Source organism: Acomys minous, assembly GCF_964271855.1.
Source record: "Acomys minous genome assembly, chromosome: 3".
Classification (NCBI taxonomy): Eukaryota; Metazoa; Chordata; class Mammalia; order Rodentia; family Muridae; genus Acomys; species Acomys minous.
This window is the reverse complement of record NC_140485.1, coordinates 94,818,252-94,931,953: the sequence shown is the minus strand read 5'-3', so window position 1 is coordinate 94,931,953 and position 113,702 is coordinate 94,818,252. Positions and strand designations below refer to the sequence as shown.

General features: G+C 49.1%; 1 protein-coding gene across 3 annotated transcripts; it reads right to left on the bottom strand.

Annotated features, from left to right (window-relative positions):
• Positions 1-12,662: 12,662 nt before the first annotated feature.
• On the bottom strand, positions 12,663-112,956 carry FOXO3 (forkhead box O3). 3 transcript variants are annotated; one of them, XM_084774903.1, is made up of 4 exons: positions 112,858-112,956; positions 110,386-111,115; positions 30,751-32,189; positions 12,663-17,191 (listed from the first exon to the last, which is right to left on the bottom strand). In XM_084774903.1, the coding sequence occupies exons 2-3, from the start codon at positions 111,001-111,003 to the stop codon at positions 30,786-30,788; spliced, it is 2,022 nt and encodes a 673-aa protein (XP_084631029.1). In that variant the 5' UTR covers positions 111,004-111,115; positions 112,858-112,956; the 3' UTR covers positions 12,663-17,191; positions 30,751-30,785. The 3 variants fall into 3 exon arrangements, with proteins under 3 accessions (XP_084631029.1, XP_084631028.1, XP_084631030.1); XM_084774902.1 differs by lacking the exon at positions 112,858-112,956 and adding an exon at positions 112,121-112,301; XM_084774904.1 differs by lacking the exons at positions 110,386-111,115; positions 112,858-112,956 and adding an exon at positions 63,681-63,792.
• Positions 112,957-113,702: the final 746 nt, after the last annotated feature.

The following is a 113,702-nucleotide window of genomic DNA, read 5'->3' as shown; positions in this document are numbered from 1 at the left end:
TCTGTCCTCCATCTCCATCCCCTCTGTCCTTCATCTCCATCCCCCCTGTCCTCCTTCTCCATCCCCTCTGTCCTCCATCTCCATCCCCTCTGCCCTCCATCTCCATCCCCTCTGTCCTCCATCTCCATCCCCCTGTCCTCCATCTCCATCCCTCTGTCCTCCATCTCCATCCCCTCTGTCCTCCATCTCCATCCCTCTGTCCTCCATCTCCATCCCCTCTGTCCTCCATCTCCATCCCCCCTGTCCTCCATCTCCATCCCCTCTGTCCTCCATCTCCATCCCCTCTGTCCTCCATCTCCATCCCCCCTTCCTCCATCTCCATCCTCTGTCCTCCATCTCCATCCCCTCTGTCCTCCATCTCCATCCCCTCTGTCCTCCATCTCCATCCCCTCTGTCCTCCATCTCCATCCCCTCTGTCCTCCATCTCAATCCCCTCTGCCCTCCATCTCCATCCCCTCTGTCCTCCATCTCCATCCCCTCTGTCCTCCATCTCTATCCCCTCTGTCCTCCATCTCCATCCCCTCTGTCCTCCATCTCCATCCCCTCTGTCCTCCATCTCCATCCCCTCTGTCCTCCATCTCCATCCTCTGTCCTCCATCTCCATCCCCTCTGTCCTCCATCTCCATCCCCTCTGTCCTCCATCTCCATCCCCTCTGTCCTCCATCTCCATCCGCTCTGTCCTCCATCTCCATCCTCTGTCCTCCATCTCCATCCTCTGCCCTCCATCTCCATCCCCTCTGTCCTCCATCTCCGTCCTCTGCCCTCCATCTCCATCCCCTCTGTCCTCCATCTCCATCCCCTCTGTCCTCCATCTCCATCCCCTCTGTCCTCCATCTCCTTCCCCTCTGTCCTCCATCTCCATCCCCTCTGTCCTCCATCTCCTTCCCCTCTGTCCTCCATCTCCATCCCCTCTGTCCTCCATCTCCATCCCCTCTGTCCTCCATCTCCATCCCCTTTGTCCTCCATCTCCATCCCCTCTGTCCTCCATCTCCATCACCTCTGCCCTCCATCTCCATCCCCTCTGTCCTCCATCTCCATTCCCCCTGTCCTCCATCTCCATCCCCTCTGTCCTCCATCTCCATCCCCTCTGTCCTCCATCTCCATCCCCTCTGTCCTCCATCTCCATCCCCTCTGTCCTCCATCTCCATCCCCTCTGTCCTCCATCTCCATCCTCTGTCCTCCATCTCCATCCCCTCTGTCCTCCATCTCCATCCTCTGTCCTCCATCTCCATCCCCTCTGTCCTCCATCTTTATCCCCCTGTCCTCCATCTCCATCCCCTCTGTCCTCCATCTCCATCCCCTCTGTCCTCCATCTCCATCCCCCTGTCCTCCATCTCCATCCCCTCTGTCCTCCATCTCCATCCCCTCTGTCCTCCATCTCCATCCTCTGTCCTCCATCTCCATCCTCTGTCCTCCATTTCCATCCCCTCTGTCCTCCATCTCCATCCCCTCTGTCCTCCATCTCCATCCTCTGTCCTCCATCTCCACCCTCTGTCCTCCATCTCCATCCCCTCTGTCCTCCATCTCCATCCCCCTGTCCTCCATCTCCATCCCATCTGTCCTCCATCTCCATCCCCTCTGTCCTCCATCTCCATCCTCTGTCCTCCATCTCCATCCCCTCTGTCCTCCATCTCCATCCTCTGTCCTCCATCTCCATCCCCTCTGTCCTCCATCTCCATCCCCCCTGTCCTCCATCTCCATCCCCTCTGTCCTCCATCTCCATCCTCTGCCCTCCATCTCCATCCCCTCTGTCCTCCATCTCCATCCCCTCTGTCCTCCATCTCCATCCCCCCTGTCCTCCATCTCCATCCCCCCTGTCCTCCATCTCCATCCCCCCTGTCCTCCATCTCCATCCCCCCTGTCCTCCATCTCCATCCCCTATGTCCTCCATTTCCATCCCCCCTGTCCTCCATCTCCATCCCCTCTGTCCTCCATCTCCATCCTCTGTCCTCCATCTCCATCCCCTCTGTCCTCCATCTCCATCCCCTCTGTCCTCCATCTCCATCCCCTCTGTCCTCCATCTTTATCCCCTCTGTCCTCCATCTCCATCCCCTCTGTCCTCCATCTTCATCCCCTCTGTCCTCCATCTCCATCCCCTCTGTCCTCCATCTCCATCCCCTCTGTCCTCCATCTCCATCCCCTCTGTCCTCCATCTCCATCCTCTGTCTTCATCTCCATCCCCTCTGTCCTCCATCTCCATCCCCTCTGTCCTCCATCTACATCCCCTCTGTCCTCCATCTCCATCCCCTCTGTCCTCCATCTCCATCCCCTCTGTCCTCCATCTCCATCCCCCTGTCCTCCATCTCCATCCCCTCTGTCCTCCATATCCATCCTCTGTCCTCCATCTCCTTCCCCTCTGTCCTCCATCTCCATCCCCTCTGTCCTCCATCTCCATCCCCTCTGTCCTCCATCTCCATCCCCTCTGTCCTCCATCTCCATCCCCTCTGTCCTCCATCTCCATCCTCTGTCCTCCATCTCCATCCCCTCTGTCCTCCATCTCCATCCCCTCTGTCCTCCATCTCCATCCCCTCTGTCCTCCATCTCCATCCCCTCTGTCCTCCATCTCCATCCCCTCTGTCCTCCATCTCCATCCCCTCTGTCCTCCATCTCCATCCCCCTGTCCTCCATCTCCATCCCCTCTGTCCTCCATCTCCATCCCCTCTGTCCTCCATCTCCATCCCCTCTGTCCTCCATCTCCATCCCCTCTGTCCTCCATCTCCATCCCCTCTGTCCTCCATCTCCATCCTCTGTCCTCCATCTCCATCCCCTCTGTCCTCCATCTCCATCCCCTCTGTCCTCCATCTCCATCCTCTGTCCTCCATCTCCATCCCCTCTGTCCTCCATCTCCATCCTTTGTCCTCCATCTCCATCGCCTCTGTCCTCCATCTCCATCCCCTCTGTCCTCCATCTCCATCCCCTCTGTCCTCCATCTCCATCCCCTCTGTCCTCCATCTCCATCCCTCTGTCCTCCATCTCCATCCTCTGTCCTCCATCTTCATCCCCTCTGTCCTCCATCTCCATCCCCTCTGTCCTCCATCTCCATCCTCTGTCCTCCATCTCCATCCCCTCTGTCCTCCATCTCCATCCCCTCTGTCCTCCGTCTCCATCCCCTCTGTCTTCCGTCTCCATCCCCTCTGTCCTCCATCTCCATCCCCTCTGTCCTCCATCTCCATCCCCTCTGTCCTCCATCTCCATCCCCTCTGTCCTCCATCTCCATCCCCTCTGCCCTCCATCTCCATCCCCTCTGTCCTCCATCTCCATCCCCCCTGTCCTCCATCTCCATCCCCTCTGTCCTCCATCTCCATCCCCTCTGTCCTCCATCTCCATCCCCTCTGTCCTCCATCTCCATCCCCTCTGTCTTCCATCTCCATCCTCTGTCCTCCATCTCCATCCCCTCTGTCTTCCGTCTCCATCCCCTCTGTCCTCCGTCTCCATCCCCTCTGTCCTCCATCTCCATCCCCTCTGTCTTCCGTCTCCATCCCCTCTGTCCTCCATCTCCATCCCCTCTGTCCTCCATCTCCATCCCCTCTGTCCTCCGTCTCCATCCCCCTCTGTCTTCCGTCTCCATCCCCTCTGTCCTCCATCTCCATCCCCTCTGTCCTCCATCTCCATCCCCTCTGTCCTCCATCTCCATCCCCTCTGTCCTCCATCTCCATCCCCTCTGCCCTCCATCTCCATCCCCTCTGTCCTCCATCTCCATCCCCCCTGTCCTCCATCTCCATCCCCTCTGTCCTCCATCTCCATCCCCTCTGTCCTCCATCTCCATCCCCTCTGTCCTCCATCTCCATCCCCTCTGTCTTCCATCTCCATCCTCTGTCCTCCATCTCCATCCCCTCTGTCCTCCATCTCCATCCCCTCTGTCCTCCATCTCCATCCCCTCTGTCCTCCATCTCCATCCCTCTGTCCTCCATCTCCATCCTTCCCCTCTGTCCTCCATCTCCATCCCCTCTGTCCTCCATCTCCATCCCCTCTGCCCTTCCATCTCCATCCCCTCTGTCCTCCATCTCCATCCCCTCTGTCCTCCATCTCCATCCACTCTGTCCTCCATCTCCATCCCCTCTGTCCTCCATCTCCATCCCCTCTGTCCTCCATCTCCATCCTCTGTCCTCCATCTCCATCCCCTCTGTCCTCCATCTCCATCCCCCCTGTCCTCCATCTTTATCCCCTCTGTCCTCCATCTCCATCCCCTCTGTCCTCCATCTCCATCCCCTCTGTCCTCCATCTCCATCCTCTGTCCTCCATCTCCATCTCCATCTCCATCCCCTCTGTCCTCCATCTCCATCCTCTGTCCTCCATCTCCATCCCCTCTGTCCCTCCATCTCCATCCCCCTCTGTCCTCCATCTCCATCCCCTCTGTCCTCCATCTCCATCCCCTCTGTCCTCCATCTCCATCCCCTCTTTCCCTCCATCTCCATCCCTCTGTCCTCCATCTCCCATCCCCTCTGTCCTCCATCTCCATCCCCTCTGCCTCCATCTCCATCCCCTCTGTCCCCTCTCTCCATCTCCATCCCCTCTGTCCTCCATCTCCATCCCCTCTGTCCTCCATCTCCATCCCCTCTGTCCTCCATCTCCATCCCTCTGTCCTCCCATCTCCATCCCCTCTGTCCTCCATCTCCATCCCCTCTGTCCTCCATCTCCATCCCCTCTGTCCTCCATCTCCATCCCCTCTGTCCTCCATCTCCATCCCTCTGCCCTCCATCTCCATCCCCTCTGTCCTCCATCTCCATCCCCTCTGTCCTCCATCTCCATCCCCTCTGTCCTCCATCTCCATCCCCTCTGTCCTCCATCTCCATCCCTCTGTCCTCCATCTCCATCCCCTCTGTCCTCCATCTCCATCCCCTCTGTCCTCCATCTCCATCCCCTCTGTCCTCCATCTCCATCCCCTCTGTCCTCCATCTCCATCCCCTCTGTCCTCCATCTCCATCCCCTCTGTCCTCCATCTCCATCCCTCTGTCCTCCATCTCCATCCCCTCTGTCTCCTCTCCATCCCCTCTGTCCTCCATCTCCATCCCCTCTGTCCTCCATCTCCATCCCCTCTGTCCTCCATCTCCATCCCCTCTGTCCTCCATCTCCCATCCCCTCTGTCCTCCATCTCCATCCCCTCTGTCTCCATCTCCATCCCTCTGTCCTCCATCTCCATCCCCTCTGTCTTCCATCTCCATCCCTCTGTCCTCCATCTCCATCCCCTCTGTCCTCCATCTCCATCCCCTCTGTCCTCCATCTCCATCCCCTCTGTCCTCCATCTCCATCCCCTCTGTCCTCCATCTCCATCCTCTGTCCTCCATCTCCATCCCCTCTGTCCTCCATCTCCATCCCCTCTGTCCTCCATCTCCATCCCCTCTGTCCTCCATCTCCATCCCCTCTGTCCTCCATCTCCATCCCCTCTGTCCTCCATCTCCATCCCCTCTGTCCTCCATCTCCATCCCCTGTCCTCCATCTCCATCCCCTCTGTCCTCCATCTCCATCCCCTCTGTCCTCCATCTCCATCCCCTCTGTCCTCCATCTCCATCCCCTCTGTCTTCCATCTCCATCCTCTGTCCTCCATCTCCATCCCCTCTGTCTTCCATCTCCATCCCCTCTGTCCTCCATCTCCATCCCCTCTGTCCTCCATCTCCATCCCCTCTGTCCTCCATCTCCATCCTCTGTCCTCCATCTCCATCCCCTCTGTCCTCCATCTCCATCCCCCCTGTCCTCCATCTCCATCCCCTCTGCCCTCCATCTCCATCCCCTCTGTCCTCCATCAGCTCCATCTCCATCCCCTCTGTCCTCCATCTCTCATCCCCTCTGTCCTCCATCTCCATCCACTCGTGTCCCTCATCCCATCCCCTCTGTCCTTCCTCCATCTCCATCCCCTCTGTCCTCCATCTCCATCCCCTCTGTCCTCCATCTCCATCCCACTCTGTCCTCCATCTCCATCCCCTCTGTCCTCCATCTCCATCCCCTCTGTCCTCCATCTCCATCCCTCTGTCCTCCATCTCCATCCCCTCTGTCCTCCATCTCCATCCCTCTGTCCTCCATCTCCATCCCTCTGTCCTCCATCTCCATCCCCTCTGTCCTCCATCTCCATCCCTCTGTCCTCCATCTCCATCCTCTGTCCTCCATCTCCATCCCTCTGTCCTCCATCTCCATCCCCTCTGTCCTCCATCTCCATCCCCTCTGTCCTCCATCTCCATCCCCTCTGTCCTCCATCTCCATCCCTCTGTCCTCCATCTCCATCCCCTCTGTCCTCCATCTCCATCCCTCTGTCCTCCATCTCCATCCCTCTGTCCTCCATTCTCATCCCCTCTGTCCTCCATCTCCATCCCCTCTGTCCTCCATCTCCATCCCCTCTGTCCTCCATCTCATCCCCTCTGTCCTCCATCTCCATCCCCTCTGCCTCCATCTCCATCCCCTCTGTCCTCCATCTCCATCCCCTCTGTCCTCCATCTCCATCCCCTCTGTCCTCCATCTCCTCCCTCTGTCCTCCATCTCCATCCCTCTGTCCTCCATCTCCATCCCTCTGTCCTCCATCTCCATCCCCTCTGTCCTCCATCTCCATCCCTCTGTCCTCCATCTCCATCCCTCTGTCCTCCATCTCCATCCTCTGTCCTCCATCTCCATCCCCTCTGTCCTCCATCTCCATCCCCTCTGTCCTCCATCTCCATCCCCTCTGTCCTCCATCTCCATCCCCTCTGTCCTCCATCTCCATCCCCTCTGTCCTCCATCTCCATCCCCTCTGTCCTCCATCTCCATCCCCTCTGTCCTCCATCTCCATCCCCTCTGTCCTCCATCTCCATCCCCTCTGTCCTCCATCTCCATCCCCTCTGTCCTCCATCTCCATCCCCTCTGTCCTCCATCTCCATCCCTCTGTCCTCCATCTCCATCCCTCTGTCCTCCATCTCCATCCCCTCTGTCCTCCATCTCCATCCCTCTGTCCTCCATCTCCATCCCCTCTGTCCTCCATCTCCATCCCCTCTGTCCCTCCATCTCCATCCCCTCTGTCCTCCATCTCCATCCCCTCTGTCCTCCATCTCCATCCCTCTGTCCTCCATCTCCATCCCTCTGTCCTCCATCTCCATCCCTCTGTCCTCCATCTCCATCCCTCTGTCCTCCATCTCCATCCCCTCTGTCCTCCATCTCCATCCCCTCTGTCCTCCATCTCCATCCCCTCTGTCCTCCATCTCCATCCCCTCTGTCCTCCATCTCCATCCCCTCTGTCCTCCATCTCCATCCCCTCTGTCCCCCATCTCCATCCCCTCTGTCCTCCATCTCCATCCCCTCTGTCCTCCATCTCCATCCCCTCTGTCCTCCATCTCCATCCCCTCTGTCCTCCATCTCCATCCCTCTGTCTCTCCATCTCTGTTCCATCTTCCATTTCCCCCCTGTCCTCCATCTCCATCCCTCTGTCCTCCCATCTCCATCCCCTCTGTCCTCCATCTCCATCCTCTGTCCTCCATCTCCATCCCCTCTGTCCTCCATCTCCATCCCCTCTGTCCTCCATCTCCATCCCCTCTGTCCTCCATCTCCATCCCCTCTGCCCTCCATCTCCATCCCCTCTGTCCTCCATCTCCATCCCCTCTGTCCTCCATCTCCATCCTCTGTCCTCCATCTCCATCCCCTCTGTCCTCCATCCAGCACACTCAGGGAACATGGTGTTGGGTGGCAGAGCTAGGGTGAGAACTATATCATTTGATGATCTTCGCCAGGACATCTGAATCTCTTAGAGCTTGTCCATGAGTCTATGGCACAGAACATGGAGGCAGCCAAGCACGAATGTGGCTCTCTCCCACAGACTGTAGAGAACATCCAAGAAAAAGAGAGCAGAAAGACTTTACAAGTGGCCGGCCACCTCCCGCTCTCCACTAGTGCATAATCAAATTACTCTAATGGATTCGTGAATGCTTGATTCATTTTGCGGCATGGATTTATATAGTAAAAATGATCAGTCACTCATGGAGAGTGTGGGTCTGCAGACGTGAGACATGGATGAAGAATCTGCTCATCACTTCCTGGGAGGGTATGCAGAGCCGTCTGGCCACCCTCATGCCAATCGCCATGGCCCTGCAGCCTGGCTTCCATTTCACTAAGGTCTTAATCATCATCATGCCTGTGCCTGGGGGCGGGGCCGGCTCAAGTGGATGCGGTGCTGCAAAGCCAAGCAGACCTCCTCCCTGCTGACTCTGGCTTTGCAGGCTACCGAGGTATGTGGCTTAGTCCTCCTCAGGCTTCTTATCTGTGGCAGCTGTGGGCCCCAGCCTGCCTTGCCAACCTGCAGGGTAGGCAGTGGGAGGGTGTTGGAATGGCTCCTTTGGAGGAGGAACACCCCCTCCTATTGGGAAGAGGAACCAAAGAGCGCCTGGGGGCTCCCAGCCTTGGGAATACCTTGCAGAACCTTTGGAACCAGGCTTGCTCCAAGGCTGGTAGGCGGTACCCCGCCCCACCCCCGCCCCAACCCCAGCAGCGCTCAGCCCTCAAGCACACCAGAGTAATCTTCCATCTGTTTGTGCAATCTCACCGTGAATAAGTCTGCGTGTGTGCGGCTTGGAGCCAAAGAGACCAGACTTTTTTTTTCTTTTGGGGTGATAGCATCCCTCTGGAATTCTGGGAGATGAGGATGCCTCGCTGTGAGGTTAGGCTGTTGACCCTGAGGCAATATAGTCCAAGCTGGTGGCGTGAGGGGAGGAGACTGTGGCCAGACCGGATGGACAGGTTGCCAGTCAGAGTCTTCCTCCTGGGGCACAGAAACCACCTGAGTGCAGCGTCATGTGACTTTGGAGCGTCCCTTGAGTCCTCCATCCTTACCCTCACTTGAATCTTGATACTCATTTGACCCTTGCCTTACCTTAGGTGCCGACTTAAAGACGGTTCCAGTGGGGAGGGAAATGCAGCTTTGCCACTGTATTTTTAAAATACTGAAATTATTGAATCTGTGAGAAAAGAGATACTCATTGTCAGGTGTGTTGTGAACTGGTTGGTCCATTGGAGGACAGTTGGGCCAACTTCTGTCAAAATTACCTATGCATGTTTCTTTTGGCTCAGCCATTCTACATTTGGGCACCGGTCCTCCAGAACTCCTCAGACATGTATGAAATAACATACGTAGAAAATTACTTGTTGCAGTGTTGCTGAGGAAAACAAATGGTTGTGTCAATCAACAGGGCAGTCTGGGTTAAGTCAATTATGATGTAGTAACACAGCAGAGTTCTGCCAGGTGTGCTGGCTCTCAGAGTGTCCAGAGCATGGGTTATTTCTATTTTTATATTTTACTTTGTATTATTTCTCCTCAGCTGGTTTTATAACAGTAAAAACTACTTGAGTTCTACATTTTCCATGTTTTTCTTTTTTTCTTTCTTTTTTGGTCTTTTGAGACAAGGTTTCTCTGTGTAACAGCCTTGGCTGTGCTGGACTCTTTGTAGACCAGGCTGGCCTTGAACTTACAAAGATCCGCCTGCCTCTGCCTCCTGAGTGCTGGGATAAAAGGTGTGTGGCACCATGCCTGGTTTATTTTTCTTATATAAATATGTAAGGTTATAAAAATGCATTTGTAAGAGTATTTAATATGAGCATTTTTCATGATTGTTGTTTTAATGGCTGTATAATATTCCTTTGTTCTGATCAGGCACTTATTATGATATGGAAGATGTTAGCAGGGAGAATTAAGGAGACCTGAAGCTACGAGGACATAGTGTTGCCACTGCACGAGTCATTTAGAGGTCACACAGCATTTAACCAATGTGATTGTGTCATTATTCCCACTTCTACTCCCCAGTACCCTTGTCCCATTGTATTTTCTGCTCCAGTCTTTAGAGTCAAAGCCAGTCCACCTCCATGTTTGCAAACTACCCCCCACCCCCCTTCTTTGCTTATTTTGGTTTTTCAAGCCAGGGTTTCTTTGTATAGCTTTGGCTGTCCTGGACTCAGACTCACTTTGTAGCCCAGACTGGCCTTGAACCCACAGAGCTGGGATTTTACACTCAGGTGCACCGTCACACTTGGCTTGAAGCTACCTTTATACGAGTAAAAACACACCCTTTCAGTAAGTTACCATAGCATATATGGTGAATTACTGACAGCAAAACCCTCTTGCCTCCCTCCCCCAGACTCCGCCATTGCAATGTGTCTCTTAATTTTTCTGTCACAACTGCTCAACTCGGCTAGAAAGAGGAATTTGAGATTACGGTGCAGTCATCTGAGACCTGAGGCGACTTGCTCCACTGCTTTGATGGGCCACAGAAATAGTAGCTCTTGTGGGTTCCATGCAGGGAAGAGTTCGACGATTATTACGCCTTCTTTCTTCATTGCCCTCTGCCAGAGCTCACCCTAGGCCCTGCGTGCCTAAAGGCCAACTCTGCTCAGGTCACTGCCCTCCCGGTCCCCACTCTATGCAGCCTACTGTTCTTGCTGGAGTTTGCTGGAGCACACCAAGTCCAAAATACGCCCACCACTGACCCTCTCCTGAGCCTGTCTTAACCATCACTTGTCACCCTGCGTTACGATGTCAGCTGTCTGTTCTTCCAGTTCAGGTGGTAACTTCCTCTGCAGTCCAGCTGACATTCCATCGCATCCCACAGGGTAATCATCCAGGCCTGGGCCTGAACATGTCAGCTCGGGCCCCTTTAGGCCATCTTACTATGGACATCAGGATGACTGCACCATAATAGGTGCTGTGGATGAAAGAACCACCATAGAGCCTGTGCCAATTCCAAGCCAGACTGAGATCTTCTCTTCAGAAGCAGAGGCACGTTTGCTGCCCCAGATCCTTAGAGAATGAGGTAAAAGCAGCTGAGCCATTGCCATGTGTCAGGCCCTGGGCAGAGCCTCACACCGCACACACTCTTCTCCTTCAGGTTTTCAAGCTCCACTCCTTTAAAACACTGTGATTTTTTGCCGGGCGGTGGTGGCGCACACCTGTGATCCCAGCACTCGGGATGCAGAGGCAGGAGGATAGCTGGGAGTTGGAGGCCAGCCTGGTCTACAAAGTGAGTCCAGAACAGCCAAGGCTACATAGAGAAACTGTCTCAAAAAAAAAAAAAAAAAACCAAAAAACCCACAACAACAACAGCAACAAAAAAACCCAAAAAAACCCAACAACCCAAATCTAAAAACTGATCTATTTTGTGTGTGTGTTTATGCGTGCCTTCCCTGTGTTTGCCTATGTACCTTGTGCATACTTGGTACCTGAGGAGGACAGGAGTTGGTCCCGCTGGGAGTTGTCATGTTGGTGCTGAAAATCAAAGGTGTTAAGGAAGAGTGGTATTCTTACTCCCCAACCATCTCTCCAGAACCAACCACTACACTCTGGATAAGGGAAATCTAAAGCAAGGAGTTCCTCCATCCCCAAAAGCGCAGGGGCCTCTAGACCAGGACCATTTTCCTCTTCACTGGAGTGGGTTGCGTGAGTGTCCCCTCTTCACTCCTATGCCTGATTATTTCCACTATGAACTCAGACCCCCAGGGCACCATGGGCTGCTCCCCTTGTGGCTCAGCTGTCTCCCCGCTTCTCCATGCCTCCCAGGAGTGGCTGTGTGCTCCACAGCTTGGTTCCTGGTTAGGAATTCCAGTTACTGTTGGCCCCCGAGCTGCACGCAGCTCTGGAGGATGAGCTGGATAGGCTGTGTGGCTGAGAGCCTTGCCCAGGCTGCCTGAGTATGAATTATTTTAGAGATTCATAGACTTATTGTTTTAAATCAGATGTGGAAGCAGAGCCAGTCACCCAGCCCTGGCTCTGCATTGGGACAGAGCAGGGACTTCATACATCTCATGGCCAGGGCTGGGGCCAGGTCATAACTCTCTTGGGGCTGTCACAAGGTCTGCTTACTGCCACACAGAGACTTAGTGAAGGGCTTTTAACTCACTGTTGGCTGCGTTCTCACATAGCAACTGGCAGTAGGAATCTCATCCGTTGGAAACAGAAGCCAGATGCACAGGTGAAAATGGTGCCAGGGGATGCTAAGAGCTTTCCCTTTTGTAAGGGTTAGACAGAGGGAGAGACACAGACTGAAGGCGGGACCGGTCCTGCCTTTTAAGACAGCTCATCCCAGGAGTCTGATTTGCAAGTCTTCTGCCTCCTTAAACCGAAATATGTCTTGGGACCTTTAAACGATGATGTTCCTGGGGTTGTTCTCTTAAGTACAGTGATTTTTTTTTATCATGTATATTAAAGACAGAAGTGGTCCAGATGATGGATAGTCTTACAATGTTCTTTTCCTTCCAACAGCACTGATGAGGACAGGAGTGAGCATAGATGCAAAGTTAGTGATGGCTCTGTTGCTGCAGGAAGCCCAGAGGTTGTGTTTGGTTTTCGGTGTGCAGGAGGACCCCGATGACGGCCAGCGGTTATTTACTGAACTCTTCAAGGCCACGCACGCACCCCATGAAAGCAGGGTTCGATTCCTGCCTTCCTACTTAGCAGCTCCCCAGGGGTCTTTGTGACAGCACACACCAAGCCCGGCCATGAGCCAGCATGGACAACTGTGTGTGTTTTATTAATCTGTCTGCGGAGGTCAAGAGTGGGCTGGAGAAAAAAAAACTTACTAGGTTCCTTTAGTTTAGATATAATAGCCTTGCAGGTCTTTGCTTCTCCCAGCCTGGGATGTGATCCCACAGGAAAGCTGCCACACAAACCCAACCATTCCTTTCCTGAGGGAACAGGATAGCGACGAGAGAGACTTGGGGGCGTGAGATAGAGTGTCATCAATGCTTTATTTACATGCGTCATCTCTTTTACAAACTAGATTATGGTTTTAAATGGAATACACAGGCAATATCTACAAACACCACGGGAAGTAAGCGTCTCCATTCCACTGGAAAGGGGCAGGTTCCCAAATCAAACTGGTTTTAATCCTTGAGAAGAAAGGCGGCAGGCTAATTCATGGCAACGTATGGTTAGACAAGGTCCTCAGCGCTCAGAATGCAGCATCAGTAATAGTGTTTGCTTTGAAAGGACGAGCTGTTTCAAACCGAATGACGAACTGCCTCTTAGGTGGTTGACTATGGCCACGAGCCACACTAAATTCTAGTTTGTGTGGGGGTAGAAGCAAGAAATCAAAACAGATAAGCCATTTGTACAGATAATTGTATACAGTTTTTTTTCACTCATGCAACTTTTTTTTTCTTAAAAAAAAGTTAAACATGTGAAGCCCAAATGCACAAGACATTTTTCAATATTCACTAATTCCTCTGGTCTCCTTCACATCTGCACACATTTCCAACGTACATAATGTGCTAGGACAAGTACACAAGAGAAGGCTGATTGCCAGACAATGAGATAATTTTAGAGAAATAAGTGACCAGACACACTTTTTTTTTCTTTTTTAAAGCAGCCGCACAAGTGTTCCTGGAATGTGGCAGAGGCCTTGTAATCATTCATTCAGGAAAGAAAAATACAAATGAATAAAATTCAAAGAGAGAAGATTAAAAAAAAAAATGTCACCCATCGAATCTGCATGTTATACAGATTTAGTTCAAATACCACATACTCAGTTACTGGGGCATCTGCTTTTGACAAACCCGGTCCCGAAAGGCGTGTCTCCCACCTCACGCCCTGCCCCCCTGCTGTTAGTGCTCCCCAGAACTGCCTTCTTTGTACCCCTGTACCAGTGATTGCTTTTCTACAAAAGGTTTGCTTTTAATTAAAAAAATGGAACATTATTGTGCCTAATCATATGATGTTCCTCAAATACATCAAGAAAAAGAAAAAGCAGTCTCTGTCACCTTTCCTTTGTTTTTTAAAGAAAAGGTTTTGTTCCCCTGAAGTCCTCGGGGACAGGTGGAAGGCTTGCTTGCTTTCTGCTTTACGCTTGAAGCTCTTGTCCAAGAGACTCAAATGCTGCTTGCTCGGTCACTGGATGGAGCTCCTTAGGACAAGGCAATGCTGTCTGTCCCTATGAACTTTAACCTGTACGTGGGTTTGGACGTTGGCTGAAGTCACACCTGAGGTGGGGTGTGCCTCTCCTGGGGAGTGTGAGCCACAGTGTCCTCTCCTCTGGCTGGGAAAGCAACGTGCATGCCAACCAACCCCAAAACAATGTCCGCTTTGTGCTACACGTGTGCGCATGACCCTCCATTAGCAGGAGAGGCAGGAAAACAATTCCTATGTGCTTCAGCAGTCATTATGTTGCAGAGGCGAACTCGAAGAACACGCCTCTGAGGCGTTCACAGTCAACAGGGTTTGCTGAACCCAGTCAGTCAGTCCTAGTGCTAGGACGAGGAAGGCTTGCCATACACTCTTCTCTATCTTTGGTACAAGTATCAGGTTCGAGAGCCTGAGGGAAACCACCGGAGCCCATGAGTGCTTCCGTCTTCAACATGAGGCACTCTGAATTCTATATTCCTGTCACAAGCGTACAGGGCTCCCTAAGAAGGCTCAATGCAGACTGCTTTCTCATCAGGATTCCATGGGCCGGCCCTTAGCCTGCTCAGATGTCTCAACAGAACGTTTCCTTGTTAGGGACGTATGGCATTGGGGATGCTACTTGGTGGCCGGTGACCGGTCTGCCCGGAAAGCACGGTTCCAGTAGAAGGCACAGAGGGCCCAGGCCACACCTCTGCCGAGTCTGCCTGCAATAGATTTGGGCTTATTAAGGGGGCCTGGGCCCTCTGTGTGAGGAATCCGAGGATGGGTGTGCAAAGGTCTGGGCAGGAGTCACTATTCAAATCTTGCCTGACCCTCTCCTGAGCCTGGCAGGCCTTAGCTCCCCACACATTCTTATGTGTGGATTCTGTCTGTATTATTTTTAAAAGTAAAGTAAATCAAAGCATTTTGCCTCAGCTTTTCCCCTGGCCCCACACTCTTCTGTCCCTGCTTCAGGTTATGATCTGTTTCTAGGACATTCTGTGAGACTTGGTGCCTGAAATCCAACAGACACTGGGAAAAAAAAATAAGTGACATGTTCTGTCTGGAAGGAATTCAACGTTTTAAAGCTAGGGAGCCCACTGGAGGGTCACTGTCCCCTCTGTCGAATCCTGTGAACTGCAGCTATCTTGTGAAGTGGGTCTGCTCGCTTCTTTAAACTCAGGAGAGAATTCTCAGGGCCCTCATGTTGGAAGCACTTGGGGGCGGGGGGGGGGGGCGGCAGGTGGGTCTCCCTTGTACCTGAGCTCTCTCTGCTCCTTCGGCTGCCACCTCAATGCATTCCACCAAGGAAGCAGCACTCTGGGAAGCCAGAAAGCCAGCCTTCTGACTGAAACGACACCGGCGGTGTGGACAGCCGGGTACTGAGCAATCAGGGAGTGGCTAGTATCATCATAGAGGAATGAAATCAGCAAAGTATGGCTCACCTAGAAGCAGACTGCGGACTACTATACACAGTTTCAAAATTAGACTTTAAAAATGAAGATTATAAACAGGTAGCGGTTTGGAAAAGGCAACGTGCTACAGGGTCTTCTAGAACCACAACAGCACGACAATGAACAGAGATTCCGTAAAAGGCAGAGTGAAATCAACAGACGTGTGACAATACCAAATGGAACTCTCATTGTGCTAGGAGGCTGTGATCGCCACCGCCCCCCCCCCTTGGAGTAGTTATAAAGCAAAGATTGCACAAGGGGGCCGGCGGTGGGTGCAGGGAATCGGGTGGCACGCCTGTGTTGGTGTCCATGGCCACCATGCAAGCAACAGCGAGAACTCAAGCAGGGAAACTGTGCTGGGACATCAGCCCACATCCCCAACGCCATGCATAAAAGTCCCATTTCCGTACTGTACATGATAAAATATATTTATACACTTATATGCCTAATGCTTTTTATGCAAAGGAAAGTCTTCATATATGACTTTGGAGAAGTGTGTATGTGCTGTGCTAGTCAGAGCATTGCCACACTACTTTTGTATGTACCAAAGGTGTCCCAACTACGCCGTCTATCAAAGGGAGTAACGAATACACTCACACTTTGCAGGTTAAACTGAAAGCACCCTATACAGCACCATAACTTTTTTGAAAACAACACCAACAACGAAAAGAGATCCATAGAAGCGGAAAAAGTTAAAAAAAAAAGTTTAAATCATCTGATCTTGTATTTCCATGTATCACTTGCACAATTACAACCTAAGCGTCTATCTACATCACCTTGTACGCTACTGCCACTCATACGCTTCTAGAAAGATCAGTGTACACACGGCAAGGCTGAAAACAATCAAAAGGTGTGTGTGCTTCAAAAGCAGCGACACCAGACCTGCCTTAGTGCAGACGTGGCCTCCTGCCTGCTTCACACACTCCTCAGGTGGCACGCTTAGTGGCTCTCCTGTAAATCCATGTCTTCTACGAAGCAAAACAGCACACATTTCTTTTTTTTTTTTTCCTTTCTTTTTCTCCTTAAAACTACACCCATTAGCGGCATTTGGCAACAAGCAGCAGCTGGGCTGATGCTGTCCTAGTTCCTAAGAGCAGACTGATAATGTCCACTGCATCAGCCAAGGAGGATGACAGGTGACTTACAGACCCTGCTGACCAGGCGGCTGCAGAGCGGGCACTGGGGACCCCGTCGGCAGACCACTCCCTGACTCGGATCTGAAAACTGCGGGGTCAGATGCTGGCTCCATTTACTTCGCCTACATGTACTTCAGTCCTGGACGGGTGCACAGGGCAAACAGTTGTGCCGTTGTTCAGTTTTTAGAAAAGGATACATTTCTACCAAACAAAAGAAGAAAGAAAATCCCCTCTTAGTCTATGTAATGCGTTAAGTTTGCGTGGCGGTCCACAGGCTCAGAAGCGTGTGATGCTCAAAGCCACACTGGCAACAGGTACAACAATACCTCCCTTCTGCTTTTAAGTGTGCTAGGGGAAGGACGGTCAATGTTCTCAACAGAAAAAATACTGCAAGTTACTGTGGGTAAAAAAAAAAAAAAAAAAAAACCTCAGAGGGTCAAAGGAAAACAGACACAAAACGACACTTAGAATGTCCCATAAACCATCATGATAGTAATCGCCAATGGGGCTCCCCCGGTGTGCTCTGGAGGAGAGTGGGTGGTGCTGACGGGTGCTGTCCTCGCTGGCAGGTCACTTGCAGATGAGTTAGATTTTGCATACGGTTACAGAGTTCTGTTCCACGGGTAAGGGCTTCACCCAGGGCCAGGGCTGCTAACAGTCTCTGCTGGGTTAGGAAAATGGCGTGGGATTCACAAAGTTGTCAAGCTGTAAACGGTGTCACTGTCCACTTGCTGAGAGCAGATTTGGCAAAGGGTTTTCTCCATAGGTCTTCCTGTCAGTTTGAGGGTCTGAAAGAGAAAAGAAATCCAGAGATGTTAAGGCCACTCGGAAAGCAACAAGGAAGGAAGCTGTGTGTGGTTGGGGGGTTCGGGGTGATGGCTGCTTCGTCAGCCCCCACCTGCTTGTCTGACCTCACAGCCCAGTCGGTGCAATAACGCTGTTTTGCTAAGTATTTCAGGTCTGAAATCTAAGGACAGCAGAGAGAATAAGTTTAGTTCTCAATACAGCATCCGAAAGTTAAAAAGTCCAAAGGAGACGGGATCTTGCACTTTGGGAAGATAATAAAGAAAGGTACAACTAGGGGTGCTTTCGGCGGGTCTTGCTAAGTTAGGGTCAGCCAGGCTATGGATAACGTGCTGAAGACAGGCAAGCAGGTCACCCCAAGTCGACAGCGGTACTTCTGAGTTCCCCCCATCAGCACAGGTCTGAACTGGTCTGGCTCAGCAGCAAAGGGCTAACTGAGATTCTCCACCGTGGGAGGAGCCATCTTAGGAATTAGATTTTTATACTAAAATTTTCTGGATTAATCACCACCACCACCTCCACCACACAACGCGTATAAAACCAAACCATTTCCTACAGAGCATCTTGTTAACAACATCCTTATTCTGTCTCCATGGTCATCCGTGCAGGTCTGCCCAGAGCACCTGAATCCAGGGAGCCCACCCCCACCCTCCTGCAAAGTTAAGAGGATTAACACCGAAAAGTATACCCAGAGGGTCTGGTATACAGCTCAGCAAGTAAGAGCGCTGGCTGTCCTTCCGGCGGACCCAGGCTTGCTTCCCAGCACCCACACGGCAGCTCACAACAGTCTGTAACTCCAATCCCAGGGGACCTGAAGCCCTCTTCTGGCCCCCAGAGGCAACACCCATGTGATCCACTTACACACACATATATGCAAACACTCCTAACACATAAAAATAAATGAATCCTTAAAAAAAAAAAAGTATACTCAGAGCATATGCAGATGAATCAACATGTCAGGCCTTAAGAGACATTAAAATCTGATGTCTGTGGAGATGCTGCTGGTTGTCCCAGAAAGGAGGGCAAGGCTTGGCATCAGAAGCAGCTCTGTAGGGTCAGCAGCAAAGGAGTCACGTGACCGAGTAACAGAAACCAGCCTCCCTTAGAAGCTGAGACTACTCCTGTGCCTGGACCGAGAACCCTGGTCATATTTATCTTGGTGACAGCTCTAGAGAGCAAAAGGAAGGTTGGGTTATTTTTTTTTTTAATTTTATTTTTTTTTATTGGAGGCAAAGACTATAATGAGGAAAAGGCGGCTCCTCTTTCTGTAGACCCTTAGTCTGGCTGAGGATTTTCCTGGGAGAATTCTGTTGTGTAAAGCCACTAGGCAATTTTATTTTGGCTGATAACTTTGAGGGAGAAGCCCCCACACCTCACTATCTGCGAGGACCGTGGCCTGGGGGAGAGGACACTCACTCACTATTCCAAGTCGTCTTCATGGGTCCCTGAACGCATAATCCAATACTGGCTCACAGATGCAGTCCTTCGAGAGGGACTTGGCTTCTCCCCTTCACAGTGAGAGCTGGCGAGTCTAACATCACTATGCCACTAACCACCAGGGGACTACGTTCCCCAAGTCCCAATCCTGACTTTGTGTGAGTGCCTAGGGAGAAGTGGCACGGTATTACCTAATCCTGACCCCTCCACCCTGATTCCCTTTGGTGTTAATTATTCTTCTGAACTAGTGCATGATGGGAAGATGACACACTTCACTCCCCAAGAACAGAGGCTGAATATGGCCCGCTTTGATGCTGGGGCTGGAGCAAACTGGGAGGGAAGCATCCAGAGTGCAGCTAGTTAGGACTGACCATGGGCCCTGAAATTGGGACAGGAGCCCCACGGCAGCAATCCAAAGCCACACACCACAGCAACCCCCAGGCCACCATTCCCCCACTCCCTCAGCAAAGGCCGAGCATCTTCTGGGAATGCCATCATAACCAAGAGGCACTAATCACCGCTCTTCCCTTTCTGCAGAACGGGGTGGGGCCACCTGTGACACTATGTGCTGGAGTTCCCTCCAGGGTCTCAGGTGATGCTTCCTGGGGAGGCCTATGCAGGAAGCTATGGGCTGAGCCAGTAGGGCCAGAGACAGCTCCTGCAGAGGGCACATTTCACCCCGCGGGAAGGCCACGGTTTTGGTTAGTTTTTCTTTTCTGTGGTAGAAGGAAGTGTGGACAGGAACCAAGACACAAGCGTCCTAAAAAGGTTGGTGTTGTTGAGGATGCAGGTGAACAAAGGCCTCCTAAGAAGTCCCTTTGATGTCTCAGGAGCTCTGCAGCTCACTGTTGGCACCTCTCCATCATATGTAGGGAGCAAAGTGACAGAACCAGCCACTGACTTGGGGTTTGGTGATGCTTGGATTGGTGTTTCAAGGGTTTTATGGGAGTTCACATTGATTTAGTTAGCTGTGAGGCTTGTGTATGTGTTGATGCCCCTGTAGCTTAAAAAACAAACAGAAAGAAAAGGAAGCAGACAGCTGACAAACTTTACAGCTGTTCCTTTGCAGGTACTAAGCAATATACCAATTAACAATACAAAGTGAGAAAGGTTGGAAGGAGGCAGAATCAACAGCCAAACTCTGCCAAGACAGGGTAAGCAAGTCCTTAATAGTTCCTGCTTTGCAAATATGTCGGCCAGATGCAGTGGGCCAGAAAGCTGAAGATGATGCTCCAACGGTATAGTTTTGGGTGACTGTCTAGGCAGCAAACTGTCTCTGTCATTTTCTCACTTTGGAAGCTGCTAACTTGTACTTCCTGTTTACTCAGGTAATTAATTTTATTCCTTCTCAAGTCTCTGATGCTTTATTTTACAGATGCAGATAGTTTATTTTACAACTAAGCTTAGTTGTTTAGGGGTTAAGATGTTTTTAGGTCTAGACAGATGGTTTTAGGTTAACAGAGGTGAGATATGATAGATATTGATTTACACTCAGAATTGTAAAGTCACCAAGATAGGAAAGATGTTTTCTCTAAGGCTGCCAAATACAAACAGGCAAAACACTATGAATGTAACATTTATATAGTTCCTGATTGTTTCATGGTCCTTCTTGCTATATGTGGTTTATTGTATATATGTATAATAATATAAATGAATATGTAAAAGTAAAAAAAAGAATAAAATTAAAAACAAAAACAAAAATGCAGTCCTGTAACATTGGTGATTTCCATGGGGAGGAAGAAAAAGGCCCCCTCTCGCTTCAATAAGTTTGAAATCAGGCTGCTGGATCAAGGAAGAAGAAGTGGGGAGACCAAATAAATCATGAGGTACATTTAAAAATGTCTGCGGATGCTGCCATCTGGTGGGAGGGCCTCCCTCTGTAATCCTGCCTAATTATCACCACCAAGTGACACGATGTTCTAAGGGGAGATGCCTCCAAAATGACATCAAATATAACAACCCAATCAATGTGAATCTGGACACGCTGCCACCTCACAGTCCCCACTGCTGTCCCCCCCACAGCTTAGCTCCGCTGTGGAAAGCACACATTTGTCAGCAGCGTTTTTATCTTCTTGGCAGAGAAGAAGTGAAGACCCCATAGCTAATGCGACGTGAGAGCTGGGTAAGACTCATGCCCACAGATCCAGGAAGGTCGGCGAACAACCATTTCTTGGCTAGAATTTTAACTGTCTGGAAGAATGCCTGCCTGGAATGCAAAGTTAAAGGGAAGCGCTACAATCTTCTTGCTTTGAAACAGAGATGATTTTAAACCAACCTGCAACTCCAAGGTCAAGGCGGAACCAAGTATGGAACACTCGGGAGAGACAAGGAAGGGGTCCTATTACTGACAGGGCAGCCTCTCACGGAGTTCAGAGAACAGTTGTGGGTTTCAGAGTTTCAAAGTTTTTGCTGCAGCACAAAGCAATGCAACGCCTACCTGTACCACTCTGAAAAGGATCCCTGGCTGTCACTCCCAACAAAGCCATCAGAGCTGTGGCCACCCAAGGGAAAACATCTTTGTGAGTCTTTAAAAAAACTTTCATTTTTACTTTATGTACATTGGTGTTTTGTCTGCTTGTATGTCTGTGTAAGGGCAGCAGAGTCCCTGGAACTGGAGTTGTGAGCTGCCATGTGGGTGCTGGGAATTGAACCCTGGTCCTCTGGAAAAGCAGTAGTCACTGCTCTTAACCACTGTGCCATCTCTCCAGCCTATGAGTCTTAAGTGAGGCAGCCATTTTTTTTTTTCCTTTTGAGACAGGTTCTCATGTAGCCCAGGCTGGCCTTGAACTTCTTATCCTCCAGTTCCCTCCCACCTTATAACTTGTCACCATACCCTACAGCTTCCTTTGAAACACTCCTGTGAAGTTCGTCTCCAGAGGTAAACACTGTGCACCATATGGGGGCGGGGGAGCAGGGGAGACCTGAGAGCAGGTGATACCGGGGGCCTGGCCTATGCACATCCACCCGGTACTGGGTCTCCGGATGGCCACTCCGGTGGCCAGTGCTGTCAAGGAGCCGTGGTAGGCTCTGAAGACTTTGAGGGACAGACAGGCTAGGAGGTTCTAATCGCATGGACGGGCAGATTTCTACTTGGTGGCGAAGCCTCCCAGAAGGAAAGCTGGGCCTTGTGTGACCAAGCTGTCTGGAGCAATGAGTGAGTTCTAAGAGAAGTCGATCTCTCTCTCTCTGGCTATCAGACGGTTGAGAGGATGGCCCCCGCGGAATTAGAATCTCTCGCGTGAGAGGAAATGCCAGGAGCCCTTGAGGTAGGCCGGGGAGGAACTTACCTCCGAGAGAAAAACATTTACAACTGGCTAGACCTTGCTGGGAGGCTTGCGATGAGACAGTAGTGGGCACGGTCTACTCCTGGCTGGGTATTGAGCAGAGCACCTCATATTTTGTCACTATTTGAACCCTGGCTCCATTGTCAGGATCCCCGAAGGCAGACCTGGGCGAGTCCCCGGGCCCTCTGTCCCTCGTCCCAATATGGCCACAACGAACAGCTCTCTTCTTTTGGCTTCTCACTATTAATTTGTCTCCGTTAGTTGGTTTATTGAGGACAGGTGGCTGAACCAGGCTGCGACCCCTCTGATCTGGTGACACCTGAGCTCTTCCTCCCAGCTGAGTAGGCATGATGTCTACAACACTTGTGGGGACGCCGAGGGGGTGGGGTGGTGGGGCGGGGGGTTGGGGGTTGGGGGTAGGCACTAACCTACACACACTACTTAGAGACAAAAAGTACAGCTCGCAGAAAACCAGGTGAGGCCGTGACACCCTGGACTGTGGTGCCCCATCTGCTCAGAACGCCGACGCTTTTCGGGTGTCAGGGAAAGGCTCCAAGGCCTGGCTGAGAAGGCTGGAGACAGCATCCTCAAGAACCCTTCGCTTCCAAGACACTTTGACGCCTGGACTTGTCTGCCTGCCGTGCTGGCCAGCCTTTGTGCTGCGCTGACAAAAATGCAAGGAAACCGAGAGAAGCAACAATATTTGAACGTCACAGCCGAGGGCCAAGAGCTGTGCCAAGAATTACTGATGGCCAAAGGACGCAGAGGACGGCCCGCCTCCACCTTGAACGACGTGAGGGCCTCTCACTGCAGGCAGGAGAGCAAGCTGCAGCCTGCATATGCGCTTGGTTCTTAGATGCTTCCGACTCATAGAATAATATGCAAGGTTTGGGATTGTATTCTTTTAATATACTTCTTGGCAGGTGTGGTGACAGGTAACATATGCCTTTAATTCCAGTACTAGGGAGAGAGTGGAAGGCAGATCAGGTGAATTCAAGGCCAGCCTGGTCTACATAGCAAGTTCCAGGCCAGCCAAGGGCTACATACATAGTGAGACCCTGTGTTTGGTTTCAAACACAAAACAACCGACCAACCAACCAACAAACAAACAAAAAAAACCCCAAACCAACCAACCAACCAAAATAACCACTTTTGGGGGTGGGGGGTGAGTTGGGTATAGCTCCTCTGCAGACTGGTAGTCAATTACCCTCAACTAAAATATCCCTAATTTTAACTGGCGAAGACCTGTGGGATGGAGTCCCAGCTTCCACACTTTCCACCCTAGTGTGCTGCACATGGACCACACACTCACCTGGGAGTCATCTCAGGCACACTCACCCAGCCTGCTGTCCTCCTATCCAGGTGACCTGCCAGGCGACCTTCACTCTGCCTTCCCCAGGTGTTCTGTCTGTGTCACTGCTACGCCCTGCATCTGGCACTTAAGCCTGTAGGGCACAGAATGCCCACTCGCACTTTGAGCTCCCAACACACTGAATTCCTTGAAAACAGGACAAAGTCTTTTACAACGGTTCAGGCACTAGGGAAGCACCCACTACCTTAATAGCACTTTCTTAGACACAGTATCTGCTCTCAAGCAGCATAAATTCCTCTGAGTGAAATAAAATGTTCCAAAGTGGCCTGGGGAGCTTAAGGTTAAAAAAAAAAATCCTGTTTTTTTCAAGATGAAATTGAATGCAAGGCACATCTGAGCATCGATGGAATCTCACCTCCCTGTTTCTGTACGCCCTACCATATAAAGCCCTCAGATTCCGCCACTGAAAGCCTTGCTCCCCGGTCTCAAGCTGCTGTCACGATGAAGAGTCCCACCATTTACAGAGGAGAACAGGAGCCTTGAAGAAATGTTTACCTTTGCTGGGGGTGACCCTGGGGTGAGGTGGGGTGAATTAGGACAGCATGCATGTTGAGGTGCTCTAGATCTCCAGAGGGTGGGCGGAGTGCAGACACCCGGGCACACACCCGAGGGTCCCGTTCTCAGGCGTGAAGATGGCTCTTTCTTCCCATTTCAGATATGCAAAGGGCCTTGAGAGACTAACTTTTCCAACAACACAAAAATAAGGTTTTCAGATTCTAGAGTTCAAACTACACATCTGCCTCTAAGGCAGGGCCAAGACTTGCAGGTGACACAGACGGTGGCCAAGAACCAAGAGAGGAGGGAAACCAAACCAAGAGGGAGCAGAAAGGAAGGAGCTGATGCCAGGTCTGAAGGAGACAATGGGTCTCCGTATAGGCTGGTAGCATCGCCAGGTGTGCTGGCTCCAGTGGGGAGGCAAGCTTTGTGCTGGTGTGTATACCTCCTGTCAGCCCAGCTCAGTGTCCACCTACACTGCATAGGGCAGCCTGAAGCGAACTCAACTGGTCCTGGCAAGGTCTGCTTTGGCTGAAGAACTCAGTGGCAGGCAGCATTTCAGTTGTATCCTCTAGCAGTCCATCAGCAAGCACATTTTTGGGTTTATGTGACTCTTTACGACTGTTGGGTCTTGTATGGCTTTCTGGTCATTTCTGAACATAAAAACGATCAACAGATGTTCTAGTGAGCCCCAGGGCCATGTGTGCAATGGGAAGGCCCAGTAGAAAGAGTGAGGGTTTGACTTTGAATCTGAGTCTAAGAATGCCTCTGGCTGGGGTCTCCTTGGCTTTGCACTTCTCCGAGGAACCAAATCAACCGCTCTGCAGACATGTGACTACTTAGCTGAAGAAAGAAAAGAAAATGTATGGCCTGGTCGGCTCTCCTGAGAGAGGAAGAGGGTGGAGGAATTGGCATAGGAGAAAAAGGCAGGAGGGAAAGAGGGGACATAGTGGCACGCAAACCTTCAATCAAATCACGACTGACAATTAGAGCCTGTCCTCCAGAAGCACTGGAATTACCGAGATGTCATGACCAAGGACTCTTGTCCTTCAGCGAATGATCACCGCGGGTTTGAAAGGCCAGTAAGCAAAGAAGATCTAGAACTGTAGAGTAATAGGGTACGGTCTCCATCACTTGCTGAGAAGGGAACAAAAGCAGACCAGATCCTTGCAGCCCAGTTCTCTCCGACCTCACTGAGTGGTGCTCCAGGCCTGGCCCGCTGCTTAGCACCACAGCAGCACCTGGGAGACAAGACAGCCTTGCCTCTCAGATGTTCAGCCGGCTGAGACTTGCCAGAGCCACAGCAAGTGACTACATTTCCTGGCCCTCTAAACAGTGTTGTGCCCAACAAGGTAACCACCAGTGTTTAGAGGCTGCACCCCTGTGACTATCTACTTGCTGCCTATTTCTTTCTGCTTCCACAAAAGCTCAGGAGGCTGGGAGTTGTTTCTTCATCTCCGAGCACTCAGAGACACCTGGCAGGGATGGTGACATGGAAGACCCAGGTTCCTTAGAAACAGTGGGATAGCTCAGGTAGAGGTTCTGGTATCAACAAAGAAAGGCAAGACTTCTCCCATAGAGACCTGACCCTGGCTCCAGTGAAGACCAAATAGGCCTAGGGAAAGGTAGGGCCTCTTGGGCCTAAAACCTCAGCTGTCCATCTGTGGCGGGAGTTCCCTCTGAAAGTGGACAACACCAGCCTCTGTCTAACGTGTAGCCCCAAAATGGCAAGTAGGACTTTGAGGGCAAAGGCCCAGGAGGCAAAAGGTTCACCAAACACGCAGGAAAAGAAACCCAAACTAGATTTACTTGTTAAGGAAGGCAGCTGCCTTCTGCAAACAGGCAGAAAGAGCAGACTGACTCGTTGCTTCCTATAGTTGATATGAATTTATGGCATCACTTGAAATCTCAATAAACACCAAATAACTTCTTTAAGTAAGTGACAAAACATAGCACCCCACATTTAATGGTTCCTATAAAAGCTAGGTCTGTTAGGGAAGTACAAATGGTTGCTCCACTGTGTAAGTGAGCCTGAGAGATAAACAACAGGATTGGACGCCACAGAGCCATCAAAATAGCAGCCGTGTACGAAGGTCAGGCTCTCCGCCATATTGGAGGCCAATGCAACTCTAAGTGAGCTGCACAGAGGGGTTTTAACTTATAGCTCCCCCATAGAAGAGCCTAGGGAGAAAGTGCTGAGGTGAAGTGCTCATCGCGTCCAATCTGGAACCAGCCCTAAAAGCCACGCATGAACTGAAGGGCAAGGTCCTGCTGGATCCTTAACAAGAAGCCAGTATGTGCATTCAGCCTGAACTGTGACCGATCTGCGTGGGGCTCCTGAAGTAGCGGGGGCCTTTATTTTTATGCTCATAGTGAAAATAGGTGGAAAATACTTAACAATGAAATTGTCAGCAGGGTTGATCACGAAACTCCAGCATGCTAAACTCCCCACAGAAGGCACTCTTTACTACAGGGTGAAAAGCTGCCACCACTGCCGCTTCCTTCCCACCCCGGCCCTGTGTCCCTCGAGGGACAGACCCAGTTTGATTCACACCCCCCTCCCCAGCTCCCACGCCAGTAGGTACTCAGACAAACTTTACTCAATGAGTCCTGGCTGTTCGTGACCCCACTTGGGATTGGCCACACACACTCAGGGCTGAGAAATGCTCTCTTGTGTGATGAGGTATATGAAACACCCAGCAAATATCAGGGTAGACCACTGCTGACTGCTGCTATGGGTTCCTCAAGGTGGGGGGGGGGGTGGGCAGGGGAAAGATTTGATGCAAGATATTGAAGAAACGTAGGAACACTGAATAGTTATTCACTTTCCTTTACTGTCATCAACACTAAAGAGACCCAGCTGAAGCTGGGGGTGGGTGGGGGAACCGGGACATGGCACAGCCTTTAATCCCAGCACTCAGGAGGCAGAGGCAGGACCCATCTGAGTTCGAGGCCACCCTGGTCTACAGAGTGAGTTCCAGGTCTACACACACAGAGAAGCCCTGACAACAACAACAGCAACAACAACAAAAAAATGAAATGAAGAGCCAGTTGGTCTCACCATGGATGACAGGCCAGACTAGGATGCCTGCAAGGCAGAGCTCTTTCTGCCGGTTCCTGCGACCACAGGCGTTCTCCACACAGCAGATCTGTGTTTACCCTATGCTACAGTCTCTAAAATGAACGGACTGATACCAAGAAAAAACGTAATGTAGCCAAATATTACCTGCATTCTGTGAGAATTATTATCTCCCAACATAAACGCTAAAGACATGACAGAATCACAGTAACCAAATGTTAGTCTGACTGGCACCGCAGATTTACCTCTTTGGCCAAGTAGCCTAATGCATCAACCTCAAATTCCAAGTCTGCGCAAGTACACCATGGGGTCTTCACAGTTCCGCCCTCACTGTTCATCTCGGAAGGACCATTTTATGGACTGGTTAGGTCTGAAGCCAAAACTATGCATATTACACACATTTAAAATGCTACAATTCTGCTTCCTGTTGACTGATAAAAACCTAATATTCTTAGAGATTTATTAGCAATGTCGCTATTGGCAGGAGAGGATGCCCTCCCTTTTCCACCTAGCCTCGCTAGTGCACGTCTTCCAAGTTCTTCTCTCACGGAGGCTCTCCAGTAAGATGTCCCCTGGCCCGAGCTGCTCACGCAGCCACAGCAGGGCCATGTGACCTTGTGTTGGCACACAAACCAGTCTGGAGAAAGAAGAAAGCAGAAGCAAGCCGGGAAGAACGGGGCTCGGGAGCTGTGGTGACTAATCGGGGAAGCTGAGAGTCGCCTTGAAGCGTGTTTCCAGATTCAAGAAAAACCTTAAGTGGAAACAAGTTAAGCTTAAAAGTCAAAAAACCCCAAAAAACCAAAAAAACCAGAACAAAAGTCAACCCCTAGTTCTTTACAAGGCGCACTGTACTCCTAAAGGGTGACTGTCAGAATTCACTCCAAAGCAAGATGAAAACTGTGTCAGGAAACCAGGTTCCCTCAAGTCCCTCCTCTTGTCCTATGGTCATCCCAAGATGCACTGTTGTCAGGAAAATTTAGTAAGCTTATCTATGGTGTGTTTTGATTTGTTTTTAGAAACGGTCCACTATGAACACCCCATACTGACTTTACACTCTTGATTTTCCTGCCTTAGTGTCTCCTCAAGTGCCAGGATTACCAGTGTGCTACAATTTTTATTTATTTTATTATGTTTTATTGTTATCATAATCATCATGTAACTTATTTATTTTACTATTAATTTGCACACTGTGTGCAAGTGTGGGCATGAGCACGCCACTGTGAGTGTGGAAGTCAGGACAGCTTTTGGAAACTCACTCTACCCTTTAATCGTAGGCTCTCGGGCTCCAGCTCAGATCCTCAGGCTTGTCCAGTGAGCATGTCCAGTGAGCATGTCCAGTGGGCACTTTTACCTGCTAAGCCATCGTCCAGCCCTGACTTTTTTTTTAACAGGACAAGAGAATGCCCTCAAATCTACCTCCCTGAAAGTTCCATTGAAGTATAATGAGGAAATGCACTGCCTCCAAAACAGAAATTTATGGCTGATAAAATTAAAATCCTTCATCTATTTAAGTCCCCCTTAATAGATTTTTGTACAATTTTTCACTGGAAACAGACAGCGCATTTTCTTGCGAAGTCTTTCTCTAGTGAACTAGGAAGTGGCTTTCCTATAATTACAAACAAATGAAACTTTCTTGTGTCTTCAAAAACCACAATCACACTCGACAAACCACGTATTCTTCCAAAAATCTGAGTATCTCCATTTCTAAAGTCAAACCTCCACAGGCCCAACAGGCCTGAAAGTAACTGGCCGGAAGCCACTCCACTTAGCTCCCGCACAGCCAGCCACCAGCTCGAGGCTGTCAAATGACCACAGCTGATGTCTGTGTTTCCCTCAGGAGCCTCCTCCTGCCTGGGAAACCGAGATGCTTTGGCCTGGGAATGCTCTGACAGCTACCTAGGGAGGGCTTCAGAGAGCCCACTACAGGAGAGCTTTGTAAGGGCTGCACCAGGGAGGCGGGGTAACAAGACTGGGGCTTAGGGCTTTCCCGTCCTTTTCTCTTCTGTACCACTTGAAGGGAGAGGTAAGTGGCTTGCTGAGATTGAAATTAAAACAGAAGAAAAGAGGGAGCTGAGGCGGATTCCCCTCCCCAACCGGGAGAAGAGCTCCAGAGAAAGTCTATTATTCACACCCTGGCTCAGTCCAGAGTGCTTTGTCTTTTTCCTTTTAACCATTTACAGAAAATAAGAACTATTATGAATCAATCCACTTAAGAAACGTAGCCTCTTTAAAAAAAAAAAAAAGAACAAAGAAAAGAAATGTAGTCTCAGCTGAGTGCAGTGGTGACACACGCCTGTAATCCCAGCACTTGGGAGGCAGAGGCAGGTGAATCTCTGTGAGTTTGAGACTAGCCTGGTCTACAAAGCGAGTCCAGGCCAGCCAAGGTTACACAGAGTAACCTCTCTGGGTGTGGAGGGAAGAAATGTAGTCTCTGGGACTAACCATATGACCTGGGCAAAGTACTTTCGTGGTTCCCTGCTTGCTCAGTTGTCAGCCGTCTGCTCACCCTCACACTTAGTCCATTTCAACGTGGTGTAGTTTCACAAGGCCTTTAACGCTCTTCAGGGCACTTGCCTCTTACAGTCACCCTATGAACAGTAGAGCCATTATCTGCACTGTATAAACTGGGGGGGGGGGCACAGGGGGGGGCGAGAGGTTCGGAGCTCAAGTGACAAGCCCATCACTACAGCTGGAATGGCAGAAGTGGGACTGGACCTTCAGGGCCTCATTACGGAGCCAGGGCCAGCTTCGAACGCATGCCTCTCCTCTCGTCTGCCTCCCAAGTGCTGGGAATACAGGTGCACCTCACCTGTCCGAGTGCACTCTCCACCACAGCACCTGCAGGTTCTGTTACAACATCATTAAAATACTGTCACGCCCACGCCCCCAACCCTTCTTCCCAGCTTGGGCCTGACAGAACGGCTTCTGCAAAGGGTGGCAAGAAAGGCCTCTGTTACCAATGAGGTGGTGACGGAAGGACACAGCATTAACGCTCCTATGCGCACCCATGCAGTGAGTGTGCTGCGTGAGGCGTGACCCTTGGGCACTCAAAGAGAGACTCAAAGAAACTTGTCATGAAGGAGCTGGGGCTCCAGATGCGAGCACTGACTGCAGCTCAACAAAGCTGTCTGGGCCGGAGGAATACAGAGTGTTCCACATCTTTTCTGTGTGGTAACCTACATTCCTGTTATGACCCCCAAAAAGTGTCATCATCAGTGCCAAGGGTTGAGTGTCAGATACAGTTAAAGGAAAACCTGCAAAAATTAAATAAGATCAAAAAGCTGTCACCGTTCACAAAGAGGTGCACATGAAGTCTCCTTCTGTTAAAAACATGGATTTTCAATCCAATTTGCTTTAACACTTTAATAATCTAACAGATAGATTAATAACTCATAGATCAATGTGTTAAAAAAAAAAAACACACCTTCTACAGTTAAGCCAGGAGTCAGTCAGAACATTACTTTTCTAGGGGTGAAGAACCATCACACAGAAGACAAAGGCAGCACTGGGCATGAGACTTTGTAAGAAATTCCTTGGGTTGGTATGCTCAACCTTGATCTTTGACCTATGACCTAAGCATCTGCCTTCTTCACCTTTCCTGCTCATCTATCCACACTCAAAGGTAGGAGAACTTGTGTCATAGTTCTGGTGAGGATGGACGGAGGATAAAAAAGAGTGAGCTCTTTGAATAACCGGGTGTTCTTTTTACTAATGACGGCTGTGAGCCCCGTCTGGCTCTCAGGTAAAACTCTGACGGGACGCCTGGGAGTCCTGGCTGCTTCATGGGCTCTTCATTCATGGGCTGTGAGGGCACCGGCAGACAGCCACCCCAGCACCCCCCACCCGTGCTGCTCACACAGGGCACTGGACACTGACCTGCTTTGCCCACTTCCCTGTTCCTCAGTGATCCTTCAGCCTGGCACCCAGCTCTGAGATGAGGCCTGCTTAGCACCAGAGAAGCTCCCCACGTTCAAACCAACAACGCTCTGTGTGGAGATGAGGGAATCAAAGTTAAAGTCCAACCCATCGGCGTCCATGAGTTCACTCCGAATGATGGACTCCATGTCGCACTCCAAGCTCCCATTGAACATGTCCAGGTCCAAGTCACTGGGGAACCTGTCGTGGCCCATGACAGGAAGGTTCGCACTGGCTGAGTACAGTGAGGAGGAGCCTGAGAGAGAGTCCGAGAGGGTTTGCATAGACTGGCTGACTGGAGACTGCTGCTGGTGTTTGGCTGACCCGAGGCTGCTGGAGTCACTCAAGCCCATGCTGCTGACAGAATTTGACAAGGCACGGCTGCCACCAAGAGCGCCCTGGGTTTGGTGCTGGTGGTGGAGCAAGTTCTGATTGACCAAAGTCCCCTGGGTAGGCTGCGCAGCAAAGGACATCATTGGGTCGCTGCGAAGCATCACGTTCCGCCGGGCATTCTGAGCAGACACAGCAGTGCTAGCTTGAGACATCAAGGGGTCTGACTGGGTCATCATGACATCGCTGTGGCTGAGGGAGTCCGAAGTGAGCAGGTCTTGGAGTGTCTGGTTGCCATAGTGTGACATGGAAGAAAAGGTGGCTGCCTTGTTCTCTTGGATGGTCTGCATGGGCGACTGGCGCAAGGAGTTCAGAGATGAAGGGCCGAACACGGTGCTGTTGAAGGAGCTCGTTGGAGAGCCCAGGCCAGAGCTCTTGGAGGGATACGAGAAGCTGGAGCTCCGCTGCATCAGCCCCCCAGGAGGCGATGGCTGGGATGGCGGCAGCGTGATGTTATCCAGCAGGTCGTCCATGAGGTTGTCGGCCAGCCCATCATTCAGGTTCATGGTGCCCGCCATGTCGGTCAGCCGTGGGAGCTCCACAGTGCACGGCTTGCTCACGGAAGGTGACAGGCTAGCAGAGCTGCTGTAGAGCATCGGGGAGAGTGGGGGCTCATCGTCCTGGGCTTCATCCAGCTCCGTGCTTGCCAGGATGGGGGACAGGCGGCCACTAACTGTGCTGGCATTGGAGTTGGTACGCGAGCGGAAGTCGGTCCACGCATCCAGCTCGTCGCTGCTGCGGGACGTGGGGCTGCCGGGCCACTTGGGGAGCTGGGAAGGACTGTCGTCTGCTGACTCCGGGGCAGCCTGCAGGGCCGCCTTCTTCTTGGCAGCACGGCCACGGCTCTTGGTGTACTTGTTGCTGTTGTCCATGGAAACAGCCCGTCGCCGGGGCGCCTTCCCACTCTTGCCGCCATCCGGGTTGATGATCCACCAGGAGCTCTTGCCAGTCCCCTCGTTCTGAACCCGCATGAACCGGCTGTGCAGCGACAGGTTGTGCCGGATAGAGTTCTGAAGAGAAAGAAGGGAAAATGAGACAGTGTGAACAGGAAGGTCTGATCCAAAACAGACATTCAGATTCTTCCGTTTTTAAAGACCTCTCCATTTATTTATTTTTTTAAAAAAAATCCTATACTTTGAAGGGAAAGGAAGGTGCCATATCTGCACACGGGCATCAGAAGACGACTTGTGGGAGCTGGCTCCTTCCTCCTACCATGTGGGCCCCAAGGACTGAACTCAGGTCATGTGGGTTAACAAGCTTTATTTATTTATTTTTTTTTAAAAAACGACAGACACCTTTGCGACTTGGACCAAAGCACTAAGTTAAATGAGAGGCTTCGTGTTGGGGTGGTGGAGACTTTCATATGCAGGTGCTAGTAACAGCTCGCTGACGCTGCTTCTCCAATTCCCCAAGTTTTATTGCGCTTTCTGTAATTATGTTTCTTATGCTGCAGTTCATACTGATAATTTATTGCCATGACACCCCCGTCCCCATACTTGGCAATAAACCTCCCGACTCCTAGAGAAGCTAGTCAGTCCTCCGGGTGGCTATTCTGTCCTCTTCCAGTGCCCAGCTCTGTAAGAACACAGGCAGCGGGTACCTCTTATGTGTGCTTCCATCAGCAAGTGTGACATCTGGCCTGTCCCCTTTAGGATTCATCCTGCCACAACTCAGCCCCCAATCTCTGCAGAAATGAGGAGGGCGGGGCAGGCTTTTCACAGCCGGCTGAGGAGTTGGAGAGTGACCAGCCTGTTTAGGAACCTTTGCATCATTTACACCTCCTGCCCCCTCAGGAAGGGCGGCTTAAGCAGGTGCCTTCCGAAGGGCACAGTGCTAAGAGGGGAGAAAAAGTGATTTGCAGTGGAGAAATGTGCGCCATGCTGTGTCAGCTGGGTGACGAGGCCAGTGTCAGCAGGGACCAGTGCACTGCTAGTGTGCACCCGAGATGATAAAAATGGTAACTTCTTCATCAGTCTTTCTCACCCAAAACCCAAATCCAAGACTAATCATAAGAAAAATATGAACCCCAATTAAGGGACATTTACAAAACCTGTCTAGTACTCCCCACAACCATCGCAGCCAAGGCGAGACTAAGAGGACATAACAACTGAATCTAATGCATCCTAGGTGGGGTTCCATTGTGGGGTAGCAAAATGAGAAAAATTTCGGAAGTCTGATTAGCAGGTATAGACTTCAGCTAACAATAATGATAAATTCCGGCTCGTCTGTGGTGACTCTTGTGCCGAGAATGCAGGGTGTTCAGAGGGGACACTTGAGGGTGAATACATGTGGATTCCATTATTTTCACAAGTTTTCTATATATCTAAAACCATCCTCCCTTTAAAGTAGGGCACCCCGCCCCCTTAAAGTCCTAATGATCTGTACTTGCTATAAGAATATTCCTCCTGGCTGAGACGCACCCCAGTTGTCAAGGATAACCACACTCAGCTTTATCTCTGCCACCGGCCAAGCACATGACCCCATACAAATAATTTCATCTGTCTGCAACAGCAGCAGGTTCCCATCTGCATTAAGGCCTGATAATGCCCAACCAACCCCTTCTCCCTCCAGGGATGATGTAACAATGATAGACGATAATGCAGCCCAGGGGCCAGTCACGCTATGCAGCCAGGGCTTTTGTCCTCTCACACGTGAAGAGTGCTCAGAGCCTGGGGAGGCTCATTCCAACCTGTAAAATGCCTTATGTGCAGCAGGAAAAGAGTTGACAGCGTCCCCCACATCTGGAATAGCACCTGCAGGCCAGATGAGTTTTTATTGGCAAGTTAAAAGATGAAAGGCATTGCCTAATGCTGCATATTAAATACGAACGATTCTGAAAGTCACATTTAAAAAGAATTGGCAATCACCAACTGTATTTATGTAGAAGACACAAATACATGTGTTCTACCAGATTGTTTTTAAAACACAGAAAATCAACAGAATTTTTGTCCTAAGTAAATAACTCAACAATATGCAGTACTTCTAACGTACATTCCTGTTCAAGAGGGGACTGCAGTCCAGGCTGGGCAAGCACACCAGCAATTATGGTCATGACAGGCATTTTCTACAACTGCCATCGAGATGGGCAAGAAGTCAGGACCCAGGGAAGGAGGTGTTGCCAAAAGACAAATACGCTGCTCCCCTTCCACGCTTAATGTTTTTTTTGTTTTGCTGTTTTGTTTGTTTGATTAGAATAATGGCGACTGTTCAGGAATTTTTTTTCTTTGGAACAGGGTACTTTCTCCATGAGGCGGGTCAGGAGCGCATTCCTAACATGCACTTGCAGAGAAGACCAGGACAGGCCCACTCTGAGTATGTGGGTAATTTAATGTACTCAGTAAAAACAAACAAACAAACAAAAACCTTAGCTGGTCCTAAGGCTTTAGGGGTGCGGCGGAGACACCTCCCCTACTTATTCCGACCTGCCAGCCTCCTTTGCTGTAAATCGTGGGAAGAGTTCCCACGAATGCCAAACATTTACCGAAATGAGTGATCTTAGCTATTCAGTGATCCTGTATGTTTTAAAGGATGACATTTTTTAAAATGTATTTTACTGTTACCAATTCCAAACCTACTTAGGAGACAAATGAAACATTTTTATGGATCTTCTGACAGCCACCCATTACTATGACTCTAACCCCTAACAAAGTATATGTATAATTTTATGCAATTACAGGTGGCTAAAATTAGAGTAGATACCAAGCCTCTGTTAGGGCCTGGAAGGCCAGCACCACAGGGAGTCAGGGCAGGCAGGGGTCACAAAGCCTGGCTTCCTGTCCAGGTCCCTAATTACAAAGTGAAGAGCTGACAGTCTGCCAGATCACAGAGTGCTGGCTACTGAACCCAGGGTTTATTCGCTGCCTCTGACCCTCACAACATGGCCGAGGCAGCAATCACTGCCCTGACTCTGCATTCGAAGGCCTGGCTCAGATAGACAAAGCAGTACTGCCCATCAGCTGGTGCACAGAACCCACAGCTGGAAGCAGGTTTCCCAACGCTCGTGCAGTGCCGTCTCTGTATCCCTCCACAGGCCTACCAGCAGGTTAATGAGGAATCACCACTCAGTGAGCTTGTGCAACAATTCAAGAAAAACACCCCCAAACAACTATGAGCTAAGAAAAGAGAAACACACGATGCAAAAACAACCTCACTGTGACTTTATCTATGAAATACTTTGAAACTTAGAGGCTTTTGTCGTTCTTGCTGGGCAGCCCCCCTCTGGCCGAGAAGGCAGGATGACCACACGAATGAAGGGGACCCCGCAGGCTCTTCCACAAAGCCCACCTCAGGAAGGAGAGCTTGGCTTTAGTGGCCAGGCTCGCAATGGTGGGATACATTCCCCGAGATGCGTTATCTACAGTACTCAGACAGGTTTTTCCAGCTACTTTACTAAGACATCAACAAAAACTGGGCCACCGCCGTCCTGACAGGCGCCAATCCCAGCAGCCTGTCCTCATGCAGACTGGCCACCATAAAATCTATAGTCTGAACGTGGGACACTGACAAAGGCCAGTAAGCATAGCTCACCTGTCCACCACCGTTCAAATGCTGGTGCCCTGCCAAGGGCAGAAGCCACAGCAAATGTATTTCCCTCCAAGAGCAGATGTCTAATGGATTGGGTTTTCCACCTCAGTTTTATTGAAACAGGAAAGACAGAAAAAGAAAGGGGGGCGGGGGCAAAGGGAGGGGCTGTGTAGAACATCAGCACCAAGGTATTTTTTTTTCTACACCGTCCCAGGTAATGAGTGAAAAATGAGGCTCTGTTAAGACTCCAAAGGGTTCCTCCCCAACTTCAATCTCAGGAAAACTACCATTAAAAATATCTGATTGTAGCTGGGCGGTGCTGGCGCAGGCCTATAATCCCAGCACTTGGGAGGCAGAGGCAGGCAGATCTCTGTGAGTTCAAGGCCAGCCTGATCTATAAAGTGAGTACAGGACAGCCAAGGCTAACACAGAGAAACCATGTCATGGAAAACAAAACAAGACCCTCCCAAGACTATAGCTTCCTACTAACTCATGTACCATCATGAGAAATAACCTGAATTTCCGAGGTTCTACTTTAGAACAAATGCTTCTGATAAAACTCTAGTTCCATCAAGTATGATTTTTCTAATCTACTACCTACTTATACAATTTGAAGCACCGTGAGGTTCACTTGGCCAGAAAACGAGGGATGTGTTTTCCTTGACCATTCTACCACCACATTTACTTACTAACGTTGCCCAGAAGCCACCCTGCACAACCCTCACGAACAGCTCCGGGTATTTAAATCAACATTCTAATGAGTTACAAGAAAGCAAGTATCTCTAGGAAGAAGAAACTACCGCTTCACGGGCAAACACGCCGGCTTCCCCTCAGTTTGATTTATAAAACCTTAGGGAGCACCTACAGTTTGTCCAGAGGAAGCAAAGCCAGGATAGTGCTCATTCTCTGTGAGATAGCTTCCACCGATCAGGCCCGCGCTGGGGCCAAGCCCCCAGTCCATGTGGTTAATTAGTAACCGAGCTGGCAAACTCGCTCCCTTGATTGTGGCTGCAATCAGCGGCACGTCCTTCCAGGAGCATGTGCAATGGGTGTGTGGAGGAGGCAGTTAGGATTGGCATTTCACAGTCATGCTGACTGCACTGTGTGGGCCACTGCCTCAAGATTCCTTTGCCTGGCCCACCTACGAGACATTAGCATAAAGATGACTGCACTGATTAGATTCTGGTAATTATTTTCTTCATGTAATGAACAGTTTTCTGTTGCAAAATACATTCGTTGCTGATGCGACGGCGTCTATGACCCTGAAATATATACCAAATCATTATGAAGACAGGTGGCCTCAAAACAGAACAGGAGTCACAAAGACGCTGCCTAGAGTTGCAGAGCGAGTGCTCCACCACTCACTTACAGAGTGGGTGGGTAACTCAGCAAACAGGGGAAGGCAGTGATGGAGGAAGACAGCGATGCTGAGACAGGTCCCAGAGCTCTGAGCTCAGCCTGTTTGTCTGGGGCGATGACATCTGCTTGTGACCTGGACCAGACCTCAGCTGCCCCCTTGGAGAAGGCAGGAGGATCAAATGCACTCTCTACTCTGGGATGGATCCCAGCATGCAACACAGCACTCAGCCGGGTGGCAGATCCCACACACAGCAGCAGACATCACCGACCTTAACTCTTCTGAGCATCGTGTGCTTTTAAGTCAAAAGGCGAGAGGGTGGTGCCTGCCAAGAAAGGATTACGGCCTCTGACACGGTTTTAAGGTGCCAGTGACTGGACATTCCTTAGCTGCTGCTCCTCGGCATCTGCCTCAGCTCCTACCCAGCCATGTTTACCTTGTGGAGACTCTACTCACCCAGACACCAGCTGCATGTGCTTTCCCTGGAACACAGAGAGGGCTTGTCTGGAAGCAACATGTGGTATCAATTTATCTTTCTCAGCAACAGCAAAGAGAAATCTACTCGCTTTAAAAATAAAAAGGTTGTGTAATTTAACTCTTAAAAGCCCTGCTTTTTTTTTTTTTCCAAAGAAGACAATTCGTGCTCCTCTCTTCTCCCCCAACCCCCACCCCGGCTGTCTAGGGAGCAGCAAAATGTCTTGTGGTTGTCAGCTTGGGAGCCTACCACTGCCCACTGGTCTTTCTGAGGGACTAGGGAGACCCTGCAAATGGCTGGCTTCCCACACGATGCTCGCCTGCCTCTCATGCAGAGCCCCTGAGGCTGGGTCAGTGTTTGGCTTGAGGGCACCGATGATCTAGAACACAGTTGTCCAATGCCTGGATTCCAACATTAGCTCCTGGTGAACCACAGGTGGCAAAGGTTTCACGGAGAGCCCAAGGGGCGCAGAGGTTGGTGTGCCACAAGCAGAGGCAGCTACAGAAGAGCTGCCGGGGAAGGCTGCCAGAGCCGCTCCAAGGCAGTTCGGGCCCAGGCTCTTGGTTTCTCCTCAGTGGCAGCTCTCTCTCCCCTGGCTGCCTACTTGAGTCTCCCTGGGAGGCTTTCCTCACCTGAATCCCAGCCCCAGAGTCAAGACTTGAGGTGAGGCCTGTGCACTTTACTTTTTATTTTCGTTTTTGCAAGACAGGGTTTCTTTGTGTAGCCCTGGCTACCCTGAAATTCACTCTGTATCGAACTCAGAGACACGCCTGCCTCTGCCTCCTGAGTGCTAAGATTAAAGGCATGTGCTGCCACCACCCAACTGAGATCTGGGTATCTTAAAGCCCCCCCCAAGTTATCTTTATTAGTAATCAGGACAAAACCCACTGAAACCCCCCTCCTCAGCACCCCACTGACTTGGTTCCCAATGGCCCAGGTGTGGCAGCAGCGCACAGAGATCCTTTGAGTTCAAGACTCAAGCAAGCTAAGGGCAAGACCCGGGGTCAGAGAGTCAAGAGGGGAGTTATGGTAACTATTTGAAAACTGGGTCCAAGCCAGCTCTTTATTAAAACGGCCTGGGTATGGAGAAGCAGCCTTGACCTGACTCTGTGTGGACAGCTTACCTAAGAGAGATGTGCCAGGACAGAGAAGCGCCCCCTTCATGCCCCACACACTGCGGAGCCCAGTCCTTAGCTGGCTGGCATCCTGGCTGCACTTCATCTCCACACTCTACCTCCTAGGGACTAACTTAACACGACAAGTTAAAACAAACACAAGTATCAGGGCATAAACCCGAAGCCGGGTAGCAGGCCTAGAAAACAGGAAAATGTTTTTTTCATACGTACTGTCTATAGTGCCCCCAAAAACAAGCCTTTCAGCTTGGTAAAACTGTAAATAGACCTTCATTAAGTGGGCTGCACAATCAACTCTGACGTGTAAGACAAGTTCGCCTGTTTCTACTCTTACTCTTGTCTAAAAAGTCTTAAAAGTTTAAACCATTAAAGGGCCTTAAAAAACAACGATGTTCTAAAATAAATACTGTTGGGAACTTGGCCGAAGGATTGTATTTCCAGCTAGAAACAAGACTTCCCGTTAAATTTGCTGACAGTAATTCTCTACCCACAGATGTCCTCTGGAAACACTGTCAAGCTGGCCTGCAGAGACCCGGTGGCCGCGGGGATGACACAGTCACCCGATGAGCAGGGCCACAGCCCACTCTCTCTCTAGACAGCCTCAGCCTTGCTTCGGTGAGGGCTGGCTGGAGCCTCGACTAGCTGGGAAGCACGGAGGGAGGAGGCACACAACCGTACAGTGTCGCTGAGCTTTCTAGTGTGGACTCCATTTTAATATATAATAATAATAATAATAATAATAATAATAATAATAATAATAATAATAATAATAATAATAAAATGAGGTTTTCACTGAGCAATTGTCTTTTCAAGCTATCCCACAGCTGTCTCTGCTCTTGGATGGCAAGAGGGAACATTCCATTCCTCCCGGCCAAACTTGCACTTCCGGCACACACAGAACCCTGGCAGCTTTGCAACTGCTGCCCACACCCACTCCTTGTAGCACAGTACCCTTCCTCCCCTCCTCCAGGCCTGACTTCCCACTCCACAGTGCAGGCCCCAGACTAAGAGAACAGCCACAGGTACACAGTGCACACATCTCCACAGAGAAGGTTACATGGCAGCTTTTGGCCAACTCTTCTCTTAATCCATTCTCCCAGGAGGTTTTCAAACAGATTCCCTCTCCCATGAGAGACTTGATAAACATACACTGCTGAAATTCTCTTTTTAGGTGGTGGCACACGCCTTTAATCCCAGCACTCAGGAGGCAGAGGCAGGTGGATCTCTGTGAGTTCGAGGCCAGCCTAGTCTACAAAGCGAGTCTAGGACAGCCAAGGCTACACAGAGAAACCCTGTCTTGAAAAACCAAAAACCAAACCAAACCAAACCAAAACAAAAACCATGTTTATCTAGCCATATAAAATCAATGGATCAGAGTTAAAGCCCAGCAATTATAAACAGTCTTGAAATTTATTTTGTAATGTATAACAAAATAATTGATCAACTCAACCTTTACCTGAGATTTTGTTTAAAAAAGGAAAAAAAAACCCCAAAAACAAAAAACCAAAACAAACAAACAAACAAAAAGAACCCAAATGAACCAGGTGGTGGTGGCGCACGCCTTTAATCCCAGAACTTGGGAGGCAGAGGCAGGCAGATCTTTGTGAGTTCAAGGCCAGCCAGCCTGGTTTGCAGAGTGAGTTCCAGGACAGTTGGAGTTACACAGAGAAGCCAGGACTAAAAAAACAAAACAAAACAAAAAGCTGCATCTTTTTCCAGTTTGGAAACATATTGTATATAGAAATAGAGGAAAAATGGGCATTAGAAATACATACCCAGAAAATTTAGAATCCGTTCATAAATAACACTAGCAAGCAGTCAGAGAAGGGAGCTTCATATAACATGGGGGAATGTGGTGCTAGGAAAGAGTAGCCCTAACTTTATAGTGAAAGAAAACAATGAAACCATAAGGTCATGCTTGCATTCAATCAGTTAGTGAGTAGTAACCGGGCTGAGGCAAGCTCAGATATCCTGGCCTTGAGGCACAAAGGTAACATCACCCAGAAACACAACATCAAATGCAGTAGTATAAATGCCCACTGCAAATAAAGGAATAAATTACAGCGTGTATGAAGATAGTGACACCCACTCACCCACCCACCCATCTATCCATCAATCCATACATCCACCCACCCATGCATCCATCTACCCACCCACCCATGCATCCATCTACCCACCCACCCATCCATCTACCCACTCACCCACCCACTCACCCACCCATCCATCCATCGACCCACGCACCCACCCACCCTGGTATGGGACTGGTTAAAATAGCAAGTACTCAAAATACTCTCATTTAATGACTGACTTGGTGGGAAGGAAGGAGCAGGAAGCACAAGGCGGCCCTGAGTTGCACTTGGAGATGTGGCGGCAAGTGCTGTGCAGTGAGCTTCCACCGGTTAAGTCTGAGGCCACACTCAGATTAGTGTCACCCAGGGCAGTAGGAGATGACGACACATGCTGTCACAGACTGAAGGTTCTATTAGAGGGATGGGAAGAGCAAAATGACTGTGTGTAGACTGGTCAATGGAGCCAGACCATGGCAGGAGGCCGCTAAGATCTATCTAGGCTGAGAGCTGACTCTTAGCTCACCTTGCAAGGCTACGGGGCCTTCATTACTCAGAGCAACACACTCAAAACCACAAATAACAAACCTTGGTTGCCAGTGAGCACACAAGAAAGCAAACACAACAGTGTGTAAGTCACCGGCAATCTGAAGGAGATTTGCTGCCTGCCAGGACCTACTGCTCTGTACCTGACAAATCTCATCGCATTGTCTTTTCCCCACAAGCTGAGGTGTAGGTTAAAAACCTGTCCAATGAGCGTTGGTGCTGCGAACCCAGCCTACTGGCTAACTCCAAAGCCTTTCTACCATGGGTTTTCCCCAGTTGGCAAACCCACTGAGGAGGGAGGCTGCACTATCAGGGACCAGAGCCACCCGTGTTTGGTGGCTTCTGTGCTAAGGGAACACTGTCCCTGACTGAGTAAAGGCGGTATTACCTGGCTGGTCTTGGGAGTCCTGAAATCAGGACCTCAAAGAGCTGGCACCATGCCTCGGATCCTCACGCCAGACACATCAGGCTAATGTCTGCAAGTACCCTGGACTGCTAGGGTGAGGCTTAATCTGAAACAGGGACCCCACTTTGTAACATTTAAAACATGTAATCAGCCTATTATTAAGCCAGAGAGAGAGGGATCAGCCTGCTTTAATATTACGTGAATCTTAAAATATGGTGTCTTTTATCTGCCAAGTGACAACAGTCAGGATGTTTCTGTTTAACCTCAATCAAAAACTCTGGGAGAAAACGGTATTAGTGTTGCAAATGTAAGCACTCCTCTTTTGGCATCAAAACCTGCAGCAACAGAAGCCACGGATAGTACAAGCACATCAAAGGGATGGATGGGGAGGAGCTGAGCGAGTGGTTCAACCTGAGAGCCCAAGGGCTGAAATCTGGGCGGAGTGACTTCCGGTGACGTCTATAGTCCATCCCTTCCCATGGAGCTTTCTGGGAACAACTATTTCCAGCTCTTAGGATGTTAACAACTCAGAAACCCCGTCCTCTGTTGTCTTTTTATTTCCAAACTAACATGTGCTTTTGGGGAGCTCTGAAATAGATGCCAATGTGTGGGATTGAATCAAAGAGTTACAAACACTGGAAAGGCCGGTGAGGGAGAAGACGTCTTTCTGAACGAAGAAAGGAAAAAGCCTGCGCAAGCACTCACAACAAAACAAGTTGTGTGTGCGCGTCTGGAAACGGGCAACCTTTCAAAGTGTCCGTGTTAATTATCCTAACACCGTGAGTCAAGGTGAAAGAAGCTGTGAAAAGGAACCAACACCACATACCAAAATTCCCAATGCTGGCAACTACCAGCCAAGCAACTGATGAATTTTCCTTCATAGGAACGCAGAGTACAACACTGCCAGCTCTGCAGTGATTCAGGCCAACAGCACCCCAGTCTCTCCACACACCACTTCAGTTCAGCTAGCGTGGAGCCGCTGGGGAGCCACTTTCCACACTATAACCCCCCCCCCGTAACCTCACCTGTGTGTGCAGCTGCCTCCCCACTGTAACCTCACCTGTGTATGCAGCTGCCCCTTCCCCACTATAACCTCATCTGCGTGTGCAACGCTTCACTCAACTGGTTTTACAGGATTATTTTTTTTTTCTTGTTCAAAACCACAGGATGCAAAAGTGGCTGATGACCAACATGATATTGCAAAACATTCCAAATGAATCAACCAATGATTCCAGGACACGGCTGGGTACCAATTACACAGACAGATGAGCACCAGGCAGCTCCAAAATCCACACAGAATGACCCAGTGAGAAAAGGGCACCTCACAGACTACACAGCCACTCAACAGCATTTCATTTTCTGAAAAAGTTTCCACTGGCCACTCATTTAAATTTCAAAGCCAGAATGCACAGTGTCAGACTGCTCCCTGAGGTATGATGAGCTAAGGAGGTTGGGTATGCATGGGATAAGTAAACTTTCTGAAGACTCCGTGCAACAGGAACGTGATGTTTTAGTATTAACAATCCACTTCATGTATTGCATGGTAAACTTGACGGTCCTAAAACACAAACACCAGTGGTAGTGTAATAGCTACTGTCCAACGGGAAACCAGGAGAGTCACAAGAGAAATCCATCGAAGCAAACCACGGGTGCGTGTGGCCAACCCTAGGATCTACCTGGGTACCTAGAGTTCTTGCCCCTCATCAAGGAAATGCCTCTGTGAGACTGATGAAATCCTTTACAGAAACCCACAGCCAATCAAAATGCAGAGTTGTGAAGCCCAGGCCCAATAGATACATCTACAACACAAGTCCTTCACCCAGGTTCCGGGGTCCTTACAGAAGAGGGGCAAAGACCCTAAAAGCCAGAAGAGCAGGAGTTTGCTGTGATGCTGTGTCTTATATAAATGTCAGAGGCTACACCCAGGAAGTCTCATCAAGATGGCTCCCTCAACATGAGCTGAACCAGGACAAAAGCAGACACGCTGATGTGGATGGTGGAAAGCCAGCTAGCAGTCAACCACATGCAAAGAACTACTAAGGAATACCAGGGGTAGAAAGAAGTCTTCCCAGAAAAGAGCAGCCCAGTCAGTTATCTGTAACTAGATGGTCAGCCCTGAAAACACACAAACAGGTAACATCAGACCAACTGAGCAGGTTGTACTTAGGTATTTAGGAATACAGGACATACGCACACGCACAGATAATAACAATTAAAGAAAAGAAGCTATGAATTATGAATTGGCAGTTACCTGGGAGGCTTTGGAGGGAGCAAAAGGAGGAAAATTGATGTAATTATAATTTCAAAAAATAAAAATTATGTAATATATATGTATAATATATAGTATTAAAGAAAGACAAACTTGTAGTGGGAATGAAAAATCCCTGTGAATGGGTCCTTCAAAGGCTGAAAGGATTTAGGCAACTGTTCTTCAGACCCTGTTTGTTACTGCAGGTGAAAGAAGAGACTGAGAGAGAGAGAAGAGAGACCATGGAGCTGGGCAACGGATCCACAGTGCAGCCAGCAGCTCTGACAGTTCACCAGGGATCCTGGTCCCCACACAGAGTGTGCAGCAGTTCTAGGCACTTATGAGGAGACAGGGACCCCTGGCCGTGTAACAACCGCCTCAGTGGAGTCCGGGTTGGCGGGGTTAGCGTGTGGACTCTTTTCTTCAGTGTCCTTTGGAGTCCATCACTTGGGTTAGCTGACATTCCCAGCGCTTTCTGTTTAGGTTGTTCTCTTGCTACTGGGAAATGTATTGAACTCAACCAAATACTGAGTCTTTACTTAGGGTTTAACAATCACTGCATGTATGGAAAGGTAGGATATTAACCCTTTAATCCCTTTACGTCAAGACAAAGAAAGAAAAACACACAGGAATAGGTGACACTGCTGAGGCAGTTTCAGGTTCAATGACATCTTCAAGCAATGCACTTTCAACTCTCTGAGGCATCGTATGAAACGACATTACCCCATATTATTAGCTCTTTCTGCAGAAACAAGTCCATCGGGTTCTCCCAAACAGCTATGACCTCAGAGTATGTACACATGTCTTCCCAAGTAAGAAAGATGGCCAAGTCCACTGGTGACTTGTGGACAGAGAAGCAAGGGTACCTGCTTCTTAACACTGCTAAAACCTAGCCCAGGAGAACATCCCTCCACCGCGGCTGCCTTGTCTCTTCAGTTCTTGCAAACAAATTACAGTGACTGCTCAGTACCACCACTGAAGGAAAACTATACCTGTGCGGTTAACAGCTTAAAAGGACAGAGAGCGTCTCCTTCAAGAGCAGGAAGGCGTACATGCTTACTGCCTATTACAAAAGACTTTGGAGCCCTAACTTGGGTTTCTGGACAGCGCATTTGTTTTAGCAGCATCTTCTACTCCTTCCTGCCCACACCAGGGGGACAACGAACAAGGAGGGAACTGCAGCTGAAGAAGCAGGAGTTCATGGCCAGCCAGGACTGTCAGCAACATCCGTCTGGAAGGGCAGGCAAGAGAAAGCTGCTGTACCTCTGGCCCCAGAGTCTTAAGGATGAGAAAGCTCCACCCGAGGCCCTGCCATTCTCAACAGTGCCCTGTTTCAGCTAATAAACTACTCGCAAGTCCTTAACTGTGAGAGATGGAGCTGGACAGAACGCTTCCAGCCAGCTTCCTTCTCCACCTTTTCATGAGACCAAATCACAGCAACTGGAGGCGGAAGCAGATAGACATGGCTCAAGCACTCTGTGATGCTCTACACTGGCTCTCTTGAGGCTGCTTTAGGCTCTGTGACAACAGCTAAGAATAAAGGGCAGGAGAAGGAAAAGACTCCTCAGGCACCGTCCTGTTGCGCAGCTAACCTGCACTGCCCACCAGAGCTCAGTCGGCTGCTGCTCAATGCTGTAGCCGTCTCGTGAAGAGCGGGTGCAGCAGCAGTTCACAGCTCGCCTTCCTCTAATACACGGCAGAGAGCAGCCCACCCATGTCCCTGAACCCGGCACAGTCCATCTCTGGGCAGATCTCACCTGCCTGAGCCACTGCTCTACTGCCGTGAGGAGACACCGTGACCAACTCTTCTAAAGGAAAGCACTTAGCCAAGACTTGGCTTACAACTTCAGAGGCTGAATCCATAATCATCGCGGCAAGGGGCAGAGCAGCAGGCACAGCGTTGGGGCGGTAGCTGAGAGCTACATCCTGATCAGCAAGCAGATACTCTCAGCGTGGCATGGGCTTTAGAAAGCCCAAGACCACCCCCAGTGCACACGCCCTCCAGCAAGGCCACACCTTTCAATCCTTCTAATCTTTTCAAACAGTGCCATTCCCTGGTGACTGAGCACTTAATACACACACACACACACACACACACACACACACACACACATACATATATACATATAAAATATATATATATACATATAAAATATATATATATACATACATATATACATATACATATATATATATATACACACACACACACACACATATATGTGCATGCTCATGGGACCATCTCTTTTTCATTTTTTGTTTTCTGAGACAGGGTTTCTCTGTGTTAACCCTGGCTGTCCTGGAACTTGCTCTGTAGATGAGGCTGGCCTCAAACTCAAAAGATCCACCCGCCTCCGCCTCCCAAGTGCTGGGACTGTGCATGTGGCACCATCGCCCAGCTATGAGGCCACTCTTTTTTCCCCCCCAGATAGGGTTTCTCTGTGTTGCCCTGGCTGTCCTAGAGTCACTATGCAGACCAGGCTGGCCTCGAACTCACAGCGATCCACCTGCCTCTGCCTCTGAGTGCTGGGATTAAAGGTATGCACCACCACGCCCAGTTTATGGGGCCATTCTTATTCAAATCCCCACACCATCCTAACGTCTGTCACATTTCTATAGGGCCCAGCTACCCATTCTGGAGCACCGGGCCAACCTAAAGGCAATCTCTTTTATTCTTGATTCATCCATAGGATGCTTTCCACTTAACATCCTTCTTTCCCTAGGCACAGTGAACGTGTCCCTAAGACATGTCATGAATGTCGAAACCCGGGACTCTCTTCTTCCATATAATTAGACCTACAAAATCAAGTTCCTTCTCATTCTTCTGATAGAATTTAGCAGCTTAGGATCCAGAGAAAAATGCACGAGGAAGTTTCACTAACCAATAACAAACATATACAATATATGTTATATATTCACTGTAAATTTTTAAAAGATTAATTTTCTAGCGTAGTAACTGTGAACCAGGAGCCTTTGCTACAAAAGAGAAAAGCCTCATGATTTTATGCACCATAGTTTCAAACTACTGACCTAAGTGGTTTAAAGAGAGGAGTTCAGAGAGAATTGGTATTTTTCTATTCTCCTTCTGAATAGCCTACTCCACTTGGCAAAGGGAAGAGTACATCTACTGTAGTGATCGCACGCATCTGCTCGTCCAATGCCTCTGGAATGACACTGGACTGCTGCCATATAACCAAATAATGTGCTCTTGAAGAAATAATTATCAACTAAAATGCCATAAAATGGGCCAGCACTTGCACTCTGCTTGTACTATGAGAGACTTTGGCACCAAACACAAGCTTTCTTTGGTTACTCCTTACATCAATCAGAAAATTACTTTAATTTGCTGTGATGCTATTTGTGGACACACATGAAAAAGAAAGCAGGCGTCTAGGAGACCCTCGGGTTAGGCTGCTGGACTTCAACGGCCAGTCAGAGCAGCTGACCAGACCCAACAGCGTTCAGACCCCAGCCTGTGCTGGGAGGCAAAGGCTGCAGCGACAGAGAATAACCACCAACTGTGTACAAGTTGTCAATTCTCAGTGCTTCCAGCCTCGGTTAACTGCCAAAAAAAAAATTTGGCAAAAGCATCAACTTAAACCACAGTGGGGGTAATGAGATTTTGGTTTATTTCTATGTATATGTGAGGTCTAAAAATAGGGGCTAAGGGGCTAAGATTTAGATACCATGTGGACTTTTACAGAATCCTACGGCTTTTCAATATCTCACTTGCCAATGCTCTTTCTTTTACGTGGCGGTGGTTATTGAAACATTTCTGGGAGCTGGGGAAGATAGGCTCAGTCAGTAGAGGGCCAGTCACTCAAGCACAGATTGATCCTTAGCACCCATGTGAAATCGGGGTGCTACGGTGCCGAGGATACGGACAAAGGAGTCCCCGAAGCTCATTGGCAAATTCCAGGTCCAGTGAGAGATCCTGTCTCAAAAACTAGGTAGAGAACAAAGAAAGAAAACGCTGGCATAGACCCTCGGCCTCCAAACCCTTGCAAGCATGTGCGCACGCGTACACACACACACACACACACACACACACACACACACTTGTGTGGGTGTCTATGAAGTATGGAGAAGGTATATGAGATCACGTAAGAAGGGGAGAATTTAAAAAGAACAACCACAACCACCCACCCCCAGTCTTCCTGGTTCATCCATGAATCCTCCATGCCCTTTGGACTAGCTATGGCAGCGGGGCCACGCACAGAAAGGTTGACATCGATGGGGAAGGCACCCTGCTCCCAGAGTCTCCACTGCCAACAGAACTCACCTTCCACAGTGGAATCGGCAGCAAGTGGCCAGATCAAGCAGTTTACCTTACAGCTGAGAAGCACGCACAGGCCCTCGGCACAGACACACCAGTTCTCTGACACACCATTGTCATGCCGCGAGTCAACCACACAACTCAAACACAACAGAGATTGAGACTTTCTGACAGCTGATAAAGAGAGCACTGGATCTGGTGATGAGAGGGGAAAGTGGATGCAAGTCCTTTGGGGGGACTATTTTACCAGGAACATGAGTACTGAAAACAATGTGTAGCCTTTGATGGGAAAGACCTCCCCATTCCCCTTTGCAACAGAACGCTGACTCCAAGTTGGGCCCGGAAGGCAACTGCCCCGTCCAGCTTCCCTTGAAGCCAAGTGAGCATCCACCTGAGTTCTAGACGTGGGGGACTTTGTGGAACTTGTCATGAGGGAGTGTAAGGCGGCCAACCTGTCAAAGAGCCAAGTCCCCTCTGGCCTCCTTCCTTCCGATCTCCCTCCTTCTGACCTACACTTGGATGGCCACGGGATGACGGAAGGGCACGAGTAAGGAGTTGCCAGTCGCTTCCTGTTTTTCAGATGGGATTTCGTTGTGTTGAAGTCCTGAGCTCAAGTGAGCCTCAGCCTTCCGAGTAGCTGGAACTGAGGCTATGTTCTACCACACCCAGCCTAAACCCACCGTCCACACAGGAGTAACTCGCTACTACACTGGCGTGGTCTGGGGCCGAGGAGAGTAGTGTGACAAGTGCTTGTGGTGTGTGCATAAGGTCTTCAATGTGATCCCCAGCACTAGGGTAAAAAGACACAACACGTGCCTGTAACACTTCCCTGCAATCCCAGTGCTGGGAGCAGAGACGGGGTCCCTAGGCCACACTGGCCAGCCTGCCTGACCTAATTAGTGAGCCCCAGATCTTAGATGAGAGACCCTGTCTGAAAAACTTAAGATGGACAGTTCTTGAAAGAATGGCATCTGAGGTTGACCTCTGGACTCCACATGCATGAACATATACAAAATAAAATGAAAAGATGAAAGGTTCACACCCAAACCTAACCCTCCCGGGGGCCTAGCATCTCCACTGTAGGAGTTAACCACATTGACACGCTTCCGCGCGTGACATAAAGAAAGGCATGGAGCTTCTCTGTGTGTTGTAAACGTCTAAGGGCTTGTAACAGTGATCAGAGGGTTGCGTTCACATTAAGATAACACACAGAGACGTCAAACAGAGGCAGCCTTCGTGAGACAACTCCTACACATCAGGCACGCTCACGGCTCACTCAGTTGGTGGCTCAGTGGGGACATATTAATCCTTGCAGAGGACCCAGGATTTGCTCCCGGCACCCACATGCTGCTCCTTAAACCCCCGTTCTAGGGGATCCAGTGCCCTCTGATGGGTGCACATGTTGGTGCACATACACACACATAGACAAAACACTCACACACATAAAATAAAAACAAATTTTAAAATGAGCAACAAGTGCTTTTTCAGGAACAACTGTGTCAGTGCTGACGCTGTCATGCCCTAATGGTACAAGCAGCAGTGTGTGCTGTAATCCTAGAGGCGCTCCAGAAGCTTCCCAAGTTCTGACAGGGAGCTCACCAAAGACAGAGACTCGGCGTATCTGGAAGTCACGGGCAGGGATTCAAGCAAAAGGCAACCAGGAACAAAACACAACAGTGACTGGTTTCTTCTGAGTTCTGCTCACCGTGGCTCCCTGGCTTCGTGCCAACCAACAGCTGTTAGGCATGCTAGACGGCGGGTTCTGGTTTTGAGGAGGGTCTCAAAAGTCACAAACAAGTGACATCAGTAAAACTGTGGAACTGGCCCAGTCCATCACGCCTCTAGCCGGCTGAATTTACATTAAATCTGGGAAGGCCAAGCTGGCTATGGATGAAGAACTTACTGTTTACACAGTAACAATGCAGGAATGAGCTAAAACTGAAGTCAGAACTCTGTGGAATAGCACTAGAGAAAAAAAAAGGAGTATAGCAGGATTCCTAGGGTATGGTTGCCATTAATAGACAGACTGCCAAAAAGGAAAAAAAATCGGAAAAATGAGAATTTGTTCAGATTTGAGACAGGGTCTCACTGTGTAGCCTTTGCAGATCAGGGTGGTCTTGAACTCATGAAGCTCAAAGGCATGCAACTGAGCGTGAAAAGAGAACCGGAAGCACCTGCGGACATATGCACTGTGCACAAGCCTGGTGCCTACAGAGGCCAGAAAGAGGGTATCAGACGCTCCAGAACTGGGGTTACAGACAGTTGTGGGGCGCCACATAAGAGCTGGGAACTGAACCCAGATCTTCTGCAAGAGCAGCCTGTGCTTTTAACTTTACCAGTGACCTTTTCAGTCCCTACAGACGTACACACAGCCCCTGGTTCTTAAAGCTAGGAAACAGGTACACTTGTTAAGACACTGTAAAGTACACATTCTGTCCTGGATTCTCGCAGATGAGCTCAAACTACATACGGAGAGACAATGCTAACAAGCAGTCACATTAACGGTAACTGATGCGCTGTGTTAGCTAGGGACACCGGATGACCACAGGCTCACGAAATGGACTCAGGTGGACAGGGCTAGAGACACTCCCACCTACAGCTTGCCCATCACCCAAAAGTTAATCTGTAGTTCTTACTGACACACACAACCTTTCTCCTGCGGTCTTCACCATGAGAAACAGAACAAACACTGCAGCGCTCACCGTCTGGGGACAACTGGCTTCACGGCCACTTTCTGTGGTTCTTGCTTGTATCAACAAGGACACCCTCCCCGCATGCCGACCCGAATCGACACAGTTCTGGCTGGAAGCTGCCCTCAAACCCTGACTAAGGCTTTAGACTTGAAGTTCTGTGTATTCTTGCACTCTTCTTCCTAAACTCTTTTTTAAAGAGTGTTCTCCCTGCCAGTCCACTTGTGTGGGTCTTGGGTTTTTCTGTTCTGTTTTGATCGATTGAGCCTAGGGCTTTCTGCGTGCTAGGCAAACATCTGTACCTCAGGCCATCTGTTTACTTTTTGAGACAAGGCCTCATTAAGCTGTCCAGGCTAGCCTTGAACTTGTGATGTTTCTGCTACTGCCTCTGGAGTGGCTGAGATTACAGGCTTTGCCATGGAGCCTTAATATAATGAGTAACATATGAATCCACTGTACAAATACTTTTTCTTTTACAAAACAAAACAAAACAAATCACCTGAGAGATTTTGATTGTTGAATGTTCCCTATTCCCTTTGCTGTTGTGTGGCAACAGCTCTCGCCCTAGTACACACACCATGCATACATACTACATGTGCCTGAGGGGATCAGCACACACTCTTATTTTAGTGGCTGCTTAAGCACATGTTTGTAATGGAAGCAACCAGGTCATATGGGGGAAAAAATGCTGAAATTCAGTAGGGTGAGCTATATACCTTATGCATGAAATAATCATCTCTCTGCCTGACTGGAGAGCACAATGCTGGTATCTTGTGTGATACAAGAGGAAGATGGTACAGGGCATGGGCCATGTTTTTGGACAGAAGCTTCAAAGCTCACGCAACCCAGTGGTAGAGACTTGGGCTCCCTGGAGAAGCAGACCAACTTACTAAAATGTAAAGCACAGTATTTGCTGAACTGATTTCTTTCAAAAGCATTTGAATAGTGTTAATAGGAATGTGTAGGCTATGTTACTGGTGAAATATTTTGAGTTAACTATGAAGAAATCAAACTTAGCTATCTCTCCACAGCGAAACGCCCAGTTCTAGGTGGGTGACAATAGCAGCAATACCCAGAATGGTGGCAGCACAGAACTGTGCAAAAAAGCAGCAGGAAGGAAAATGCCCATGAGTCGTTACCACAATGAGCTATATGATTAATCAGCCAAATTTCATACCTACTAATTGTATATGCAATTGTGAAAGATCAAAAACCCAAATTGATTAAATGTCCTAAATATGCTACCTAATGGGATAATGAAAAGTTCATAACTAAAAACGATGCATTGTTTTTCTCATCTCTGGATACATGGAAAATGCACTCATATGGAAAGCTGGTATTTGTTATGGTGAAGTATTTATCTTGTCTGTACTTAGCACTCACAGAAGCATATGGTTCAGCATGTGTGGCCCAAACTGAACCCTGCTGCTACAGCACTCCATACCCTAACATAGGTGCCTACACGAGTTAGCACGTGGCTAAGCAGGGTAGGGATTCCCACTTCAGTCCAGCCCACACATCTTCCATCCTAACTACGGCCACTAACACTTCTCCTGCCTGACTGCCTCAAGGCTGGCTGTGCTGCAGCCCTCTCGCTATCCCACGGGATCACGCTACCTTTCTCCTCCGACGAGAGCTGTTCCTCTGAGCAGAGCCTACACACCCACCAATCCAGTCACCCAAAATTCCCTCCGGTAGCCAATCCTGCAGCGAGGCTAGCTCTGCGCTGTTCAGACCCCGTGGCGTGGTCATCTGGAAGGACGTGGCCACGTGAGGGGCTTCTGTTCTGAAGGAGGTCACAGGTGCGCGCATAGCTTTCTGTTTAATGCTGCTCCCCAAATAATGTGCACTCGGGCACCATGGAGTAGCTGCTTCCCCGCCCCCCTGTACTGCAGAATGACTGACAGAGTTTGACGCAAACATCCTAAGATAGTATTTAGAGAAAGTGAAATACCTGGCTCTATGCTATAGGACCAACCAGGACCAAGATCATCCTAAATCTGACCTCTTAAAATTGATACTCGCTTTTCTGGGAGAGTTAGCCCACTTCAGCCACTTGAATTAACTATAAAGGAAAGTACATGAGCAGTTGCAGTAGCTGGCTGGGGTTTGGGAGTGGGAGAGGACATGGCAAGGAACCATTCAGATTAACCAGAGAACAAATCCACAAGTCCGCAGCGAAGAGTCTGGCTGACATGCTCCTTTCACTGTGATCATCCGGCGCACCTGCCACAAGCTGAGCAACTCACTGAAAGGACCGCTTGAGACGGCTCGGCGGTTAAGAGCACCGGCCGCCTGTCTAGAGGTCGTCGGTCCTGAGTTCAATTCCCAGCAACCACATGGTGGCTCACAACCAGCCTGTAATGAGATCTGGTGGCCTCTTCTGTCTGATGCTCTCTCTGTCATGAATGCAGTCATACATGCAAATAAAGTGCTTATATATACAAATACACAAATAAACCTTTAAAAATTATTTAAAAAGAAAGGAAGAAAGAGTCTTATCTAGAGAGTTTTCTCCTTTCAGGCCAATGCACTTATGACCAACAAAAGTTTGGCTTTCTTTTATTACTACCACAGAGTTTGTACACCTAGAGGCAAAGGACAGCCAAGGGACAGGCCTTCTTGTTCCCGCCCCACAGGGGGTGGGACTAGATTACACTCTGCATGCAAAAGGAAGAGGATTTGAACTTCACCGGCCAAGGCTGTGGAGAAGCAGGGCTGGACCCAGGCTTCAGGTCAGGCCGAGCTTCCAACAGAGGCTGTGGAGGCGGCGCTGACGCACGGCAGTGAGCAAGGGCTCTTGACGGCCTGTGGATGCGAACACACCTGATACTGTTTAGCCAGGCTGCGATGCCCTTTTCTGTGTTCCTGTGTGCAGGACTGGGCAGCAGAAACTCAAGGGTAACTACAGGACGAGAGGCTTGCCATCTCTTCCCCGGGAAGAGACTGAACCCCTAATCTAAAAGCTGTAAATCACCCTTTAAAAAACCTAGGTGGCGCATAACAGAAAACACACTTCAAGTTAAAGAGACACAACACCCTAACACGATGCCAGCTTAGGCCTCCTGCTGCCTCCAGATAAGTGCTGGGGCAGAAGAGAGTCTGGGGGCCACAGTTCACTTTTTATGTAGTCACTTATTATAACCACAACCCGAGTAAAATCTCAAAACATAGGAGTCTGCGTATCTTCTGACTGTCCACTAGCTCAAACTTGTCATTTCGGATGGGGGGTAGGGGTGGGGGTGGGGTACCGGGAACTCTGAACATCAGAGTGACTTGCACAGACACATACTCGATCCACATTCCTACCTGTGCCCCAAGGTGTATTTTTTTTTTCTCTATACTGCTAATTTTCAAACTTTATTTCCGGCACCAGAATCTTTTTCTCAATCTTGAGTAAGACTTAAGACACAGATTGAAAGAGAGTGGAAATGTTCTGGCTTAAGTAGGAAAAGAAGGTCCAGGGAGCTCTAAATGTCATTTCTTCTGTCACAAGGGCCCCAAAGCCCCTCCAAGGACCTGTGGATTTTCTTAGCAATACTGCATCTGAATTGCCAGTCCATTCCATAGTCCGCCCCTCCACCTGCAGAAGCTGTGTGGACGTGTGCAAAGCACAAACTTTTAGAAGCTCGTGTAGAATGGCATTGGTGAAAATGTGAAAAGGACTCACACGCCACTTTTTTTTTTTTTTTTTTTTGAGACAGGGTTTCTCGGTGTAGCCCTGGTTGTCCTGGACTTGCTTTGTAGACCGGGCTAGCCTCGAACTCACAGTGATCCGCCTGCCTCTGCCTCCCGAGTGCTAGGATTAAAGGCATGGGCCACCACACGCCACTTTTTAATGACATTTGTATGTGTGGATGCGTGTGTGTGTGCATATATAGTCAGAAGATGACCTTGGATGTCAGACACAGGCACACATGCTATTTCCTCTTGAGACAGAGTCTATTATTGGCCTGGAGTGCACCCACTGATTAAGCTGGACTGTGTGGCTAGAGGGCTCCAGGGAGCTGCCCACCCCTACCTCACCAACACCGAGATCACAGCTGCACACCAGGCATGGCAGGCACATCTGTGGGGAGGGACCGAGGACCGGACTCAGGCCCTCACACTGGGAGCCACCTCCCAGCTCCCTGACTTCACTGTTTTACCGCCTTCACCTCTTCAGCACGTTAACCCCATACATTTAAAACATAATCTTCTGTCCTGTTTCACTGGTCTTACATGAGACATATATTTACTTAGCAAGTAACATTTTATTATATTCATAAAGATGCCACAATGTTCTTTTTTTGATAATTTCTGAGATACATAACAAAACTGCAACATTATAATTAATTGAAGCAAGGAAAAAAAATGAAGACAATATAAGGTCTAGGAGAAGAAGATGGAAGATGAATAGAGCTGGTGAGCAGGGGTGGAGAGAGCGGGGAGGTAGGGGTGAGGCGGTGCATGAGCAGGACAACAAAAGCATACTGTCGGCAGGGAGGCACATCTCCTCTCTCTACATTACATCAGGAGTCTCGGTATGTGTCATAAACCCACACAATCTTATCCTATCAAGGTTTTCTTTCTCTCCCCCCCCCTCTTTTCCTTTTGTTTTTTGTTTTGTTTTGTTTTGTTTTCAAGACAAGGTTCTCTGTGTAGCTTTGGCTGTCTTGGACTTGCTTTGTAGAACAGGCTGGCCTCCAAATCGCAGAGATCCACCTGCCTCTGCCTCTCTGAGTGCTGGGATTAAAGGCGTGTGTCACGCACCTGGCTCTCAAGTATGATTTTCACGCGTACACGCGTGATAATATCCAGAGGTCGGTCCCACTATTTGATTATTAACCAGCTTTGCTCACCTCCTATTCTGGGGAAGACAATCAAGAACTAGGATTTAGCTTTTTTTTGTTTGTGGTTTTTCTTTTTTCTTTTCTTTTCTTTTCTTTTTTGGCTCATGATGTATCCCTGGCAGGATAAACCTAGAACGCATCCTGCTATCTAGGTTGGCTCATGCCTCTGCCACGTCAATGCTGGCATGTCCCATCAGCCATGACCAGCCCTGTGCTCGTTCCAGGCTCCTGGTTCTCTCACTAGTGTTCCGCACCATTTACCCCGAGGAACCTGAGGAAACTGGGTTCCGTGTCCCCAGGGAACACATGAAACTTAAACGTAAAGTCAACAATAACAGACCATAAAAGCAGGTTAACAGGAGAGCTGGAGAGCTGGCTCAGTGGAGTGGTTAAGAGCACTGGCCGCTCTAGCAGAGGACTTGTGTGCAGTTCCTAGGACCCCATATGGTGACTCACAACCATCCCAGCTCTGGGGCATCTAATGCCCTTTTCTGGCCTCCGGTGGGCACCAGGCACACCTGTGGTAGACAGACATACATGTAGACAAACACTCATACACACTGAATTTAAAAATAGGTTAACAGGAACCTGAGCTCCGTTATATGTATGACACGGTGCAACAATACTTCAGCGTACAGCCTTAGCAAGGGAGGACGGGAAACCATGGGCTGAAATGAAGGATAAAGGCACGAGACAGAGCCCTAGTCAACACTCAGAACCCCCGACTCTCTGCTCACTCTGAGCACATGAGTCACACCAGGTGGCTCCCTCCAAGTGTCCAGGAGAACACTGAAGAGCTCTCAAATTTCTTCCAGGAATACGAGGCGAATACGAGGCTAGGTGAATAGAGCATGAAGCAAGGCTCACTGGGGAGTGGGGGAGGGGCTGCCCTGCTGGGGAGATCCTGCTTCCTGGGGGTTCACTCACTCTGGCCCTCATCCTTAAACACTCGAGAACCATCCATACGTATTTAACCAAGGAGGCCGCTTCCCGAGATGCAGTGATAAAAGGCTGGGCTGGGTCAGCACACTCCTTCCTTTCTCAGAATCCAAGGCATCCAAGTGTTCAGTTGGAAGCAGCTCACAACTGTCTATAACGCAGCCCCCAGGGATGCGTCGCCTCTGCCTTCCACAGGCACCTGCATTCACGTGCACATACACACATGTAGAAACGCACATACGCATGACTGGAAAATAAATAGGGCCTTTCGAATAAAGTAAAATACAGACACAAGGCTTTAGTGTGCCCTCCCCGACCTTAGGCTGGCTCAACCCGGGGAAGGGCTCCGATCAGAGCCATGTCGAGGCTATGAGGCAAGCGTGCTGTGCTTGTCCCCAACTCCTCTTCTTCAAAGCTTCTTTGGAGGGTCTAGTGAAAAGGCCGCAAAGCCTGACTCACGCCTGCATCCCCTGTGTTACGGGATAAACCTTTAGACGTGTGCACTGCTGCCTGCCGCCCCAATACCTGGGCGAGCGTTAAGTCACACAGGGAATGGGACACAGGCAAAGGAGGGGTGCTTCACAATCTCTGAGTAGGGTATTCCTCCTCAGGAGCCAGGAGAACCCAGAGGGAACAATCCGAGTGCTGTGCAGAGGGCTGCCCCTTAGATGCACTTAGGGTCCTACAGGTTAGCCTACAGTTAGCACAGGACACAGACAGCCAAGCAAGAGTGGAAATAGCTTTCCTCTTCCTGTGAACGCTCATCAAGGGAACCAGGTGTTATACATAGAAGCTTTGCTTAAAAATAAATAAATAAATAAATAAAAATTCCCCCTTTCCTTGTTGTCTCTAAAGACTTGAGTTATAAACCAACTGGCCCCATGACCGAGCTCAAGCTTGGCTAAAGGGAAAAGCCATGCAGTATGTAACCTTTGATTCTGCCTGCCTACCTCTCCTGACCCACAAGGGCTGCTCCTCGAGTCCTCAACTATGCAGCTGGCTGGCGTTTCTATGCCCAGTTGCAGGACAAAGTGCTGGATGGACAGCAAGGAGTCACCTCGGTACCTCCCAGAGGTCAGCTCCTCACTTGCCTGAAAGTACTTCTTACAGAACCACAGCGGGCCCTGGTTCCTTGTGTTGTGATGCATCTTAACAGGCAAGAGAATTCCACAGCAATTTACATGTTTATTCAATTTTTAATTTTTTTTCATATGGAAAGCTTCAGACTTTGGCAAAAATGTGAAGGGTGGCAGCTAACCTGTGGGCTCCTCATCTGGGCTCCCCTCCTCCAGTCGTGGGACTTACATACAGATTCCCACTCCAGTGGTAGGTAAAAAGTCACAGGCTTCCTGGCAGCCAAAATTCCCTTTTTTATGTGATAAAAATCTGAGTGGCCTAGTCAGATGGAAGGCTGTCTGCGGTCTGCTCTGGGCAGCGGGTTCTCAGGCCTATGACATTCAATTTTCCTTGTAAGAGGTTGCAACCAAATAGACTCTTCTCTGTAAGAAGAGCAAAAAACAGCACAACGGTATAGACAAAAGCCATTCACTAGGCCAATCTCTCCCCTCAACAGCCATTTAAAACTGGGAACAGAGAAAGGATCATGTTCTTGATGTCTGAGAAAGAGAAAGTGACACGTGACTGCCCTCTGTACGAGAGTGTGGAGCACTGTATCAAAGAGTGCACTGTGCTGCGTGCACAAAGAGGGCAGAATATAACGATGTAAGTGCGTGACCTTCAGGCAGCAAATACTTCATTTGTTGCCCTAAAAAATTTTATCATTTATAGTAGAAATTGGTTTTTAGAGGAAAAAAATTGGAAATTTTCAGCATCTCCTAGCTGTATATATCTTAAATATTGTCTTATTTGCAGTTAACATAAAATCTTTTTTTTTTTTTAATCAACGAATAAGAAAAATCCCTCTTCCCTCTCCCCGTCTCCTTGTACTCAGTTTCTTACAAAGTTGGGCTCAGGGCTGTTCACCGTGATTATTTTGTTTGCTTCCATTTTCTCAGCAATAACAAACAGCATTGCAACAGCTCTCGGTTTCTTCGGTCAGTACTGGTGCGCACTGAGCACACAGCACCACCGTAGACCTGATGTGGCACTGAACACCGCTATCAGTGGACACTGTACGCAGAACACACCGAAGAATTCCCTCCTGTGTCTAAATTCCCAGTTAATGACTTGAGAGATGCTAACATACCATTTCAGAGGTGTTTCAAGCACCCACAGGCCATGGTGAGGAGCCCCCCTGTCTCCCAGGAGGCCCCTGCCTGCCAGTCCGCATTCAGAAGGCTCAGTCAGGCAGAATGGGGGCAACAGGGCTGGAGATGTGAGTGGTTTCTGGCTCACGAGGGGTGCCAGCTGCCTTGTCTACCTGGAGCCTCACTCGGACATGTAAAGCTATGGCGCTCCGCAGGCCCATCCAACAGGTGCCCAAGTTAGAGGACGCCCCACCCAGTGGGTTAAGAGAGACGGACCACGCAACAGAACGCTGCGTGTGGTAAAAGCAGGTACAGAAAACCAACGGCATGCTGCATCTGGGAAAGGGCAATTCCGCACCGACTTTTTCACACTGCTAATTTCCCAAGGTCCCCTTCTCTTACCCCGAGTTAACTCTTCATCCCCTGCCTCACAGTCAGGCTGGCCGCCATGATGGGCTTCCAAAAAGCATCTCAAGGAAGCTAAGGCTAGAGTTTATTCATCTCTGCAGTCCCAAGTGCTCTACAAGCTCAGTTCCCCGGGAATATCTGTTACTTAACGTTTGGTAGAGAAGTTTTCCTCCTGCGCTGCAATGGGGCACACACAGCACTTGTAACTGAAAGGCTGAGCCTGAGTGTGACCCAGCTTCCAGGGTGCACACCCAGTTTCAGGAACATGATCACCACGAGAAAGCAGATACATCCAGAATGTGGGGCGCTCTGCAGAGCAGCTCACCTGGCTTCTGGAACTCGTCATGGTGTGGCAAAGGCGGTGAAGAGGGGTGCGTGGCTGGGAACCATTCCTGACGAGAGGAGACAGAACATCCTACACTAAAGGTGGCCTTTGTTCAATCCTTTTTCTTTAAACAGCTGTGATTTTTTTTTTTAACTTTATGCTATTTCTTGGCCAGGTATAGTGGTGCACGCCTTTAATCCCAGCATTTGGGAGACAAATGGAGGTCAGACTCTTGTGAGTTGGAGGCCTACCTGGTCTAGTGACTCTAGGACAAGCAGAACAACTTAGTGAGACTGTCTCCAAAACACAAACAAACAAGAAAATACAAACAAAAAAGTAATATATCTAGTCCTGAATGACCTAAAACTTACTATGTAGACCAAAGACCAGGCTGGCCTTGAACTCAGAGAGATCCACTTGCCTTTGCCTCCTGAGTGCTAGAATAAAGGCACATGTCACTATGCCCAGCCCAAATTGGACTTAAAAAAGTATACATTAGGTATTTGATTATGACAAACAAACAAACAAACAATGGTTTGTTGTGCAATGGTACTGAGGCCACTGAAAAATATAGCCTTCCGCCCCCCCCCCAAAACGCGGGTTTAACATTTAAAGTCCCTAATAAAGGAAAAACAACAAGAGGTGGGGTGGGGGGTTTAAACACATGGGGCAAAAAATCTTGATAGCCTTTTAATATATGCAAAATAGCTTTGCATTTAAATGTTTTAAGGAAGCTCAAAAAATATGTGTGCATGAAGTAAGTGCACTCTTTCAAAGCTGACCACATACTCATACTTACCAGTGGAGTAGATTAAAATTGGCAAAGAGCTCATACACTAGCACCTTGCTTCTGACACCTGGGCTAGGGGAAACAGGAGTACTGGGACACCACAGAGCCTCTCAGAAGCTGGCTCAGCACTGGGAGACAGGTGTGCTGCTTTTAAAAAAAAGTCCAAACAAATGATAAAATCGAACTTTCTTTTCTGTCTCTACTACGTATTTTTCACAAGGACAAACCATTTTACATAACGTTGGATGGGCAGTAAACAACACTGACTCTATCAGGCAGTGTTCCACTTTTAAAGAAGCCTGTGCTGTTTCTCCTGCAGAAATCTGGCAATTAGACCCAGGCCCCTTCAGGCAAGCTGAAAGAGGAATAAACGCTGTAAGAACAGCCAAGGAGAAGCATCATGACAAGACAGGGTCCCAGGCTCCTCTCTCCAGGCAGATCACCATACTCCACAGGGCGATTATCCAAACTCCTCTTAAAGGTACTTAAAGACAAGTGCTGCTTTATTTTTTAAAAGCCTGAGGAAACCACATAAAAGAGCTGGCTTCTCACATCTTCTGTCAAGGAGTGGGGGAATGCTTCCTCTAAAGGCTTACAGAATAAGCATCACACACGTAGAAGAACCCCAGACAAAGGCCATCCCGTCTGCAGGCTAATCGATGTGCGCCCCTTTCCTCCTCCCTTCGCCCCTGCCACCCACCAAGAAAACAAAACCCAAAACTGCACATAGTTTGTGGGGCTGGACATTTGCAGACCAAAAGTGGAAAACCCTTTTAGGTCCCAAAGGAAGCAACAGTCTACCCCAGCCAGCGAGGACAGGACGGTCGGCATGGATGGACGTCTAGACCCTAACTCCCCAGACTTCCCAAGAGCTCATGGCAAATTAGGATCTAGATTTACTTTAAAAGGAAGTTGCACTATCTTATACTTTTAGTAAAAACGCCATTGAAACGTCGAAGCTGGACTCTGTAATTCTAGCACTCAGGAGACGGAGGAGGCGGAAGGGTTGAAACACTGAGAGTCCATGTGATGAAATTCAACCAACCAGCCAGCCAACCAGTCAGCAAGAGCACATGTGCCTTCTGTGTGCTGTTTAAAAGCAACAACAAACGCCACTATCCGATGAAAACATAAGAGCTCATACAAGTCACGACTGCCTTCTGCAATCTAGCCACTTAGCAGGACTTTGGGGTAATCATTCCTTGAGAAATACAAGGATTCTGGTGGCAAGGGGAGAGGAAAGGGAAGCGAGGGGTTAGAACAATGTGAGATAAAGCAATTGATCACAGCGGCAAAATGTAAGATCTTTATGGGTATCCTGGAAGGACTATGAAGCCTCCCAGAAGTCTTAGAGGAGCCAATGATACGAATATACCTGACTCCAAAATCCCACAGAAATGTATGCGTGAGAAAGCCATCACAAGAAATGAGAGAAAAAAGGCCGAGCAAACCCCACTAAAAGGTGGACACCCCCGTTACTTAGGACCGCCTGCCAGAAAGGAGGAGTGTTTAAAGACTATGAAACAAGAATCCTAAAAGAGAAGTTCTGCTCTAAGGAAACATTACCTAACCGAAGGCCTGCTTCCTCCCAACGCTCCAGAAAGACAAAGCCTGTGTGCGCTTGAGCGCAGCAGGCTACCTATGACAGTTACATAAGAAACCACCTAAGAAACCTCCCCCAAAACGGATGCCCAACTACCAAACTTCTCCCTGGGGCTTGTTTTAGATCCACAAAACAAGGGTACCAGAAAACTACACAGCCCGTTTTCTTAACCTCCACTCAATCCTTAACTCAGATTTTACGGGTGAGACATGGAGGCGGAAAGCAAGTTAGAGACCGTGTCCAATGTCCCGGTGCAAGATGCCAAGTTCACACTGTCTACATCCAGAATCCACACTCTTCCCGTCACCTGACCACAAGCAAAAGGAGCTCCCTGGTCCACAGGCTGCCAGATGCCGGAGGAGCACGGGAGCCCAAGGTCTTATCACTTCCTACCACCTTTCACTGTCAATGCCTAGTGAGAGAGGAAGGAGGTGTCGTGTCCTTCCCACCTACCCCTGGGCACAGTGCTGTCCCTTCTTGAATGCAGCAGATGTCTGCCCTTGATTCTCCTGCCTAGGCCACCGGCCTATACACACCACAGCGGAGCCACAAGAGAAGCCTGGCCAGTGCGGGCACGCCAGTGTGGGCATGTGGGAAGACACTTAGACTGAAGTCTGTCTACCAGAAGTTCAGATTCCTCTACTCTTCACTTCCAAACCAGCAGACAGCACTCAAAACAAGGAGACTAAGATACCCCTTGCTTTCCCGCCCCCTTGGCCACATTCACAGGCAGAAGGCCTCCCTGGTCTAGGCTCAGGAACCACCCAAGAAGCTCCTGTCAATCAGCCCAGCAGAATGCATGAACATCCGCAACCACCCCGCCCTGCAGAACACGGAACAGACCTAACTGGACTCTGTCCACCGTCTAGGGGACAGGTTCCCTGCCTTCCAGGGCTTGCTCTCAACTGGAGTCCTCTCCAGTCACTTACTTGACAAACATCGGGCTACCCTCCAAAATCCAGGCGCTTCGTTATGGATGAAAACACAGAACGATGTAAGGATCTTATCTCTGACCCCATGAAACTCACCTAAAGCTTCGCCTAAAGCTCCTGTCCTCGTTAGGTACCACGGCTGTGACCAAAAGCAAGCTGGCGAGGAAAGGGTTTCTTTGGCTTACACTTCCACATCACTGTTCATCATAGAAGGAAGCCGGGGCAGCAATCTTGGGGCAGGGGCTGACATGGAGGCCATGAAGGGGTCTGCTCCTCGTGGCTTGGGCATACAGACTTGGATTTAGCTCACCAAGTCAGTTAAGTAATTTTTCCTCCTCCAACACTTTTAAAAACAACAGCTGGGTTCATAGAGAACACGATCACCATTGCTGGGTTCGCGGGGACCATGGAACTCCCCTGCTAGATCCACAGACAACATGAACGCTATCGCTGGGTTCACGGGGACCACGGAACTCCAGATGCCAGAATCTCGGTAGCAGCAATCACTGCAACGTCCCCAACAACATTAGCTGTTTTCACCCAAGAATATTATTTTTCTCTAACACCTTCCAGGTTCATTTTTTAGGCTGGGGCAAGAGAATCTTGTGTCAACTGATAAAAGAAACAACTGAAAATAACTGGCATCACGCAAAGGATGTTCTTACTGTGCAGCCAGGCCAGCTGTGAGCCCATGGCTCAGCCCCCTCCGCCCCAACCTCCATTCCAATACTTGAGATTACTTACTCTTGAGGGAGACAGACTTGAGTGGCAGGCACTTTGACACAACCTTACCTATGTTTCCCGCAAAGATTGCAGGCATTTTGTTTTATTTTGTTGTCCTGGTTTTGGTTTTGTTTTGTCCTCCTAAAAGGAAGAGGGTGATTTCAGTGCAGTGGAAGCACCACAAAGCAAACCTCAGAACAGAAAGTGTGACAAAGGCGACTGCAGGGAAAAAGCAAACTTTTCCAATGCTGTGGGAGCCAAGTCGGTGGCCCCAGAGAGGCCAGGCCAGCAGGGCCTGTCAGTCTTGAGCCTGGGACAGTGTGGAGGGACAGATGGCGGAGGTGAGAAACCGAGAAGGAAAGGCTTGCTTGTCCAGATGGGCTCCCTAACCCACCTGCCCAGTTATGTTCTCCTCGCTCACGAAACACCTGTGACTCCTACTCAGTCAACAGTGACCCAGAAACCAGGAAAGGAGGCTAGCTTGTAAGTTCACCCAAGAAGGCTCCCAAGAGCTAGCCTGGGACTCCCAGCAGAGCCTTTCTCAACTTCAGATGCTAGAAACAAATTCTGGTGCTGGCTGGATGGCTCAAAGGCACTGGCTGCCAAGACTGACAAACTGTGATCCCTGGGACCCACAGGGTAGGAAAGAAACAATTACCATATTGTCTTCTGACCTGTCAGCGCTTGCACACGCACGTACACAGGCATGCAGGCACGCAGGCACGCAGACACACACACACACACACACACACACACACACACACACACACACAAACACACGGAACATTCTGGTAGGTTTCTCAGCATGCTCCAGCAGCACTTCAGGATATCCAAGACAGCCACAGAACTGGTGTCGACACGACACGCCCACCTCAGCTCAGACTGCTTTCTGGGCCTTCTCCTGCCTGCTGACTCCACCGACACTCCAGGAGGGGAGCACTTCCAGTCTTGTTCAAGCTTCGAAAGTATGCCCAAATGAGAGCAACAGCTCATAGGTGTCCCTGCTCTCACAGACATGAGGCAGTGTGAGTCATTTATTCTGTGCCTGCTGCTGCTGCCACGCTTCCTCAGAGAAAGCAAGAAAGACACGGATCCACACGGGATCTGCGGTCTGTGCTGCATAAGGCTCTCTCAGCAACAGGAAAGGAGACCATTCTGGCCTGCCACTGCCTCCTAGGCTTCCCTCGGTGCGGGGGAGCAGGTGGGGGATGACAGGGGCAAGGGGAACATGGAAATAATGTAGAATCAAAAGAAGCAGAGATGCTAAAAGGAAACAAAACCAAAATAGCCTAACAAACCAACAACCAAAATGGTAGAGTTAAAAGTCAACTCAAGCAAACCCACATGATGACTCTCCAGGGACAGGCTCCTTACCCTGAGGTGATTCCCAGGGAAAACACTGGGGTGAGCTTCCTCTCCTCCTTTCCCCGCCTGACTCAAGCACAAAGCAGCTCTCACAGGACAGACAGCTTCCTCTCCAACAGAAAATTAAGGGGAGCCTGCTGATCCCCCAGCACGTGCTTGCAAGGCTTCCCACAAAACAGCAGGCGATTTATTCCTGAAGTACTGCAGAGACCGAGACCAGCCTGCACGGTCCTGGGGCCAGACTCTGGAGACCTCTCTCCATGTCCCCCGGGCGCTATCGGCCTGTCAGCCCTGCCTGAGGGGCCGGCTGGGGATCTGCAGCTCTCACCTCTGTCTGTTAGCCTCGACATACTGTGCAACTGGTCATGAACCTGCATGCAGTAGGATACATGCTTGAACTATTACAAATATTTACAAAATCTTTGTTGTAATTATTTTCGAGACAAAGTCTTACTCTGAAGCCTTGGCTGGTCTGGAACTTTCTGTGCAGAACCAGAACTGCTGTTGGCTGTCCCATGTTAGCAGAACCATAGGCCTCACCTCTTCTCACTTAAGTGTGGCTACCAAAGTGTCCAATGCCCCCTGGGGGCACAACTGCACTCCCTGTCCCCCAGAGTCATTGGCTGATAACACCCTCTTGGTAAGATTCCAAATTCTGCCCTTTTCCTCCTACTGGGTTGCCTCGTCTAGCCTTGATGTGAGAGTATGTCAATGGCCTATTTGGCTGATGCCCCTGGGAGGTCTGCTCTTTCAGGAAGGGAAGATGAAGGGCCGAGGTGGGAGGTTGGGGGGGTGAGAGGATGTGGGGGGTAGGGGGGTGGATCTAAGGGAAAGGGGAGGTGGGGGAGGGGAGGGGAGGGAAACTGCAGTCGGGATGTAATATATGAGAAAAGAATAATTAAAAAGGAAAAAAAAAAAGATTCCACATTCTGACAGTGAAGAGCATACTGTCTTTGGTGTAATTTCTCTAAGCTCTGAAAAGAAGTTTTCAAGAACATGAGTAATTGAGAGGCTTGCTGTCCTGAGCAGGAGACCCCGCCTGCAGAATAAAACCCAGGGCAGACAGGAGACGACTCAGCAGACTCCACTCAGACTTGCTGCGGCCTCTGTCCGTACTTATGGGGCAGGAGAACGGAGTCCAAAGCCTGAAGGAGTCAGACAAGACGCTTGACGCTCAGAGCTAACAGAACCTCAGAAACAAGGTGAAGCTGAGAACCCTAGCACTTCTGCTGAGGAAGGGAGGTCCTTAGGGCATGTGGCCAAGCTGCCCGGAGCCCCATGCAGAAAGGCTAAAGTGGGTTAGAGCAAGTTTGCAGCACCTCCTAGGGTGTGTGTATGGGGGGGGGTATGTGTGGGGGTGGGGACACTGACTGTTGGCAGTCTGAACAGAACCCATCAATTATTCGAAGAGATCTGATTGATACATAAAGGGTTAAGACATTCCTGCCCTCAAGTTGTTGACAATCAAGTTGGAAGAGAAAAGGTTAATTACACCCTCATCATACCCTTGTCATCGCCTCATCGTAGCAGCTGAGGTTTATGGGAAGGTTATAATTTGCCAGGCTTTATGCCATATACTTTATAGCCGTGATTATCTCTTAAGCCTCCCATCAACCTCCTAATATATGGAGCTAGCTCTCTACCCTGTGCTATTTAAAGGGGGAGGGGTGCCAAAGAGCCTGACTTGTCCAAGGTCACACAGCTGATAAGTGACCCTTATATTCCATGAAAAGTGGCCACTGGGTAGCATTACATAAGAGACATCAAAGCTGACACCCTGCAAAGACCTGAGAGCTGAGGCTGGACCTCAAACCCAACTTGGGACTGGCAGAGAAGCAAGTGTTCCTACGAAGCTGGGCAGTGGTGGTGGCATGCTTAGCACTCGGGAGGCAGAGGCGGGCGGATCTCTTGAGTTGGAGGCCAGCCCGCTCTACACCGTGAGTTCTTGGATATCCAGAGCTACATAGTGACACCCAGTCTAAAAAGAGAAAAAAAGAAAGAAAGAAAAGAAAAACTATGAGGTCAGGCTCATATGACCCCGACGTTGGCTCTAGCCTTGGGTTTTACTGCTCCCTGCATTTTTATTCTACCATTTACTTCTTAGAGGTCCGTACTGGGCTGAAAAGAACTGATCAGTGGAATGGAAGGTTCACTCCTAGAGTTTTTTCCATCACAGTAGCTGACGTACTACAGCTTGTATTGAAGGCATAATAAATTTCCTCTTGTGAATTATATTTTGAACTATGCCTTTAGCCACAGCCTTAAGAATGACCCAGAAAAAAAAAAAAAGCCCTTGGTTTGACCTGATGGCATCCGATGCCTTTGTGACTCAAAGCAGCGAGCAGCCAGCAAGGCGACTCATGAACAAGGGCCTCCCAGAGTCACCGGGTGAGTGGTACCATGAGCTGCTCGTTTTTCAGGCAGAGCAAGGGCACGCAAGCCTGGCTTCCAGAGCACTAATGGCCATTGCACCAGTTTGGTGATTCATTACGCAGTACAGGATGTGCCCAATTATATACTCTATTTTTTTCCAATCCCTATTTCATAAACCCAATTTCACAACGAACATAGATTCTCTATCCAAAGAAAATAATCCAACCTTAACAATTAAGACAGTGGTTATCCTCAAACTGCCTTTTGGGAGTGAAGATGTGAGTAAGACATTTTAATAGGCATTTTAATCTCTTTGGTTGTCATTCACTTGAATACCCAAGAAACACCTCCATTTCAGAGACCGGAAAGCTATCGGCACAGGGTGCTCGGGGGTGGGGTGGGGTGCGGGTGGAGTCAGAAATAAGCACCACATGATAAGGGACCTAAGTCAGCCTGCATCAAATAAAACCATGTCAAGCATTACAGCTTGAAGTCCTTCAGCAATAAGCCGCCTGTGGCAGCTGCTGTGGACTAAGAAAGAGAAAATAAAATTGTTATCACTATAAACAGATTATTAGTTCTTTCCACAGTAAGCAATGCCTTGATGTTCTCATCCTCTCAGTCTTGGAAAGAAGTGTGGCGTCCTACTGTAAATGACCCCAGCTCCACCAGAAAACCACCTCACTCTCACGTCACTCTTCACACTCAGGCCCAACCACCAGTACAGAACGACAGGGGGACCAGACATGGGGAACTAACTGCCTTGCACAAAACAGGTCACTTATTTTATAGGGAAAATGATGCCATTACCAATACATTTCCCTTCTGAAGAATTCTGTTTAAGGAAAAGGGTGAAAAACAACAACTGCCGCACACTATTAAAGCATTAAGGACAAACGTGCTACATATAAAAACAAGTCAAAAGGCAGCAGAAACCATCTGAAGGCCCTTTTAAGGCAGGGATAAGTCAATGGCACAGTATAGTTCTGAGTTCCTGGATTCAAAATGGCCCAGTTTTCTGACTCAAAAATTATCCTCTAAGGCCTTATTAACGCAAAGGTCTAACAGAGATCCCTGGTAAAATGGTTTGGAGAACAAACAAAGCATGTCCCCAGCTAGCACGAGCGAGCGAGCGGTGGAGGCTCCCTCTGACTCCAGGCAAGCTGGCCCTACCCTGTAAATCTAGTCTGGAAGATCCCAAGCAAGTCTAGGAAATGAAGCCTGGAAGGGCGGTGCCAGTGTCTGAGCTTAGCGCACACACAAGACTTACTTGTCAGGCTTTGCTACCACGCTTACGGGAAACTTAAAGAATAAGACACGCCAAATTAAAGCTCTTACGGACTATTAGTCCCAGCCTCGTGACTCCAGACACAGCCACACAGCACACGCGTGTGTACGTCTAGCTCTTTCCTCCCCATCAGCTTCCTACTGCAACAAACCTACAGCAAGATTTGCCTCAAAAGTGGGACGAGTATGTTCCTGCCCAATAATTATTTTTAATAATTAAAGAAGAACTGGACTGGTGAGATAGCTCAATGGCTACGGACACTTGTCGAGCCTGCTGCCCTGAGCCTACTGCCCTCAGCTCAATTCCCAGGACTCACGTGGTGGCAGAGAAACATCTGCAGGTCGTCTTCAGACGCACACATGCATACCACGGCACACATACACGTCTTCAGACGCACACACGCATACCATGACACACATACACGTCTTCAGACGTATACACATATACCATGGCACACATACACGTCTTCAGACGCACACACACATACCACGGCACACATACACGTCTTCTGACGTACACACGCATACCATGGCACACATACATGCAATAATTAATCTTAAATTTTAGGTTTTAAATACAAATGACAAAGTTTTGTTACCCCTGAACACTAATAAAGAGATGGCCGGTAAAGGAAACTTGACTTATTCTGTCTTCTTCCTTCAGTTTCTGAACGTCAGAGCAGGAGAGAATCTAAGAATCCAACATTCTAACCAGAAAAGCAAAACTATTTTTTGTCGTATTTGTTTGGCATATTCAAACGGCTTAAACACAGTAATAAAGAGTGCTGTGTGCCCGGACATGAAGCACTCACTGGTACTTAATACACACGCCTCAGATGCTACACAAGTGGCACCCAGCAATTAATCAATACTGAAAACTCAGGTGCTGCTTCTTCATGTCGCAAATACCCTAAGTCAGAAGTGAACTGACTGTGACGATACCAGGCCGAATGCTCCCGTTGGCCCCCGTCACACTGCCATCGCCTCCCTTCTCTTACGGTGGGTTCCGCTAGGAAGACAATGTCGTAGCAGGACTCAACACTGGCCTCACACTTAGGATGGAGTCCACCTATCACACGCTAAGAATAGAAAATGAGACAAAAATGCATGAACCAACTGTGTCTACACTGTACATCAGCAACAACACCAACAACAAGTGTAACAAGTGTAGCAAGAAGAAGGACTTCGTGCTCTCCTGTCACACGCGCCAGCCATGAACACACTAAGTTGTAGCACCTGTTCCCAGCTTAACGGCATTTATTAAACTCAAAATGTGGAAGCGATGCGAATGTCCACCAACTGACAAGACAGGTTTAAAAAAACTTTTCGAAGTTAATTTGTCTTGCGTGTCTGAGTACGTTGCCTGGACGCATGCCTGTGCGCTCAGTGCGTGGCTGGTACTCCCGGATGAGAAGAGCGCACTGGCTCTCCCTGGACCTGGCGCTCCAGGAAGTTTATTATCCATCACGTGGTGCTGGGAACCGGACCCAGGTCTCTGCAGGAGCAACATGTGCATTAACTGCTGAGCCATCCTCACAGGCCCCAAAATGGATCTTAAAATAGCACTAAGTTTGACAATTCTTGCTAAAATTACTCATGCTCAGGTCCAAGAAAACTCAGGAACTCCCAAACAAAAACAAGATAAGGCGAATTACAGACACCTGTCATAAAAGCAACAGCAGAAACAAACAACAGGAACCGAGCAGAGACTGTGTGGGGCGAAGGACATCAGAAGTGCCACCAGGCCAGACACCTATATAAGCAAAAATGTCTTTCAAAACTGTAGATAAGCACACGTGCAAGCCCCAGGCTCAGGGCCACAGGGAGGAGGGCCACCGTGGGCCTGCGGCGATGCTGGGCTGTACAGCAAGGCCCTGTCGCACAAAAGGACTCTTTCAGACAAATGCCACTGAAGATGCAGCGCCAGGCTGGTGGTCCACAGCTCTAACACTCTGCAGGTGGAGGCAGGAGGATCAGCAGAATAAATGTCAGAGTTGGCCACATGAACCATGGGAGGCCAGCCTGGGCTACAGGAGAGGCCCTGTCTCAAAGAGACCAAAAGAACAAAAGCTTATCAAGTAAAGAGAAAATAATACCATATGAAATTCAAACAAAGGAAAGGAGAGCTAGAAACACTCACTACATCAGTAGTAAAACTTTCAGTAACATAAAGTTATAAAACCTATTGTAGAAAAAAAGTAAGAGCTGGGCAGTGGTAGCGCACGCCTATAATCCCAGCACTCGGGAGGCAGAGACAGGCAGATTGCTGTGAGTTCGAGGCCAGCCTGGTCTACAAAGCGAGTCCAGGACAGCCAGGGCTACACGGAGAGACCCTGACCGAAAAACCAAAAAAGTGAGAGAAAGTCATATATAATATGCTGTGGAGCACATGTACCACACCGAGCCTACACCCACACAAACACACCCAAAATAAATACAAATTACACTAGCCCTTGGATACATCTTAGGAAAATGTAAGCGTACACTCTAAATATATGAAAAACAAAAAAAAGCTCACTTGATAAGTGAATCTGGACTCTTATTTAAATACTAAAATTAGTTCCGAATGGAACAGAGATGTACATTTATGTACATTTAAGAACTAAAAGTAATGTTTTCTTCAAGGCTGCCAAATACAAATAGCCAAAACACTAAAAATATAACATTTATATAATTCCTGATTGTTTCATGGTTCTTCTTGCTATAGGTAGTTTATTGTATATGTGTAATAATATAAATGTATATGTTTAAAAAAAAGAGCTAAAAGTATTTATAAAACAGAGGAAAAAGAAAGCTGTAGGCACAGATTAGTCAAAGTTTTCTGAAACAGAACAACAAAGCACACCTGGGCATAACCTAAAATTTGTTCTTCAAAAAGGTCCTTTTAAAAATGAACAAGCAGGCCAGGTGTGACGGCAGCAGCTTGTAACCTCCACACTCAGGAGGTGCAGGGAGGAGGGTGCCGGGGCTGCACGGGCTGCACGTAAGCCTATTTCAAAATCTTAATCTTCAGACCAAAGAGGACAAAAAATTTACTTTTGACTAGAACAATTTGTGTTCAGAATAAAGAATAAAGAATACCTAGTAACTAAAATCGTGTGAACCAAAACCATTTTTAAAAGGCTTTAGATTGGCATAATCCAAGCAATTGGGAGGCCAAGACACGAGGGTTTCAAGTTCAGAACCAGTGTGGGCCACATAATGAGACTATTTCTCATAAAAAAAAAAAAAAAACAAGAAAAGATAAAAGACTTCAATAGGCTCTTCGCTGTAAGATGCATACATTACGAATAAGGATGTAAAAAGTGGGGGCAGGGACATGGCTCAGGGGATGCAGGAGCTTGCTGCCAAAGCTGATGACCCAGGGTTTGACTTCTGGAACCCACAGAGGAGAAAAGCAATTCCTATAAATTAACCTCAGACTTCCATATATACACATACAATGAACAAACAAATACATTTAAAAGACATTTCACTTTAACAGACACTAAGCAAATGCAGATTAGAACTACAGCACGGTATCTACCACTTCAAACCCTACATTCAGCCCAGGACTGTGCGGGGGGGATGGTTACTGTGGACAGGGTGGAGGCAGACAAAGTCTGCACTGCACTGAGGGTTGGAAGAGCCAGGTGGCATCTTAAGAATGCATCCCGTGCCGGGCGTGGTGGCGCACACCTTTAATCCCAGCACTCGGGAGGCAGAGGCAGGCGGATCGCTGTGAGTTCGAGGCCAGCCTGGTCTACAAAGTGAGTCCAAGATGGCCAAGGCTACACAGAGAAACCCTGTCTCGAAAAACAAAAAAACAAAAAAACAAAAAAAAAAAAAAAAAAAAAAGAATGCACCCCGTGCCTATGGCTCAGCAATCTTACAGCTAGAGATTTATCCCACTGAAATGAATAAATTATCTGTTAAGTATTCACGGGAACTTACGACAATAAAAAGCTAGACACTGGTCCAGTGCCCACCTGCTGATGAATGGGCAGGACACTGCGGTGAGGTAGATATTGGAATACCCATAAGGTGGCAGACTTCTTAGCCATTAAGAATGATCTACTGATAAAAGGCACGGGCGAACCTCCAGTGCTCTATGTTGAGTGAAAGCTGTTACCACAAACAGCTACGCCGAGTACTGACTCCATTTGTGTGAAATTCTAGAAAGGCAAACACACAGCAGCTCAGCAGCTGCCAGGGTCAGGGAGCAGCAGTAGGGGACTGACAGCAAAGAGCCAAGCAGATAGAAATGTCTGTGGTGTTTATATCATAACTGTAGCCTTAGTTACACTGCTGAGTGCTTTTAAAAACTCAAATTTGTAGCCAGTGTGGTGGTTTGGGAGGCAGAGGCCGAGTTCAAGGCCAGCCTGGTCTACAGTGGGAGTTCTAGGATAGCCACGGCTACACAGAGAAACCTTGTCTCAAAATCAAACGAACAAACCAAAAACCCCAACAAAACAAAGAAATACAAGTCAAATTGTATCCTTGAACTGGTTGCTCTCAAATTATAACTTAATAAATCTGATTAAAAGTTTTGACACTGGTAGGCTTCCAAACAGATTGCTATCATTAAAAAAGAAAAGCCATTTTATTTCACTATAATATTATCCAAATGCCTCAAACCCAGCAGAACTGTTAAGGAAGTCTTCACCCTTTCCATGAGATGGGGGAGGGAGAAGCAACGACAGACACAGGGCTGCTCTCCAGGCTCTTTCAATTGCACTAACAGGCTTCAGAAGATGTCACTCAACTGATATCTGCTCTCTGCAAAGGCAGAGAATGTATTCTTTCTTTAAAAACAAAACACCACACACAGAGGCCCCATTCTTTCCCTTTGACTCGGAGCACAAAGGTGAGGAGGCTCGGCCCATTAGGCTGAGAGGACCAGTCTCATGACTCTCACTTACACTCAAGAACACTTCTGATTCTATTAAGCCTCTTGTGCTGCAGGTTTCCCTGTCGCTATTCACTGAGAATTCCTGTGTTGGAGAGCAGTTAGAATGAAAGCACCTTAACAGGTCTCTTAGAGTCACCCCTTTCCTTGTAAAATCGTGTGTGTGTGTGTGTGTGTGTGTGTGTGTGTGTGTGTGTGTGTGTGTGTGTAATGTATATATAAACATGACAGTAAAGAAAGAGCTCTCCAATAGAAGAATCAATAAATCACAAATCCATCTAATCCTTGCCCTATTAAAGCAATTAATTTAAAATATCCCATGTAGTCTATATAAGAGAGGGACCCATAGCAAAGAGCAGAAACTCTCAGTGCAGCTAAGTAAGTACATACACACAAACAAGATGCAACAAATTCATAAATCAAGGAAGTTAGGAAGTTTCTCAACTTCCTTTGGGGGCAGGGGAGTTTCTTCTTTACCTTTTTTGTTTTGGTTTGGTTTGGTTTTTGGCTTTTTGAGACAGGGTTTCTCTGTGTAGCCCTGGCTGTCCTGGAACTAACTCTCTTTGCAGATCAGCCTCGCTTCGAACTCACAGAGCTCCGTCAGCCTCTGCCTCCAGAGGGCTGGGATTAAAAGGGTGTGTGTGTGTGTGTGTTTAATCTCCTAAATTTAATGAACAAACTCTGACCTAGCCAGGAAGGAGCCCTGTGCCAACACTGAAGCCCCCTAGGGTGTCATGTTAGAGCATGTTGACACATATGCGGTTAAGCCCAAAACATGATCTGAAGAAGCAAGCAGTGAACTGGAGAAAGTCAAGCTGCATTTCACTTCAGGGGGTCACTGCTGGCCTTGTAGCTGACCCGAAACACCAGTGTCTCTGTGCAGCAGATGCAGATCACTACACAGTCACGTGGACAGACACAAACTCACTTGCCCATCTGGTACCTCCCTTCTTACCACCACCTGCAGTCTCACCCACACCTCGAAAAACAACAGCTAGGGCAAGTAGCACTTTGAGATCGGATCCCAGGATGTTTAGCCACAAAACACCTAAAACTGGACCAGAACCCACCAGTCCTCGGTGCCTCCCCATCCACGGTGGACAGGGCTCCAGGAGCCACCAAACACAATCCGTCACCCTTGGCATCTCCTAGGAGCAACTCCCGAGAGCTCATGAGTCTCTGAAATGGCAACAAAACAAAACAAGGCCTTTTAGAAATGTTCTGAGACCCACCATTCATTTTTGGGGGAGTAAGGCTAAAAATAGTAAGGCTTAGAGATAATCCATTTACTCAGATTACCAATTATCAAGCAGAGCTCTATAGAATGTGGAAGACAAGGAGCCGATCTTAAAGGCATGTAAGAACTAATCCCCAGGAACCTCTTCTGCATCACGTAGCTGTCCGTTTGGATTAAGGTGAAACCAACCAAAGATAACTCTCAACAGCCTCAAGTCTAGCGAACGAACCCCGGAAGCCAGCAGCAACACACTGCTTAGGCCTCAAGTTGTATTTTATATGCGTGTGAGTGCTTTACATACGTGTAAGTCTGTGCACTACGGGCATCCCTCATGCCCCACAGAGGTCAGAAGGAAGCATTGGATGACAGGTGGCCGTGGGTCACCACGTGGGTGCTGGGAACCGAACTGGGTCCTCTGCAAAAACAAGTGCTCTCAACCGCTGAGCCACCTCTCCAACCCGTGGCCATCTCAGTTTTAACAAAAAGCCATGTTCTACTGTTGCCGAGCACAAACTACTCAAGCACCTAATGAGGGAGCAGGGAGGGACGGGTCCTACCTCTCCTCAAATACACCTCTATTCGAAGCACCTACGCAAGAACCTCAAACAGGCTGTAAACTGTTTTCCACTCAACAAACACGATGTGTTGGCTAGCTTGGGGGGTTATTTACATTCCTGTTTCTATTAGGGAATTGTTGCTTCTGGATTTTGTTTTGATGGAGAAGCTGCAGTCTAGGTACAGCACCAGAAAAGGGAAGAGTGTGTCTGTCCCCTTTGATCATCCTCCTTTGTCTGCGCTAAGTCTGTACTCTAGTCCCTGGTCCACTTCCCCTTGGAAACATAGAAAAAGAGAATTCCCAGACAGAAATTCGCTAGAGTCAGAACTAAACTTGCAGGTCAGAAACTAGTTCTGAGAGCCAATTCTCAATGGTTTTTAAACGGTGTGTGATATGCCACTTAACTTTTACCCGAACACCACCTTTCCACGGGACGGAAACTAGCGCTCTACCCCCGCCCATCACCCTTGTTTTTGAGACAGGACCTTACTCGGTGACCCTTGCTTAAACTGAACTCACTGCGTAGTTCAAGCTGGCCTTGAATTTTTGACACCCCCCTGCCTCAACCGCCAGAGTGCTGAGATTGCAGGGTTTGCTGTGTCACATGTGAACCACAGAAATCTTGGTGGGTCTTAAGTAAACTGAGAGGGCCTACTGATGATGCACAGAGCAAGGAAACTGTATTAGAACTTCTTTCTGCTTCTGCAGAACATGTGATCCTGAGGTGTGTGTGGTGGTGCGGGGGGTGCCCTTTCTTTACGAATAGGCTCCTTGTGCTGAGCCCCGTACCTGACACGTGGTAAGCACCAGTAGGTACTTATTAAGCAATACTTTCTAAATTGGGTCCTAAGGTGAAGCATTGTATATTTAAACCATGGGCCCCTAAAGAGAGTATGCTTATGTACCCACTATTGTCAGGTAACAGAAACAGAGGCTGGCAGCCCTGTGCTTTAGCCAGTGAATACAATTTACCCACAATCACCCAAGCGTCTGAACAGAGAAACACCAAGCTAGAAACAAGGACATTTATAATCCAGATTTCAAGCTTTCCACATCAGAGATCACGGTCCCACAGAGACACGCTTCTCGAGGAGGGAAAGCAGATGTACCCTGTGGGGATTCAATCAAACACAGACATCCCTTCATCGCCTTACACCCCTTTAAGTACAAAAGACAAAACTAACAAGTTAATCATTTGAAAGTTCACGAACTCTAAGTTCTGAGACTCTGAGAACCAATGACAAATACCAGGCTTCTGAAAACTCTAGTAGTCCCCGAATTGAATTGCTTTTTTAAGCATAAGGAGACAAATTTTAAAAAACCAACACAGACACCTGCTGGTTAAACGAGCATTGTCTCCAACTTCTTTACATCCTGCAGGTCTCTAGGTCCTCCGAGTCCCAGGCTGTAGCCAAAGGTGACCTTGAATTTCTAACCCTCCTGCCTCTACCTCCCCAGTATGTGCCACCATGCCCAATTCAATGTGGTGCCAGGGCTCTAAGCCAGGGCTTAGTGCGGCAAGCCCTCTACTGACTGAGCAACATCTTCGGTCCCTAACTCTGAGCAACCACAGCATGAATGAAAACTGCATGCAACAGTGGTAAGTGGCCGGTGAAGAGGAGGCCTTTAACCTGCCATCTGACTAAGATGACTGAAATACATTTTCCTCCAATTTTCAACTTGCGACTGGCCACTAAGCCTTAAAGTAGGACAGGCTGGTAAAAACCCAAGACTGCTTTCTGCTTCTTCTGAATTCTCTTCTACCAGTGCCAGTGTTACTGTTCGTCGAGAATCCAAAGAGTTGGGGGTAAGAGGCAGGACTATCACAATTGCAGGGGCCCGATTACTATGCAGAGAACACCGCGCGCCCAGACAGCCTTGCCAACAAACTGCTCTGTCGCAGAGGAGCCAGGGTAATGAACAAAGAGGTGAGGTGGTGTGGAGAGAGGGTCAAAGGCAAGTCCTCACCTCCAGCTTCTGGTTCTGTAGGCAGGAGCAGCAAGTGGGCACGAAGACCATTGCTGACAGCCTCGGAGGGAGCTCGGAGGGGTCTCTTGCACACAACTCCAGTCTGCAAACCTCAGTGGCCAGCTGGGGCTCTTTTCTCACCCTGCTCCACCTTTTAAAATGTATAGCTGTCCTGTTTCACACAAGAATTTCTTTGTAGCACTAACTATCTTAGTTTTCTTTAATCTCTTCACAAGCTCTCCTCTCCCCCCAAACCTTTCACCAATAACCATTTACAAGGCAGTAAACAACCGAGTGTCATCCGCCCAGAGTGTAAGCTTGTAGTCTTTGAAGCGATTTGAAAGCATCTCTTTTACACTGCAGCATTTGACCTTGTGACTTCTCCTTCACTTAGTTTCACTTTAGTTTGCTGGCCCACACGCTAATTTGCCTCCTCTTGGAGCCCCCACCCCCCTGCTTTGGGACTTTGTGTGACTTTAAACAGGTCATCAAAAAGGGCATACTCCAAAATTTCCTGTGCTTATTAAAACAAACCCAGGATTATCTCCGAACCATATATGAAAATGACAAAATCTGACCCATGATACAACACTTTATTTACCCAATCAAATGGATCTCAAGCAAAACTTTAATTGCTGAAAGCCGGTTTCCTCCTCTGAAAAGTGAGCAGCTGTCAAGGTGCAGATCACAAACAGTGTATGTAAGCAACACAGTAGCATCAGACCCATTCTGAGTAAAACAAAAGGATCCTGTGACAAAGCGTGTGACCACAAACTTCACCGATTTCAACTAAAAAAGTTTACTTTGGCCAAAGACAAGCCAAAAATTTTTAAAAATTAGTAAAGCCAGAGGCCCTATCTTATGGTAGTGGAACAGGATAGGAAAATAAAATGAAAACAGCGCATTTGACTGCAACGCGTTCTGCCCTCTTCCACTGGGCCATCACATCCACAGGTAAGCCATGTACAACACGCGAAAGGGCTTAAAAGCACCCACACATGGCTTTAAGGTCGGGCAAATAAGGGCATCTCCATAGGGATGAACCAGAGCGAAACGCAGCTCAGATCAAACCAGAAGAGCGGGGAGTGGAAACAGTGGCAACAAAACCAACCTTGCGAACCTGGAAGGGTCAACACAGGCAGAGCGGCTGCTGCTCTGTGCAAAGCTGCTGTTCAACTTCAGCTCTGGGACAGACACAGCAATGAACAAAGTCAGTGTCAAAGTTAACACAGTCTTCCTTCGGCTCCGAGACCCCCGCCCCAGCCTCACACTCCCTGGCAGACAAAACTGCAGATGCTCAAGCCTCTTACATACGATAACATACTACTTACATGCAATCTGCGCACATCCTCCTGTACACATTAACCATCTCCCGATTACTTATAACATCTAAAGTAAATGCTACGTAAACAGTTTTTATACCGGGCTGCTTAGTAAATCACTAGAACAGTAAGCCTGCAGTTTAGTGTCTGGTTACGTTGTAGATCACAGCACTAAGTGTCTCCACTTTCACAGACTCACTCACTTCGGCAATAGTCTGCAAGATGCTGACTTGACTCCTAGCAGGCACTGGGAAGCAGGTGTCCCCCACTGAGCCGGGTTCTAACGCTGCTGTCTGTCACCTGCTTGCATTGGATTGTTGTTTATAACTAGGGTTTCTACTGCTGTGATGAAACACCAGGACCAAGAGCAAATTGGGAAGGAAATGATTTATTTTGCTTATACAGTCCATTTTAGAAGAAAGTCAGAGCAGGAACTCAACTAAGGCAGAAACCTAGAGGCAGGAGCTGATGCAGAGGCCACGGAGGGGTGCTGCTCACTGCCTTGCTCTTCATGGCTTGCTCAGCCTGCTGCTTTACAGAACCCAGGACCACCTGCCCTGGGGTGAGCCCGCCCACAATAGGCTAGGTCCTCCTATATACATCACTAATTAAGACAATGTCTCACGGGGTAGGGGAGGGGACGGTGTTAAAGACAGGGTCTCTCTGTGTAGACTTGGCTGTCCTGGACTCACTTTATAGCCCGGGCTGGCTTCCAACTCACAGAGATCTGCCTGCATCTGCCTCCCGAGTGCTGGAATTAAAGGCGTGCGCCACCACCCAGCTCCACAGGACAATCTTACAGAGGCAAAAGCTTCTTCATTGTGGTTCCCTTCTTAAGATCTGACTAGATTTGTACCAGGCTGACAAACCAACCAGTACAGTCCCTCCTCGGTACCACATTCCCTCAGGGTGGAGGCTGGAAGGTTAAGGGTTTTTTATTTGTTTTTTGTTTTTTTGTTTTTTGACTACATAGGCAGAATGAGGCCAGTCTGGGCGATGAGAGTCCATCTCAAAAACAAACCTGAAAGAGGAAATGCCAGATTCTGCCAGTCTCTTTCTTTGGAAGACCGACCTTTCTTTGTTACAGGCTAGAACTGGTTTGGCAGCACAATCCCTCCTACAGCCCTTCCATCTGCTGGTGGACGACACCCACTTCCTGACTCCTCTTAATGTAAATATAGAAGGTGAGGAGGAGCACACACGGATGGACCCACGGATGGGAACGGCTTGTCTGTTGCTGGCAGAGCGCCTGCTGTAGGCTGTCTCCAACTGCCACAGGCAGTATTAGGCAGAGATGGCCAGCTATCCACATCTGGTTGGACGCTCCTGGAAGCCATGTGCCTTCCCAGGACACAGTTAGAGTTCCTTCCCTAGATCTATTGCCATAGTGAGTTTCCAGTAAGTCAGCCACCGCAGAAGGCGCACTGTGTGCACCGCCCCATTTGTACAGCATCAGACTTTTCGGAATTACGCTTCTAATCCGTGCTGTCTTGAACTTCGTTCAGGGGACAGCTTTATTTTCATTTTACCCCTACTTCCCAGCAACGCTCAGCACGACAGCTGGTGCAGAGTAATGGGTCGGAATGTCTCAGTCACTCTTGTGTGTGTGTGCGAGCCTCGGTTTAGTTTATCACTTAGCAACTGCTTGTTAATCCTCAGTCATCCCGTGCTGCAAAGGCCCTAATCAGCAGAGCTGGGCAGCCGCAGAAGCTGACCGATCTTGGGCCCCAGGCTGAGTCACTCAGGCCTCTCAAGCTGTTCCCGGGCAGGAAGACTAGGAGAGGTTTCCATCGCTCCCCCACCCCAACCTGGGAGGAAGACTCCAGTGGAGGCCACTAACAGCAGGCAGTGCTCAACCCTGAAAGGGGAGCGTGCCCCCAGACTAAACAGCAGGGAACCTCACACTCTGTAACAGGAAATGGGGGTTTTATTTTTTAAGTAAATTCTTCTTGCTTGTTTTTAGTTAAATATTCATAAATTTGCTTTAGAGACGACAGTTTAGAAGAGGTTGTTTAATACATGACTTCTTAGTGTCAGCAAAGGAGAAATAACTATTAAAAAACCCCTAAAGTATGAATTCTAAGTTTGGTTGCTTTTCAGTGCCCTAGTAGAGGGCATGTGATGGAGTCTGATACGTCAAGAGTCAGGGCAGCCCTAAGAGCTTACAAACAAGTAGAGACATAGCTCACTGGCTGGCTATTTCACATGCTGCAGCTGGCTGTGCCACACACAGGGCTAAGTGTCCATGAAAGCTTGCAGGGTATCTGCATTAAAACACAAACTTCAAACACATGAAAACTTGTCTTGCTAACTCATACTTGGCCTGAGAACTCCACTGGCCACACGGCCACTATCCAGAAGGCTACGGAGCCCTGGGTTTACTGGGGATGCAGAAGTTGACATTGTTTCTAACTGCTCAACTGAACACACTAAGAAGGTCTGGTTCTCTCTCACCTCTCTGCACAGTAAGAACTTGCACAACCCAAATCGGGTGTGCCGCTTACACAACCAGGTGACACCACTCACATTTCCGCAGTTTCTCTTTGGGGACAGACAATGACCCAACTGCAGGGCTGTGTGTGTGTTCTCCATCTCTGATGCCAGAGTTTTTCTCTCTGTGAGGTGTCAGGACATCGCTCACACTTCAGGAAGGCCCTTCCAGTTGGAAAGGGCTCTGTGTGGCCCCACCCCGCTCTTGGGGATAGTCTGCATACGTTTTGCAAGACAGATTTCTTTGCTGCAGGACTTGTCACAGCTTCAGTGTGCTGTCACATATCTCAGAGCTCCTACGGCACGACTTGGAGTTATTGTCCAAACTCATTCAAACACAGATCACTTTTTAAGTAAAATATGTAATTGGGCTAACATTCTTAGAATCCCCTTGAAATCCCCATTACTGCACCTACAGCAAGATGCATGTTTATCCCCCCTGACCTCCGAATGCCCCTCCTCTCCAATTCCCACATATTATAGCTCAGGACTCCACATTCCTACTTTTGCTTTGAACATTTTTCCTTGTAAATTTCATTTACTAACAAGGACACACAGAGTCTGTGGCCCCTGGAATCCTAGGCAAATAATATACAAAATGTGCCTGTGGTCACATGGTTTTTAAAAATCATTTCACGGCATAGTCAGAACAAATTTTTCTTTTTTTTGTTTTTGTTTTTGTTTTTTTGTTTTTTGAGACAGGGTTTCTCTGTGTAGCCTTGGCTGTCCTGGACTCACTTTGTAGACCAGGCTGGCCTCAAACTCACAGAGATCTGCCTGCCTCTGCCTCCCAAGTGCTGGGATTAAAGGCATGCGCCACCACAGCCTGACTTAGCACAAATTTCTTAAACAGGTCCATTATTTTTTAGAATCATTGGCAAATAATGGCAAAAATGGTATTATGAAATATGTCCATGTGGAGGGATATCAGGATGGAGAGGAGAAGCCCAGAGACTAAATAAAGCACTGGCCTTTAGAGGTAAAATAATACACATCGGCTGGTAAACTTGGGAGGCATTCTTCAAGGTAGAGGAGCAGTTCAGGAACACATGACAAGGATGGTGGCCCTAACCAAGAGCAGCAGCAGCAGCAGCCGGCAGTAAGAGGACCCGGGGCTCCCACCACAAAACACCCAGCGCACACAAATCCTCAAGGACTTGTCGCCTTAATGCAAAGCCAACTCCTAGCAAAATTATGACGTGTATCATTTCCAATATAAAAGGGCAGGAGGCAGGAATTCCTCCTCTTGTACAGTCAATGAGAGCAAAGCACTCTGGGGGCTGGGGCAGGAGATCAGGAGTTTGAGGTGAGCCTGGCCTACACACAAAAATCCTGTGTGCAAAGGATGTGGGGTGGGGGTGGGGGGTGAGAAGATGCCACCAGAAAACCCCTCACACCCACGTGCAAGCAGAGGCCACAGTGGCGTTGGGATGTGGTGGGTAGGAGGCTCCCACAAAACAACAAGCTTTGCTGTGGACAAGAGAGGACAGGAAGGTGCAGGTCTTAGGACCTAGTAACACACTGCCTTCCCTCCCTCCAGGACACACACCTCCACGAGAGAGAGAACAGTGAAACTTACAGGACGACAGAAACGTACAGAGCTTCAGGGACAGGCAAGGGAGCCTTGGCAAAACCTCAGGCTGTGTTTCACACAAAACAATGGATGTGCTTTTAAAAATTAAGGCAATGTGATAAGCACCAACATCTTTAATATGATTATTTAAATTTCGCTCAAGTTCAAGAGTGGAGACGCGAGCATTATAATGAAAAGCATTTTTTCACTCCCTCCTTTAGAAATACTTCCAGTATTCCTGAAAGTCAATTTACATTTCCTAACTCTGCCTAAAAACACTAGCGTGATGGTACCTCTAGTCAACCTGTGGCCTGACGAGGGCTTGCAAGCACCAGCTGTTTGGGGGCAGGGGGGTGAGCAGAGGTATAGCCCAGGAAAAAAGATATCTGCCCTTGAATAGAACCTTAAAATATCAGAGGAATCAAGCTGTACGCTTTGCTCTTGCTAGTGTTGTCTGGGACGTCTCCATGAAAACACCGCAGATTCCAAGTGCCCGTGAGAAATCATGCATTCCCTGGTACAGAGTTCAATGCGCACGCTTTTAAGGTTTTGTAAGGACAAAAAGAAACAGAGCACCACCGGCCCTACAGAACCTGACAACCCTTATCACACAGCATAGGGCAGACAGCAGCCATGTTTGGAAAGAGCTAGAGCCCTGCCAGATTCAACAAAGGCTGACGTGGGGACAAGCAGGCCTGCCAGTGCCTGGCTGTCCTAATCCAGCCCTTCAGTTCAGTCAACTGAGACGGTAACAGTCCTACCTACAGGTGCGACTCTGGGCATGGAAGACCAGGGCCGCCACTGCCACATGGAGTGTGGGTTCTATAGCTTTAGAGTTAAGGCAGTCACAGAGGTACAGTACAGCCTAAACCAAACGTATAAAGTCAGGGAGAGGCCGCTGCGGGCCAGGAGCGCCGGCTGGGGCCGGAGGGCTGCCCTGAGGCCCTCGGCTATGGGTGATGGCGGGAGCAGCGGCCAGCAACTTGCCAGCTAACTTGTTTTCTGTATTTGTCTTCCACACCTTGGGAGCATGGGAGCCCCCCGCCCCCCCAAATCCCAGTGTTCTCTTGAGGCAGAGATCTCTCTCTCTTTTCCTTCTCTCTGGAGTTTTTAAAAATGGTACCTGTTTTCACCTTTTTATAACCAACTATTCTACTTAAACTGGGAACCACAAGCTGCCAAGTTTGATTCTACTTAAAACTAACTTTTCAACAACTTTGGAGAAGAACGAAGCAAGAGAGGGGATGTCTGCCGTCTTTCCTCGGAGCTCTAACAGCATGAAGAAAAGTCAAAGGACAGGACGGCCAGAGAAATGAGACAGCAAGGGACAACTGTTTGCTTTTCCATCTCAGGCCAATATTTAACTTTCCTTAAGGCCAATTAACCTTCTGCCAACCTCTGCTCACTCTCCCCTATTTAAAAACCAGGAACACCTAAACTATCCATGTACCCGATTTCACAATGAGCATCTTCTGATAAATTAGGAAATAAAAGAACGTCTTGTTACTGTGACATGTAATCCTCTCTTCTAAGAAAAAAAAACACTGCACTGGATCCAACTAGCATGTCCCATTAAGGGCAAGCTGGTTCTTTGGAGGCTAATGCTGACTGAACACTGAGGACCTGCACTTTAAAATGAACACTCAATGATAATACTCCCAATACCTAGACGTCCAAATAGCCCGCTAAATTATACATTCCTGAGCACACATCCATTTCTCTGTGGATGCGCTGGAGAAACACTCTAATTCTAATGGTACTAAGCGCTAGAGAGCCTGGTGGTAGAGACTAAGTGCTAGAGAGGCCAGCTCAACGCTTTCCTCGGCCTCCCACTCTCTCGCTCACTACCATGCTAGCCATAGTCAACGCCTTCCGACAAATGGCTTCTCAAAGACTCTGAGACCACAACACAGCCCGTGGACAACTGACCCCAGCTGTGTCACACAAGCGCCGACATTATCGTTTAACATGCACAGTTGCTCAGACAGGTGGGAGGCCGGAGCACGGCATCTGAAGAACAGACACCCTCTTTCCACCACTTGTCCGCTCCAGGAAATCCACCAATGCGTGCAGAATCCTGTCCTTAAAATAATGAGGTCACTTTAAGAGAGGCTACATCCTCGCTTATGATAAAGGCTGCATGTAAATGTACGAAGGAAAGGCTTCTAATGTTTCAGTCATGGAGAGGGAGATGGAAACACTCTCTCGTGATGAGGAATAAAGTAAGAACAGCACGGCAAGCACAGCAAAGGGGTGACTATACTGCTGTAAAACAGCCCTAAAACCCACTACTTCTTAAGTCACACAAGTTAGAAATTCCAACCATTTCTAAACTTTTTTTTTTTCTCATTTTAGATCAGCTTTATGGGGTATAATTCGTATAAACAGAAAGTAAACACTGTGGGCCTGTAGTTAGACAACAGCAGCAAGTGTGCACACGCCAGTGCAGCTACCACCAACACACACACACACACACAGATTCTATTTCTCCCCTTTTCTGCAATCAGCCATCTCTCACCTCCACCCCCCGGCAATCACAGATCTGGGGTGACCGGAGTCAGTTCCACCTTCCTAGAATCTCAGGGAAACAGACACAGGCGTGCGTGTTCCGTTGCGTCAGACACGTCTCTCAGCACGTTTCTGAGATCCGTCTGTGCTCCGCATCAGCGGTTTGTTCCTTTGTTACTCTGCTGAGGGCTGCTCTCGTTATGTTACTATACCACAATTTCCCCAACTTTTTTTTTTCTTAAATAAGAAGACAGTGTTTTAGAAGGCATACACACAAGTTTCTAAGGGTGCCATTACATTTTTCTTTCAAGGTAATTGAAGCCAGAAGTACCTCTGCATACCCACAAATCCAAACCCGGGCTCCAGAACATAGCTGGATTTTGCTCTGCCTCCCTAAAGAATAATCTGTTCAGTCATGGGGAAAAACCTCGATAACCTGAAAGTTTAGTTTACTGCCAACTCAAGACTCTATTTCAAGCTGCCGAAGAACTCTGAGGGGACTGTAGCCAAGAAATTTTCATGTGCTGTTCCCTGAATGCCTGACCGAGAAGTGAACTTGAGGATTTCAGTTTAGTGTGGCCTTGGGTCCTCCCACTCTCCGCCTGACTCCTCCGGAGTTTGGACTTCACACCGACTCCTGTGTCGCCATCAGGAGGGTGTAATGGAATTTCTTCCCCTGCGAAGTCCTGTTTAGTAAAGAAAATAAACAACCATGCAACATTTGTCGTATCATGCAGGACCACTAAGATTTCCAAGGGAACAAGACACACCACACACCTCACAGGACACGTAGTTTTAGGATGGCTGTCTGTATAAACTGGCACCACTACCCTCAAGGGAAATGGATCCCCTTTAACTTAATGTGACTCTTCCTTTTTCTCCTCCAAACACCTTTTAAGATAATTGCTTTTTTATTTATAATTATTACAGCAATTAATAAAATAATAAATTCCATTTGAAAGAGCCTTAGTGACCCTAAACATGAGTCCCAACTACACTGAAGTTTTTAAATAGGCCAATCTAATACTCCCAGACTCCAAAGGAAGTCTTCATCCCTAATGCGCTCATGCCTAGCCCATGCCTAGCCCATGCCTAGCCCACACAGGTCTTCCGTGCTAAGTTATGGGGGGAGCTGCAAACCCTTCTGACTCCTGATGGCTCTGCCTCACGAGGCAGCCTGCCATTCTTGAGCGCACTACCAGGCTCTTCTGTCAGGTGGGAAGGCTGAGTTAAAGTGAGTTCCAAGGTTCCCGGCAGCGTAAACACTGTAACACGATATTAATAAATGGGCCACAGTCCCAATACCAAACTGACAAAAGCTGTAGGGTCTTCTGTTGTTGTTTTTGAACTGTAACTGAATCTCGGAGCAACCCATCCAAAATTCTGACATAATAATACGTCTCGATTCTCGCCCCCCCCCCTCTAAATTCTTGGTTGTTGTAGTCTCTAAATAAATTTACTTCTTCCCTTTCCCAAAATGGATTATGCCTCAAAAAAAAAAAAAAAAAAAAAAAGAATTCAAATTGAACCCTGATAGTGAGGCCCAGCCTTCACCGCAACTTCATGTTCCTATGTGCCCATCGAGTATGGATGCTAATATTTAAGGTCAGGTGCTGCCAATGTACAGAACATGATACCCTTTGATTATGTGTAAAACTCTCCATGCCAATAGCACAATAGAGGATGAAAAGTTTCCTTATTAAAAAAACAAAAAACAACCAAACTCCTGCTTGGTTTTGCAACACTATCCTGGCAGCAGCCAATGCCTTTGTTTTAAGCATGAAATCACCAAGAATCATTCTTAAACTCCACTAGCAGCAGCCACGGGGAGATTCTCTCGGCCTTAGAGCCTGGAAGAGGCCACACCGGAGAGTCCCAGAGCCCTTTAAAGTTCCTCCCCAGCATGTGAGGAAAGCCCGGCTTCCCAGATGTTAGTCACGGCAGCGCACACTGAGGAGCAGCACGCTGCCGGAATCCTCCTCAGCTCCTCAGCTCACAGCAGCTCTAGCTGAGGGCCAGCCTGGGCTGCAGGCAGAGTGAGGCTTGCAGGCCTGGACTGGAATCCTGGAAGAGTGCACTGCAGGCGAGTAAGGCCTGCCTTAGGGATGCTGTCCAAGACAGGCGGGACCCACGGCCTGAGAGGCGCTGGTAGCAGTGTTTGTGCAAGCACACGGTCCTTCTTAGAACTGAATGTCCCCAGCATTTGGAGAGGAAGTAAACAAAGACCCAGGTCATGCCTGTGTCTGTGCAGCCCAGGGCAGCCAAGGCCTGGCCTGGACAAGACTTCCAGCACCCAGACAAGAAGTGCTTGCTTACATCACCTAGTTCTGAACTGTGGGCTGCCTGTGACCAAGAAAAATCACAAAAAGTACAGCCTATATTTTTCTCTGCCGTTTAGTTGGCTTTAAAATATAAAAATAAAAACCAGCCATTTTCTGAAACAAAGCTGGGAAGAGCTACTTATGGAGTAGGCCACGGTGGACTCATGAAGCTACCCATTTTTCCTCAGACCAGATTTGTGGCGAACCCCTCCTACCCGCTCAAATTCAAAGCAGACCCAAAGAAAGGCTCTGTCTAAGGAAAGGCTGTGGGGAACACGCACCGCACACACGCAACTGTGAAGCCCACAGCAATCTGCTCACTTAGTAAACCTTGAGGGGCTAAGGTATCTTCCTCACGTTCCACCAAAGCTGTTAAGTATTCCTTTACTCTTTTCCCCATCCAAACTAGAGGAAGCTACAGCCTTGAGTCTGTTCACCTTCCTCCCCCAGCCCTGAGCATCAGAAAATAAGCCCAGCACAGCTAAAGCCCCACAGCAACCCCGCGAAGCTCTGGGGTCCGAGCAAGGCCTAGCCAAAGCTGCACTGTCTCCGCCCTACTTTGTCGGCTACAAAAGTGCAGCCTACTGTTTCCCAGCCAGCAGGGCGCTGCAGCACAGTGCAACAGAGGCAGTTTGTCTTGATAGTTAAAGCTTCATGTTAGCCTCAGCTGTTTTTTAAGGGGTAGGAGGTGGGGGCAGGGAATATGAAAGAGAAGCAGAACTGACCAGAGAGAAGAAAGGAGCGGTCATGGTCTCTGTCTAGGCATCCACTTCGCCTGCAAAATTAGCTACAACTGAATTTCTGAAATAGTAAAATAACCCATTCGTTAAAATTTATGGAATGTAACAGCTCATTAAAGACAGTTAACTGTTCAACAATCTCAATTTATCTTTGTAAATCACAATTTTTCATATAATTTAATGGGGGGGGGGAACCCACCTATATCCAGTCAATGCAAATGAATCAACAAGCTAGCAAAAGGAACAAGCCAGGTGCTGAAAAAATTACAAAATGATTTCTGCCTCCCTCTTTAAGACCAAGTCTCACACTTTAGCCCAGGCTGGCTTTGAAGTCCCAAACCTTTTGTCTCGACCTCTTGAGTGCTATGGTGAGAGATATGGGCTACCAGAGACTACAAAATGTATATTAATAGTTTAAAATAATTTGCTTTAAAAGACATTCTTTGCCTTTATTGAATTCATCAGTTTAAAAACAACACAACACATTCTTAAATGGGGTCACAGCAATGCAGTGGGTGAGGAGAATGTTGGTGGAACTTAGAGCCCTTTACCTCTGTTGAGGTAACTTAAGTCTTACATTATGAGACACATGCATTGCCTCACTGTGAACGGCTGCTACACTGAGAGCAGGCTGGAGGAGAAAAGAGGGAGCTGGAACCTTCTCTGTGTCCCCAGTTAATGTTGAGAGTCGGAAACCCTGGTCCCAAAGTGCAGGAATCCTTCAGTTTTCCATAAAAATATTAGGAGTGTCCTGTGAGTGGCAATACAACACAGGCGGGCAAAAGAAAGTTCTGGGTTCCAGAACCAAATGAGCCATCAGCAAATCAACCAAGTACAGAGAAGCCCAGAAAGAAACTAAACATTTCATCGAGGGTTTCTGATGACAATGCAAAAAGCAGGCGAGTACACCACTTTAAACAATGCCTTGCCTGTCTACAGAAACAGTCTGGTCTAAAACGAAGAGGAGAAAAACCATGGCTCTAAGCTCTCCTCTCCTCCCCCTTCACTCTATGTGTGTGTGTGTGTGTGCATGCGTGTGTGTGTGTGTGTGTGCGCGCACGCGCTGCGCACACACATTCACATACAAGTTCATACTTTGGAAGAGTCTGTATCACAATGTGATGGCACACAAAGCTGTCAGTAGCTGCCTGACACCCACTCTCACCCAGCCCTGTATCTGATGTCTCTCAATGGTCAGTCTGTGCCCAGTTCTAGCCCAGAGGAGAGGAGTCTCAGACCCTGCTGTCAGCAGGAGTTCCTTCCTGCCACGAATAAGTAGGGACATGGGGAAATGGAGGGAAGACCGGGTCTATATTCACACGCCACTTACAAGCTGGTGAGTTTGGTCAATGAACCTCCCCCCGCCCCCAAACACCAACAGATCCAAGTATGGGCAAGACCCAGCACCCAGCCTCGGTTTCTTCAGCAATTAGAAAAGAAGCCATTCATTTACCTCCAAGTTTATTGTAAGGACAGTGCTCAATGACAAAACATGCAGTCCCCACACCGACTCCTGGGCCCCTTCCTCGATGCTTCCTTCAGCAAGGTCAGTGTCTTGTCACTCTACTGTGGCCTACTGAACACCAGTGCACTGGCACTGAGTGTCACCACACCCCAGCCAGCCCTGGTGGCCTCCTCACCAAGGCCTGCTCCTCCGTCTGCCCACCAGACCCAGGCACTGATGTCTGGATCCAAGCACGCCCAATCAAATTCCTGGGATGCCAGAAAAGGAAAGTATGTAAGCCACAGAGGAATGCTCAAACGAACTGGATCTCTACCTTAGAAAACCAAACTCCTAAAACGAGAGTCATTGTCTGTTAAAGCAACATTTTTTTCCCTCACCGTATCTTAAGGGAAAACCTCAGCAAGAAAAGGCCATGCTACCGTTGGGAAAAGGCTGTCACTCAAAGGCAGCTAAAGCTCAAAGCAGATCCTGCTTTGTTACTGACAAAGTTAACTGAACCCCAACACCTATTAAGAGCACTGCCTGCTCTTCCAAAGGACTGGGGTTCAACTCCCAGCACCCCAGATGGCAGCTTACAACTGTCTATAACTCCAAGATCTGACACTTTCACACCAATGCACATGGATTAAAACTAAATTAAAAAAAAAAAAAAAAAAAAGACTACACAGCCCTTAGCTTTGCCACTTAGCAGCAAGCATTTCTCCAAGTAGCCACTGTGGTACACAGAAAGAGCATCGGCACATTATATTTGAAATCAGCACCGCCTTGGGAAAGTGCTCTTTGCTCTGTCCACAGGACGAGTCCACACAGCAACGGCAGGGCTCTCTCGGCCAGCCCAGCGTGTGTGGCAAGCTGCTAAGAAAATGAGGAAGGGTGCGAGGTGAAAGCCAGACATCTGTTCCTCATCTTTCTGCCACACACCCTAGAAGGTCACCTGAGGGCAGGAACCATACTAAAGCCTGGGCTAACACACCCTGCTCTGCAGAAGCCTCTGGAGTTTAGACAATAGAGTCCAATGTGTATTTTAAAGTGGTTCGGGTTTTCATCTAACTAAAACCAGAGAGGCTGCAGGCTAGAAGAACAAGAACAATAGCTTTTCTTAATGTGCCCTGAATAGCCTCTGAGCACGCTAATGGGACCCGAGAGCCGTCTCTGAATGCAGAAATGCACGGGGCACACCTTGAGAGGCTCCCAGCTGTCTCCGGAAAAGCCGCTAGCCCCATTCTGCTGAAGTGCCAAGGAGGGGACCTGCAGCCTCTTGCAGAGGGAAGAGGCAGGGGCCACGGCCCCGCTGCCACCTGGACTCTGAACAGCACCGTGTGCATGTGCACAGGTCAAGTGGCCTGAAGGCCCCGGCATTGGTTATCTGGAGACCTCTGCGGCTGGGGCTGGAAGGGGGTTCGGTAGAGCGTAAACGGGGAGACGGACACTTCTGATCTCCAAGAGCCGGGACAGTGAGCCAGCCAAGGCTCTTCAGGGTTAGGACACTGTAGCAAAGACAACTGCCAACAAGAACCACAGCGCAGCCCAGGGACCCTGTGCAGGGAATATGCTTTGACTTCAGCCACAGGCGCAGAAGATCCGAGCCTTCTTCTGCCTCCCATCAGAGGGCGTCCGCGATGCCCGGGGTCCTCAGAGAAGTTATCGCTACACTTCTACTGGTCTGCAACCTCTTAGGTTTTAGCCGGGTGAAAATCTAAACCATTCTACAGGCACAGTGGACCTGGGCTCACCCAAGATTGGCTCTGTATCCTTACAAGCCTGAGTTCTCAGACGGCAGGCAGGACAACAGGTGAAACTCCTCAAACACTTAACTACAGAGCGTCTGGGGTTGTCATGTGCTTTCCGCTCTTTGATTCACCTAATAAACTACCTGCTAGGGATGAGCCCGTTCTGTCTGTTTAGGAAAGCTATCCAAACAAATAACAGGGCCAAAATGAGTGGAGGGCAACACCCGGCTCCCAGCAGCCCACCGAATGGACAGTCTGCACTCTATCGCTTCTCCTTGGGAGCTGTGAAGGTTCTGTGGGAATTTTTGATTACTGTAATGTTCTCTTCAACAACAAAACACCCACTACGCTGTGTTGTCAGGAATTTTATTATCAGAGGTGAAAACAGTGACAGCAATGAGACATGTCTCTAGCCAGAGTGAGAGCAGTCTCCCGAGAAACGCAGGAATGCTGTTTTGCTCGGCCCTGCCGTTCACTAGACCGCACCAGGCAGAACGCAAAGCAGCCTGGGTGCAGTGAACACACCCTTAATGCTAGCACTCAGGAAGCTCTCTGAATTGGAGGCTAACAGCCTTATCTACATATAGTGAGTTCCAGGACAGTCAGGGCTACATGGTGAGATTCTGGATTTGAATTAAAAAAAAAAAGGCAAAGGTGAACAAAATGGCTCCAGCTACTCAGGGGGCTGAGGTGGGAACATCGCTCAAGGAACGCAGACTCTAAGGACAGCCTGGACAGCACTGAGGCCCCATCTCCAGCTCATCAGGTGAATGACCACAGCTGAGGCCCAGGCACCAAGCTCAAGGCCTGTCCCCAGTGACCAACTCATGAGCGCCCTGGACATGGACACTTTCCTTTGGCTGTAGGCCTTGACCTGAGTTGGGCTGCAGAAATCAATACCAACGCCTCCAGTGACTGCACCAAGGGACCGGAACTTCCAGCCTTCTGTGCGGCTGACAAAACGCTTCACAGGAGTTAAGCCCAGGTTATCTGACATATTGTCACTGTGCCTTTAAAGCACACACAGATTTAATTCACCACAGCATTAGACATCTTGTTTGCCACAAGCCTCCTAACAATCAGGAGTTAAGACTGAAATCTCCTCCTAACATTAAGTGACTAGATGTCGCTAACATTAACTGGCAATGTTGCTCTCGGGGTCAAAGCGATGCCAAACTTGTCCAGTGTCTAAGAAGAGTTTAGCATTGTCAATCAGACTTTAAGAGTTACAGAAAGTTGTTTCTGGGACCAAATTCTCAAAAATACCCAAGTCTCCCCAAATAGTTTCTATACAGGCTGCCCAGAACTAAGACCAAAGGAACTGTAAACTTGCCTGGTAGCGAAGTGCTGCCAGGTAAAGCCACCATGCCCACGTCTCGGGTACAGGCGCTACGCCTCGGGTACAGGAGCTCCTATAAACATTACACTCATTAATTCTTCCCATCGGAATAAGATACAGCCACTTAGAAACTCAGGCCCCATCATCCTGGTTACAGAGCTGACACCAGGCAAGAACCTCACAGTCTAACAGGTCTGACACTAGCACTTGGCACCAGGACAAAGTCTCCCTCGGGTACCTCTTATGCAACGCCTCCACACTGGGCACAGTAAAATAAAGGAGTCGTCTTGTTCTTCCCTAGGGGGCAGGGTGGTGGCATCTGCAGTGAGAATGGTGTCCTGACGGGCACAAGCATGCTACCCATCTTCATGAGCCGGAAGGTTCTCTCAAGACCGTGGGATACACGGGGAGGAATAAATATCTAAAAATGCCGGAGCCCACCTAATCAACACATAGGCAGGAGCGGCCTCACTGTGTGGTTTCAGTTAAGGGCTTCACCTGTCAGCTTTACTTTCCGGGGTTGGGGGGGGGGTGGGAGGGTAAGTTAATGGCACCTGCGCCACAGCTCGGGATTTTCATCATTAACTTAGCATCCCAGAAACCCTTTAAAGACAGGGCCATGTGAGGTGAACTGGGATGTCCCCAGGGAGTCAGGAGAATGGTCCCAGCTAACCCTGGCCTATGTGTCCCAGCCAACCCTGACCTGAGCGCCAGCTGAAAGGCAGGCTGGCCCAATGTGCCGCTCTCTGGGTCAGGTCAGGCTTCTCATCCTCATACTTGGCTATACAAGCATCAGAAGAAAGCAAAACACCCAGCGTACCCTAAAAACCATCTCCTCAAAAAACACAGAACCCACTGCTAACTCACCTCTGCAACACATACACAGAGCAGAAGCTAAGCAGGATGAGTGCACCGTTCGGCAAGTGACTATTTTCCCTTCGGTATTTAGGACATCCCTGTTTTACATACAAGGAGCACATAATTTTTTTTAATTTTAAAAAGTTCAACCACTTCTAAAAAAACAAAAACAAAAAAACGCCACTCGCCTGTGACTGAGAAAACTGAGCTTCTGTAACAGATACAAAGCTCTGCAGGTGGGTCCTTATGTCCACGCCTGACTCTGCCTGGTGCAGGCTTCATTTTACCTGCATTTGGCTCCATCAGAAAAGAAGATGCCCAGGACCCAAACATCTGAGCCACAGATGCCTGGTAGGCACTTGCTCCCTGCTTACCCAACAGGGAAAGAGGTCCATTTCCCCTTTCTCCCGAGAGGGTTAGGGACACTGCAAAATTTACTTGCCCTCACGTAACTGTTGAAACTAATAACTGTGTTCTCTTAACAAAGTGTTGACTGCAAATCATTTTCACAGGGGCGGGGTGGGGGGGGCAGGGGGGGCAGGGGGGCAGGGGGGGGCGCAACACACACCATCCCTCACTCCTTCCTCTCATTCCGTCTGCTAAGCTCCGGGAACTTTGCGAGACTTGGTTTGTAGAAAGAATGCTTGCCCCACCTTGACTTGTAACTCTGAACTCCTTGGGAGGTAACTCTGGAAACGCAAGACCTCACACATCATTTATTCCATGCCACAAAATAACCGAGCTTCCTCTGCTTTCCAGCACGGGCGAGCGGCGACAGCTCACACCCCTGTCCCGCCCAGTGACTCCACAACTGAGGCTGGAAGTCGTCCAAGTACATTAATTACAAAGTGGGGTGGTCATCAATGGCAGCACCTAGCTACGAGTGCGCATGCACTGCCTGATAGTGCGCTTTGAAAAAAAGTTAAGAGTTTGACTCTCCTAACTAAACAGAGCCGTTTCCCCTGATAATCTGTTAAAGTCACACGACTACAGCCCTTCGGCCGCTGCCATGGCATTAATACCGCACCGTCTTCCAGGCACCTAGATTTCTGTCCAAGTTTATAATGGTTTTTAGTGGTGACAGATTAAAAACCTACAACTCTCTACAACTTACGGAAATAGGGAGTTGGGGACCTTCTCAAAGCCAAGGGCTTCCTTTGGGGCCTCTGACAGAGAGGTGTAAGTAGGTAATTTCCTTCACTGCCATCTTAAGATAGCTCCAAAGGAGCCAAGGTCTCAGGGTCTCTCTGAGATGGAGGGACCCCTTTCACATGACTGCCAGGCTGTCATGAGTTGGGGTGTTTTTGAAGGAATCTAATTCCTCTGTAAACGAATCCTTGGTGCCAGGACCTTTCAAAGCACGTTACTTTTCTCTCATTCTCAAAACATGCCAACAGAGGTCTGTGTTTTTGGAAACCAAACGGAAGCCATGTTTACGCGTTTCATCTGTGGGCAGCAGCGGCAGCTTGGGAAGGAAAGCACTCTTTGTTCCAACCACATCAAGTCCCTCTGGCTACACCCGACGATGACGACGACTCCTGAGCTCCCAGGACTGGCGGATAAACGTCGCCAGCAGTGCTCTTAACACACTGCTGAAAATTCCTCAAACTCTAGCCTCAGACAGAAGTATCTCCTGTGCCTGTCCCTCCTGATGGTGTCCAACACCTAACGCCATCTTCTTGACCCTCGCCAGGACCTTGATGAAGCGGGAGAGTCATCTGCCAGCTCTTCACACTCCCTTAGGCAACCCTGAGCACTGCCTTCTGGGAGCTCAGGGCTGTGGCCTGGTACATTACAACCACAGGGGCTTGGAGCCCAAACTAACGTGGGTAGCTTCCCCGACTGTATGCTAAGCGTTTCTGAATACCATGTAGCACCCAGAAGCAGCTGCTAAGGAAGAGGTCCTGAAATGAACGTCCAGTCCCGGCCAACACACTGTTCTTTCACTATTTATGCCCCTGGAGCCAGCAGCTACGGCTGATATAGCGGATGCCGAGGGCCTGCCTAATGGACCACAGATCCAATGACACTGGCCAGCAGTGATAACTCCATCCATCCCTGGCTTCGCCTTGCACTAAGCAGGCCAGGCACATGTCACTTGCTCGCTCCTCGCCAGAGCGATGCCCGACTCGCCCCTTCTCTCCCTGATTACACCCGGCACATTTCCCTCTTATCTCTCTCCCACACATCTCCTGTCTGTCTGGGGATGAGTCAGAGGCTACTCCCCGGCTGCAGGCTGGTCTTGAAACTGGGGACATTCCCCCAAGGCAAAAAAACAAACAACAAACAAACAACAAATGGAGAAGACCATTAAACTGCCAGAGTCCAATCTAAACGCATGCCCTTTATAAAACATTATATATCACTTTATAAGTGATGTATATTTATATATATAAATCATTTTATAAATCATTCTGTATCTCAGGATGGGCACTGGTTTTCTTTAGACAACTAAGTAACCGCCTTTGTCCCCATAACGGTCACCCAAGAAGGAGATTGGTCCCTGCCTTTTTCAGAAAGCAACAGGGAAAGAAGGATGGGTCTGGAATACCAGAATACTGAGGGGCAGACAGGGCTTTGCTACATTCAACAGGCTCTGTCACAGGATGTCCTTTTTTTTTTTTTTAAAACCTGTGCCAGGATTCAGATAAGACTTCTTGAGTCATCAGGAATTCTGCTCATTCAGCAACTGACTAGACTTTCTGGGGCTAGAAAGATGGCACAGCACTTAACAGGTTGCCTGCTCCTCCAAAGGACCTAAGTTCGATTCCCAGGACCCACCTGGCAGCTCACAACCATCTACAGCCCCAATTGCAGGGCACCTGACACCTTCCTCTCACCTCGGCCAGGAGCGCACGTGGTACCCATATACACATGCAAGCAAAACTCAAAGGTAAATCTTTAAAAGAGTATTTTTTTTAAAGCTCGGTTCTGATGCTTCAGCCTGCAGTAGAAAGAGGGCTTGTTTAGCACAGGGTGCTGCCTGCAATCTCTGACTTACCGTGTCTAGGATGGGTCTGAGGATCTGTAATCCCCGCACACGCTCATGTGATGTCAGCACTGTTGGTCTCAGAACCACACTACGATGGTGAACAGCTTGGTGGATCGGAGTGTGCTGGAAGCCAGCAGCGTACACCACAGTAGGTGTCTCAAAAGAAGCAAGTGACTGTGTGTCTCAGCTTTCAAGCCTTATACAATGTCTCCCCAGCAACACCATCTCGTCTTACAAGTCTGCAGACTTCAAAATAAGTTAAGTAGGGACCAACAGAGACAAGAGAAAACAAGTGGGAGGTGGGGACTTTAAATAAACCCTCACAATTACACAAAAGAAAGAAGAGGCTGTAGCTAAATACAGCTTGTAAAGGAATGACTGACGCCCTTGTCTCAAGAGCCTTAGGTCCCACACGACCACATTTCTTCTCATTCAGAGCTGGGAGGGTGGGCAAGGTGGGGGGAGCTGGGGCATGACACGGGGAGGCAACATTCTACCTTGTAATCGTTCCACAGAGGGGGTAAAAGGGGCCCCAAAAAATCATTACCAAAATAGCCAATGACTTCCACAGGCAACATCTCCTTCATTCTCTGAGACTATGGTTCTCAACCCTGGCTGGACATCATAGCCGCCTGGGAAGCTTAAAAAAATATGGACGCTGAGGCCCCACACGTGGAGACGCCACCCTGTCTTAAGTGGGGCATGGGCACTGGCGTTTTTAAGGCTCTCCAGGTGATTCTAAAGCACAGCTAGAGTGTGCCCTCATTTGCCAAAGGCTTGGTAGCACTCCAAGAGCCTAGCAGGGAACGCTTTTATCACAAGGTGTACTTTTCCCCAGAAGAGCTAATAGTCACAAACTAGAGGCCAGGGAGCTTGAACTTCCTGCAAATTATCTAAAGATTCAACCTTGAAACCATGTGCCAGAACACTACAACTTCTCCCTCAGCAAAATACAGTGTTTTCTTTTCTTAAGAGACATATTTGAAAACTCTGCAAGCACTTGGTAGTTTAAATGATCATCCAGCAATGCTCTGATAAATTGGATTTTTCCGAAGTTGTCAAATCCTGTGATGCAGACAATAAACATATCAACATATTTTCTTCTTGAGCAATAAAGATGCACTCCAAGGGAACATCTTTTGTCAGCTCCACGATCCTGCTTGGGGCAGAATGATGAGCCTAAAATAACCTGGCCCCAAAAACAAGACACCAGGCCAGTGAGAGCAGCAGGGACTTTGGGGGCCAGCCACGTCCACAGAGCAAATCCTGGAAGTGCACAGAGAAGCTCCAGGTGTTGTCATGCCTGTAACCCAGCACCTGGGAAACTGAGGCAGGAGGCCTGTCAGCAAGTTCAAGGCCAGCCCAATACAGAGTTAGACCCTGTCTCCAAAAAACCAAGACTGGTAACAAACAAAATTCTAGGCCTGTTTTTAAATACATGAAAAGCTGTAACAGGTCGATCAATTAAAATCAGGTAATAGAATATAGACATCTTTAAATCTTCAAACGAGAACTGCATTTTTTTTTTTTTAATTCACCTGGTGACCATTTTAAACCTATTTGAGAAGCCAATGGTTTCTGGTAACACAAGATATTCAATAGGCAGAGCCTCGCTGACTCAGGGTGGGGCCCACAAGCCAGCACAGCACTGGCTGCAGGCCGCCTCGGCAATCAGGCCCAGGGCATCTGCACTCATCAACTGCGGCTTGTTTCCCAGGTTACACAGATGATGCACCTGACCCCCCCTCCTTCCCTTCTTTCTTTTTCCCTAAAGAAATCTAAACAGATTCTTGACCTCAGAACTGCACCCCTTAACTGGAATAGCTCTGATTTTATGAGATTATTGGAATAGTCCTCTTCCCACCTGTCAAAGAACACGTCCTAGCTCTTGTCCGGGTCAAGGACCAAATATTGCCTAAGTAACTGTGTGTGATAAAGCCTAACATAGAGCCAAAATCACAGAGCCTTCCTTTCTGTCTGGAATAAGGCTCGTTCTTGGAGAGGGAAGAGTAATCAGGTCTGATTGCGATAGCCCAGGGCAGCAGGGGACACGCACCGACTCAAGCAGCAGGCTGGAAACCTATCTTTCCTGGACAGGGTTGGAGATAGAAGGCCTGATCTAGGACACGAACTTCAAGAAACAGAACACCAGCTCACCCTGGAGGTTATCGACCCACGCGTAAGAGCACAAGTGCACTAAGGCCACACCAGCGGGATCTGCTGCTCCAAGGCCGCCCTGAAAACCCATCAGCACCAGGACACTCCTCAGGGGTCAGTTCTGGGGCTGCTTCTCAGGTAACATAAATGATGCAGCTGATCTAATCTTTTCATTTTTCCTAAAGAAATCTACACACGTTTGAACTTATAGCTTCAGTCTTACTTAAAATTGACTTGCACACTGTGTTAGCCTGTGGGCTACTATTTGTATAATATGTATACTGATATATAGCGGATAAATATTGTTGGTGGGACTACCCAGAAAAAAAAAACCACACACACAAAAACCAGAACCCAACGCAAAACTATGAAAAGTGAGAGAGATTACACAAATCCTGAACTTGGAAACCCACACTGGCTTGGAGCCCCTGAAGGCATGAACTCTAAGAAGACTGTGGTGACAGTGACCTTTTGGCTGGGGAGTGTTTATGGTGCAAATGCGTTCAAAGAGTTTATCAGAATGAATAGTGCAAAGAGAAGCTGGGAGTGGTGGCTCGAGCCTATGATCTCAGCGCAAAGGAGGCTGGGAGAGCAAGACTTCAAAATTCAGGGCCAGAGTCGGGGGAAAAAATAGAGAGAGAGAGACTCTATCTCATAGTTACACACACACACACACACACACACACACACAGACACACACACACCCCAAAACCTTCAAATGGAGACATCTCAGACAAAGTGTTTTACTTTGGAAAACTATTAAAACAAGACAGAAAGTTAACATAACTTAATATTAAATAAACTAATATTTAAAAAGATTAAAAAGAAAAATCAAGAGAAGGCAGCAAGCAGGGGACTTTAAACACCATTCAGTACAAACTTGCTGTGAAATGTGGAGCTAAGGCAGTTATCTGGTTAATTTATGATGAAAGAATACCAACTTTAAAGCTCATAAAAATACTTAAGGAAAAGAAGCAGTTCTGAGATTTGAGTGACCTGAATTAACACCTTCACTATGCACCTTTATTTTCTTATTATTATTTTTATTTATTTATTTATTTATTTATTTATTTATTTTGGTCTACTAGGAGAGCACTCTCCCACAGCCTCACAACACCAGTTTCCAAGGAGACACTCAACAACTTCAGGTGAATGTAGTTTTATGTACCCTTTAAATATCAGGTTTAAACCCAGAATTGTACCCTTTTTTAAAAGGACAGCGCAGGCACGGCGACCTCCGCCCTTCACCCCGCCCTCTCTGCATGCTGGCTCACGTTATCAGGCAGAGGCTACATGCACACTCACACTTATCGAAGGGGGCCAGCCTATCGCCTGCACCCTCTCCAGACCATCCACTGTGAACGCCACAGTCTACATCTTCCCCAACGCACACAGGACGACAGCGTTCTGCTCACCACTCTACTTATTAGCACATGGCTAACACATTCCCATGACCAACTGAAATCCGAATTTGGGGACCTACTCACCCATAATGCCTTGAAGACAGAAGCCGCCGGTCCTTTAGTGGAGACAAATGCTAATCTCGCTGGCAAGTGCATTATGCAACATTCCCAGTCTTGGCAGCCTGCCTCTAAGCCCACCAATAACTGCACTGCAAAGAGGCAACCACCTCAGAAAAACATTTTTAATACCTTTAATTATGAAATCCGATTCGGCAGCCAAACTTCTGCCAGGAACTTGTAAATGCTTTTTTTTTTTTCTTTCCTGAAACCTACATTTTCTTGGGGCTGTGTCGTTATCTGTCTACCTGCTGCGAGCAGGTTGGAGCAGGCAGAAGCTCTCTGGAAGCAGAAGTTTATCAGAGAGAAAAGCGCAGCCTGAACAATTCCTTCACGTCATGTCTCGCTCTGTATGTGACCCAGAGTAAAACCACAAGGCAGAGCTGCTAAGTCTACAGGTCTAAAGCATACGTCTCAAGCCTCCCATTCTCTCACTAACGGCTCTGGCATGTACAGGTTCCTTCAAGTTTTCAGTCCATGAAAATATCCAGAAAAAGAGGCTAAACCGTGGCCCCATGGGTTCATATGTATTTGACACTTGGTTTCCGGTTGGTGGAACTGTTTGAGAAGGAGGAGGAGGTGTGGCCTTGTTAAAGGGTGTCATTTAGTTCTCTCTTCGCCTTGTGGTTATGTCTTAAGATGCACGCTCTCTAGCCACATACACTCCTGCCTATCTCGCTGCCGTGGCCCCTGCCATGCTGGTCATGGGCTCACTCTCTGAAACTGTAAACCCCCATGAAAGGCTTTCTTCTGTAAGTTGCCTTGGTCATGCTGACTCGTCACAGCAACAGAAAAGTAACTAAAAACCAGTCAGCTCAGAAAGACATAAGCTGCCGTCACCATAGCTCCCAAGATCCGTGGCCAAGAATGCTCCGCAGGATTACTGTGAGCACCATTGGTGATCTATGTAAGCAACGCAGCAAACAGCACGTACAAACTTCCTAAGTGGCTACTGTTTAACTTTTAAATTACTGCAGCCCACCCACGCTCCAGGACGCAGGGAAGGGTGACACAGGGCAAGAGCTCGGACGTTAGGCTAGGTTTGAATCCCAGGGAAGCTGCTTTCACTGATCTTAACTATGCCCTTGACCTGGGATTTACTCACCTTGCAGGACCAATGTTAAGCATAAAAACAAAACCAAACAGACCAACAAACAAAACCCCACATAGCTGAGCAGCTGGCACACAGTAAGCAAGTCACAATTCCAATAAAGTGTCCAATAAAGTCACACTCTGAGGTTCCAGGTAGACACGAATCGTCCAAATGCATGATTCAACCCACTTCGATCGTCAAATCTAAATCCAACGATCATCACAAGATGGGGGCGGGGCAAACGGAGTGCGGCGACAGATCGCAGCACTGCAGCAGTATAGAAAGTGAACGCTCTCTTCAGATCCATGGCCTTTCAAGACTCAGCTAGAAGTAATGTTCCGACTCATGGGACTCTGGGAAGGCTTGGGAAATATCGCAAGTACCACAATCAGGACACTACTAAAACAAACTATCCTAGCTGGGCGCAGTGGCGCACACCTTTAATCCCAGCACTTGGGAGCCAGAGGCAGGTGGATTTCTATGAGTTTGAGGCCAGCCTGGTCTACAAAGTGAGTCCACGACAGTCAAGGCTAACACAGAGAAACCCTGTCTCTCGAAAAAAAAACAAACAAAAAACAAAATAAAACAAAAAGGTGTGTGTGTGTCCATCTGACTTTAACGTGACCTATAAGAGAGTCTTTTCAAGTATACATTTTTAACACTCTTTTGTGTGTTACATACGTGCATACGGTGATCAGAAGTCACCCCAGCTCATCGCTCTTCAGGAGAACTCTACCTGCTCTTCTGTATCTTGTTTGTGGACGCAGGACCTCTCAGGGGCCTGGGGCTGACCCATTAGGGCTGGGCTGCCCAGTCAGAGCTCTCTCCACCTACCTGACTTTCCCTCCCAGCCCTAGGACTACAAGTGCCCACTACACCCCAGTGAGTGGGCATGTGCGTTCATGCGAGCACATGCAGAGGCCACTGGAAGGTGCCAGCTGTCTTCTGTCACTCACCCTGCCTCAAGACAGGGTCTGCCACTGAACCAGAAACTTGCTGTTTGGGGCTGAGCTGGCCAGGACACTTAGAATCCTGATTCCTCCTCACAATTCTAGGGGCGCAGGTAGCCATGTCCTGGTTTATTAGTGGGTTTTGAACTCAGATCCTCATGCTTAAGTGCAAGTGTTCTGACCCATGCCATCTCCCCAGACTACCATGCCAGCTTTACATGGATTTGGAGGATCAAACTCAGATCCTCAGGCACGCATGGTAAGCATTTCACCAATTAACCATTTCCCTAGCCCGTTGGTATTGGGTATAAATATTGCTACAAATATCAGAACCAGATATGCAAAGGGACAAAGGCAGTGAGGTACTTTTAATTAAAAGCTTACTCGTGGGGAGTAGCAGACAGGCATGTGACCCCAACCTTCATAGCTGAGTTAGGAGGATTGCAAGTTCAAGGACAGCCTGGGATACAAACTATTTAACTATTTAAATTTAACTATTTTTGATAGGAAGTGATTGTGGGTCTTAGGAAACAAAGATTTTCTTTTTAAAAAGTTACTTTTAGGTTTTTAATCTCCATCTCAAAGCACCCTTTTCAAATGAAAACACGTAGTCATGAAATCACTATACAGAGGCCTTTTTTTTTTTTTAAGGTTTTTCATGACAGGGTTTCTCTGTGTAACCCCCTTGGCCTTGAACTCATAGAGATCCATCTGCCTCTCTGCCTCCCACGTGCTGGGAGTAAAGGCATGCACCACCATGCCCCACTACCTACAGTAGAATTCTTTAAATCAAAACATCTTAGCTTTATGGAGAAAGATATACTCAATATTGGCGTGGAGACCTGTGCACTCCCTCTGCTGGCTCTGAACTTGAAGTAGATTTTTCAATGGCTTCAGGAGCCAAGTTATCATTTTAAGAGCTACATACCCCAAAACCAGAAACAGGATATGGATTCTCCCTACACACTGGGCCTCAAAGACGTGAACAATACACTTCAAAACAAACTATGGGAACTGCCACACACGTCCCAGTGGCTTTCATCACAGGCTCACTCCAGACTGTTGGTTTGGGAGAGGAGTTTCCTGTGTTGGCTTTATCGGCCCCCAACTGTGCCACGTCCCTGACTTGCCCTGTGCTGACTTCCTCACAAGAATAGGGTACATCTGGCAGCTCCAATGTTAGCATCCCCACGATAACCTGGCTTTTCTTTTGGTTTCTTCACCATGGGCCAAGCACTACACAAGTTTTAGAAGGACCACGGCCGATCAGAGAAGGTAAGCTGTTTCACTCTGGAGTGTTATCCTATAATAGTCACTGGGCACAGAGGAGGAAAAAAAAGAGAAAAAGATCTCGAGATCAGAAGGCCAAGCCAGCTCTGGAGAAGTAGGACACTTGTTCTGTGCACCAGCCTGTCGCGTCTGCACCCCACCCGGGGCCTGATCCAGCACAGGCCTGCACAGACTGACAATTCTGCCTGGTTTTCCTAGGGAGGGCTGTGTGTGAAAAAGTGGTCGTGACTCTGGCAGGGAAAGAGTCAGAATCTGGGTCTTCCATTGAAGTCACTTGCCTAACCTCCTATTCAGAAAGCTCCAAACTCAGAGCAGCTACAGGTTGGCCCTGAAGTGGCTGGTCATGAGGACTGGCTGCAAGCTAGCTTCTCTTCCTTCACAGGTGACTTATTTCCCAGCAGGTGGAAATAGAGCTTTATGTGCATCCGAGGCTTACGTCCCCAAACACAGAAGATTACAAACAACTTCAGTCCGCTGGCCAGCTTCGCTCTTACGGGAGAGTGTAGGCAGGACATGCTGATGCTAAGACAGCCTGTATACAGACAGGCAAGCCTGACTTCATCTTTTCCTTAATAAGACGTCATCCGTCATCACGTCTCCTCCCATTTCAGGTGTGAACTGTACTTTTCAAGGACTTTAATATAGTAAGAAAACAACAGCCCAAGAAATTCCACCTTCGCACCCCGACAATGTCATCATCAAAACCAGGAGAACTAAGGTGTGACACCCTCACACCTGCAAGCATCCAGGCCACCCCACCTGCTCAGTCCTGAGTCACAGTTTCAACTTTCTGCAGCAAGAGTCTCAGAGGGCCTAGCGTCACGCGTTGGGGACACAGTGAAGTGCCACCTCCAAGTATCAGAGCGCGTCCCTGTCCACCTCTAACTCTGAGTCTATCTGAGAGTCAAGGGAAGATAAAAAGAATCAGGCCGGAGTGGAGGCGAGCGCTGGGCCAGGAAGTGAGACGGTTTCTGCAGCAAGGTGAACGAAGAGTGTTGGTGGAGAGTGGAAAAAACGAAAAACTGGGAAAACTAAACCAAAACTCAACACATCCACTCCTGTGAGACAGCTGAGGAGGAGGAGGAGGAAGAGAGGGAGGAAGAGGAGGAGGAAGAGGGGGAGGAAGAGGGGGAGGAAGAAGAGGAGAAGGAGGAGGAAAAAGAGGAGAAGGAGGAATAAGAGGAAGAGGAGGAGGAGGAGAGCAGCAGCAGCAGCAGCAGCCCAGGACGCAAACGAAGTAGAAGCTTGCAGAACTACCAGGAGCAGCTGCGAAACCACAGAGCTAGCAACAGACACTACAGAGCAGCAGTGCCCTGCACTCCTGTGAACACAACGCTAACCACATTCCAGCAATCTGTGAAACCCTGACCCGGTCACTCCCCCCCCCCCCCCCCCCCGGCCTACTACTTCACCAGAAAAAAAGCGAAGCAGACCTTTTAAGACCCCTCTTAGTTAGGAAGTTGAAGAGCAGTTCGCATGAGTCAGCTTTATCTGGTTCCACCTCCTCCAGAGGACTGGCCTCCCCGCACGAGGCCGGCCGCATCAACAGAACTGACTAGCGATCTCACATTTAGTGCGGGACTGCAGGCAAGCTCTGACACAAGTGGACTCTGAGAAGCTGAGGCGTCTCTCAAACCATCAAACTACAGAGGCCTCATACCACAGTGGCCCGGCGTCTCTACAGAACCCAAGTGCGATACCTACTTTGCCATTTGCAACAGCGTCTCGGCAGGGGTGAGGGAGGCAACGAGAAAAACAGAAATACAGGTGTGCAAGATGCCAACCTTGAGCAGTAAGAGGACACTTGTTCACAAAGCACAGGGTTCACGCTAGTAGCTGGGCTCTCCCCTCTGGACCATAAACTCCTGTGAACTAGAATTGTATCTGCCTTATACCACCATCTTTTCCCCGGGGCTGGGCAGAATGCCCCATGTACAGTGTGCTTTTAATAAACACATGCTGAATGAATGAAACAGGAACTGATGGAAATGGATACAGTGTTTGCCTTCTGCCACCTTCAATTCACTTAGCACCATCAATGGATAGTAGCACACTTCTGCATGTCTGTTCCCCACGCCCCTCTACAGCAGCCATGAAGGCAAACCAGTTCCTAGACTCCTCAAATTTGTGACACTTATAAAGGAAATAGACTAGTCAAGAATAGGACCAACTTCGTCTCCCAAAGGAAAGAAATGAAAACAAAATAAATTTCATTTTCTCTTCAGCCCTAGAAATCTGGACTCTGAGGTACCAGCGATGGGTAAGAGAGGGACTCTCCAAAACGCACAGGCCCGCCAGGCTCACCTGTGCACTGGCAGCAAGAGGCCTGGGTGGTTGGTGTCTACTTAAGTTTTTATTCCAGTCCAAGTAAATAATTTCTTTAGTAGACATGGCCTTTTCATTAATCTTCCAGATAAAACTGTCCAGTACGTTTAAGCAGGAATCATCAGAAGCAGAGCACTAAAAAGTTTACTGTCGACGTGTGTTCTATGGTATCATTTCCTTAAAATAGAAGCCTCCTAAAGTCGCCTAAAAATAAGCCTGCTGTAGTTTCATTTTCTGAGGAGATACACACATGAAAACACACCCTTGGCTTCTTTCTGAAGGGTCGTTTCTGTTAAACGGGGTTCAAAGAGCTAAGTCAAAAAGGTCTAATTTCTTCACGTCACAGGTCAGTGACACAGCTTTGCAAAAGAGGACAGCAGTCCCCAGCGCAGGCAGCACTGCCATAGAAAGAGGAAGCGTGTTGGTACTGGGAACCACTGACAAAGACAGCGCTGCCAGAGGAAATTACAAAACAACGAAGGCCCCGAGCACAAGACAGATTCTTCACACACGACTGTAACCGGGGATGCAAAAGGGACAAAGATCAAAACTGCAAACCAACATGGAATTACGGCTATGCCATTTTGAGATCTAAAACTAAACTTTAAAACAAGTTGCAATTAAAATAACATTTTCTTAATACAATATACTGAAGTCTCCCCAGGTCTGGGGTTCCTTCGGTGACGCGGGGGTGGAGGGGGTGGGGATTGTGGGGTGGTCAACTCTCACCTTTTTGTTTTTAAAGACCTTGCTAACAAGCAAGAAAGCACACTTTCACACGACAGGTTCAGACTGTAGCAGAGGTTTCACACAGTAGATACCCCATAAAAACGCATGAGAAATAAGTCAGTGTGGGGGTTTGGGTGACAGAGTAAATGCTAAGCAGGGGGCCTTGGTAAATCCTAGAGACCTTGGGATCTCCCAGTAGAGGGAACTGAGGGAAGTCATTCAAACTGCAGTGCATTTCAAGTAAACTTAACCTGAATAAAGAAACTGTAACCTTTTCCCCTAGCAACCACATTCTGCTTTAAGGGCTGAGGTAAGGGCGCCTGTGAGATAGCCATCGCACTCCCAGGCGCCCTCACTGAGCAAGGGCTTCTTCCTCTTTTGTTAAAATGCTCTCTTGCCGTTTGTGCTACTTCAGACTTCCTCAGAACCACACCAGCAGATGACATACATGCAGCAACCCAAATGCGACACACCTTTGCTGGGCCTCCCCTCCTGTGCCTCCTTCTGATGCTGAGGTGATCACCAGTGTTTAGGGGTAAATGTGCTTCTCAGGAAGCAAGGGAAAAAAGGGGGAGGGTAGTAATTTAAAGAAAATAGCATGATAAACCTCCAAGACCGAGACCCTCTACACCTGGAGCTGCTAATTAGCCTTGTACCACCTGCGATCTGAGACCAGCCTTTAATATGAAATACCAGGTTCTTTACCAATGAAGGGATCGAACTACATTTGCAAACTTCATCCTGGCTACACTTAGGATCACCTGAAGAACCAAAAAACAGGGCTGATGGTAAATTATATCAAATTCTCTGAGTGTGAGGATTTTTCAGCTCTTGCCAGGTGATTCTAAAAAGCCAACCAGTGCTGGAAAAGACTGGTCTAAATTCCAAGGCATCTTTTTTAATTCTGTAATTTTGGTTTTGTTTTTTGGTTTTGTTTTTTGTTTGTTTGTTTGTTTTGTTTTGTTTTGTTTTGTTTTTGAGACAGTCTTTCTGTTAGGTAGTCCTGGAACTCGTAGAGCCATGTAGATCAAGCTGGCCTCAAACTCAAGAGAGATTGCCTGCCTCTGTCTCCTGAATGCTGTGATCAAGGGCATCTACCAATAAGCTCCGGCTTCATTCTATAATCTTAAAGTGATAATTCCGGTTAAAAGAGTCACATAATGTTCGGGCCCAAAACGCCACAAAAGTTAAGTCTCAGACTCTGCATACCTGCCCTGCATGCAAATGTCAGCAGGTTAACCTTAATTCTAGACATTTTTAGAAGCTAAAAATGCGAACGTGGAGCTCACAATGAAAGTACCATGGTTAAAGTGCAGGTTTCCAAAATGACTCGTCATCACAGGCGTCTGTTCCTAAACTCGGATGCATGGAAGTGGGTCACACTTAGCTCCTGGCCTCTCTCCTTACCTCTTCCTCCAGCCCCACTAACCAGCAAACAAGAAAGGCTGGCTATTAGTCATAGCCAGTATATAAAACCGTCCTTGTGTTCAAAGGGCCTTCTCTCTCCATCGTTAAAGGCATGAAGCCCTGCATGGCTGCTTCCTTTGATGAAGGTCATCTTATAAAAACTTCAACTAAATTATATTCCTTCAAGTCTTCGAGGATTACCTGACATATATTCTTAAAGTGAAAATAATCACAAAACGTATGCCCTGAATTAAACACAGTTAAGCCTTGAAATATTCTACTTGCAATATTTCATATGGCTTTAGTGAAAAAGAGATAGCAGCAAAATACGAGACAAATAAACAGTTCTAACAGAAAACCACAGATGACTATGTCCCTTAGCTCTGTTGAAGTCCTGAAATCTTTATGAAAATATGGGCCAAACTTAACGTGTGGCTACTTCTGGTAACCACTTTCTGAAGTAAATCTTAAAAAATTAAAAACTCAGACATACAAAACTGTTATTTTTATAAGCACAATAGCAAGAAACACTACTTACATAAGTAAATTACTTTTGTAATCCTAAAAACAAACAGAAAAGGGCTATTGAGATGACTCAATGGGCGAAGGCATTTGCCACCAAGTCTAATGGTCTGTGTTCAACTCCCAGGATCTACCACTCCCAAAAGTTGTCCATATATATATTATATACATATTAGGAAAGATCAAAAACCTTTCCTACATTAACTTGTACAGTTAAGTAACCTCCACAGCAAATTCAAATATAGAGGATTTAATTCCAAGTGTGAAATCTTTGAAAAATATTCCAAACTCCCAAAATGCATTTTGCCCAATCCTACACACCCCTCCCAGACAACATACACTGCCATGAACTCTTTCTGTCCACTCCAGAACACTGCCAAAGCCATCACATTAGCAATACTTTTAAACAGAAGCCTCTTCCCTTCTGTAGCCAACCCTAGCCTCACACGTGTGTGTGACACAGCTTTGAAAAACATAAGCTTGTGACATCAGCATTTGTATCACTCAGAATGAAACAGGCTTGTGGAATCATATCAAAGCACACACTTTGCTTTTCAGCCATCTGAGCAAGGCTCTTCAGTACTGGGCACTTTGTAAAAAATTTTTAAAAGGCCACTTTATCTGCACAGCTCTCCCAGAAGCTTTATTTCACATCTCTACAAAGATTGAAAGCAGGAGCAACTGGAAAAGGCCTTAACTCCAGCGATGTGGGGATCGGCACTATCTTGAGGGCGTGGGGGGCGAGCCTGGAGGTGGCCTGAAGAGCACGGCAACCCAGCAGGGAAACAAGAGTCAACCTCTTTGGATGCCTAACTGAAGGAAGTCATTACATCATAGGCCTTTCCTCACCTCTCTCCCTACCACGTGTCGGGTGCCCCAAGAGGCTGAAAAGGAACAGAAGAGTGTCTCCGCTGGCTCATTTATAGGTAGGAGCCATTACGGCCCAGCCCTGCAATCAACTCTTCCTTCCCTCCCTCCCTCCCACATAGGTAAAGCTCAGAAACGGAGTCCCCAACACGTGACACCTGCCTCAAATACTGCCTGCAGCAGCATAGGCCTCCTGCACAGGAGCAGCAGGTGTAGCCACTTTTTGATGACGGACCAGGCCTGTTCCAAGCCCCAGAGCAGTTAGTTCAGAGGCGTCTGGAAGGCTTGCTGGCTGGTGTGACGTCTCTAAAGAATATAAGTGTGTGAGGAAAGGCTTGCGAGCCGGTCAGGAAACAGTCTGCAATCCTTGCCTGTTGGTGTCAACACCCACGAGCACAGTGGGACCCAAGGATCCTCCTTCAGTTTGCTAACATCATGGTCCTGCTACTGACTTGCCCGCCATCCCAAACACTCCCGGACACAGGCCCCTTCCCTCCACCCACACTGCCCTCCCTGCATCCAACTTCCACCACACTCCCTCTATTCCAAAGTTGGCCACGGACCTACCTCCTCCCCGCAATCGGGGTAATCCAGTAAATACAAACGTCCGGGTCCTTTCCCTGGTTAGGGTCCCTTGCCCACAGCTTCCTCACCTAGGCATGCCCAAGGCTTGCCCGGAACCCTCGTTTCCCACTCTGAGGCCACCCCCAGGCTTCCCTCCACTAGGAGTGGAAAGCACCCCTGAAAGCTTCACAAGGACCCTCTCCGGGAGCTGGCAAACAGATAGCTTCAACACGCGCCTGGCGCGGCGCAGGCCTGGCAGGTCCCGCCGCCAGCCCCTGGCAGGTACGCACCTTCCAGCCCGCAGAGCTGTTGCTGTCGCCCTTATCCTTGAAGTAGGGCACACAGCGCACCATCCACTCGTAGATCTGGGACAAAGTGAGCCGTTTGTCCGGGGAGCTCTCGATGGCGCGGGTGATCAGGTCGGCGTAGGACAGGTTCCCCCAGGCATTCCGTCGCGAGGAGCATTTCCTCGGTTGCCCAGAGCCCCCAGCCGCCCCCGGCTGCAGCGGTGGCAGTGGCTGCTGAGGCTGCAGTGGCGTCTGCGTGCCCCCGCTCAGCGCGCCTGCGGCGGGCGCTGGCCCGGTCCCGAGGTCCTGCCCTCCCGGAGCCAGCAACCTGGCCGAATCCTCGAGCAGCAGCCCGGAGCCCAGCGTGCTGCTCACACCGCCACCGATCACCATGGCCGAGCTGGCTCGGCCGCCGCTGTCCTCGTCGTCTTCATCGTCGTCCTCCTCGGGGATCATGGAGTCTGCGGCCGTCTCCCCCGAGGGCTTGGCTGGGCTAGCCTGCAGCTCCGGCCTCTGCAAGGGCCATGTACAGGAGCGTGGCCGACTCTGGGGCTCGAACTCTGGGTCCAACTCCACTTCGAGCGGAGAGAGCGGGACCGGGGAGGCTGGTGCCTCTGCCATCTTCGCTGCCTGCCCGCCGCCCGCGGCTCGGGCTCCTGCGCTCTCTTCTCGCGCTCAGGCTGGGTGCGGCGGGGGAGGGACGGGGCGCCGCGAAGGCTCGGGCTCAGGCTACCTAGGGAAGCGCCAAGAGAGAGTTCGTTATCCCGTGCGGGGAGCCTAGTCCACGGAGACTCCTCGCCCGCCGCTGCCGCCGTCGCCACCTAGAACGGGCGGACCTGGGGACGTGCGTCCCGCGAACCTGGCGCAGCAGACGCCGCCCCCTGGCCTGGCCGCCCAAGAGACGCGAGCGAATCGACGGCCGCGCGCGGGGCAGCCCCCTCCCCCGCTGCCGTCGCCAGATCGGCAGGTCTCTCCCGGGCTAGGTGGCGGGGCGGGGGGCGGGGGGGGGGGAGGGAGGGGAGGGGGAGGGGCTCCCGGGGGAGGGGTGGCCGCGCCTCTGTGAGTGGGCAGCCTCCCGACCCCAGCTGCATAGCGGCGGTCGCAGGGCGTGCGTGCGTTTGTTTATGTTTGGCTCTGGACCGCTCAAGCGCCTCCCGCGGAGGCGCAGCCGAAAGTCAGCAGAGTCCTGGGCTCTTCTCCCTTTCCCGGGCCCTGCGATTCCCCCCCTTGCACACCCCTCCCAGAAGAATGGCCCGAGCCTCGGGCTGGCGCAGGGCAACTCCCGTCTCTTCCTCTCCACCCGCGGACCAGCAGGGCGAGCGTGGGGTCTGGGCGCAGGGTCACTTCTAACAAGAGAGAGAGGGCCGACCCCGCAGGACCCGCCACTAAGAGGATCTGAGGTGTATTTTCTTGGGGACGTGGGGCCCTCCGCCCCCTTCCAGGTCAGAAACGGGAGGGAGGAAGCAAGTGGAAACATAAATCTTCCAACAGGTCGGGGAGCGCCAAATCTCTCGGGGCTGCCAGAAAACCCGGACCAGCACGTTCATCACCTCCTTGCTCCCGCTGCTGCCATCTTGACAGTTCCCCCTTCCCTCAAGTCCTTTAAAGACACTAGCGGGAGAGAAGGGGGGAGCACACCGAGTCACGGGGAGGGAAAGGGAAGCGCCTGGCCCAGCTCAGAAACAGATCCGGAGTCACTGGGAAGGCGGCCGCCCCGCTGCACAGCTCCGGCGCCTACCTCGGCTCCTTCCCTTCAGGCTCGAGGCGGGAGGACGCACGATTCCGCGCGAGCCCAGGGCACCGCGACGAGGGGGCGCTCGGGCCGCCGCCGCAGCCCGCCGGAGGTACCGCCTGTCAGCCTGGGCGACGCCGCCTTCCACATTCCTCCTCCTCCTCCTCCCTTCCACGAGCAGGGCGGCCGCGGCAGCAGCACAAAGTTATAGACACACGCAGGGAGCCTCAACCTAGGCTGACGGCGGGGCGGGTCCCCGCCCAGGGGGAGGGCTGGGGCGGGGGCCGGGGTGTGCAGCCGTGCGTGCGTGTGGGAGTGCGCGTGTGTGTTCACTCGCGCCTGCGCGGGCCTGCGGGAGTCGGGGGGTTCGGGCGCGCGCCGCGGGCAGGGACGCGGCCGCCTCCCGCAGCCCTCCGTGCTGGGGCTCCTCCTCGCTCACCGGGAATCTCAACGGCCACACCGCACCACGCTGGCCCGGACGGGTGGCCAAGTTAGAGAGCGCCGCGGTGCGCAGTCGCGGGCCCTCTCCGCGCCGGGCCCACCCTTGGGCTCGCGGGTCCCCGGCCTGCGCGTCGTCGCCCGCCTGCCCTGGTATCGGGTTCCCCATTAGAACTCGACACCAGGTAACACCCGAGATAAGACTCTAGCCGCAGATGACAAGGGTTACCTTGGCGTGGAAACCCTGGCCGGCCAGACAGCGGTGCCTTCCATTAGGCACCAAAAGGTGTGTACTGGGCTCTTACCTGGGACGCCCAGCCACAGTCGTGCTTCGGTTTTCACTGATTTTTTTTTTTTTTAAAAGACAGACCGGAAAAAAGTGTAACTCGGGAAGAAAAGTGCAGTGCGCCCCAGTCCTAAGCGCAGGCGCGGATACAGAACTGGATCGGGCAACAACAACACTTTTATTCTAACACAGCAGCTGACTACGTGTTTGACTTTTTAAAAAGTCTTTAGGCTTCCAAAAAAAAAAATGCATCTTCACCAGTCCTTATCACAAGATCTGTGCACCTAAACAGTACGTGTGTGCGCTCCTGCGCCACATGCGGCACGAATACCGAAAGTCTACCCGTTCTCATTCATGTGTATCCCCCCAAAAAAACAAAACAAAACAAAACAAAATCCTCTTCAGCCACTGCAGATGAGAGTCTGGGCTCTTGACACACAAAACACCGCCAGCGGAGAAGCGGCCGCAGAGGCCGCCCTACCCTGGAACTCCGGTCTCCGGGCTTTGCGCGCGACCCGTCACTCAAGTGACGTGAGGCCCCGCCCCTGCACCAAGCTAGTTCGACGCGTACAAACAGATGATGTCATTGTCTCTACACGCGCGTGACCCCGGAGCCCTGCGCCGCGTCGCCATTCGCTGCGCCGCTTCCTCGTCAAGCCACGCCGCGCGCTGACTGGCCGCCGCCGCAAGTCTCCGGGCCCCCAGACGCCCCTCTCTACCCCCTCGCCCCCGCCCCCAGCAAATAATAAACAATCGAGTAAAATTGGAAGGACGGAGGGGGAGGGAGAGCGAAGGCGCCCCGGGAGGCAGCCCACGGCGAGCATACGGCGGGAGGACTGCGTGGAGGAGGGTGGAGGAGGGAGG

Excerpts from the sequence above, each read along its gene's own strand:
- FOXO3 (XM_084774903.1), bottom strand. The coding sequence starts at position 111,003 with ATGGCAGAGGCACCAGCCTCCCCGGTCCCGCTCTCTCCGCTCGAAGTG. Across the intron at positions 32,190-110,385 it reads ACAGCTCTGCGGGCTGGAAG|AACTCTATCCGGCACAACCT; the intron begins GTGCGTACCTGC and ends CTTTCTCTTCAG.